Below are 144,179 nucleotides of genomic sequence, written 5' to 3'. Positions count from 1 at the left end.
TTTAAGGTCTAGCTTGGTGAAATACATAGCCCCTCCTAAATAGTCCATTAGATCCTCTATTCTAGGAATAGGAAACCTATACCTTATGGTAATCCTATTGATTTCTCTTGAGTCAGTGCAAAGTCTCCACTTACCTCCTTTTTTTGATGCTAGCACTACCGAGACTACACATGGGTTGATGCTCTTCTTAATCAGTCCTTGTTCCAATAACTCCTGCACTTGCCTTTCTACCTCCTTATTCTGATCAGGTGTAAGCTTATATGCAGCCTTGTTAGGTAAGGATGCACTGAGAACAAAGTATATTTGATGACTTATAGACCTTCATGGTGGGAGTGTTGCAGGTGCTCCATCACTCACTATGTCTTTATACTCTAGTAACATTTGCTTCACCTCCTTGGGTATCCCTACCTGCAACTTGTCTTCTTCCTCCTTTGGCTTCACAAAGATGGCACACTTCACTATCTCCTCCTCATGTAGCAAGTTTAAAAGTTCTTTACTAGTAGCCAATAAAACACTAGGTGTTTTTGAAGTTCCCTCTTCATTCTCTGTCAAAGACTGAATCTTGAAGGTCTTGCTGTCCTTCTTAAAGGAAATAGATTTCTCCTCTCCATCATAGATCACCTTCCTATCAAATTGCCAGGGTCTTCCTAGCAATAAGTGACATGCATCCATAGGTAACACATCACAAAGGATCTTATCCTTGTATCCTCCAATAGAAAAGTCTACCCAAGTCTGCTCATTGACTAGCACACTCTGCTCATGATTCAACCATGTCACCTTGTATGGGTTAGTGTGGGGTATTTTTGTGAGTTTCAACTTCTTGACTGCCTCTTCTGATATGATATTGTCAGTTGAGCCCGAATCAACTATCACCTTGCAAACTTTACCAAGAATCTTGCACCTCACCCTAAACAATGCTCTCCTATTCTTAGGTTCACTCTTGACTGGTTGTCTTATCAAGACCCTATTGAACATCAGATTTTCTCCACTCTCTGACTCAATATAGTCCACCTCAGGTGTCTTGTTGCTTGAAGAGTCTTCATGTGCATATGCAACCCTCTTTCCACTATTTGATGATGTAGGCTTGTCAGGGCATATATATGCCGAGTGTCCCAATTGACCACAATTGTAACACTTCATTGTTGCAAAATAGGAGTTACCTCTGCCGGTACCTCTACCCCTACTTGGACCACCTTGTGCACCTCTTCCTCTAGGATATCCTCCTCTGAGACTAGTTTCACTGCCATGCTCAGTCAACTTGGCTTCTCCTTGGTTTCTCTGCTCATTTGCCTTGCTTTGGTAACCACCTCGGTGATTCACTTGATCTCTACCTCTGCCTCTACCCTTGCTATTGGAGTCTCCTTTCCATTTGTTCCTCTCTTCTACCTTGGTAGCAAGCTGATGACATTTTTGGATAGTAGTAGGAGTCCATAGGCTTATCTCCTCTTGAATGTTCCACTTTAGGCCGCTTAGATACCTAGCCACCTTAATAGATTCATCTTCTTGGACTTTGGATCTAAGACATAGCTTTTGAAACTCCTCTGTGTAGGAGGTCACATCAAGATCCTTCTACTTCAATCCTTGTCTCTTCTTATGAAGTTGGACTTCATAATCCTCTGGTAAGTAGTTTTCCTTAATCTTACTCACCATAGCTTTCCAATTTGCAATAGGTAGCTTTCCCATACTAACTCTTTCTTCTTGCAGGTACTTCCACCATGTCAAAGCTGCTCCCCTTAATCTTGATTTGGTAACTTTAACCTTTTGAGCCTCTATCACTCCCTCACACTCAAAGTGGTTTTCCATGCCCTCAATCCATTAGATAACAGTATCAATGTCCATTCTTCCATTGAAATGTGGCAAACCTTCAAAGGCTTTGGTGTTCAAGGCCTTAATAGCCTTCACAAAAGGTTCTTCATTGAACAAGGGATCTAGTTCAGGGATAATTTCATCTATGTCTATAGTCTTCTTTCCTTTACCCTTGGTGTCTTCATCCCAAGGTCCTTGTGTCCTCTGATCCACCACTTCCTGCAGTTTATCCCTTATCTCACTCATAGCTTCTTCAAGGAGTCTATTCTTCTCCTTTTGTTCTTCCACCTCTCTAACCAGCTCTGCATTAGTGACCATTTTGATCTCCCCTACTGATTCACCAGTATATAGAGACATACACAGTCCAACAAGTCTTTTACTTGCTCTGATACCAATCTGATGGGTTGGTGCTTGCGATAGACTAGCCTAGTCTATGCTCTTGGATCCTTTCCTTGGATCACCTGGTGTTCTCCTCACACCCTAGGGTCTCTAGGAATTCCTTTTCTTGAGGAATCCCCTGACCTTTCCCAATCCACCCACCAATGAGTTGCTATGCTGCTCCTAAGGTCTCATCTACTCATGAGACTCAAAATCCCTTACTATGGCTAATAAGGGCTAAGGCTTTTTCCACACCTTCCAAGGTCTTAGAAAGGTTAAATCAGGTCTTAAACCATGTTTTACATCCCTCCATGTGCCCCCAAGAAGTTTCTACCTTCATCCTTTCTACCGATTTCACTATTTTGTGTTTTTGCTTACAAAACAGGGCTACAAGGATTAGGACCAATTAGGCCTCCTACCCGGTCCTTTAGGGATTTCTCTCACAAATGATGCATACACAACCCAAACTGCCAAAATAGACTACCATTAAATTGGTAAGGGCTCAAGGATTTTCTAGGTTTTGGGCCTCCAAGTGGCCATACAGTGCCTTGGGCGAATTTTGGGGTTTTTAAGGGTTTTGTGGTCTGCCTGGGTCACAATGAGTGTTTTGTGTTTTAGCTACTTTGTCTAGATTGGTTGAGGCTCCTCCTTCACACCAATTATGCTTAAAACACTCCTCTACACCTCCTCCAAAGGGTGTACTTTCCTCTATCCAACCTTTCTCTCCAAGACCTCTGCAACTTAACCTCTCCTAGTCGGGCACTGTTCAGTCTCGCCTAGGATTGGGTCTCTTGATGGCCTCCTTGAATTTTCAAGGGCCCTGCTTGTTTTTTAGTATGGTACAAGGTCTACACTCTCATTCCCCATGGTTTCATGGTGGTTCCACAACGAGGAATGGAGTTATGCAGCCATTTACACAATCCTATCCAAAACTGGACAGTAAGAAGACAATTTACAAACTATTTACAAACACACTCAATATGCAAATAAACACCTAAACTAATTGCTTGAAATGAAATTATTTACACCATGAAAGACATTCCACACAGTTTTGGACGTATCTCAATCGATTAACTTGCTTGTTTGCTTCATTCAAACTGACTGGTAACAGTTTTGCAGTCTCATTTAGGTCTTTTTGCTAGGGCCGTACAATGTTTGACATCCAACCCATTAATTTAGGGTTTTCAAATACTTATACTACCCATAACTTGGTTGGTGTGCCAAAATTAGGGCTCTCCCTGCACAACAAGGGTCTATGACCATTTTGGGTAGAAAAGTTGCTTGACAACTTTTAAAAGTTGTCATGCAACTTTTGCATCTTTTGAGCAACTTTTCCATTGTTGCTTTTCACGACTCCTAAGCCTATTTTGGGCTATCCTAAGGACATAAACATTCCAATAAGTCCTAACACACATTCTAGGCACACTCAACCTCTCCTGCACAAGAAATCACAACAAAAACACTAAGGACCTAAAACTAGGACCTAGTCTAGTACACATGATCTCATGGCTCTTATTCATGTACAATGGCTTCATAAGAAGCATAACACCAACAAAGAAAGAAGGAGGGAGAGCTTGAAAGGGTTCTCCTGCACCATAGATCAACAATAGTCAATGAGGCAACTTGTGTAGCAGGCCTAGAAATCAAAAGTGGCTGAGTTGAATCGGCCATTGTGGTTATGGGAAACATGGATATTTGGGGCCAATCTTTCATAGCAGGACAACACTTGTAGGCACTAAAGAAAATAAGAGCAAAGAGGAAGAGCCTAGAGACTGATATGAAGAGAGAAGATGAGGAAAAAGACTAACCTACATCATAGAAATCATGGGAGCCATCGAAATAGTGGCTATATGCTCTAGGTCTTTAGAGTTCCTCTTTTGTTTTCCCCTGTTGTTTTTAAAACTTGCCTCTATTAAGGAATGTCTAGATTCCAAAACCCCACTTTGGAATTTTATGGGATCATTGATAATAATCTTAGGACATCCTCTTTGTACTATCATAGGCATTATAGCCATTTGTTCTTGTTGAGGTCTTATGATCTGTCTTTTCCTGGGTACTTCCTCCATTCTTTCTTGTTTCTTAGGGGCCGCTTCTTTAGCATTTTTTATTTGGATGAGTTTGGGTTCTCCTCATCCCATTTTCTCTCAAATTTTTCATCTTGATCATTATTATCTATCTGGGAAGTTGTATCTCCAACCTCTTGTCAGAAATCCAGAATTCAACTATTTTATCTTCGCTCCAACATCTCTTTCATAATTTATTTTTTAGGCCTTGAGGAATATTACGGGAAGGTTTGGCACTATCCACCACTATATAAAAATTATGCTAAGGAGTTCTCAAATAACCTAATATGTCTAATAACTCTACATAAATTCAATCATTCAGGTTAGTAGGGTTGCATCTTTCCTCCTAATATTGTTAGGGGTGATGATTTGGATTGAATTTTCTTTCACTCTAACAGTTATCTGGATCATAATTCCGAAGGTCACAAATGATATCAAACCCTAGAAAAACCAACTTGATTTTCAATATAGACTCAACTTTTCTTTTCAGCAAAATAATCTCATTGTATTCATGTTGAGGCTTGTATATCATGGTTTTTCCTCTCTCTGCTCCCATTTAAGAATTAATTATTGAAAGCTTCCTTAATAGTTCAAGGGTGAGGGTTTTGTTCATCACATAGGTAGAAAATCCAAAATGTTGCTCCATGAACCCATGCATGTAGATCATGGTGAAATTAACTCCACATAACCAATCATAGCATGGAAATATATCTATCAACCATTGTATTTTCTTAGTTATGAGCCTATTTGGGAGTTGTTGAAATTCTTTGAGAATATGGGATAATAAATTGGTTTGAAAAAGCATAATAGTCATGTGTGGAAGGCATAAATAGGTCCACACAATTACTAGATTATTTTTTCCCTTTTCATAAGTGATGTTTAGGTGAATGTGGCCATATCTTTGAAACAATAGAGTATTTTGATACAGAATCATATGTACTAGGAAAGAGGAATACCTGAATACAGACTGTCTATTAAACCCTTGTAGTTGCTCTATCATATTTTCTACAATGATATATACAAAATCTAGCCGAAACAAACCTCTATATGTTCAAATCTTAAAACCCAAGGAGACTTGAATTTCATCTACATTGTCATCTGACTCCTTACCAAAAATAAAATCAATCATGGAAAACACATCTTGCAAATTAGCTAGGAAAGACCTTATGGCTATGGAGAATGCCAACATTTCTATCTCATTTCCTTCTCTTCTAAGTTCAACATTAAAGAAGTTAAGCCTTTCTCCCCTATGCTCAAAATAATATTTCATCTTGTTTGGGTTGAATTTTTCAATTATATTCAAGTTAGTGAGAATACATAACGTTTCTCAGATAGCATCCACACTGATAACCACACATATCTCCCCTTAATGAATGATTTTTGTTTGTGCATTAAAATTTGATGCACAAACCTATATCAACTTTAGACATGGTAGAACATAAGGAACCATAGACTGTGGGAGACCTGAGTACCAAAGTCGTATTCCGATGGATTAATATCTTTTTTCACCCTCTCTTTTTCTCCTCCTCTATAGAACTCCCTCCCTAAAGACCCTTAGGGATCTATCATAGCTTTGGATCATATACTTTATTTACAAAATCTCCTACTAGGATTGGGTTGATACTACTTTTTTGGCTTACTTGGTCCAATGTCTTGGTACTTCTAGCAACATCTTTGTAGGCAAAGTTTGCGGAGCTTGAACTTAGACCTTCTGAAACCATATGATAAAGTTTGGAGAAATATTAACCAATGGATAATTTCCTTGAAGAATTCTAATCATTCTCAAGAATTCACAATCTTCTATAACTCTGCAAAAAAAAATATTATCTTTCTTTCTCAAATGATGCATGCAAAATGAATAGAAACAACACATACTTTCCTTTTGAGTGCTTTCTATTCAAAGTAACCACCACCTTTTTGGAAAAAAATGCCTTCACTAAATGACAACGTTCAAGTAGCTCATTAAGCTACCACTTTAGAGAGAGAGTGGCTTGAAAGGAATTGTTGAGGACTTGAGTGAGATGCAATGAACTAAAGCCTAGAATTAAGGTGACAAGTACCAATCATTTTGTTTGAACATTCTTAAAGAAGGGCTCATGATGGAAAACTCTAGGACAAACACCCAACAGATTGTACCCCACGATACTTATTGAAAAGGAAAAACACACAACCTAAAAAACCTAATTAATATTTAACCCAAGAGGGACATAAAGCCTTTAATAAAAATTCTTTATATGAATCTCATTAACAATAATTCCAAGGAAATTACTTCCTTATCTTCTGACTCATAAGAGTTACTTTCTTTGCATTTTATAATGCAAAAAGGGCCTCCCCATAAAGCATTGAATTTGAGTGCTAACTAGGCTTGGTGGCACACTCATCATATTTCAGATTTAGGTCACCCTCCTTGAAAGATAGGTATGATGACTTCTTATCAAACCATTATTTGACAACTAGCAGATGATTCACCAAGGCATCAAAAGCCTTCTCTTGGGTTTCTTCAACATTTAATAATTTTGTGAGCCTTACTTCCATGGCATCATTTTCCTCTATCTCCAAGGGTTTGAGCAATCACAATGTAGTAATTTCCATGGAAATGGGCATCACAACTTCTTTACCATATACTAACTCATAAGGAGTCTCTTTTAACACTTACTTTGGAGTGATCTGATCAACCCACAAGGCCACCCTTACATATTATTGCTAATCTCTCTAATATTCAAAACCTAGTCTTTTAATTAATCTAATCAAATTTTTAGTTGTAAACCATTTCCTTGTGGACAGTAGTTTGAAGAAGTCTTGAGGAATTTTTCCTACAACTATATTGTCTATATATGCAATTCCCTAAGTGTCTCATATGCAAATTGCTATGAAATACATTATCCTAAGTCAACTTAAGTAAAGTGTAATTACATGAGACATAAATTCCACCAACACCCCCCCTTAAGTGCAACTTAGGGGAATGTAGACTCAAGCTAACAATGCAAGCTGGGTCCCGACTAATAGCCATGTGAGGTACCCATGTACAAATGATAAGTGAGAGATACAAACACACAATTCTCTCAATGATAAATGAGAAGAACAAAACCTCGTGTGAGGAAAAAGTACCCCACCATAAGAGAGAAGAAGAGAGACCATGAAGCCCCCCCCTCAATGTAAAATCTCTAGAAAGGATGGTCCAATAATGTTGACCAAAATTCATCCCCATTAGGAAGAAATAGAACCAATGTTGCACCAAGAATGTCAAAGTGTGACAAAACTAGGTACTAATGTCAATTAAGAACTAATGATGAATCTCTCACTATAATATGATGAAGATCAGGCATGGAAACATCTACTTGAGCATCAATTGGATGCTCGTCAATGGTAGATTCATACAAATTGGTACAATCTAAGTCTGAATTGGAGCCATGAACCAAGTCTCACAAGATATTTCCTAATCTACTAAGTACAGGAAGATAACATCCAATATGTCATCAATGACAAGGTACAAAGAATAATGGCACTTTATATTAGTGTGTGTACAACATAGCTCATGCAAGAGACTACAACATAACATAGTGCAAATCTAGAAACATGAAGATGATGCCACCAAAAAGATGCCCTTAGAAGATTGCAGATGAAGATGCCTTTGATAGGTATATTGGCAAAAAAAATATAGGAGCAATTGGCCCCCCCTAGCTGTCGGTTGGAGAATGTTGCAATACAGATATGATAGGTGGATAAGAAAAATGTGTTCCCAACTTTTCTTATTTCATGACATTTTGTTTTTAAAAGACTTGAAAAATATTATTAAAAACATTTATTTAAAAAGCTCATGATAAAAAAAAATATTAAACATGATAAAGCAAAACTTATTTTTTTTATTTAAAAAAAAAACTCCATTAATTAAGAAGAAAAACACAATCATTTTTTATTAATTTTTCATTAAAAAACTTTATTAAAATAATAATAAAGAATTTTTTTTAACATTAAAAAATAAAATTTAATTAAAAATGAAGTTTTTATTTAAAACAAACTTTTAAAAAATATTAAAAACTTTAAATAAATAAATAAATTAAAGTGATCCCTGTAGGGGCTGCAGGCACCACTTGCGACACCCATAGGTGTACCTTGCGGTACCCATAGGACTTGTGGGCCACAAACCTTTGCAGTGGGTAGGCTTCCCGCTGTGGTTTTTCCCTTTCCGGGTTTTCCATGTACAAATCATGGTGTTATGTGGTATGGTTGTTTTGCATCGATTATCTGGTTAGTTGTTAAGTTGTATTTTTTACCGGTATCTGTCCTCCCCCACCCCCCTCCCTCTCCCTTCCCCCCCAAAAAAATTAAACAAAAAAAATATAAAAAACGCCCCCCTGATGAGCTGAAATAATGGCTTTGTTTTGATAGTTTTTTGTCATAGAATTCCTGTTTAGGTCTTGTGTCTGGATGATATTTGGGTCAGAAGACTTTCTTGGTTAATGTCTTTTTAAGTATTTTCTGGAACTGGTTTATCATATACCTAAGGATGTTATCTAATGTTTTTAATGGTCCATCTATGCAAATTGTCTAAATCAATCTTAGAATATGGTTTAATTTATGTTAGGCTAGGTGGTTAGAAGTTAGGGGAATTTGAATTTAAAAATTCAAATAATAGGAAAAGGCTAATTAATCTCAACAACTCATAAATTGATTTGTTTTAATTAATTATGGGATTTAGAAGAAATGAATTTGATGGGGGGAATTAATTAATTTGAATTAATTAATTAAAGGGAATTATGAAATGAACCTATTAAATAATTCCTTAGATTTATTAATAAGTAGATGAAAAAGAGGGGATTTAATCAAATCATTGATGAATTCAATTAAATTAGGAAGGAGGATTAATTAAATAATTGCTTATTTAATTAATTATCTTCAGACCATTTTTAGGTGTATAGATTTTGCCCCTCTTTGAAGCAAGGTGTGATGACACGTTGATTCAAAGAATAATCTCATTTTGATGATGATCTTGGTTTGATAGGATGTCCCAGCTCTTGATTGATAAATTGTGATACGATGATGGCCCCTTGGGAGATCAATTGAGATAATTGATCTTTGGAGTGTTTGGATCTTTGTGAAATAGATATCCCGATTAGAAATGATTTGATTTCAACAACTATGTTTGATGAAAATGCGTGTTCTTCGATTAGCTTGATTTACTAGATTGATAAGATCAAGATTCAGTCTGGTTTCAGGAATGACACCTTCTATATAAGACAAAGATGATCAAAGTGTCTGGTTTCAAGAAGGATACATCCTGTATAAGACATGATCAGAATGTCTAGTTTCAGGAAGGATACATCTTGTATAAGACATGATATATTGATTAGGTTTGATTGATTGATAGAATTGAGAAGGTTGATTAGATAAAGAACTGACATTTTGTTGATATCAAGTTGTAGAAAGATTTGGATATGCTAATGTTGATTCGGTTGAGAGAGATAGCATAAGATTTTCGCTGGGTCGACAATATCTGAAGATATATGAGTCATTCATCTAATTGTGTATACACTTATGATGATACTTTGATGTTCCTTATGATAGATTTAACCTTGGATAAAAGGAGCATGCGGGATCCCAAGAATCAAATGCAAATGGAATGCAAAGCTACAAGAAGACCAACCATTGGATTATTGTGTTTTTGTCATCATTGAGATTTTTAAATGTGGGAAGTGAGTGTAAACATCAATGGTATAATTAAACCATGATGACCTGAGCACTACTTTCCTGGATTTTGATATGGCAAGTTAGCACAAGCATCGAGGTATAATTGAACTGAGATGACCTGAGTGTTGCTTGCGTAAAACAAGCAGTATTAATCATTTCAATACGTAAATCAGAAATGTCTTCGATGATACTCCGATGATCATGTCCTGAGACAAATTTGCACATATTAATGATTAATTTACAGATAGCAGACAAGAAAAATATCATGTTCCTTCCTTGTTCCTCTAGTCAAAGACATCTTGGAGTCACTCAGAAATCATGATAGCGAAAATCAATATAGAAAAGTTAAACAATCATGTTAAAATCATTATCCAAAAAGATATTATCCATTGAAAATTGTGTGATGTGTTTGGATTGACTTTGTGATAGCTTAATAGTTGATAGTTGGATCTCATGTTCAACGTTGGATGTGGTTTAGTTTTTGCTTGATAAGAGTTGTCTAACTATTGTTCTACTTGTGTGGTTAAGCTCAAAATTGATCCAAAGTTTTGCCCCCAGCTAAGTGCAGGATTTTGCCCCAAGCCTAGAAATAAATTTGTTATGATATACCCAATGATCCAAACCATGGTGAGAGAGCAGCTACGATGCTTATGTATGTACACAACTTCATGATGGATATGAATAGCGCTAATGAAAATGAATGCATGTGGAAAGATGCATGAACTAATAGATGGAAGAGCTAGCTGATAGATAGGGCCTGTTTGCTAGGTTTTCACCATTTGTTTTTATTGCACTTTTTCTCATATTTGATTTTTTTGGATTTTCTGCTTTTTCACTGTTTTTGGATTTTTTCTGATTTTTCATTGTTTTTGGATTTTTTTTGCTTTTTCACTATTTTTGGATTTTTGTGATTTTTCAAACATAGAAATTCTTCAGATGCATGCTATTGATGGGTTCCTCGAGCTAATTTTTGTCTTGTGTTGATAGCTGATATGCTCTTGATCCAAATACTGCTGTGATCACAAATGGACCTAACTAGTTTGGTTCAAACTTTCCTTTCTTTTCTCGATCTGCCTGGTTGCATGGATTTTCTTTTAGTACTAGTTCTCCAACTTGAAAAAATTTGTGGTTTGACCCTGTGATTATAGCTCTGACACATTCTTTGTTGATATACCTTTAGATGATCAAAAGCTTTTGTCTTCATTCATGGATTAGTTCTAGCTCTTGTAATCTAGATACTTGTTCTTCATCTAGGATGAGACCTTTTAGTGATACACATAGAGAAGGTATCTCTACTTCTATTGGCAATATTGCTTCTGATCCATATATAAGAGAAAGGTGTGGCACCTATTGGTGTGCAAATACTGTTATGGTAGGCCCATAAAGAAGGGTTTATTTGAATATGCCGATCTTTTCCAACATCATTCACCATCTTTTTGAGGATTTTCAGAATATTTTTGTTTGATGCTTCTGCTTGCCCATTCCCCTGTGGATTAGAGGGTGTGGAGAATCTATGCTGGATCTTAAACTTTTCACATAGCTCTTGTACATCCTAATTTTTGAATGGTCACCCATTATCAGTGAAATGGTCATTGGTATTCCATAGCGACAGATGATATAATTCAAGATAAATGTAGCAATTTATTTTCTTGTGATATTTATGAGAGGTACTTCCTCAATCCATTTTGTGAAATATTTTGTAGCTACAAGGATGAATTTGTGACCATTAGATGAAGAAGGATTTATTTTTCCGACTAGATCAAGACCCCATTGGCAAAAAGGCCAAGATGTTGCTAAAGCATGAAGTTCTTGTGTTGGTACATGAATCAAATTCCCATGGATTTGACATTGTTTGCATGTTCTAGCTATCTGAAAAGAATCTCGTTCCATAGTCGGCCAATAATAGCCCAAGCATATGAGTTTTTTCAAAAGGGTAAGACCACTTGAATGAGTGCCACAAATGTCGTTATGGACTTCATGTAAGGCCTTCTCAGATTCTTCTTGTTCAAGACATCTTAAAAGAGTACAATCTAGACCTCGTTTAAATAGGGTATCCATGATGAGAGTAAAATGGGAGGATTGGCGAATAAAGTTTCTCTTTTGGTTCTTTGATAAATCAGGAGGTAAGGTGTTATCTTTTAGGTATGTGTAAGTTTGGCCATAGTGGGAGGAATCATGTCCAATAAGTTGATAGATGGTTTGGGAATCAGGACAATTATAGGCGGGGTAAATCAACTCTTCCACCAGGAATTCATAACGCTGTTGATTTTCCTAAGTCTGAAGGAGAGAAGCAAGTGTTGCCATGGCGTCTACTGCTTTGTTGTCATTTCTTGGAATCTGCTGGAAAGTTATTTCTACAAAGTATTTCTTGATATCATCAACCATCTTTTTATAAGGCATTAATTTTTCATCCTTTGTTTGATAGTCATCATTGATTTGATTGATGACAAGCTGAGAGTCTCCAAAGACTTGAAGTTGTGTTATGTTCCATTCTATAGCCATTTTGATACCTATAACCAAAGCTTCATACTTTGTTGTGTTATTGGTGCATGGAAAGCTTAATTTGTATGCTTTTGTGATTGTATGATCGTGTGGTGTGATGAATAGAATACCTTCTCCTGATCCATGTTGTGTTCTATTATTGATGTCTTCTCCCGGACTGATATTCGGGTGATGTATGGTAAGATATGGATCAAACCCTGGAATGTCTATATATGAACATGTAAAATTGATTTTCCTCCTTTTGAAGAGTTCCCAATATTTTTGTCTTGCTACTTTTGATAAAGAGATTGTTGGATGTAGATCAGTTGTGCCAATGATAGTTGTATGTGCCGATTCTATTAGGATAGATAACTTCTCTTGATAAACTTCATGTAAGATGTAAAATCTCCCATCTTTCAGTGCCTCGAGGAGGTTTTCACCATTAGATGCATCCTTTATTTTTACTTTTTCATGATCTAATGTTTTGATTAAGTAAAAGCAGGTATTTGAAAGGTACCCGAACCTTGTACAAGCCAAGAGAGCAGAACAACTAGAAAAAAGTGTCTGATCACCTCAAAAAGACAAAATGATCCCACCGAAAGGGATCAACTAACATAATATATCATTAAAAACCCAGAATAGACAACGAAAGGAAAGCACAAAGACAACAAAAAGACAAAACCTAGGACACCAATAGAGACCTAAATACTATTCATAATTTCCTCAGCATGAACAACCATTTGTTTCATGTTGTTCGCTAAGGTCTTCAGTTCCTACAGCTCATGACCTTTGATGTCGCCCTTGATCTTTGTGTTAGCTCTGGTCCTCCTTTCATGACCCTTCTTTTCTAGCTGCTCTTTATCACCATCCTTCTCAGCATTGTTCTCAAACCTGTTGATAAGGATGTTCATGTTGTCCACCGATGATTTGAGGATTTGGAAATTTTGGTCTGCAATCTTCTTGACGTTGAGTTCCAACTTGTCAATTCTGCTACCGAAGTCATTCATTTTATTTTCCATTTCCTTTCTATCTCCCATCTCATTGACCTTTTTTTTTTTTTTTTTCTGTAGCTATGATTTTTCCAACCATACATTCAATAGCTTCTGCATTATGTAGAACAACAACCAATTATTTAACATGTTCAGCCAGGGGCTTATCACCAACCGTAACTCTTGTGATAGCCCGTGTATCTATTTTCAAACTGTTGATATCCTTCACCATGGTAGCGATGGTCTCACAAAAGTCTTTAATAGTATCATTGTCACCACTGCCACTTTTATCCCCTTTATCCTTCTTTTGTAGACTTGTGGTTTTCATGAACTCAATATTGCCCATCACTGGGTTACCCTCCCCTTCTTTATCCTGACCCTCAATCTTCTTGTTTTCTTCAGCCTCCTCCGCAAAATCAACCAGAATGTGGTTGATATCTGAATTGTTACCCTTTTCAGTATTCTTCCTCTGAGTATGCTTTCCAGTAGCTTTCCCTTTCTTTTTTTTAACAATTTTTTTCTCAAAGGATTTGGTTTCAGAATCCGACATTTTTGATTCCACAATAATCCTTCTCTTCTTGGCCCTATTCCTCCCTTTTTTTCTAGTTTCTTCCAATTCTCCCTCGGTCTCCGATTCAAAGTTATATCTACTAGCTTCACTCTCCATTGTCTCACCTCTTGCATTTTTTACTTTAATAGGCTTTTCAATGCACTTCCCCTTAAGCATTTTATAAACCAGGACCATAAGCCCCTGGTGGAGGGCATGGTCGCCTTTAGGGTCCTTCTGAACCTCCTTTATAGTATGATCCATTGAGCATGCTAGGTAATAGGGTAGGCTCACCTTTTCCCCATGATGAAAATGGTTGAGCAAAACAAAGTGATGCCCATAGGCTCTGGTAAACCTACCATCTAAGGTAATGTATGCAATAGAAGTGAATAAAACAAACCTCCATGGCTTGCAAATTCACTTCGGAGCATGGTAGGAGTTGTCAATTTTAATCATCTTTCTCCTCTCTTCATCCGTGATAGTAAAATTATCTTCTACTTTATTTGATATGCCTCGATCCCTGTAAAATTTCATTCCGTCAGTAGTCATCCCCGTGGCCTCAATAATGACCTCTTCATCAACATTCATCATCTGGGATCCGATAAGGATTTTGCCATTTTTCCAGTTCTTGATGAAATAGCTAGTGATTGTGGGGTATTTCCCACTTAGCTACTCCATGAAAACATTCAGACCCCTCTGCTGAAGGATATCCTAGACTTCTTTGTTCTTTCTCCAGTGAGAGTAGGAAGTAGGTTCGAATCTTTTCTTGTTACCTCCCATTTTTCCAGCACTTTCCTTGCAATTCCTTCTCTTAGCTTGATAACCTCTCCTCTAGTTTTTGTGGGTACTCTGTAAGAACACCCAGAATCCATGCTAGAAAATAATGATAAGACACCTATATAAATGCTCACTATCTTTGATAAAACCATGCATCGAAAAAGGCGGAAGGGGCATTAGAAATAATGATTAAAAGTACCACATTTCCATGTCTGGCTTCAATCCTGATTAAGAAGGGATTTCATATCACTTGCAATCTCCATTTCATCATAACTAGTAATGATATCTCCCGATTGGCAAGCCAGGTTTGCTACCCAATCAACGCAGGAGTTGGCCTCCCTATACACATGTAAAAACACACATTTCAAATTCTTTGCTAATTTTCCTAGTTACTTTAATAGCATTACTAATTGACCAAGAAGGCGTGAATTTCATATTTAAACAATTGATTATGTTTAAAGAGTCTCCTTCACACCAAACTTTAGTGCATTTAGCTTCCTTGGCAAGGATCATCCCATGGTAAGCTGCCATGGCTTCAGCAACATGATTAGTCTGATTTCCTATGAGAATACATTTTATGATTTTGCATATTCCCCATTCATTCCTTAGGACCACTCCACATCCTGCAACACCTGGGTTACCCTTTGCGGCCCCATCAAAACTGATTTTTATCCATCCCTTGGGTGGAATGATCCATATCACACCCTCTCTAGGGTTGATTTGAAAGCACTCTTGACCCTTTAGTCTCCACTTTTTGTAGATAAATTGATCATCCTTATCTTGAGGATTATCAATACCGCCTATGATATTCATATTTTCCACTATACTTCTTATTTTTTCAAACACAATTTTAGCCTTAGTAGTCTTTTCTATGAAAACTCTATCATTTCTCTCTTTCCATATGCCCCAAAACATGTGAGGTAAAGCAATTTTCCATAATAAGGTTGTGGATTTATTTCTTAAAGGATGATGCCAAGAATTGAAAATCTCCTGAATCAACTTGGGGAAACCCCAATTGACTTTGAAGTGATCTAGATAACTTCCCCAGACATCAGTAGAGAAAGGGAAATGAAAGAGCATATGATTTATAGTCTCCTCATTCTGCTTACAAAGACTACAAAAACTAGGCATACTAATACCTCTTTTTCTGATATTCTTAGTTGTAAGAATTTTATCTTGAAGGGTTGTCCAAAAGAAAATGTTTATCTTAGGGGTGAGGCCTTTCACCCATACTTTAGCCCAGCATGGGCTTTCCATGTTGTAGAACTATTGATGATACAAAGAAGCCACTGCAAAAGTACCACTAGCTGTGAATTTCCAAATTAAATGGTCTTCTTCTTCAACCCTCACCATAGAGTTCATGACTTTATTCAAACTACCCAAAGACTGGTCCACTTGAGATAAGTCCTTCCACTGTCCATCATTCTAGTAATCCTCCACCTTGGTTCCAAATCTTTCCTTGCATTGGTTTTGAAATCTGTTCCTCTAAGGGTTTTCAGTCAAAGGGATCTCCAGAAGCCAAGGGTCATCCCAGAACTGGATAAGATTCCCTTTCCCCAATTTCCATTTTGTACCTTTGATAATTAAGTCTCTTGTTGTAGAGACATTTTTCCAAATATTGGATCCAATTGGGATAATCTCCACTTTGAGGAAGCTTTGAAGTGTCGGACATTGACTTTTATATTTGTTATCCCATATCATTTTCCACTCTCCTTGATTTCTAATCCTCTCCAAATCTGCTTGGCCATAAGGAACTCATTTATGTCTCTTATTCTTCTAAGGCCTAGACCTCCTTTATTTATAGGCTTGCAGATCTTCTCCCATGCAATCAAGTTCATTCTCTTCTTCTCCTCAACCCCTGTCCATAAAAAAGATCTTTGAATATTTTCAATGGCCTCCACATACTTAGTAGGAATCGTAAACAGATTGATGGCGTAGAGAGGAATACTTTGAAGTGTGGATTTCAGCAATTGAACCTTACATACTTGACTAAGAAGAGCACCCTTCCAGCTAGATAGATTCTTGTGGAATTTATCCACCAAGGCTTCCCAAAAAGTATCTGGCGAATCATGGCATAAGGGGAGCCCCAAGTAAGAAGCAGGCAGACTACCAATTTGACAACCCAAAATATTACTGATTTTAATCCTCCTTCTCTCCGGGGTATTGATAAAATAAACAAAGCTTTTAGACTAGTTTATAAGTTGACCAGTGGCATCTCCATAGTTATCCAAAGCCTTTTTTAATCTTCTATAATCCTTCACTATAGCTTTCCCCATTATAATAGAGTCATCAACAAACTATTGATGGGAACATATTTGATCCGTCGAAGAAGGATTCAAACCACAAAACTCCCTTTTCTCAACCAGCTTTCCAATACATCTCCCTAGACATTCCACCATAATGATAAAGATAACTGGGGATAGAGGGTCCCCCTGCCCGAGACCTCTAGAAGCTTTAAAGAAAGGAGAAGGAGATCCATTCATTAAAACAAAGAAAGAAGCCAAAGAGACAAGTTGCCTGATAAGGCTAACACTTCTGGAGCTGAAGCCAAAAGTAGAGAAAATATCCATCATAAAATCCCAATCCACTCTATCATAGGCTTTAGAGAGGTCAAGCTTTAGAAAAAAACCTTCTTTTTTAGAGAAAAACAAAGAGTGGATATTTTCATGGACAGAGATGATTGAATCCAAAATTTGTCTACCCGGGACAAAACCGCTTTGCTGAGACGAAATGATGTAGGGGAGCAACTTAATAATTCTAGAGGTAAGAACCTTGGAGATAATCTTATAAAGAGAGTTGCATAGACTAATAAGTCTAAAGAGATCCATTGAGTCAGCCCCCATCTTTTTGGGGATAAGAGCAATAAAAGTACCATTAACTTCTTTCAAAAATTTTCTAGCACCAAAAAACTCTTTTACAGCTCTGGTAACATCATCTCCAATAATATGCTAGTACATTTGAAAGAAGAACATGGGAAAGCCATTCGAACCTAGGGCCTTTTTGCCCTCAAAGGAGTTGACAACTATCAGAATTTCATCATGGGAAGGGATGGCAGTCAGGTGAGCATTTTGATCATCCCCTAAAATGGTAGGTATATTGTCCAAGAGGTCCCTTTTGGCCTGAGTATCCAAATTCTGATCCTTAGCAAGTAAATTGGAGAAAAAGTCCATAGCAGCCCTGCTCATGGAATCATCTTCTACAACACATCTGCCATTCACTTTAATCTAAAAAGTTTTGTTAATGGCCTTATGTCTTAAGGTGGACATATGGAAGTATTTAGTATTCCTATCCCCTTACTTCAACTAGACATTTCTTGATATTTGTTTCCAATAGGTTTCCTCTTTAGCTATAATATCATGATATCTCATAAGAATGACATCTTTAGTATCTCTAGATGTATTAGTGTAACCATTATTCTGTATCTCATCCTGGATTTCCTTGAGCTCTAAGAGGGTTGTAGCTTTTGAGGTAAAGATATTTCCAAAGCATTCCTTATTCCACTTCTTAACATTATCTTTAACAATGTTCAGCTTTTTGACCACTTTGTACATGGCATTTCCTTCAATACTGACCTGCCACCAGTCCTTAATCTTACTTTCCAGATCCGGGTGTCTAGTCCACATCTTTTCAAATCTATAAGGGAAATGTCTCCTTCTATTCTTTTCTTTAGCCGTAAAGGTTATTGGGTAATGATCTGATCCTGCCCTTATGTGAGAAGATAAAGAGCAGTCATGAAGGTTAAACCAATCTAAGGAAAGGAGAGCTCTATCAAGTCTAACCTGAATCAAATTCTCACCACTTCTTCTATTAGTCCAAGTGTATTTGACTCCTTGCAGCTCCAGGTCATGAATGACATTATTTTTTATAAAATCCATCAAGTCCAATCTATTGTCTAGATTAGCTTGACTCCCTCCCTTTTTCTTATTTTCCTTCAAGGAGGTGTTGAAATCTCCCATAATTATCTAGTTGTCCTCAGCAAACCTGCTTCTTAACCCAGTAAGATTTCTCCACATCCCACTTCTACCAGTCTTAGTGTTAGGAGCATATAATTTAGTTAGGACCCAAGTGGTGCAATTTTTAAGGTGCTTAAATCTAATGCAAGCCAAGTTGTTGTCCCGAATCGGCACCTCACCTTCTACATTATTTTTGTTCCAGAATGTAACAATTCCTCCTGATGCACCTTCTGAACTCCCTCTGCTGACTCCTCCATTTTTGAACATATTCAGCCTTTCAACTTTATCTTTTGCCATCTTAGTTTCTTGAATCAAAAAAATATTAGGATTTTTATCTCTAATCATACTTTTAACTAAATCATGTTTGTGAGGGCTGTTCAGTCCTCAAATATTCCAAGAGATGATTTTCATGGATTTTTAGAAATACCTGCCTCAAAGATGGTTCTTTGGGTACCATCTGCTATATTCCTGCTTGTTTCCATTGATCTCTTTTTGGCATTTGAATTTCTTCCTAGAGAAGTGTGTTGTGCTCCCACATCCCCAAGCCTGCTTCTGGTGTTTCTAGTTAGCGCACTATTGATGTGGTTATTGTTATTCTATTTTTTTGCTTGTTCTTTCTTTTGTCCTCTACTGCTTCTTCTTCCTCCTCCTTTGTTTCATTCTTCCCTAGTGCCTTTTTGATGTCTTCCTCATCTCCCCATTTTGGATCTTGTTCCTCCGAAAAGGCCACCTATACTTTTGGTGGGGAAGCTAATGAGATTTCCGATAGCCCTTGGCTCAGGATGTTATCAGGTTGGGCCTCCTAGAACTAGTCTAATTCTTTATCTAGATCTTCAGAGTTTGAAACGAGGTTAAAATTATCTCCTTCCTCTTTGTTATCTATGGGGTTTTTATCTCCTTTACTCTTACATTTATCTGAGACTAACTTTTTCTTATCCTCTTCCAATTCCTCTTTCTGATTGTTGTCTTTTTTTCTATGCTCTAAATCCTTATCACTTGACTCCAACTCCTGATGATCTATTTTGACGCTATCTACTTTCTTTAGTTCATTTCCCACTTCACTAGTGAGTTCTTCCTCTGTCTGTCCAATCTGAGTCTATTTCTCCTGATCTGGGTTATTAGACTCCAAGGATTTTAGAGGCCTATCCACTTTTTTCCAATCCTTAGTTTGGAGGTAGGGTTTACCCTCTATACTTGGGCATTTTTTAGCCCAATTTCCAACTTTTTTACAATGAAAGCAAGCAAAAGGGATTGTTTCATAAACAATATTCTGCCCCCACTTCCCCAGTTTAGATTCTATCTCTATTTCCTCTGGCATGTTTGTGTTAGATCCAACTACAACACAAATCCTAGCATAAATCAGCCTTCTTCTGGATACCATGACTTGGTCAATAGTGATAAGCTCCCCAAAGGTATTGGCTATTCCTGGAAAAACATCTTCCTCAGAGAATTCCATTGGAAGCCTAGTAAGTTTAACCCACACCAGGACTTGGACCAAAAAATTCTTCCCTTTTGCCACGTTAGGGTACCACTTCTGGATGTACATGATGTGTTTGCCTATTGCCCATGGCCCACTATAGAGAATGTTTCTTCTATCCTCATCACAAGAAAAAGCAAAGGATAGACAACCTTTGTTCATTGCAACCACATCAACCTAACCTTTCAAATTCCACTTTCTTTTGACAAATTCATGAACGATCTCTATATTAGGTCTAGACCCAAAAAAATTACCGATCAATGTATTTTCAATTCTAGCAATGTTTTGGTCTATGATTTGGTCTGGAACAACGATATAAAACTTGCCCTGAGACACATTCGAGGTGTTTTTAATAGGAGGCGATGAGGACTTACCTTTGGGTTTAACCTCGAACAGAGAGGACCACTTACGTATATGTCCATTCAAACTGGGTCCCCCCTTAATATCCTCGAGGGTCGACAAAAGAACCTTTTCTGGATGATCTTTTCCTTCCACCGTGTTCTTTGAACCACTAGTCACTTGTTGTCCTTGAGCTCTTTTTGAGTTGCTATTTCTATTTTTGAAGTTTGAACCTGCCCTTTCCCACTCTCATCTGCTAGCCCCTCTTCACGTGGTCTTGGTCCTCCCCCTGGGTCCCCCAAATCCAAGGGAGCATCGAGATCCTTACTATCTGAGCTCCCTCCATCTGCAGGAATCTCTGAGTCATTTGCCTCATGCTATCCCAACGCCTAACAGAACTGCCGCTCAAATTTGAATTCTGGATCCGACCGCGCTCCATTGTCACAAATATATGGTGTTATTCGTGATCTAATGTTGCCAAGAAATGGTTTTCAACATTAGACCTTATATTATTTTCTTGATTTTCACTTTTGCGACTAGGAGATTTAACACCCACTTGATTGGAAGATATGTTAGCGGAATCCCTGGTGAAAGTTGTTGTAGGTTTGATTTTATTTTTGATATAAGGTTATGGCCTGGTCATTAAGAAAGGTATCAATGGCAGTATGTCCTTCATTTTTCCAGTCCATAGGTTTAGGAGGGATTAAGGATAAAGGATCCTCATGTTGAATTATATCAATGATATTAGGGGTCATGATAGAGATATCAGAGCTTTCGATATGTATTTCCATGTCTAGAACGGTACTCTCGTCAGAATGACCTTGCAAAAAAAACTCTTGATCATCCTCGGTTAAGTCCATGTCAACCGAATGTGATTCTGATTCAAGTAAGCTAGTTCCTTATGTTTGTCTTGCATATGCGTGAACTACATTGACATCTATATATGTTTCTTCCATTTCAATTTGAAGTTTCTCTTGTTTGTTTTTCAACGATAGCAAATATTCTTTGTTCCCTTGATCTTTTAATTGCATTTGTTTTTCCATGTTTGATAAAATTGATGCAAATGATCGTTCCTTGGATTGTGTGCTTGAATATGCTGCCTCTTTGTTATGTGAAACAATGACCTCTTGAGATTATTTCAGATTATTACAACATTGCACTGGATTTGAGTCTGCTGATATTGTGATTTCTTGTCCATTGTATGGAAATTTTAAGCACTGATGACATGTTGATGTAATATCTTGTATGCCATGTATCCATGGTTCTCCCAAGAGTATGTTGTATGGTAATTCCAAGTCTAGAACTTGGCATGCTGTGTCTTTTTGCAAAGGTCCCACGCTGAGGAGTAATACCACAATTCCTTTAGAGCAATGTTCTTCTTCACCATATGCTTTGATTTTCATCCTTTTCCTAGGATCAATTGCATCTTCTGAATATCCTAGAGCACGAACAAGATTCAAAGAGAAAATTTTCAAGCCAGCTCCCCCATCTATTAGGAATCATTTAACAAGTGTTCTATGAATGATGACTTCAATTTGCAAGAGAGTGTTATGGGGATGCTGTAATGAATTAATGCTTGGATATGAAGGAGGTGAACTTTGAATAGGATCCTCTGAAATAGGCTTGATGGGTATATTGTTTGGTGAGGATGCTATGGAAGATTCTTGAAAGCTTTCAGAAGGTGTAGGAATAGATGCCTATGGAGAGTCAATTTGCTTATGCGGGAATGAGCCTTTGCTAGACATAGGTGCATGATTTTGATCTTTCTCAACCAAATCCTTTAGGGATATCTTTACGAGTTGCATAAAAGAGCCACCTTTTTTTGGAGATGTATTTGAATCCTTGTAAGGTTTTAACATAGTTGGATTTTGATTTTGAACTTGTTTGATTGCTCTGATATGTTGGCTTGTTATGTCTTCTTCTTGTGTTTTGCTTTGGTATGTCATGTTGATATGATTTTAAGCTATTTCAAATGTTTCTATTTCCATTTTAGGGGTTTGATTGTCCAAAAGTTGTTTTGGTAAGTGATCAATTGTCAAGGTAAATGTGAGTGCGATATGACTCGAAAAGATGATTCAAGTGTTTAAAGTTTTGCAAGTTTTTTGATCTTCGGTTTTGGAGTACAATGATGATGATGATGATTTGATAAGAACCAAGTCCAGTAGGAATGATATATCCTACGATGTGGGACAAGATTTTCCTGACCAAACATTTTAGTTTCATGATAAAGGATGATTGATCCTAATGAGAAACTATGTTTGAGTGATCAATTTACCAATGAGGGTGATAATGCACTTGAGATGTTTAGATCTTGAACTTGTTAAGGGTGAGAACTTTGAAAATCTTAAGGTATTTATCTTCAAGTGTCTAATTTTGACGGATGATAACTTGACCAAGCAAGCCAAGAAGACAATTTAAGCACCGAATGACAAATAACAAATGTTTATGAATACTACAAATTGATCAAGCAGAATGACAAACTTGAAAAAGTCATGCAAAGTAACAACTCGAGACTAATAAAAATACAGACTCGTACAACAATATTTCATGAACCATATGACAAAAGATACAAGACCATACGACAGATCAAAAATTTCCTTTGAAAGAGAAGAGACTCGTACAACAAAAAATATCTCGTATGATAGATCACTTGACTCGTATGACAGAGAATAGGACAATGAAAAATATGTTTGTTTTTGCCGAATTTGATTAGTGAATTTTGGTGTTTTGCTTATGTTTTCTAGTTTTAGATGTCTAATTTTTCAATTTAGGGATGAATACACAGAAAACACATGATGTGATAAGTGACTCCAAGCATGCTAAACCCTAAGGAAATTGGCTGAGGAGAGAAAACCTTTGCTTGCAAACTTAGGTACACACCCAATAGCTAATCAGAATATGGCCATTGAGTCTCACACAATGGATTCTCAACATTGTATTAGCCGACTCCAAACACTAATGGGGGCACAATATGGCAAGTGTCTTGGAAGAGTTACTATCTCTCTTGCAAAAATATTATCACCCTTTCGGAGGTGAATTGGGTAGCTTCTATTTTAACCGGAACTATTAAGGGATCCATTCGGCGCGTCAGGGTATAAACTCAATTAAGAGGTCTCCTAGCCTTGAAAACCAAGGTTTGATATACTCGAAGGTACAGAGGAGATCTATTCCTGAGCACTGTTGTTGACTTGATTTTCATCAAATCATGTTTATTTTATAGTGGGTTGGATTACTTGGCGTTAGTCATTCCCACTTAGATCGTTCCCCTCACACCGGCCGTAATGGCTTTAAGAGTTTATAGCTCCTCGGGAGGGCAGGCCTGCTAAAGATATGCACTTAATAAAAGTAGAAGATGAGTCTAGATTTCTAATCATCTAAGAATGGTGAGAGCATACTCACCTATCATCACAATCACATAAGACATGATGGTTCATTTCCTTTAGCAAAATGAAGCGTGCCTAGAAAACTTGAATGAATACACAAAGTTTAGTCGAATTCATAGGCAACCTGCAAAATAAATCCCTTAGTAGTCATTGATTGGTTTTTTGAATTTAGTCTTTGACAAGTGTATCTTTGACAACGTCCTACAAAACTTGTTAGTATGCCAAAAATCTCATAAACAGGTCAGGATTAGCATTAATAAAGCTTGGATTAAAACCTGAAACCCTAAAAATGCAGTCTATTAAAAGTCATAGATATAGAGACTTTTACAACATGATTTAACCTCTGAAATGACAAAGATTTAGATTTCAGATAGAAGCCAAAATAGACTCATACGACATAGGATTGAGCTAATACGAGTCAGGAATTTACCAGCCAGAAATTCGTATGACATGCATTTAGATCTCATGCGACAGAATAAAGATACTCGTACGACATAGTATTAGGTTTCATCCCAGCCTAAAAGGTAGTTCGTACGAGTTGGAAAATCAACTCGTACGACATTCTGAATCAGATCCGGCAAGAAAGAAGTTTTTTTGAAGATTGAGAGGCCAAAAATGATAATTCCGACCCCACGGTGGGCACCAAAATGTCATCCCTGTGAAGTGTGTACCTATTATACCTGCAACTGCAAAAAAAAACACTCAATAAATCATTACAAGCAATTGTTAGAAAATTAATGAACGGAAGATAAAACCATAGCTAATCGATCTATTGCCTCCTAGTAAATGCAAGTATGAATTTTGCTCTCAGATCCGGTTATGCAAATTCCAGTGACTTGACTACACTTAAATGGAGGATTTAAATGATGAAGATGCATAATCTAGAAATGATAGCATGATTAAGCTACATCATTTCATGATTATTCTAGAAAATAAGCTAGAAATAAGCTAGATTTAAGCTAAAATTGATCATGATAACAATGCTAAAATGATAAACTAAGCGCTATATGACTATAGTAACAATTCTTGAATGCAAATGAGATGGGATTTTGGGATGGATCCTTTGTGCTCCAAAATGGGGTCTATTTATAGGATTTTCCAAGGTTAGGGGTGATGTGGCAGGAATCAATGGTCAAGATTAAGTTTGAAGATATCAATGGTTAAATTGGAGGAGGTTGGAAAAGAGGTTGGATTAAAGGGAACAATTGGAGGTTGGTTGGAGAAGGGGTTGGATGAAAGGGAACAATGTCATCTCCATGGTGACAAGTGTCAAGAAGTTTCTAGAAGAGGTTGGATGAAAGGGAACATTTAGTGACAAGTGTCACAAAGCTTTTCTCATGAGAGGGAAAAGTGTTCAAGGAAAGGGGACATGGTGGTTAGGATGTGCAAGCTAGGATGGTTAATTAAACCTAGGATTAGATGGAATGAGATAGGTTTAGAAGGGGTTAGGTTAGGTGGTTATAAGTTAGGAGAATTTGAATTAAAAAATTCAAATAATAGGAAAAGGCTAATTAATCTCAACAACTCATAAATTGATTTGTTTTAATTAATTATGAGACTTAGAAGAAATGAATTTGATGGAGGGAATTAATTAATTAAAGGGGAATATGAAATGAACCTATTAAATAAATCCTTAGATTTATTAATAAGTGGATGAAAAAGAGGGGATTTAATCATATTGTTGATGAATTCAATTAAATTAGGAAGGAGGATTAATTAAATAATTGCTTATTTAATTAATTATCTTCAGACCATTTTTAGGTGTATACACTAAATAAAAATGCATACATATAGAATAAAGTATATAGAAGACATCTCATAATTGATCGACAAAAGTACCATGAAGTCCAATCAGATCTCGTATATATATAATCATAAGTCTGAGGGTACAAAATAATGTCAATTGACATATACAAACTCCCATCAGAGCAAGAATCGTAAGGGCTACAAAAAATGGGTGTGTCTACAAAAAATCTCTGAGCTACAAAAAGAAAATCTATCTCTTGGCCTCTCCCTCATCGCCTAGTGGAGGAGGTGGAGCCTGCTGACTAAGATCCTAACGAGGTGCTCGAGCTCCCTCAGACTGTGCCATGTACTGCAATTAGGGTACAACTTGCTGCGCTACACGAATAGCTACGCTTTAAGCTACAACGTAATAAGCCACCCGACTAGTCTGGTGCAAAACCTCCTGCTGAAGAGCGTCTCGCTCTGCCCTCATCACCACGACCTGACGATCGCACTTTTCTTTGAGCTCCACAAGCTGATGATCTAGCTCTGCTAGCTATCGGTCTCGCTCCACTAGCTGAGTTTGTGCCACTATCACTTGTGACTACAAACCCGCTAGGTGTGCTCTCATCGACCATGCTGTGTCGGCCCCCTGCTCTCTCACAGGTTCACCACCCCCATCTCCACCCTCATCTCCTCCACCAACTCCACCTTTGGCTCCACCCTTCTCCTCCCATCTCTATCTCACCTATCTCAGAGCTACTCACTCCTTCTCACCTCCACCCTCAAGCACCCTTGCTCCGCTCAGTCTCATGCCCACTACCCCAAGGGATCCAACCTCTCCCCTCTGCTACCTACCTCCAGCTGGAAACCTACTGCTGCTAGCATGAGGATCACCACCTACCTGCCTTGGAGCCTTGGTTCTCTGTCCCTATCTTTGTCCCTGTCCCTGACCCTGCGTGAGGGCATTATCCTCCATCTCCTCTATGTGAGGTACCTTCTCAGCTTGATCTGTAAATCTAGGGAATGGATGCTACTGGAACCAATCCTTGTACTAGGGCAATACCCCCGCATCTGCAATGTCATCCTTATAGTCCCACCTCAGCCGCTGTAATCTAGTCAGCTCCTGCATACTCAAGGCATAAGATAGTCTCGGTGCCCATCCCTACCTCTCCTCATCTGCATAATGCGCATATGCAATGTACTCCTATGAAATCCCCTAAGGTCTACCATACTGCCTCATCACTCGAGAAACAATGAATCGCTCAACTACAGTCTATGAACTACCGATGAGTGGGCGAGTCACGAACAAATCCCTACAAATAACCCTCCAATCATCCCATGGCTCTAGACCTTTGTACGGTCTCCATGTCACGACTATCAAATCATCTAGCTGTCATCTCCAAAAATTTGTCTTGCCCAGATGGGGCTGAGGAACATATCCTAAATATCCATATACAATGGGCTAACCAGGATCCCTGCCATCATTTACAATCGACCTGCAAACTGGGAGGTGCTCCTAGGCCCATACCTGTAATATTAAAACTTATGCAACCATACTCTTCCCCTCCTGGAAGACAATCTCATGCATCTTGTGATACATATGTGCTAATAAACAAGAGCCCTAGCCTACTCTCTGAGGGGTCTCAATAAGCCTCTCCAACATCCTGCCCCATCCACATAAAAAACCTTGTTGTGCCCTATCCGACATCAGAAAGCAACCAATAAAACCTGCCAAGATGCAAGCCAGTGGAAAGTCCTCACTGTACCTAGTCATCGTCACCTCCCAACTGATAGAACGTGTCAAAATATCAGGATATATGAAAACATGTCTAACAACGAGTAACCCAAGAAGCTACATTGCATTATAATCAACCTTCCCTCCAGCAAAAGGGATATGAAGAATCCTATAAACATCCTCAGGAGTGATGGTCATCTCCCCAACTGGCAAGTGGAATGTGTTATGCTTAGTGTAGACACCTAAAATTGTCATGTCTAATTAAATAAATATTTTTATTTATTTAATTATCTAAGCCTAATTCTTCTATTAATTAAATAAATCTTTATTTATTTAATTAATTCATTTATCCTCTTCTAGCCCTATTTCTCATTTAAATAAATATATTTATTTATTTAAATTATCCTTTTCCTAAATTAAATAAATATCTTATTTATTTAATTGATCCCACTCCTATTAATTAAATAAATCTTTATTTATTTAATTAATTCATTAACCTTTTCTACCTATGACACATGTCATTCATCTCTTAATTCATACACTACCTACCCCTTTCATTATTTTATTATTTCTTTTACCTATCCTCTAATCATAGCCGACCTCCTTTTACACCTCTCAATCTTATCCCTCCATTTCATATAGTGTCTTGTATATAAGGAGATGCTTCCTTCATTATCAAACCCTAATCAATCATTCTAACTACTTGATCAATTGACTACTTGGCATATGCGATCCTACTTGCAACCACATTCCATTCTTTGTTGAGCTCTTGTGCACATAAAATCTGAGAGCAAATACATCAAACAAGATCAATGGAGATAGGAAGAATGGAGATCCAAACCCTATTGGACATGTGATGGTATAATCTTTGTGATTTCGTTTGATTTGCATTGTCTTAGGTAATCTTCATATGTTATGGTGGATCTTTGTTGTTGTTAGGCTAGGGTTTTGTGGTTGAATTTATTTAGCCTTTCAATATTGTTATCATTGTTATCCATTTTCACCATATACACTTAGAATGGAATCTCTCTACAAGCGCAGTCAATATTCCGTGATTCACATGGATATTGGGTAAATCAAGAAGGTGGGTCAATCCACACAAATCAATAAATGCCCAGTCAACCTTTAACAACTGATGTACTAATGTCATCGTCAGTGGATATACACATCTAAAAAGAACATGAGGCAATCGAACCTGCAAAAAATCAAACAACCATCAGGAAAAATTTCAAATTAGCCTATAAGAGAAGCAAAACATCACGCAAATTCAACTACATCAATTGCAAAATCAAAATTTTGTGTTTACACCTTTAAAAATGCTGACTATTTTTCAAACGACAAAACACAGTAGAGGTAGCAACTCGTATGAGTCAGAAATAGATCTAGCATGACAAAAGACTCCCATATGACAAAAGACTAGCCCTAGGACGACAAAAGGGGCTCTTTTGAATGTTCTCGTACGATACAAGGGTAGGCCTAGAATGATGAAACTAGTGGTCTAAAATGAAAAAATGGACTTCATCAGTTTTTTCATATCGAGACAGGATCCTATCTCACACGACAAAATGAGAAAACCTGACTTCAATGTGCCAAAACTTGAAAAATTCAACAAAAAAATTCAAAATTGAAATGAATAACAGGCTTAAGATAGATCACTTACCGCTGGCTTGTAGTTTCAAGGTCGATTATGTCATCTTTGGCACTCAAATCGATGCATATGAGTGGAAACCACCATTTTTCTTCAGAGAAGGCTTTTTGAATTTTCAAACTTGGAGGGTTAAAATGAATTGAAAATGACACTTTTACCCCATATATAGCCAAAACCCTAATTTTTCAACTTGCTCTGATGGACATGAAAATTGTACCCTTATCTAATTTTCTAGTTCTGATTCCATTCTCGGGATTGAAATTGAAATACGAGATAATTTCCCTAGTCAATTTCACAATTTGGACCACTTAGTGCTTTTTCATCAAAAGCTCATTCTTTTTTTTCAAATTGCGCCCAACTTCTCATGAATCAATGCTGAATCTCAATTTCTCATCAATCAAAACTGAATTTTCAATATTCCTCTAAATCATTTATGCTCAAATTATTATCATCACTAAAAAATGCCTATAATCATGTACCCTCGCTATCTTTCGATTTCGCTCCCGAGGGGGCCTACTCATGACCTCATGACCTCACATATTCAAAGTCGAGAGAATTTTCAAATCTTTACCAAAAGTCAAGCAAAAATATTTTTCAACTAAAGAAAATCAAATTCTTATTACTAAGGGGAATCTTAGCTTCATCGCTTCACATCAAGTTGAGATCTCTTGATCATCTGAATCGAATCAATCGCTAGGAGCATATCAGTTTCATTGCTTCAAATCAAGCTGATATTTGTCTTTATCTAAATCAGTCTCTTAACGTTAATCAGTTTCATCGCTTTACATCAAGTTGATTATTCATTTAAACTCAATCAAGGGTTTAAAGAGTATCTTTGATCACATGCTCAATCTAAGCAGGTGTTCAGTTTCATCGCATCAAATCAAGTTGGACGGTTTATCTTCGCTCATCGTATCTTGATCCATCAAGTTCAAGATTGATTTTATCTTCGCTCATTGAGTCTAGTTCAATCAAGTTCTAGATTAGTAAGATCCGCTTCTTAATCAATCAAGTTCAAGTTCGGTATCTTTTCTCTCTATCGTTCCTAGTTCAATCAAGTTCAGGATCGGTATCACTTTAATCAACTCTGTTCAACTTCATTGCTTCAAATCAAGCTAAACACCTTGCTCTTCATCTAGTTCGTGATCAATCAAGTTCAGAACTAACATATCCTAGACATCAACTATTCTTTGAACCAACGCACTGCTCGCACATTATTTCAAAGAGGGGAAAATGTAATACCCTAAAATTGGTCATCTAAACCATGGGCCCCTAATCTCGACAACATCACCATGGTCCTAACCAAAGGCAATTAAATCAATCTTGAGCACTTTAATTAATTCTTTAATCATCAAATATTACATGGCAAATTAATTACTCAATATTGATTAAATATTCATTTAATTAATTAATCATTCCAAGAGTATCATTTTTGATCAATTATCCTATTTAATTTATTAAATATCCTAGCATATTTGACTAATTAATAAATTTGCCATTTAATCATGCAAAAGAGGAAATAAATTAAAAATAAAATAAAAGAATTGAATTGAGAGAAATCAAACTTGAGATATTATTTCTTTTTCTAAATTGAGAACTTGAAATCAAAAAAGAAATTAATTGAATTATTAATCATTCTCTAAAATTAGAACTCAAAGCTTTTGAGAAAAAAGAAGTTCAGTTGCATTAAAAAGACTCTTTTCTTGAATAAATAAAAGAATTATCTATTTTTATCACAAATGCATGGAATTGATTAATTCTTATTTCTAATTCAACTTGAACTTCTTGTTTAAATGCATTTTAATTAAGATATAATTGGAATCTATCTCGAGGTTAACTGAACCTGATTTCTCAATTATTTCAATTAATTCTAAATTGTGCTTTTTCTTGATCTCTCTTGTGAATTCTCTATAAATTCAGCCGTCAGCTCTCATTCAAATCACCCCAGAGATATTTAAGAAATACCTTGGAGATTGTTATCATGTTGATTTTGCTCTAGAGTCATTGAAGATCTTGTGCTTGCTTTTTGAGATTATTTGCATCTTAGTTTATCTTTTTGCATATTTAGTTTATTCTATTATTGCTTGAATCCATTATTGCTTGAATCCATATTGCTTGAATCCATCATTGCTTGAATTATTCATCCATCTACATCCATATAGTTTAATATCATATAGATTAAATCCTTCGTCTTGGTGTAGTCTAGTCATTGGTATTGCTTATAAAAATATGAGAGCAATCTTATACTCACATCTTTTAGAAGGCAATTAGTCGCTTTGTTATGGTTTATTATTTATTGATTATTGATTTACTAACCATACATGTAATGACTTATTTGAAGTGTTGTGCCTGTAGCTATCAGACTTATTTCACTTTTTCACACACACACATACAAGGATCAGATAATCCAACTCAAAGGTAACAAAATTCCTAAAGGATTAATAACATTATAAAATCTCTTTGATTGTGATGATGCAAGAAATGACAAGCGTAAGTTTGTCACTGATAAAGGAGATTATGTTGACCTAGAGGTTAGAAATGGAAGAAAACTTAAAGTAAAAAATGAAGTTCCTTAGAAAGACAAAGATCAATTAATGTCAAGGTATGAGAAATACAAAGGAGTTATAGCATGTACTTACAATGATCTTAAGGGGTATAATCGTAATGTCATCCAACACATTATAGAGTTGGTTGAGGGAGCTAAGCCAATCTAGTAGAAAATAGAGACTATTAACCCTAAAATTGAGCCTCTTATGGCTCAAGAATTGAAAAAGCTTATGAAATACTAGATCATCTACCCAATCAAGCACAACACATGGGTGTCCAGCCTAGTACTAGTCCAAAAGAAGAATGAAGATATCTTCCTATGTGTATATTTATGAGATTTGAACAAAGCTTCTCTAAAGGATCACTATCCACTACCCTCCATGGAGCAAATAATGCAAACAACGGAGAACTTTCACATATGCAAAGATGCCTTTTGGTCTCTTGAATGTTGGAGCTACCTTTCAGTGCATGATGGATATCACCTTTAAGGATCTAATAAACTTGATAATCCTCCTATATCTAGATGATCTCACTATGTTTTCAAGAAATAAGGAAGATCATTTTGATCATTTAGAGAAAGGAAGTGTGTTTCTAGAGTCCTACAAGGGAAATTATTGGGCCATGTTTTATCAAGGAAGGAATTTTAATTGACCCCAAAAGGGTGAAAGCCATCAAAGAACTTTCCTTCCCGTGAAATACAAATTAGTACAATCTTTCCTTAGAAAGTTAAATTCTGGAAGTAGGTTCATCTTTGATTTTGTTGGGTTAGTCCTACCAAACACCCTCATGTTGCAAAATGATCAAATGTTCAAATGGACCCTAGAAGGAAGGATTGCCTTTGATAAATTAAAGGAAGCCTTAGCCTTAACCACAATATTGATCAACCTTGAATTTTTGAAAGAATTCATTATGTATGTATGTGGTAGTGAGCACAATACTGTTGTCGTATTGACCCAAAAGGACAGAGACAAGAAGGGAGAACACCCAATTTCCTTTCACTCAAGGAATTTGAAAGGATATGAGTTGAAGTATAAATTTGTGGAAGAACAATCTTTTGTTATTATTAAGATTCTTAGAAGTTTCAACACTTGGTCACAGGAAACAAAGTGTTAGTATATGTGGCACATTCAAGTGCTTGAGAATACATCATGGAAGGGGAGATTGCAAAAAAAGGGTTAACTAGATTACAAAGATACTGGAATATGATATTGAAGTTTGGTCAACAAAATTCATCCATGGAAGAGGGCTACGTGAGTATCTGGCCACAAAAAATGAGCCAAAAATAGTAGAAGATGAAGCTCCAGAGTTATTGTTACTTAATCAGTTGGGTAATGAAAATGACTAGATAGCTAATTAGATAACTTTTATGTAGACATGGAGGTATCCTCTCACACTTCCCCCTTTTAAAATAAGCTTTCATAGATTGCAAGGATCCGATTACACCCTAATTGAGGGGGAAATTTTATAAAGATATTTTGATGGAGTTCTACTTTGTTGTGTAGATAAGGTCTAACTAGAAAAAAATACTTGTTGATATGGATAATGGTCCTATTGGAGGACATTATTCAATGAAAACTACTACTTTAAAGATCATACAAGAAAGCTATTTTTGGCCCACCATGTTTGTAGATTGTCATCATATGGTTAAGGTATGTTAGAAATACCAATTTTTTATTGGTAAGCAGAAGAATTCAGCTATGCCTTTTAATATAATTGTGGTAGATGAACCCTTCACTCGATGGGGGTTATACTTTAATGGAATGATTAACCTTGCATCCAATGCCAGAAACAAATTGATATTGACTGCTACTGATTATTTAACCCATTGGTTAGAGGCTATTGCTTTAAAGAATGCCACTAAGTATGAGATTGTGAACTTCCTTAAGGAACTTGTAACAAGATTTTGCCCCCCCCCCCAAAACTATTATTTTAGATAATGGACAACCATTTGTAGGTTATAAGGTATCAGAAATTTCATTGACACAATTTTTTAATTGGTGTAATTTATGTCTCATGTAATTACACTTTACTTAAGTTGACTTAGGATAATGCATTTCATAGTAATTTGCATATGAGATACTTAGGGAATTACATATATAGGGATATGGCTGTGTTGGGACTTCAAAAATTTTGTCTGATTTTGAAGACCCAAGCTCAATTTTGTAGATTGCATTCAAAATAGCCTTTCAGAGCAAGCCTGTGTAGCTCATTTGGTGAGCTCATGTCTTTGCACTGGTAAACTATCATGAGAAATACTCTTGGAGGATTGTTATACACCTTATGAAGATGAAATGTGTATGTTTGCAGCTTACTCATATCAGTTTTGATGCATTTGTGAAGTCTCCTTTGGAGGTCCTGAAGTTAAGGTTGTTGTTTGCACATGTTTGCATTTTTTCGAATAGCCCTGTCTTAGGAATTGTATCTATGTGCCTATTTATTTTCAAGCTAGACAGATAGTTTTTCATGTTTCCCTGATATTTTTTGAGCCTCCATGCAAAGCGTCTTAGTCCCATGAATCAATTTGTTAAGTTTTCAAAGCCAATTCCATATGCAAAAAGTTCAGTTCTGAAACTCAACATTGTCAAGCAACAATTTGAAGCCCACTTTGAAAATTAATATTTTGTGTCCATTTGACATGCATTTTAAGTTGTGGTACCCCATGATTCTCAATAAAATTAGCTACCATACCCCAAGTTTGTAGCTCCCCAGCTTGTTGTTTGATCAGTTTTTGAAGCCCATTCCAAACATACTTTTTCAAGGTTTCAGCATCAACAATGTCTAGATTTTCAGAGAAGCCAACTTTGAGGGTGAATAATTTTCACATGTGACCTAATCAGGTGAAACCCTCCTTCACATGTATTCAATGTAAATTCATCTACCAGTGTGCCATGTGGCGGCTCATGAAGTGATGATTTGATATTTTTTCAAATCATGGTTTGGAGGCTACCCGGGTTGATTCAGTAGGTTCAGATTCAGAAAAGCCTAAAAAGGCAACTTTGACAGTGAATATATTTTTTCCTCAGATGTCGCAATGATGATCCATTAGATGCCCTAGATTCTATGTTTTGCAATCTATCAGTGTGCCAGCTCTCAAGGTTTGATCAGTTGTTTTGCTTAGTTTTTAAAGCTCATTTCAGGAGCTACTCAGGTGTTTTGGAGAAATGTCAGTTGCAAAAATGATCAGGTTGAAGATCCTAAATTCAATTTCTCGCTCCTCGGGGACATTCAGTCAGTGAATCAACACATTCCCAGTAGTCTAGTTGTTTGAGAATGAAAAAAAAAATTAGTCGGGCCCACTTTGGGGCCTGACAAAGGCTGACATACAATGTGACTATTGAAGAGGGGAAAAAGATGGAAGAAGAACGAAGGGACAAAGGGGGTTATAATGCAAAGAAATCAAAGAAGAGACAATAGAAATGCAAGCAACCAACTTTATACCTTGTCTTTCACCTCTCCCTCAGATTGAGCTTGATGAAGTGGAAGATGCGCCCTTGTGATGCTGCACTTGATCTGCTCCTTGCTTGATGTGGATGTGGATTGCTCTCCTTTGCTCAAAAAGATTATTTTTGGATTGGATTTGGATGATGAGAATGCATGAGATGTGTGTGCATGTAAAATTCATCTTATAAAATATCAATTAGAATCAAAGAGAAATCACGTATCCCTATCTAATCAAAGAATTCTAACAACTAGACAATGAGATAACACAATAACATCAAAACAAGGTTTATAAATCAAATCAATTAAAAAATCCCTATTGCAAGGTTTTTTTTTGATTGATTGATTTTTGATTTTTAGTTCTTTTCGAAGAGCTTTTTTGATGTTTTTGGATTATATGGATTGATATTTGAATGTTTTTGGATGATTTTTTCAAGATCGTTATATGGATGTTTTTGATATTTTTTCAAGATCATATTTGAATATTTTTGGATGATTTTTTAAGGATTGTTTTGTAGATGTTTTTGGTATTTTCAAAGGACATTATGTGTTTTTTAGAGTTTTTGAGTTTTTTCACTGTTTTTGATATTTTGAGTTTTTCATTGTTTTTGGATTTTGGTGAAGGACATTATATGATTTTTTTTTTGGATTTTTTCATGACTTTATATGATTTTTTAGGATTTTTTTCAATAATGCCCCCAGTGTGCAGACCTGTATGACATGATGATCAACAGAATGCATGTGGAGATAAATGAATTTTTGACATGACCTATGTTAATGCAATATGCATGATGAAGATACCTTTCCTATTCGAACAAGGTTGACTATATTTGTTTATCCTTTTGTAATACACCAATTGAATTTGAGGTGCAAAATATTTCATAGATAAGTAGTCAATCGATCCCTAAGGCCCTTTGGAACATTCAACTTAACACACTTAGTGTCTAGGATTTACAAATGGAGATGCGGAAAACTTCTCCATTGATTCTTGAAACTTTGATCTTCTTTTGCCCATGTGTGTGCAGATGAGTTAATTCCTACTCTTCTGTTCACTAAAGATCCTTAGCATCCTATATGACTAGCTACCTGGATTATCCTAACTTCAAAAGCATCTCGAATAGAGCCTCATTGCCAGCAAGCCTTGAGAGCTCCGATGAGGTTATAGACTATAATTTCTCAAATATTGCTCCATTGCTAGTAGGCATCCATAGCCCTAATGGAGTTACCTGCATGTTCTCATAGTCAAGCTTCTTATCGCACTTGTATGCATGATATTTCAGTTATATATCATTGCTCTTTTGCCTTGAGATGAATATGGCATAGCTCTTTTTTCTTTTTATATTTTCTTGCCTTGACTTGTAAGTAATGAAACCTACTTGGGTGTGACAATTAGAGAGGCGCTGAAGTAGAATTTTATATTTTTAACTAGTCATATGATCAACTAGGTGTCTAGAATGAATTAGAGATCTTCTTAATATGTTCGAGATATAGCAATTGATGGATTTTGGGTTAACAAGTCTCAAATAGTGAAATCACTACCCAACAATAAGTAAAGAGTCATCACAGGGTAATGTTGAAAATGAATGACCTTAGAACACTAAAGACTTCATGTCTAAATATCTAAGAAAGGAGATGACCCTTGCTTCTCTTGAATGCAAATGAATGATAAACTTAAACATTTGCCTTGTTTTATTGGTGCTGCTATATGAAAATGCATAAACTTTTGAGAACGAGATGCATTTAAAAAATAAACTATATGTAATGCAATGCGGAAAGTAAAACCCAAGCTAATGCAACCCTTAGGTATAATATCATTTAAGGTGCATGTTGTTCATAGTATCAAGGATTTTTGTGTAGGTAGTTCATTGGCCTTTGTTTGAAGAGTCAGATAAAGATGTCTTTTACAATAGGATATAAGGACTCAACAAAGTGTATATGTTTGACATCTCCAATGTTGATTTTATTAGTTTTGGGATTTTGTGGATCATTGGAGGGAAATCTAGCTTTGGAACCCATGAACTCAGCTATAGCATTATCATTTTCAAAGAAATCCAACTGTGGTAGGTTCTCTTGCCCCCAGTCTTTCAAGTGTGAGTGTATGAGGCAAATTGATTTTAATTCTGAAGTTGTGACATGAGTGGGTGTTATTTTTGTTTTTATTGATGCACTTGAAGAGTATGATGAAGTCAGCCAGGTGTTGATCTCATTAGTTGGTGTTATTCTTGTGCATGAAGAAGATGGTGAAAAAATTTGGGTGTTGATTTCATTGATAAGGGGTTTATGAACAACTTGTGTAGAGGGATTGGGATCATGAGGGCAACTAGGAGAAATGATAATTTCATTTGAGGAGGAATATTGTGAAGAAAATGGAGGATTATGACATGGAGATGAAGGGATGGAGGGACCTTGATTAGGATTTGGAGAAATAATGGGATCTTGTTTAGGACATGAAGGTAAAGGTATGATTTGATCTTGGTTTGTAAAGGGATTATTAGGGAGGATGGAAGGGATGTCTTGATCTTGCTTGGGAGGTGCATGTTGGATGGGACTTGAAATGACACTTTGTTCTTGAGATGGAAGGGTTTGATTATGAATGGAATAGAAAAGAGTGAGGGGATCATCATAAGATTCATCCTCGGTGGGATCTTGATCAAAAATTGGGTTAGATGAAAGTGGTTGTTCTTGATCTTTATTTGTTTCAGGTTTCATTTCTTCTGATTTTGGATTATCCTCTTGACATGGGGAAGGAGTTTGGAAATGCATGGGAGATTGTTGGAATGTTTCAACATTTTGGCCCAATGAAGAAGAATTTTGAATGAGATCCTTTGAATCATGACTTGAATTAGATTGGATTTGTATGATGGATAGCCCTTGGGAGGTTGTGTTATTAGATAGAGATGGCATGGATTGGTCTTGTGTGACTTTAGGGGATGATGAAATGGTGGATGGATATGGTTGATTTGGGCTCTGGTTGAAAGGGATTTGAATTTGGTTAAAAGGAGTATGATTTTGGGTGAAAGATGTTTGATTTTGGTTGAATGAATTTTGGTTGAAAGAGGTTTGATTGTTGAGTTGATGTGAATTTTGATTTGGACTTTGGTTGAATGGGGTTTGATTTTGGTTGAAAGGGGTACTTTGAATGTTGGGTTGATATGAATTTTGATTTGGACTTTGGTTAAAAGGAGTGTGATTTTTGTTGAAAGAGGTACTTTGAATGTTGGGTTGGTGTGATTTGTATAATTGATATAGTGGGTTGAAAGAAAAAGAAGGTTTACATGACTCTAATGCTGGTTGAACTAAGGTAGGAAGGATTTTGTTGAAGAATGAAGGTTGGCATGTTTGAATGGTCTCACAAGAAAAAGAAGGTTGGTCTAATACTGATCCCCCCATGGTCATCACTTCTCTCATCATATTTTCTAACTAGCCCCTATGGTTGTTAGGACTAGTCATGTCTGTCACTTGTTGTTGCAAAGTTTTGATTTATTGAGCTAATATTTCTATGTATGGAGATGGAATAGGAATGGAAGGGATGAATCCTCCACCTTCCCTACGAAATGTATAATTCCAATCCATGATGTTTGCTTGTTTGGTTTGGACCTAGGATCACAACATGTAAGATATTTTCTCCATTTCTCTGAATGTGACAATGTTTGATTGAACTTGACCAACTTGTTTGAGTTGAGGTTGAGTTTGACTGATCCTTTGATTGTGTTTTGGACATTTGGGGTATGAATTTCTAGGATGATTATGCAAATGATGATGAACTAAGACAGACATATATGAGGTCTAGACAAGGACTAAAATAAAGATTATAACAACACTAAAATGAACTAGGAGGTCAATGGGACACAAATAAGGACTTATGAGAAGATTATGCCAACACATATGGGAACTCTATGAGGATGATAATGAGGACATAAATAGAGATTATGCAACTTCTAAGGATGATAATAAGGACATAAATGAGGACTATGCAAAGAATTAGGATGATAGTAAGGATGTAAATGAGGACTATGTGGTGCAAGAGCACCATTCAAAGGGCTCCCACCATTTGATTTTGTTGTGTTCTTGCTTCTTTAAGAAGCCATTGTAAATATAATAAGAGCCATGAGTTCATAGGTCCTATTTAGGTCCTAGTTTGGGTCCTAGGTTCATAAGTCTAGGTTAAGTTTTCTTGTGGAGTAGAGGGTATGTGTGCATTTTATGTGTTTAGGGTCCTTCTTAATATGGTGGTGTCCTTAGGATAGCCCAATGCGGGCCTAGGAGTCAAGAAAAGTAACACTGAGAAAGTTGCTCAAAAGTTGCATGACAACTTTTCAAAGTTGTCAAGCAAATTTTCCACCTAGTAGGTCAAAACCCTTAGCTTAGCATGGAAAACCCTAATGTGGGCACATAGACCAAGGAAAGGGTACTATATGTAGTTGCAAACCCTAAGATGATGGGTTGGATGTTAGTTTTGTACAGTCCAGGGAAAGTGACCTGACTGTGACTGTAATTTTGTTGCCAATCGACACTAATGGAGCATTGAAGGATTGATAATGGATTAATCTTCAAAAAAAACTATGTTGAGAGTCTTATATGGTTTATTTACCTTCATTTTGAGCATTTAGATTAGGTTTTTTTTTGCAGGTGTTGTGTGTTTGTAAATATTTTGTAAACTTTCTTCTTACTGTCTAGTTTTGGACTGGTTTGTGTCAATGGGTTGATAACTCCTTTCCCCATTGTGGAATCACCATGAAACCATCAGGAATAGGAGTAAAGACCCTATACATTACTTCAAAGCAAGCAGGGCCCTTGAAGATGTAGGGAAGCCAGCCAAAGACCCACTCTTAGGCAAGACTAGATAGTGCCTAGCTAGGAAGGGTTAAGGTTGCAGAGGTCCAGAAGAGCAAGGAAGGTTAGAGGAGGATGCACCCTTTAGAGGAGTTGTAGAGGGGTGTATGGAGCACCATTGGTGAGAAGGAGGAGCTTCCACCAATCCAGACAAGGTGGTAAAAACATCAAACCAACACTGTGACCTTAGCAGGCCTAAAAAGCCCTCTTTAAAACCCTTAAAAACCTCAAAATTCACCTAGGGCAGTGTACGGACACTTGGAGGCCAAAAACTAGAAAAATCCTTGAGCCCTTACCAAATGAATAGCAGTTCTTTTGGGAAGTTTCACAAGCATGTGCATCGTCTGCAAGAGGGAGCCCTAAAAGTCCAGATAGGAGGCCTAATTGGGCACATTCCTTGTAGCCCTATTTTGTAGGAAAAAGGTAAAATAGTGAAATCTGTAAGGGGTTGGAAGGTTAAAACCTCTTGGGGGAACATGAATGGATGGAAAACCATGTCTAAGACCTATCCTATCCTTGCTAGGACCTAAGAAGATGTGGGACAAGCCAAACCCTTATTAGCCTAAGTAAGGGTTCTTTGAATCTCATGAGTAGTGAGACCTTAGGAGATGCAATTCAAGTTGTTGGTGGGTGGATTGGGAAAGGTCAGGTGATTCCACAAGCAGGGGAAGTCCTAGAGACCCTAGGGTGTGGTTAGAACACCCGGTGATCCAAGGAAAAGATCTAAAAGCGTAGACTAGGCTAGTCTATCCCATACCTTATCCCATCAGATTGGTATCAGAGCAAGTTAAAGATTTGGTGGACCGTGCATGTCTCTATATTCTGGTGAATTAGTAGGGGAGAAAAAAATTGTCACTAATGCAGAGCTAGCTAGGGAGGTAGAAGAGAAAAAGGAGAAGAACAGACTCCTTGAAGAAGCTATGAGTGAGATAAGGGTCAAGCTGCCAGAAGTGGTGGATCAGAGGACACATTGGACCTTGGGGTGAGGACACCAAGGATAAAGGAAAGAAGACTATAGAAATAGATGACATTATACCTGAACCAGACCCCTTGATCAGTGAAGAACCCTTTGTAAAGGCCATTAAGGATTTGAATACCAAAGATTTTGAAGGATTGCCATATTTTAGTGGAAGGATGGACATTGACACCGTCATGGAATGGATTGAGGGTATGGAGAACCACTTTGAGTGTGAGGGAGTGATAGAAGCTCAAAAGGTTAAGATTGCCAAATCAAGACTAAGGGGAGCAGCCTTGACATGGTGGAAGTACCTGGAAGAAGAGAGAGTTAGCATGGGGAAGCTACCTATTGCAAATTGGAAGGCCATGGTGAGTAAGATCAAGGAGAACTACTTACCAGAGGATTATGAAGTCCAACTTCATAAGAAGAGACAGGGATTGAAGAAAAAATACCTTGATGTGACCTCCTACACTGAAGAGTTTCAAAAGCTTTGTCTTAGATCCAAAGTCCAAGAAGAGGAATCTATCAAGGTGGTTAGGTATCTAAGTGGCCTAAAGTGGAACATTCAAGAGGAAATAAGCCTATGGACTCCCACCGCTGTCCAAAAATGTCATCAGCTTGCTGCCAAGGTGGAAGAGAGGAACAAAAGGAAAGGAGACTCTAATAACATGGGTAGAGGCAGAGGTAGAGATCAAATGAATCATCGAGGTGGTTACCAAAGCAAGGAAAATGAGCAAAGGAACCAAAAAGAATCCAAGTTGACTGAACATAATAGTGAAACCAATCTCAAAGGAGGCCATTCTAGAGGAAGAGGTGCACAAGGGGGTCCAAGTAGGGGTAGAGGTACCGGCATGGGTAACTCCTACTTTGTAACCATGAAATGTTACAACTATGGACAATTGGAACACTCGACCTATAGATACACTGACAAGCCTACCTCATCAAACAGTGGAAAGAAAGTTGCTTATGCTCATGAAGACACATCAAGCAGCAAGACACTTAAGGTGGACCATATTGAATTAGAGATTGGAGAAAATCTAATGTTCAATAGGGTCTTGATAAGACAGCCGGTTAAGAATGAACCTAAGCATAGGAGAACATTGTTTAGGGTGAGATGCAAGATCCTTGGAAAGGTTTGCAATGTGATAGTTGATTCAGGGTCAACTAATAACATAATATAAGATGAGGCAGCCAAGAAGTTGAAACTCACAAGGATACCCCACACTAACCCTTACAAGGTGACATGGTTGAATCAAGAGCAGAGTGTGCTTGTCAATGAACAAACTTGGGTAGAGTTCTCTATTAGAGGATACACGGATAATATCCTTTGTGATGTGTTACCCATGGATGCCTATCACCTATTGCTAGGTAGACCCTAGCAATTTGATAGGAAGGTGATCTATGATGGAGAGGAGAACTCCATTTCCTTCAAGAAGGATAGCAAAACCTTTAAGATTTAGTCTTTGACAGAGAATGAAGAGGGAACCTCAAGAACACCTAGTGTCTTATTGGCTACTGGTAAAGAGTTCTTACACTTGCTACATGGGGAGGAGATAGTGAGGTGTGCCATCCTTGTGAAGCCAAAGGAGGAGGAAGACAAGTTGCAAGCAGAAGTACCCAAGGAGGTGAAGCCAATGTTGCAAGAATATAAGGACATAGTGAGTGATGGAGAACCTGCAACTCTCCCACAAAGAAGGTCTATAAGCCATCAAATAGACTTTGTTCCCGATGCATCCCTACCTAATAAAGCTACATATAAGCTCACACCTGACCAAAACAAGGAGGTGGCAAGGCAAGTGTAGGAGTTGTTGGAACAAGGACTAATCAAGAAGAGAATCAGCCCATGTGCAGTCCAGGTAGTGCTAGCATCAAAGAAGGGAGGCAAGTGGAGGCTTTGCACTGATTCAAGGGCAATCAATAGGATCACCATAAGGTACAAATTTCCTATTCCTAGAATAGAGGATCTGATGGACTATTTAGGAGGTGCTATGTATTTTACCAAGTTGGACATTAAAAGTGGTTATCATTAGATTAGAATTAAGGAGGGGGATGAGTGGAAGACCGCTTTTAAGACCACAAAAGGATTGTATGAGTGGCTTGTGATGCCATTTGGACTCACCAATGCCCCAAGCACCCTCATGAGGCTGATGAATGGGGTGTTAAAGGACTTCATAGGCAAGTTTGTGGTGGTGTACCTAGATGACATACTCATCTATAGCAGAACCAAAGAGGAGCACCTTGAACACTTAAGGTTAGTCTTAGAGAGGTTGCATGAAGAGAAGTTAGCAATCAACTTAGAGAAGTGTGACATTTTGAAGCAAGAGTTGGTCTACTTGGGATTTGTGGTGTCTAAGGGAACTTTGAAGATGGATCCAAGCAAAGTGGAGGCAATCTTGAATTGGCCTGCCCCTAGAACAGGGACTGAAGTTAGGAGTTCCCATGGTTTAGCTCAATTCTATAGGAAGTTTGTGAGGATCTTCAGTGGCATATGTGCACCAGTCCTTGACACCATAAAAGGAGGCCTTAAAACTAAGTTCAAATGGATTGAACAGGTTGATAAAGCATTCCAATTATTGAAGCAAGAAGTAGCCACAAAACCCATCCTACTCTTACCTACTTTTGACAAGCTATTCACATTGGAGTGTGATGCAAGTGGAATTGTAGTAGGGGGTGTATTGAGTCAAGAGGTAAGGCTAGTGGCATTTTTCAGTGAGAAGCTTAATGAGGCCAAAAAGAAGTACTCAGCCTATGACCTATAGTTGTATGCACTAGTTCAGTCTCTCAAAAAGTCGAGGCATTACCTACTCCCAAAGGAATTTGTGGTGTTCACAGATAACCAAGCTTTGAGTTACATTAAAACTCAAGAGAAGCTTACCAATAGACATTTGAAATGGATGGAATACCTCCAATCCTTCACCTTCACCATCAAGCATAAAAAGGGGCAACTCAACAAGGTGGTAGATGCTTTAAGCAAGAAGTTGTTGACTGTCCAAGAGTTACAATTGCAGAGCATATGAATAGAAGGTTTAAAGGACCTCTATGAAGGAGATGAAGACTTCTCATCAGCCTACAAGGTTTGCAAGGAGTTTCAGAATCATTTTCATGGTGAGTATGTAGATTACACTCTCCAAAATGGTCTCTTGTTCAAAGGTAATCAATTATGTGTGCCTAGAGGATACATGAGAGAAAACCTCATCCAAGAAAAACACAATGATAGTCTAAGTGGATACTTTGGAGTCAACAAAATTTTGGATCTAGTACAGAGGTACTACTATTGGCCCAAGTTGCCAAGAGATGTGAAAAGGTATGTGGAGTAATGTGGTGTGTGTCAAAGGGCAAAAGCGGGATCAAGTAATGCAGGCCTCTATCAACCACTACCGGTCCCAAATAGGCCTTGGGAATGTGTAAGCATGGACTTTATAGTAGGAATCCCCAAGACAAAGATAGGTGTGGATAGCATATATGTGGTAATAGATAGGTTTTCCAAGATGAGCTATTTCATTCCATGTAGAACTACACATGATGCTAGCTATATTGCACATCTCTTCTTTAAGGAGATTGTAAGGATTCATGGACTCCCATTAAGCATTATTTTAGATAGGAACAACAAGTTCATGGGCCATTTTTGGCAAACTTTGTGGAGGAGACTAGGAACTAATTTATCATTTAGCTCAGCTTACCATCCACAAATTGATGGTCAAACTGAAGTCATTAATAGGGTGTTAGGCAACTTGTTGAGGTGTCTAATGAAGGAGTATGGACAGACATGGGATCTAGTTATTCCACAAGTAGAGTATGCCTATAATGACAGTGTAAATAGGACCACTGGAAGGAGTCCTTTTGAGGTTGTCTATGGTAGACATCCAAGGGGAGTGTGTGAACTTAGGGAACTTGGTTCCATGGAGATGAAGGGTGGTCAAGTAGAGGACTTCACTCAAACCATCAAGGAGATCCAAAAGCAGGTCAAGAAATCCATCCTAGAATCTACTCAAAAAATGAAGGCCAAAGTGGATGAAAGAAGGAGAGAGGTTAAGTTTAAAGTGGGCGACTATGTGATGGTCCATCTGGGCAAAGCTAGAATGCAAAGTAGCAAGCCTACTAAATTGCAAATGAACAGGGTAGGACCTTGTAGAATTCTATCAAAATATGGTGAGAATGCCTATAAGTGATCTTCCTTTAGATTTAGCCATTTCACCAGTCTTCAATGTTGCTGATCTGATAATGTACAAGGTTGAAATATCAGGGCAGACTGAGAATCAAGCCAAGGTACTGCAAGACTTGGATGTGAATGCCTTACCTCAAGTGAAGCAGCCCATAGAAGAGGAGATCTTGGAGTCAAGGGTGAAGAAGACTACTAGACACCAGGTCTACATGGAGCACTTGGTGAAGTGGGTAGGTCAACCTGTGTCTGAAGCTACTTGGGTTGAAGAGAGCAGGTTCAAGAAGCTTGGCATTGATTCGGATCTTCTCACTCCCCTAGTTCCTTAGTTTGTTGTAGAGGGGGAGTATGGTGCAGGAGCACCCTTTAAAGGGCTCCCACCATTTGATTTTGTTGTGTTCTTTCTTCTTTAAGAAGCCATTGTAAATATAATAAGAGCCATGAGCTCATAGGTCCTATTTAGGTCCTAGTTTAGGTCCTAGTTTGGGTCCTAGGTTCATAAGTCTAGGTTGAGTTTTCTTGTGGAGTAGAGGGTATGTGTTCCTTTTATGTGTTTAGGGTCCTTCTTAGCATGGTGGTTTCCTTAGGATAGCCCAATGTGGGCCTAGGAGTCAAGAAAAGCAACATTGAGAAAGTTGCTCAAAAGTTGCACGACAACTTTTCAAAGTTGTCAAGCAACTTTTCCACCTAGTGGGTCAAAACCCTTAGCTTAGCATAGAAAACCCTAATATGGGCACATAGACCAAGGAAAGGGTACTATATGTAGTTGCAAACCCTAAGATGATGGGTTGGATGTTAGTTTTGTATGGCCCAAGGAAAGTGACCTGATTATGACTGTAATTTTGCTGCCAGTCAACACTAATGGAGTAATGAAGGATTGATAATGGATTAATCTTCAAACAAAACTGTGTTGAGAGTCTTATATGGTGTATTTACCTTCATTTTAAGCATTTAGATTAGGGTTTTTTTTGCAGGTGTTGTGTGTTTGTAAATATTTTGTAAACTTTCTTCTTACTATCCAGTTTTGGACTGGTTTGTGTCAATGGGTTGATAACTCCTTTTCCCATTGTGGAATCACCATGAAACCATGGGGAATAGGAGTACAGACCCTGTACATTACTTCAAAGAAAGTAGGGCCCTTGAAGATGCAGGGAAGCCAACTAAAGACCCACTCCTAGGCGAGACTAGATAGTGCCCGACTAGGAAGGGTTAAAGTTGCAGAGGTCCAGGAGAGCAAGGAAGGTCAGAGGAGGATACACCCTTTGGAGGAGTTGTAGAGGGGTGTATGGAGAACCATTGGTGAGAAGGAGGAGCTTCCACCAATCCAGACAAGGTGGTAAAAACATAAAACCAACACTATGACCTTGGTAGGCCTAAAAAACCCTCTTTAAAACCCTTAAAAACCTCAAAATTCACCTAGGGCAGTGTACGGACACTTGGAGGCCCAAAACTAGAAAAATCATTGAGCCCTTGTCAAATGAATAATAGTTCTTTTGGGAAGTTTCACAAGCATGTGCATCATCTGCAAGAGGGAGCCCTAAAAGTACGGATAGGAGGCCTAATTGGGCACATTCCTTGTAGCCCTATTTTGTAGGAAAAAGGTAAAACAGTGAAATTGGTAAGGGGTTGGAAGGTTAAAACCTCTTGGGGGAACATGAATGGATGAAAAACCATGTCTAAGACCTATCCTATCCTTGCTAGGACCTAAGAAGATGTGGGACAAGCCAAACCCTTATTAGCCTAAGTAAGGGTTCTTTGAATCTCATGAGTAGGTGAGACCTTTGGAGATGTAATTCAAGTTGTTGGTGGGTGGATTGGGCAAGGTTAGGGGATTCCATAAGAAGGGGAAGTCCTAGAGACCCTAGGGTGTGGTTAGAACACTTGGTGATCCAATGAAAGGATCTAAAAGCATAGACTAGGCTAGTCTATCCCATACCCTATCCCATCACTATGGAAGGACTTAGGATGATAGTAAGGATGTAAATGAGGACTATGCAAGGACTTAGGATGATAGTAAGGACGTAAATGAGGACTATGCAAGGAATTCCTATGGTCACAAGTGTATAAATCTTTGAGTTTTGACATTTCAAAAATGGACTTTGTTTTTAGTAATTCTATGTATAGGACAATTTTTGCGGTTTTCCAAGTCTGGGAACAATTGTTTGGAGGTAGATATAGCTGACTGAACTGGTTTTTCAAACAATCTTAGAGAATTCAGAGATACACAGGATAGGGCCTGGAATAGCCCAAAGGACTAACTCAATACTAGTCTGACACAACGATACATAAAAAAACACAGAATACAATCTTAGGCTAGAAAGTGGACACCATTCAATGAGCCCCCCACAGCAAAATACCAAAACAAGATGGACTGATAGAGTCTAGCAGCACTGGCTCCACTCCACAACACACACTTCTTGGGCATGCCAGTCTCTCTTACCTCGAAGATCCGAAGATCTTATCACCGAGGGATTTTTGTCTCATAATGTAAGGTACATGAGGGGTATCTATGGGGTATGATCAGTACTCCCGAAATCACTAAATGTAGGATTTTGGGCTACTAAATTGGTTCATAGTATAAGGTTTCAAGGGGACCCGATCCAACAATGGATTCTCAGAGCAAGCCACTTAAGACTTTAGTTGAGCTTATCGGTGCATGGGAGGCCCCCACATACATTTAATTCACTCAACACTCTAGCCGCCTGACCAGTATATTTATATAGCGGCTCAAAAAACCCACTCAAGAGTACGCTTGGAGAGATGATATCCCCAATGCATCCCAATTCGAAGTACCTCTGTGGGGTGATGAAATCCCCAGTCAAAGATACCCCTCACTATGTGGAATAAAATAAAATTGGATGTTGTTGTCACCTCCTTCCTTTCTCCCAAGATCCCGAAGGTGGGTGGAAAGTTAGTTAATGCAACAGTAGGTCCACCCCAAACACGATAAAAATTATTTACCTTAAGAAAACCAAATGTGATTTAATCTAATGCAGCCCGATTCATGTTCATTTTATACCCCAAATTGAGGTACGCATGTGCATGTCCATTTTAAACACCAAATTAAAATGTGAAGGCATGCATGTCAATTTTAACCAATGTTAATTTTAAGTACCAAAAGATGAAGTGTGAGATTGTGCATGCATGTCAATTTTAACCAATGTTAATTTTAAGCACCAAAAGATGAAGTGTGAGATTGTGCATGCATGCCCATTTTAACCATTGTTGATTTTAAGCACCAAAAGATGAAGTGTGAGATTAAGAGTGCAATTGTTCTAATACTAATCCGATCCTATCTATAATATGCCACAGGCTGCAAACAGATGATTAGCAGTAAAATTAAATCAATAGAAAATAGAGAATAAAAAATTGACAGAACTGAATGCGTGATTATACCTGCCCGACTGCATGACTTTGGATAAGCAAATGTGTAATTCTATCAGGCCAAATGCGTGATTTTGACAGGGTGATTGCATGATTTTGACAGAGCGATTGCATGATCTGTCATGATAAATGCATGACAGTGACAGGACAATTGTGTGATACTATAAGGACCAATCCATGACACCTACGATGAATGTGTGACACTTTTGGTGAATGCGTGACAATTTTGGCTAATGTGTGACACTTATGGCGAATGTGTGACACTTATGGTGAATGCGTGAAGATATTGGCAAACGCGTGACTCAAACCAAAAAATGAAAAACTATGAATGTCTATTGGTGTCTACATGAATGCGTAAATTTGTCTATGCAATTGTGTGATTTTGTAAACGCGATTGCATGATGATGAGATCCGTTTTGAAATCCATGCAAAACCTGCAAAAAATGAAAAAATCCGTACGACTTGCAAAAATCACACAGAAAACAAAGAAGGTTAATTAGTTGTTGTTCACGTCGGGTTCACCAAAATGTGTGCATGTAAAATTCATCTTATAAAATATCAATTAGAGTCAAAGGGAAATCACAAATCCCTATCCAATCAAAGAATTCTAACAACTAGACAATGAAATAACACAATAATATCAAAATAGGGTTTATAAATCAAATCAATGAAAATCTCCCTATTCCATGACTACGTATAACTTCCATTGCTCTTCTCTTCTCTGTGGTATGATGGCTCTCAGATATTGCGCTAGTAACCTGCAAGTGACACAATGATTCAAAGTTCATGATTTAGAGGAATTGTCCAAGATTGAGAAGGATTGAAAATGGAGATTGGATGCTCAATTTATAGATTTTTGGATGAGATTGATTGAAAGGTGGAACATATTGATCAAGATGTGGAACTCAGGTGAGATCACATGCTGATTGATAGTTGAACTGCTGACTTGGAGGTGAAACATAATAGATTGAATAGATTAATTGAGTCAACTGATTGAGAAAAAGCTAACTAAGGGAAGAAAAAGGATGATTGGAGGAAATAAAGAATATGACCAAGAGAACTAAAAGATGGAAATAGAGATTGGAGAGATAATGATTTAATTAATTAATTGATTGAATTAATTAATTTAGTATGTGCTTACATTTAGACTTAGATTTTCAATTTAATCTTTGCATGAGATTTTAATTCAAATAATTGAATTTATTTAATTCAATTTAGTATTTGAATATATTTAGAACTTGACTTTGATTTTCAATTTGATTTTTGAAATCATGCACATGTATTTGAATTTAGAAGAAATTAGAAGAATTAATAAAATTAAATGAAATTAGAATTTGGGGATTTGGAATTGAAGAATTAATTAGTTAATTAAATAATTTAAAAAAACCATTTAATTATGTAGAAATGGAAGAATTAATGAAATTAAAAAAAAATAAAATTAATTAAATAATTTAAAGAAACTATTTAATTATTTATAACGGAATTTAATTAAATAATAAAGACTATTTAATTTAAAGGATTAAATCATTATTAATTAAATAATAAATTAATAATTAATATTTAGAAGAGGGTTGAATGATTAGTTGGTCAGAGAGATAGAAATTAAAACTGAATTTATTTAAATAATAAAGATTATTTAAATTGGGGATTAAAAATCAGAATTAATTAGCTAATTAAATAATTTAAAGAAACTATTAAATTATTTAGAAATTGAATTTAATTAAATAATAAATATTTAATTAACTTTAGAAAATGGTTAAAATGATTAAATGATGAAAGAATAAAAATAGAATAATTAGTAAGATGATGAGGAAATATGAAGTTAGAAGTATAAGATTAATTAAATAATTAAATAATTATTTAATCAATTAGAGGAATAATTAATACATGATCAATGAGACATTTTTAGGTGTCTACAAGATGAATTGGATTAGAGGTATGAATTGGATGTGCTTCATTGAACCAAAATAGCTAGAGGTATGCTCATAGATGTTTGTAGAAATAATTGGGGAGATGAAATGGATAGGGGATGAAAAATAAGGATTTGCAAAGGATTGGACTAACGGAATGGGATTGTGAAAAATGGATGGTGGATAATGGATGGGGTTTTGAAAAATTTGTGGAAGATTAACATTGGCACACACCTTTAAGGGTGGTGGAGTAGTGGAGAAGATTGTTTTGAATTAGATGGAGGATAAAGTGTGGATTTTGGGACATGAAGACCCAAAATATAAGAAGGGGATGATGGAGTTGGGATGGTGAATTTTGGGACATAAAGACCCAAAATAAATTTTTAAGATGGAGAAGTGTTAGATAGAGGATTGGACGACTTATAAATGGATTGAGCTTTTGGATTAGAAAGTTTGGATGCCAATTTTGATTGTTCTACTTCTAGAAGTATCTTAGGAATTCACATAGTTTTTGATTTTTTCTTTTGGGGCATTTGCGGCCTTTTGGAATGTCCTTTCTTTCGGATCATATTTTTCTTTTGAGCATGTCATTTTGAGGGGACATGTTGATCCTTTGATTTTTGTGGATTTTTAGCTTTATGCTTTTTAGATTGGGCATCCAAATTGCTTCCAATGGCAATGGGATGGGTGCATGAGGATGAGTGACTTAAGGATTTTATGGATGTGGGATGATGGAAGGAGAGTGTTGGGAGACATTAAATGATGTGTGCCTTTTTTAATCTTGCTTAGGGATTATTTGAGGTGATAGAGTGGTGGATGGAGGGACTTAAGGACCCAAAATGGATGGAAGGAATGGACGATTTAGCTTTGGAATATAGGGTCCTAAAATGGATGTGGATGATGGGGGATGACGTGATTTTGATTTGCATGAAGGACTTTTGGATTTAGGAGGAATAGAGGATGTACCAACATCTTGAGAATTATCTTAAGGATCCTTATTATTTCATAAACAATATGCGAGTCCATTTTGAGGGGGATGCGATGTGGAAGGAAGATTAGGATCTTTAGATGGATTAGGATTATGACATGGAGATGAAGGGATACTTTGATCTTGATTAGGGAGGGTATCATGAGATGGAGTGGGAGGGGCGATTGGATCATGAGATGGAAGAGGATCATGCGATGGTGGGAGAGGATTGGATGTAGGAATCATATGATCATAAGAGGGAGAGGAGGGGATGGGATCGTTAGATGGAGTGGATGGAGATGCATCATGAAATGGAGAGGATTCTATGCTAGCATGCTTTGTGTTGGGGATTCAGATTTCCAAATAATTTCAAGCACCCTACTATTAAAAATGGTGTTCAATTCATGGAAATGGCACATAATGGATGATTAATGATTTTAACAACTAGAGTAAAGGAGGATATGAATAAATTAATTCCAATGGACCCCATGAAAGACTAGTGTTTTTGATCTGTAGAAAATATGATATGAACATAGAATTAAAATGAATGAAAAATGAAAATATAAGAAATACCCATTTCATTAAATCAAGTTTCCAAGCTCCATAGATTTGTACAATGTGTTTTTGGCTGTAGACCATACAGAAGACCGTAAGAATGCTGAAAAGCCTATTATTTTGATCTGCATGAAACAAGATGTCAACTTGGAATGAAAATGTATGCAAATATCAAATCTGATGAAGACCCATTTTAGACCACCAAATTTTTTTTTCAAATTCGTATCTGAAGTTCAAGGCTGCTGACCAAATAAAAACATGAAAGATAGCTTAAAGCAAGGTTATTGACTAACTAGTTTGCATATTAATTTCAAAGGGTTTTGTTAATTTTAATGTAAAATGGTGACTTTTCACGCCAAAAGGGGTATGGTTCCCATTCAACCACATATATAAGTGGTTAAAAAATTGTATAAGCAGGAGAGTGAGAGAAAAAAGAAATATAATATAAACTCTGGATAATATCATACTATTTTGAACCTTTACTACAATCAGTTGTTTTCCTTAGCATATGTGCTGTGAGTTATTTCATTTTCTATAGGAAGTTGTTTGTGATATTATCTAAAGGAGATAAGGTTATTCATATTCTTACAGTGAAGTCTATGTTCCTATGTTATAAATTTGGATTAAAAAGATCTACTTATGGATTGTAATTGTTCCTTGTAGCTCTTCCTTGAATGGTCCCTTAAGGTTAGGGTTAAATTCATTTAGGCGGTTTATAATATTAACATTTAATAGATCTCATAAGAAATAGTAACTGATAGATTTACCAAAGGGGGTAGGTTTAAAAAACTCTCACAAATCATACATTAAGTCCTAGAGAAATATAAGGCTTTGTAGCCCAAATAACAGGAAAGACATTGGTAGGTTATCAAAATCACTAGAGAGCTGATATCTACACCAAATTTTTCTATTCTTGTTAGTGAATCTCCTTCCAAATTTTATAAGTCTTCAAGGGGTCTCAGGCAGGGAGATCCTATCTCGCCCATTATTTTCACTATTTTGGCAGAATGTTTGAGTAGATTGATTCAAAAGTTGAAGGAGAAAAGTATCATCAAAGGATTGCAACCCTCTTTAGCTAATTTCTGCTGCACTCATCAACAGTTTGTTGATGATACTTTATTATTGGGATACTCTTCTGTGAGTGAAGCTTCTGCCTTCAAAAATGCTCTCAGCTTTTATTCCCTTGCTACTGGCCAACATGTTAACTGGGAGAAATCTTCTATTTACTTCGTCAACACTCCCTTGTTGAGGCAGTAGAGGATTGCTAACATAATTGGTTGTAAGGTTGAGCTGCTCCCCTCTACTTATTTGGGCCTCCCTCTTGTTTTGGATCCTCCAAACTCTCTCTGGAATTCTTTGATTGATAAGTTCAACAAAAAATTAACTAGATGGAAAGGCTCTATGTTGTCACAGGCTGGTAAGCTCCAGCTTCTTGAAGCTACCCTTCATAATCTACTTGTTTATGCTCTTAGTTTGTTTAGTATACTGGTCAAATTTGCAGAATCATTAGAAAGAATTCAGAAAAGATTTCTTTGGTCTGATGTGGAAGATAAGAAAATGATTGCTTTGGTTGCTTGGGATAAAGTCTGTGGTCCTAAAAGTAGTGGGGGGTTAGGTATGAAATCCCTTAAACCTTTCAATAAAGCTTTGTTAGCCAAATAGGTTTGGAGGGCCTATGGTATTAAGAGAGATTGGAGTAGGGTGTGATTTGACAGATACATCCATAATCAACCCATTCATTCCCTTCTCTATTTTGAAGATATCCCTGCTGGATCTTTTATTTGGAATAGTAAGATAAAATCTATTAAAGTTGTTAAAGTTGGAGCTGGCTGGGTCCTTGGTAAAGGTAACAAAATCAGATTTTGGGAGGATGTATGGATCAAAGATGAGCCTCTTTTTAACCAGGAGTGCAGCCATATCATTGAATATTGTAAAAGGAGGTTTGGTTCTATGGTTTGTAATTATTGAGAGGAGAATAAATGGGTTAGACTTGATGTTGTTTATGCTGGATTCTCTTCACTCCAGCATGATTTGTTGTCCTTTTCTATCACCAAAGACTCAGATGATGTCTTCTTATGGAAGAGTAGTCCTAGGGGTACTTTTACTGTTGCTTTTTCTTACAAAAAGATATCAACTCAGGCTTCTAACCCTATATGGACTAAAGTTTGAAATAGATTCCTCATTCCTAAAGTTAATATGTTTTTCTGTCTTGCCACTCATAAAAAGATTCTCATGATTGATGACCTGATCAGAAGAGGATTTATGATCCCTAATAGGTGTGAGTTATGTCAAAAAGAGGTTGAGTCTATAGATCATTTGTTCAGTCACTATTCTTTTACCTAGGAAATCTGGGGTAAAGTGTGGATGCAATGGAAAGTTGATTGGGTTATGCATAATAGTTTTAAGGAAGTCCTTTGGCATTGGATTTTCCCTACCAAGATTCCCATCATCAAGACCCTTTGGTCCTTTCTTCTTCCTATGACCTATTGGCATATTTGGAAGGAGAGAAACAATAGAATTTTTAGGGAGACTAAGTGTCATTCGCAGGTGGTCTTTGAAAATATTTGTAGGGCTATTAAAGAAAACATCAACACCATTCACAAAAGCAACAAGCAGTGTAGTTATATTGATATGAATGATAATGATAAAAAGATTCTTACATAATGGAAATTATTGAATAAGGTTTGGAAGTCTGATATGAAGAGTAGAAGAGATAATGTGGTTTGGAGGTTCCCTCCTCATGATTGGGTGAAGGTGAACTTTGATGGTGCAGCTAAAGGAAATATGGGTAATGTTGGTGGGGGAGGTGTTATCAGAAATTCTCATGGCTTTTGTGTTGTTGCAATTGCTTCTCCCTTTGGAATTCAAAACAACCATGTTGCAGAAGCTTTGGCAATGTTAAAATGTCTTAAGCTTTCTTAGGGTTTCAATTTGACAAAAAATTGGTTGGAGGGGGATTCCCTTAATATAATTTAGGTTATTAAAGGTATTTGTTCCCCTTCTTTGAATATCCAAAATATCATTGATAAGGCAAAAAAAATGTTAGATTCTTGTGATAGTGTGGTTATTACCCATACCTTTAGGGAAGGTAATAGGGTAGTTGATTTGTTAGTTAATGAGGGGGTTATTTTAGCGGAAGATGCTAATTATATTGGAGAGTCATGATGTAAGAACAAAGTTCGAGAGCAATTATTTTATGATAGGATCAATGGTACATATTAATCTCATCATTACCCTTTTTGGTTCAGACTTCAATGACAGAATTTGAAGTGAGGCGGATTGTTAGATGATGACCCATCTCAGGTGTCACATTAACGAGTATAGCTTCTATGTTCTTCAACATCTGGTTAGTTTGTGCTCCCCTCAGGGTTTCAATTTGAACTGCTTCTACATTATGGGTGGAAATCTCAACTGTAATGAGCCCACCAGCTGTGATAGTTGGAAGGGTGAAATGAAAATTTGGAGAAGGTTGCATAAAAATGGCTTCATTGATTATATGGAGAATTTGCATGAGAGCAAGAAGCCCATTTCCTGTGGTTTTGCCAAGGGTTGGAAAAATAACAGAGTTACTCTATTTGGTCAGACCTGGAGAGTGGATGAAGATTTGGTGGCCGAGGTGACTGGTTTGCAGAAGGACGACATCAAGTTTTATAGAGATCGTAAGTTCTCGATGGAAGCCATCAAAAATTTCCCCAAGAATGAAGAAGAAAGGGCTCGCCTTGCCAAAAAGGATAATATTTCCTATTATCTCCCTAACCAGGTAAACTACTTTTGACAAAAAATCTTTAAAGTGTTAATGGAGTATCTTACTGTTGATGGTAGGTTCTCAAAAGTCTATAATTATCACTTTGTTATCTTTAATCACTTTTGCCATGGTTCTAAGATATCTCTGTCCTTCTATCTAGCCTCCTCCCTTAATGACAGTCTGGCTGACCATGCTAAGAAACCCAATTCCTACCCCATTGCCCACCAAGGTCTTATTCTATTAATTTATGAGTATCTTAAGGATAAAGTTAAGGCCAATAACGATAATCCCCTTGTGGAGAGTGCCCATATCTCTGAGGATGATGATAGTTCTGAGTCTGATGAGGATTCTACCAAACCTCCCCCTAAAAAGAAATCAAGGGTTAGTAAAAAAGATGAAGAAGACATTGAAGAGATGGCTGATCCTGAGCAAGAGCAAGAGAAGGAGGTGGAGAAGGAGGCAAAGAATGAGAAGGAGAAGGAGGTGGAGGGTGAGAAAGGAGACAAGGATAATGAGTAGGGTAAAGAGGATTTTGATGAGTCAGAGGAGAAGAAGAGTCCCTATGATACAGACAATAGGCATGAGGTTTAGAATAATATGGAGGAGGGCAACCCTAGGCCTGAGGATTCTGCCCAGGACATGGAGGATGCAGATACTATTTTGAATGCTGTTAGAAACAACTCTCTGGAAATATTTAAGTTCTAGAAGTGGGTGGTTGACAATATTACCAACATTCAAGAAAAAAAGAGAGAGCTGGAGCTCAAAATTGATAATGTGGTTAAGGATATTAATCATAAAGGAAAAGACAAATTTTTTGAGGATAATAGTGAAGAAGAGGATGAAAAAGATATTCCTGACTGGTCTGAGGGTGAGATCATAAAGGGAGATGTGAAGCACTTGGAGGATGTAGTGAGGAATCTCAAAGAAAAGGGTGAGTCAAATTATGAACTGATTAAAAACAGGGTTCAAAAAATCGAGAGTGCTCTGAGGAAAACCATGGAGCATAGCTTGGCTGTGATGAAGGTGACTTCCCAAAATATGAATGTGTTGGTTGCCTACCTAGAGAAGGATAAGAAGAACAAAGATACTATGATTGTTGATGATGAGCTGGGTTCTAGCTCTGTCCAGCATTCTTCCAGACGCAGAACTAGGCAAAATGCTAAAGAGTTGGAGTTGAAGACTAAATGTAATCAACAAGTACATAAAAGAAAAGACCTTAAAGAGGTAGAAAATGCAATGATGATGCTTGTCAAGGATGTTGAGGAGACCATAAATTTTTTCATCTATATGTTCTACTTTTGTTTTAGGTGTGCCAATATCTCGCTGGTCTTTTGTTGTACTTTTCTCTGGCTACTCTTTTTTGTGCTGATCTTTTGTTGCCTTTCTTTCTTCATTTTGTCCTTTCTTGCTTCCCTAATGCTTTTCTTTATGATATGTAAGTGGATTTCGGGTCCCTTAAAACCTATTTTTCCTTAATCAAAAATAGGAAAGACACTGGTCATTCACAAATCACAACCTTTACCATATTAATTACCTTTGCATTAAAACTATAGGATAAGTAAGTAGGATTCATAGAACCAATTAGCAATAGTATACATACATATAAATTTCAAGTACAAAGATCAAATAGCTTCCACAAAAACAATATTGAACTCATCTAAAATCACCTATCCTAGGAACCTATGTTGTTCTGAAGTAGGGAAGACTTTAAATCAAGATACTCAATCTTCTATAAAAAGCATTAGTCATCGAAAGCCACTAGTGAATAGGTATACCCGCCCAGGTCTTGCAGATCCTAAAGTGAGGGAGTTAGTAACCAAATAGGTTCACTCTATAAGTTGGCCAAGTCAATTGGAGGGTTTGATCATAGGAGTTGGCATTTCCTTAGAACCTATCCAATCTGTTGATTTGAGATCCAACACTTTGGACCAAGCTTTTGGAATGTCTGGAGTTGTGGGGATTGTGTGATGGAGGAGGATATGGAAGCCTCGATGTGAGTAGATGGAGAAACAAGGGTATCATGAAGTGTAGGGTATTGAGATTTTTTTTGAGGTAGAGGTGATTGGGGTGGATGGAGGACTTGAGGAGACTTGGAAACTTTGTTTTTAAGTGGGGATTTTGTCTCCTTTGCTAGCATGTCTTGGATAAGATTATGGATGATGGATTTGGATGATATGGATAATACAGATTTTGGAGGATTAGGATTATATGGAGGATGGGGATTAGATGGGGGATGAGGATTGGATGGAGGATTATGATAATGGATTGGGGAATTAGGATTAATGATTGGAGGACTATGGAGTAAATGTTTTGGATGGGGAGTGGAGGTAATGAATGTGTTGCAAAAGAATGGGGATTGGGATGTAGATGGGAGGGGAGGTGAAGGTATATATGTCGATGAGGGATAATATGGAAATATGGATGGAGAATAAGATGGATTTCCCTTGTCAAAGGTAGAGAAAGGATAGGAGATATGATATGTATTGGGATTATGTGCAATGTGTTGAGGTGGGATAGATGAAGGTATGATAGGTGGATGAGAGATTATGGGATTGACTTGGTAGGCAGGTTGAGGTGGTTTGTGAACTTCCATGAGAATCTGCTCATACCAAGCTTTGAAATTCTAGGTAGCCATATTGAGAATGAGGGATTACATTGGAATTGGATGAATATAAGGATTAGGACCTGACTTCGAATGATGATGGGTCAAATTTGATTGGATTTTGATTGGATTTGATTGGATTGGTTATTGGATTAAGACTTGATTTGATTGGATTGGTCCTTGGATTAGGACTTGATTGGATTGGATTGGATTTGATGATTGATTGATGAGGGATTAGATAATCATATTAGAAAGATGGATTAATTTGATTAATTGGAATTTTGGAGATTTGATTGGATTAGAGGGAGAATGATAATGGAAGAATGGATAGATAATAGGAAGAATAAAGGGGGAGGCTACCCTAAGTCGGATGAATGATTTGGATAAAAATATTGGTTGAGGAAGGATGATTGTTTGAATGGATGCAAGTGGATTGGGGATTGGAGATTTACTTGGATAAATAGAAATGGATTAAAGATTTGATGATGACAAGATGAAATTTGGAAAGAGGGAGGATTGATTGGTTGGAGGAATGATGAACTTGGCAAGAGATATCAAGCAATGAATACACATTGGCCACTAACGCATATAGAGAATACAAACACAACGTTCTATCCTAGGAAGTTGGATGAGGAGGAAAACCTTTATTTGCTGACTCAAGTACACACCCAATAGCTAATCAGAATATGACTGTTGGGTCTCACACAATGGATTCCCAACACCGTATTAGCTAGCTCCAAACGTTAATGGGGGTATGATATGGCAAGTCTATTGGGGGAGTTACTCCCTTTCACAAAGATTATCCACCTTTCAGAGGTAAACCGGGTGGCCTCTATTCCTAGGGTTTTAGTATGGATTTCCATTCAAAGACTACTCCTTGTATTCACGCAAGTGTGATTGAGGCTATAGCCCTACAAAGTACTAAGAAAGATGTAGTCACGCAATCATGATTGAGACCTCAAGGGATCCTACAAAGTGCTCAATATGAGAGTGAAATCTCCAATAGCTCCATCCTCTGAAACTTTCATCTCAAGAGGTGTACTTATTATAGTGATTCAAAATACCTAGGTCCGACTGTACTCACTTGGGTCGTTCCCCTCTCACCAATGCCTAAGAAAATCAAGAGGGTAGGCTTGCTAAGGGTAAAAACATGCAAGCAAACAAGAAAAGGTTCGAGGGTCAGGATTTTTGATTGTCTATGTAGACAAGAGAATTCTCTCCTAGCTCTACACTTTCGTCAAACACAAAAAACAAGAGTTCTTTTACCCCTAATTAAATCTAGGTGCCTAGAATAAAAAGATTAAGGAAAACACAATGTTTAGTTGGATTTCCTTAGGCAACCTGCAGAAAATTAGATTAGTAATTTTGTTTTATGTCTTTGACCGCTCGAGTAGGGCTTGTAAAACTCAAAAATCTAATTAATAGACAAAATTTTGCCAAATCTCGGGATTTGATCAGGTGTTTTTCTCAGTTTTTAAAGCTCGTTTCATTAGCTACATAGGTGTTTTAGGAAAATGTCAATTGCAAAAATGATCAAGTTAAAGATCCTAAATTTAATTTCTCATTCCTTGAGCACATTCAGTCAGTAAATCAATGCAACCCCAACAATTCAGTTGTTTGAGAACAAAAAAAAATTAGGTGAGCCCACGTTGGGGCTTGAATAAGGCTGACACACAATGTGACTATGGAAGAGGGGAAAAAGATGGAAGAAGAATGAAGGGACAAAGGGGGTTAGAATGAAAAGAAATCGAAGAAGACATAATAGAAATGCAAACAACCAACATTATACCTTGTCTTTCATCTCTCCCTCTGATTGAGTTTGATGAAGTGGAAGATGCACCCTTGTGATGCTCCACTTGATGTGCTCCTTGCTTGATGTGGATGTGGATTTCTCTTCTTTGCTCAACAAGATTATGATTGGATTGGATTTGGATGATGAGGATGCATGAGATGAATTGGATAGATGAGAGGATATTTGGGCATTATGAGGGTATGATAGGAGGAAGATAGAAGAGAAATGGGTAGCATGAGAATGCTATGAGAAGTGGATGCTTTGTGAGGAGACGAGACTCCAATTTATAGATTAGAGGAGGCCAAAATAAAGGGCCAAGATTGATTTGGTTATGGATGGTTGAGATTGATTTGAAATGGTGGGCATGGAGCAAGGATGCCTTGGGAGAATAAAAAGGAATATAAAATTTCTTGGGGAAAGGGGAGAGAAATGAAAAATTCCAAAATAAAGGATGCATGGAAGGATTCAAAGAAATTTGAATTTATTTGAGAGGCTCAATGTTGATGTGAGATGATGGAGGGATTCAAAGAAATTTGAATTTCTTTGTGAGGCTCAAGGTTGATGTGACATGAGTGGGGAATATCAAATTGTGAAATAATGATAAGTGGGATTAAGAGAGATTATAGAAGAATTAATTAGGCTAAGTGGGGATTAGGAAAAGTGATTAGGTTAATTAATTAAAATTAATTAACTGAGTGGGTTTAGAGGAAATAATTATTGGAGGGAGTTTAGAACAATAGGGAAATAATTAATTTATTTGATAAATTAATTATTGGACTATAGTGACAAGATTAATTAAATTAGATTTAATTGATTATGCGAGGAATAAGGATGACACAATTAAATTAATTAATTATGTTGACATGCTTCAATTAATTAAATATTGATTTAACTAATTTTAGGTGTCTATAACTAGTAAGGCTTCAAATATTAAATATATATTATTTTTAATCAAATTGATTAAAATAATATTATATTTAAATACTATGGGGATAAAATGTTTTAGAATATTTATTTGAATTATCGAAGGAGGCCCTTCAATGATCAAGATATCCAGCAATGCTATGTGGAAGGATTAATTAAATTATTTAATTGAATTAATGCAAAATGGGGATGTCAGAAAAATTGATTGATTTAAATCTTTAATGTGCCCATAAATAATCTCTAGTGGGCCCGTAAATATGGGGAATTGTGGATTATTCAAAATTTACCCGAACAACCTTGGTGAGGGAAAATAAAATCAAAATTTAATCACTTTAATAAATGATTCATGTTTCCACCCAAAAGGCCATTGGTGGGCCCTGTCCAAACCATGGGAAGAATGAAGTTTCAAATTTTTTAAGGGTGGCTCATTTTATTTTTATCTCATGTGGTCATGATTGGGGATTGGGAACAATATGAGATAAGGTAAGTTGTAGGGTAGGGATCAATCCCTTACCCCACACAATAAAGGCAGGCCGTGTCAAGACCTGCGGGATAAGGCATCGTAGAAGGAGAGGGGTAAGATGTAATCCCGTGGGAAGAAGTCAAGGGCATAATCCACCCGCGAGATAAGTATTTCATGTAGGATACAAAGTAAGTTCTTGTCCTGCACAAATCATGATGCTGATGAAGACAATTACAGGGTAAAAAGATTGCACAAGGTAGGGGCAAAAAGCTTATCCCGTAGAGGCAAATGGGATAGAAAATGAAATGCGGGAAGGGAGAAAAACTTAGGGTAAAAGGGATTGCTCGACAACAAAGGAAACTCACATTAGGGTTTATGGCGCGAGACACTCTTTGTAGAAATTATTCATTGCAAAGGAGATGATTGCAGAGTGAAGGAGGATTTGTTTTTGGTCCCTGTGTAAGCGATAGGAGCAACATTAACTAAGGTGATTGTAAATGTGCATTCTAATATGTGCTCTTTGTTGCTCTGTGGATCTGAGATGTCACTATTACTTCAGATGGAAGGGCAAATTACTTCTTATGGGCTAGAGGTTGTATGCCTGTGCGTAAAACATCAGCGAGAGGATTTTCAAACCGAATTCTGCAACCTTTCCTAGTATCCTCTTGCATTATGCTGGGGTGAAAATTGGTCAAAATGACATGCATGCAAAATGTGAAACATAGACACGATGCGTGAACTTTTCCAATCAATGGGGGTAGAGTATGTTCCAGGTGTGAAGTGAGATGGAGCCATTTTTGTGATATACGATAGAGGGTCTTGTTGCATACGAAGAATCAGGATCTACGCCCTTCCAAGCCCCCCTCGCCTAAGCCTGTGAAGAGGCTTGGAGATAAGATTTTTCTTCTTAGCCAAAGCATAAAAGTTAGAGGAGTCTTGCCGAATATTGTGGTTACAACTATTTTTGAAAACACAGATGCAATGTGAGATCAAAGATGAATGCTTGAGCATATCCTTGTGATTGGTTTCCTTGATCAAAGTATTGCCTTTAATCTTATTTCGATCTCATATTACCAAAAGAATGAGACCTTTATTTGAGTGTCTGTGCAAAAACGACTGGGGTTGATGCTGGATAGCTTGCATTTGGGGAAAATAATATTAAATTTTGGCTCTAAAGACGCAAATCTTCCAAGTTCATTCATGTTAATGCAGAGAGAGAGTGTGTAAACATGGGTGAAAGATTTTAGCATCAGGGTGTTTGGTACAAAAAAGTAAAATATTTTTACTTTAATGTGCATAAAGGAACAAATTTGTTACCCAGATGAAGACTGTTACTAATGTGTCTTCAAAAGATAAGATCAAAAAGTGAAAATTTATTTTGTTGAGCAAGAATATTGTTCTAGGTGAAGAGGCAATTATAAGGGGGGGTCATTGTAAAGTAAATTTCTATTAAATGATGCTTATTCCAAAGGGTGAAATGTTAATCTCAAGTAATAGAGTAAATGTGAATGCTTATTCTATACTCATTGAAGTTTTGAAAGGTGAAGATTATTTAACAAAAGACTCTGGGTAGGGGTTGCAATATGGGATATGTAATATTTGAGAGTGGCCATTGTGTTATTTTTTTTTACTGAAAATGTGAGTAAAAGGGCTAATATGTAGAAAATGATGGAGATATAATAGAGCAATTGTCCAAAGACGACACTTCCCAATTTTGATAAAAAGAAAATAATTGCACAAGGAGTCAATTTAATTTTACCATGGCATTGGTCAAAAGGGACAGTTCAGATTATGACATGTTATTTCAAGAAGGGGAGAAATTTGTCATTTTCAGTGAAAGTGAAGATGTAAGCTAAAGGTCACATGTATTTTCCACCTAAAGGGGGAATTTTTTCATTTCAGAAGACACAAAGGGTAAAAACTGATAAGTCATTTTCTACAGAGGGGGATTTTTGTCATTTTTGGGTAGATTGAAAAGTGTAGCTAAAAGTCATTTTCTGACTTTCACCAAAATGGACAATGTTTTAGTTTTCAAATCAAATGAAAAAGTGGACTCCTACAATAAGTGCCTAGTGACAAAATATAGTAATCTTGCGCAAGGGTATAGATTTGAATTGACACGTGCTTAAAAAAGGGCAAATTTTTCAGATTTTTCAATAATTTCTAGCAAGGTGTGCAGGTGCATATTTTTAGAAAATTTTGAAGGATGAAGAGCAGGCTTCAAAGATGGAGATTTCAATGTAGAGGACAAGTTTTTTTCAGAGATTCTTTTAGAGTTTTGATTAGGTCTTCCTCTCTTTGAATGATATTCTTCTCTTCTCATTTTGGATGATTTCTGGGTGCAACCTTTGTAAGCGTTGGAAGCAAGACTTCCATGTACAGGTCTAAGTTAGTGTAGTTTTGAGTTTTTCTCTTTCAACATATAATCATTTTCTTTCAGATAGTTATAGACAACATGCAAATAAATTTTGAGTTTTCTCAAGCTGTCTCCTTCTTGTATTGATGTCATTTTATGAAATAAAAGATCAAGTATCTTTCTTGTTTTGTCCCAACAAGTTTGGTGTGATTTTGTCTTTCAGCTTCTCTTCAAGGAAGAGATTAAAAGGCCTAAGATAGAATGAGAAATGGTATTAATATATGTAGGATTTTCAAGCATGGTTGTAGGGAAGCTTCAAGAGAGAATGTTGATGGCATGCATTAGTGCTCAAAACTTGCCGGTTATGTTCATCCTATTTGGATTCATTTGTTACCTGTTGTAAGTTGACTCTGCTGCCTTGATAAGGTACTATTCATGGGGCTTGCACCCACTTTTCAGAATCATTCCTTAAATAAAAAAATCTTTTACTTTATGCATTTCTTTCTACATTAGGAGTAGGATTAGTGAAGAAACCCCCCTCCTCAATGAAGTGCATAGATGCTTAGAAACTAAGCTTAAAGCCAAAACTAGGAGTTCGTCCATCTTCCTTAGTACATTTTCATTGAAATGGTCTGTTGTAAGTTGTAGTGTCCTAAGTGTCATGAAACTGAAATTTATTAGACACTGCATAGGTTCACCCACCTTGGTCTCACAGAGCTAAAAGTGTAGGAGATCCCAGTCCTTGTGACTGAATCTCGTTAGTTGGCCAAATCCTTCCCTGAGTTTGTCAATGAGTAAGTGGCAATTCCTCTAGAACACATGGACTGTTGGTTTGGGAACCAACAGGTTGTAGGAGAAATTCCACCTTTAGTGGAATTATCTATTATTTTCTACTACCTACCTCTACCTACCCTTGCATCTCATTAGGCCACATGTCATGATTGTGTGCTCGCATTTCCATATGGCCTTGCCTATATATGCAGACACATGTACATTGTACTCAGTTGGGCATTTTGCATCTTGATGAGATTATAGTTTGTTATTGTCTATTTTTTTATCTTGATTTTGTGCTATTCATTGGCCTCTAGATCTTGGGTTGCTATAGGAAAATTCTTACATGGTATCAGAGCCTATATGGCACCATGGATAGTCATTTGAGAGAATTTTGATATAATTTAGGGTTTTGTATTTTGGATATTTCTCTTGCACATTAATATTGGAGCTTGTTGGGTCAAATATAAGGCTACCATTGGGTTGAGGAGGTATGAATAAGTCAGAATTTCCCTTTGTTTCATCCAAATCTGACACTGGAGGCCAAATCAAGAACCATTTGAAGGTGGAGGGTGGTTACTTGTCCTAGGAGCGATCTACAATTTTGGAGCACTTTGGCCAAAATCTGACATTACCATTGTGCTTAAAAGGCTCAAAACCCTTAGATCGCTAGTTCATTCATCAAAATTGGATCTAGGAACCCAAAGTCCAAATTTTATTTTTTTCAATAATTAAAAAATAATATTAAAATCCAAATTCAATTTGGAGTGGGGGGTGTTGGTCCTCACAACTGGAATAGAAACTAGGTTATAAAAACTCAATTCAGAGATTGGACATCCTTTCTGAACAACTAACTCTCCTGTAGCAAAGGCTCATTTATTTTATCGACTAGGGACGTAAACTTGAAACGGGCCAACACTGTATGTGCACTAAGTTCAAATTGCAACTATTCTATACTACTGCTGAAAAAGGAAATTCTCTCAAATAAATGTGCAAAAACATAATGAACTAATACTTAATCAAAACTCACAACTAAAAGTAACTTAAGCAACTACTACTAAATAACAATGTTCTAGCCAGCAGATAGGAACTACTCTGCCCACAATGGCTGCAGGAATAGACACAAGAATTGTTTCCAGTGGCTGCAGGAATAGTCAAATGCCAAAACAACAACTACAACAAAATGGAAATTAGTTGAAACACATAAAGGGACTACTCACCAAGTGGGCCCCCTTAGGTGAGTATATCTAGAACTCTAGATAGCAACTAATAAGCTCAAAATAACATTGTCTTCTTTATTTCAAATCAACTGCAAAATACATAAGTCTGAAAGTTGGATACTACAAATTCTATTATCTTTTCATCCCCTGAGAGGAGATAGAGACCTTTATTTATAAGGAAACTTTATAGTAGATTCCTAACTGATCAACCCACATCCCAAGGGAATAGGCAAACAGGGTTTATTACATTAAAGAAGAAGTCAAAGTGGAAAACAGAACAACAACAATTGTCCTGTAGTTGAGAGAATTTAGCGCAACCTCCTTCCTAGATTTAAGCTCCACTCAGAACAATTATGAATGTTCCACAAACCACTCCGGTGAGGAAGCAATCAAGTGGTTATAATCTTCTTCAATGCTGCTTCATTTTGACTGGGTCAACATCCGAGTGGCACGCTAATGTTCCTCCTATCCACTAGCTTAGTCTTTCTTTCATCTTGGCTAACCCTGCATCATGACATTAATGTGCATAAAAATAGGTGTATCTTTTGATGTTGACATAACATAAATTAAACCATATTCTAAGATTGATTTAGATAATTTGCATAGATGGACCATTAAAAACATTAGATAACATCCTTAGGTATATGATAAACTAGTTTTAGAAATAGTTAAAAAGACATTAACCAAGAAAGTCTTCTGACCCAAATATCATCCAGTCACAAGACCTAAACAAGAATTCTATGATAAAAATATATCAAAATAGAGCCATTATTTCGGCTCATCATTTCCCCCAACCTAGATTCTTGTTGATCCTCCAGCAACAGAAAATTTTCAAATTCTAGCATTGATACTGAAATTGCTGGGGGTAACCTGCCCATAACCTCCTGTAGACAAACTCCAATAGGACCCTTTCATCTTTTCCAATCATGTCAACCTGGAGCATTCTGTTGCTTCATTATACGGTGGGTCATTATTCCCGCATCCCATTAGTGGCCATAGGAGAACTAGTGGCTGGAAGCTAAGGGGCAACCAATGTCTTCCTTTCGTTCTTCCCAAATGTATATATTTGGGTGCCCTCCTCAGCACTGCATGATAATTTGATGAGTGTGGCTCGAATTGTTTCAACTCAACCGATAGGCTATTCTAGCACTAGACTAAATGTCCTATTGCTACCTATCCTTCTCTTTTAGGCATCTTCTCATATTCCTGATAAATTGCTTCTCTTAGGGGTAGAATGTCTTTCCCAAAATCTGGCCGATACACAATTTTCAGCCAGTCATAATAAGGCCTTCTTGGATTTCTTGACTCAGCTCTCAATGGAAGGGAGAGATAAAGTTCTTCCTTCCCATGTATCTTAAATTTTTCTCTCCTTGTAATTTCATTTTGAACCCATGACATAAGAGCTCTCAGCTGGATATCTCCAATGTAAAGCAGAGGGTTCCAATCATCGCCATCAAGAACAATGTAATTATGAAAATAAAATTCACAAAGCAAATTTTTGATGGCTGTAGGAGATGTTTGGTAGACATGATAGAAATCCTCAGGTGTTTTTAAAGAGGGGCTTATATCCCTAACAACTCTCATCTTTTGAAAACAAATATGTTGTTCCTTCAAATACAAGGAGTAAACTCGAGGCAGTGCTCTGTATTGCATTAGCTATGGTACCATGGTGGTTACCGTTTCCACCTTAATTTTAAGCTGAGCAATCTCCTCATCTTTCTGTTTAATAACCTTCTTTTGATGGTCAATGAGCCTCTGCATTTCTGCTTTTTCTAACTGCCATTCTTGGTAAAAGGCAAGTGCAACTGCATGACTAGTAAGAGAATATAGTGGTCTATGAATAGGGGCTTTAGGCTGACTTTTCAGCCCCACTTCCTATTTCAACAATCTGCTCTGTGGTGGATTCCAAACTGTTAAGCCCATCAAAACCTACACCTTCTTGTAGCTACTCATCAGGGCTCTACAACTCTTCTTCCTTACTAAGCTCCTTAGGTGAGGATGAAGGAACATAATCCTGCTAAGGACTGTATGGCTCGTGCTCTAGAGAATCAACCAGAATGCTGACATTCGGTTCCTCTAATTGTTTATGATCTTTAGGTTTTTTCTAAATCCTATTGCTTCTTCTCTAAGATCTTTCTTTGGTGGTTACAGGATGGTTTCCTATACTTAATTCCTTAGTTGCTTCCTCAACTACTGCAGTGGTTGCAGGAGAAACCTCTTTTGCAACTTTTCTTTTCTTTGCAATAGGAGAGGCTAAATCCCCACTTTTTCCTTTTTCTTCCTTGTTTTTTGTGCCAATCTGCTTCTCTTTGCCTTTCTCCTTTCATGCAACAACCCTAGTTCTTATTAGGATTTGCGAAGGAAACCCTATCGAGGCTTCTTCTGTGCCAGACAGGGCTTCACCATGTAAGGGTTTCTCTACTACAGGAACATTTTGATTTGGTGATATACCAAAGGATGAGGGTTCAATAGGAGGACAAGGTCTTTCTAAATTTTCCCACTCTTGAGATGGGAGCGGTTCTGTTGGACCCACATTATCTACCCTAAATCTTTTATTTTTTATAAATTCATCCCAGGACATATGAGAAACATCTCTTAAAGACCTTTTAATCAACAACTTAATCAAGCAATTATGAGTAACTGAATGAGGCCTACCTTTTTGTGTTTCCATTGCACTAATGGAAAGAAGATTGTACAATATATTCAAAACATTCATTCTTCTTCCATGGTGTAGATGACTCAAAAGCTTGAAATGATGGGAATGTAGACATGCAAATCTCCCTTCACAAGTTAAATATTTTATAACATATAATGCTACTACTCTCCAGTCAGGCAGAAGGGATTCTCGTCTTCCCCCCTACTTATCTATTACCAAAGGTGGGTCTCCTTGTCATGTAAATTATGCTCTCACACTTCATGCATCCTTTGATTAAGGGTATTTTCCCCCATTTGTTGGCAACCCAATTACTTCCACAATCCGTTCTTCTCTTGCTACAACTCTTAATCCTTTCACCTAAGCTTCTCCATCTGAAAATGTACAGGTAAATTCTCTTGCAACCTCCTCATTAAACTCAGTCAACTTTAGAAAATAATCTAACCGCCCACTATTGTGGAATGTAGGCTCATAATCCTATTCTTGTAGAAGGATTTCATGGACTGTGGGTTCATGTCAAACCAGCATACCACCCATCGTAACACTTAAACTTTCAACTCACCAATGGCAGAAATATGCCCAACTCTGCAAACTTTGAAAATAAATATGCTCTATTTGCCAAGAATCTAGCTTCAACTTCAAAATAGCTCAAGGTAGACAAAATTATAAATAACTCAAGACAGACAAAAGGAACAGAGTTCATAATATCACATCAAACCAAAATTAAACTCAATTTGAGATGACATAAGAATTATCTGTGAGAATAATTTGCATCGTACTCCCCCTCCCCAACCTAATGTCTAATAGGTGTCCACACATGTAGAGGAGGGCTTAAAAGTACACTATGCAAATATCATTATGATAAGAAGTATGGTTTAATTAAATGCATGCAACAAAAAAAAAACATGAGCGTACTTGATTTCATACCATCATGGCGACTGTTGGAGAAATTCATTATATATGAAGCTGATCTATAATGCACGGCAAGTGAGGTGGAGAAATGAGTGATGGGAGTGGAAGGGAATGGGTGAATACAAAAATGGAATATTTATTGCGATGAAAAATAATTCCATGGGATATGTAAGTATTTATTATGAGTGTAGACAGCTAAAATTAATTAAATCAATATTTGTCCACCCAGACAATTCTTCTATCTCCTCCTCATTCTTCCTCTTCTGCATTTCTCACTTCTATTTATTTTCTATTTCTGCTTCAGCGTGACCACTCTGTGATTAGCGTGAGCATTTTTGTAAAAAATTTAAATTTTAAATTTTGGGTGCGAACTCTAATTGTATTAGCGTGAGCGCCCACGTATCAGCGCGATCACCTGTGCATCAGCGTGAGTGCCTGCAAATCAGCACATCTGCATTTGTTTTTTGTTGTCTGTTTAATTTTAATAATCTGTTTGTTAGCACGACCGCTCGTGCTTTAGCGTGTCTATCTGCAAATTGGCACGACCATAGGAATTTTTTGCAATTCCTTCTCTATCTTCACTCTATTTTCCTCCAAAATCCACTAGATCCCCCGCAATTCCATTTTGCACATTTCCTTCCTTGGGGACCTTATCCCAAAATCCACTTTTTGAAGCCCAAAATCCCACATTCCTCTATTTTTAGGGTTTTCCATAACTCCTTCCACTTTTATCCAATCACCTCCAAATTTTCCCATATTGTCTATCTCTAACTTTTTCTTCTTTGTCCCTCTTGGACAAAATTTTTCCATTCCTTCATCTCTCCTCCAAAATCCCCATTTTATGCTTGCATATCCCTCGGAAAGTGGCAAAAACCTAGTCAAATCCCATTTACCCATCAAAGTTTCCTCCAAATCCACATTTTTCATTAGTAGAAAAGTTTGTATTCTTGTTTTTCTACTCATTCCCAAAAAATAAAAATAAAAACATATTTTTGTCATTCTTGTCTTTTGCAGGACGCTTGTTGAAGACTTCATTTTCAAACTACTAATCCACTTTTTTGCAGGTTGCCTAAAGAAATCCGACCAAACATTGTGTTTTTCTTAATCATTTATTCTAGGCACCTAGATCTTAATTAGGGGAAAAGAACTCTTGCTTTTTGTGTTTGAGGAAAGTATAGAGGTAGGAGAGTATGCTCTTGTCTACATAGACAATCAAAAATCCCAACCCTCGAACCTTTTCTTGCTTGATTGCATGCTTACCCTTAGCGGGCCTGACCTCCCAACTTTCTCTTTCAGAAGGTAAGAGGGGAATGACCCAAGTGAGTACACCCGGACCTGGGGTTCCCAACTCACTATAATAAATAGGCCATTGACTACAAAAGGGTTAATGGTTGGAGCTATATGAGAGTTCACTTTCACATTGGGTGCTTGGTCGGATCCTAGAGATCTCAATCACGCTTGCATGACTACTAAGTTCTTGGTGCTTCATTGGGCTATAGGCCTCAATTGCACTTGTGCAACTACGAAGGGTAGCTGCTCCTAATGTGAAGCCATACTAAACACCTTGTGTATAGTGGCCAAAAACCTTGTAGTCATTGGTGCAGGAGGTCGGATCTCCGAAGCCGCCCATATTTTTACAGCCCTTAGTAGAGACACAAAGTTTTCCATGAGGAGTTTTCATGAGAATTGATGCTTGTCTGCCCCAGAGAAGTGAGTGTTGTGGAGGGGAGCCAGTGGGGTCAAGCATCTAAGTGTCCTCCCTGGGTAAGCGTAGCTGGGAAACCAATTGGGATCCATTGATTATTGTCTTTTCTCGCTATAGGTTAGGTTGTGAATGAGCATGAGTGTCTTTTGAGTCTAACTTCTTTTGACCATTGTGTTTTCTTTACTTGACATCTCTTGCCAAGTCCATCCCCCACAACCAATCAATCATCCCTCTTTCCAAATTCCATCTTTCCATCAAATCTATCCAAGAAATTCTCCAATCCCTAATCCACTTTCATCCATTCAAACAATCATCCTTCCTCAACTAATATTCATTCTTCCTCTAATCCAATCAAATCTCCAAAATTTCAATCAATTAAATCCATCCATCTTCCTAATCCGGTTATCCAATCCAACCAATCAACCAATCTAATCTAATCCAAATCCAATCAAGTCCTAATCCAATTCCAATCCAAATCAAATCTAATCCAACTAAACCAAGTCCTAATCCAAGGACTAATCCAATCCAATCCAATCAAATCAAATCAAATCAAATTCAATCCAATCCAATTCTATCCAATCCAATCCAATTTAATCCAATCCATCCAATCCAATCCAATTCAATCTAATCCAATCTAATTCCAATCCAAGTCAAATCCAATCCAACCAATCTAATCTAATCCAAATCCAATCAAGTCCTAATCCAATTCCAATCCAAATCAAATCTAATCCAACTAAACCAAGTCCTAATCCAAGGACTAATCCAATCCAATCCAATCCAATCAAATCAAATCAAATTCAATCCAATTCAATCCAATCCAATCCAATCCAATACAATCCAATCCATCCAATCCAATCCATCCAATCCAATCCATCCAATCCAATCCAATTCAATCTAATCCAATCTAATTCCAATCCAAGTCAAATCCAATCCAACCAATCTAATCTAATCCAAATCCAATCAAGTCCTAATCCAAGGACTCATCCAATTCCAATCCAAATCAAATCCAATCCAACTAATTTAATCCAATCAAATCCAAATCCAATCAAGTCCTAATCCAAGGACCAATCCAATCCATTCAATCAATCATCCAATCCAATTAAATCAAGTCCTAATCCAAGGACCAATCCAATCAAATCAATCCCAATCCAAATAAAACCCCAATAAAAATCTAATCAAATCTAACCCCTCATCATTCCAAGCCAAGTCCTAATCCTTCCCCTCCAAAACATATCCATCCAATTTCAATCTATTCCTTCACTCTCAACATGACTACCCATAACTTCAAATCTTGGTATGAGAAGATGCTCACAAAAATTCATGAACCTACCTACCAAGTTAATCCCATAATCTCCCACTCACCTATCATACCTTTATCCATCCCATCTCAACACATTACACCTAATCTCAATCTATACCATATCTCTTATCCTTCCTCTACCTTCAACAAGGGAAATCCATCTTATCCCCCATCCATATCCCCATCTTATTCCCCATCCATATCTCCATCTTATTCCCCATCTATATCTCCATATTATCCCTCATCCACATACTCCTCTAATCCAATATGTATACCTCCATCTCCCCCCCATCTACATCCCAATCCCCATCCTTCTACAATGCATTCATTACCTCTACTCCCCATCCAAATCCTTTACTCCATAGTCCTCCAATCATTAAGCCTAATTCCCCAATCCATTATCCTAATCCTCCATCCAATCCCAATCCTCCATCTAATCCTAATCCTCCACCCAATCCCAATTCTCCATCTAATTCTAATCCTCCAAAATCCATATTATCCACGTCCTCCAAATCCATCATCCATAATCTTATCCAAGACATGCTAGAAAAGGAGACAAAATCCTCACCTCAAAGCAAAGTAGCCAAGTCTCCTCAAGTCCTCCATCCACCCCAATCACATCTACCTCAAAACAAATCCCAATCCCTGACACTTCATGATACCCCCATTTCCCCATCTACTCACATCAAAGCTTCCATACCTTCCTCCATCACACAATCCCCACAACTCCAAACATGCCAAAAGCTTTTTCCAAAGCATGCTAGCATAGAAACCTCTCCATCTCATGATGCATCTCCCTCCACTCCATCTAATGATCCCATCCCCTCCACTTCCTCTCATGATCATATTATTCCTCTATCATCACATGATCCTCTTCCATCTCATGATCCAATCACCCCTCCCACTCCATCTCATGATACCCTCCCTAGTCAAGATCAAAGTATCCCTTCATCTCCATGTCATGATCCCAATCCATATAAAGATCCTAATCTTCCTTCCACATCTCATCCCCCTCAAAATGGACTCGTATCTTGTTTCTGAAATAATAAGGGTCCTCAAGATAATGCTCAAGATGTTGGTATATCCTCTATTCCTCCTAAATCCAAATTTCCCTCATACAAATCTAAATCCCGTTATCCCTCATCTTTCACATCCATTTTGGGACCCTATGTTCCAAAGTTAAACCCTTCATTCCTTCCATCCATTTTGGGCCCCTATGTTCCAATTCTCAATCCTCCATCCCTTCCATCCATATTGGGTCCTTACATCCCTCCATCCACCACTCCATCACCTCAAATAATCCCTAAGCAAGATCAACAAAGGCACACATCCTTGGATGCCTCCCAACACTCTCTTTCCACCATCCCATCCATAAAATCCATCAATCCTTCATCCTCATGCACCCATCCCATTGCTATTAGAAGCAATTTGGATGCCCAATCTAAAAAGAATAAAGCTCAAAATCCACAAAAATCAAAGGATCAACATGTCCCCTCAAAATGACATGCTCAAAAGAATAATATGATCTGAAATAAAGAACCAAAAAGGCCAAAAAGACCCCAAAAGAAAAAATCAAAAACTATGTGGATTCCCAAAGAAGCAATGCATCCAAAAGTAAAATCAAAATCGGCATCCAAACTTGTTAATCCAAAAGCTCCATCCATTCATAAGTCCTCAAATCCTCCATCTAACACTCCTCCATCTTCAAAATCCATTTTGGGTCCCTATGTCCAAAAATCCACCATCCCAACTCCATCATTCCCTTCCTCTATTTTGGGTTCTCATTTCCCAAAATCCACATATAATCCAAAATCCTCTCCTCCACTACTCCACCACCCTTCAATGTGTGTGCCAATGTTGATCTTCCACAAATTCTTCAAACCCCATCCATTATCCACCATCCACTATTCACAAGCCCATTCCGTTAGTCCAATCCTTTCCAGATCCTTATCTTCCATCCTCTATCCATTTCATCTCCTCAATTATTATTACCAACATCTATGAGCATACCTCTAGTTCAAAGAAATACTAAGGGATACCATCTATGGAACTAGAAGATTGAGTCCTCCCTTCCTCCTTCATGCATCCACTATCTTCAATATCCACTCATCCTCATCCTTATCCATCCAAACTACTCCAAAAATTCAAAAAAATAAGAAAATCAAGAAAAATAAAAATAAAAAATCAGAAAAAAGTAAAGAAAAATCATTTCATCCAATGGTGAAAACCACTTCTTATGGTGCCTTGGGTAAGTACCATGATGAAAACTTGGCAAACAAGTGTCATGTGTAATCCCCTCATCCCCTTGCACTCTACACTTGGGGGCAAGCTTAATCCGCACAATCCTCCCATCCACCTACATCATATCTAAGTCCATTCTCCTTTCATATATTTGATCTTGACTATCCTGCCCATATCCTCCATCTCATACCCCTCATCCTATCAAAATAAATCCTCCATTCCTATCTTTCATCTTGATCATATAAGAGGCAAAATAATGAATCATGCATGCATGCTTTGGAGCATTCAATCCTTAATCACCTTAATCCTCTACCATCCATATCCATTACACATTATCCTACCATCTTATCCATCTTTATCCACCATCCTTACATCATTAATTCCACTACCTCTAGTGTGGGGCATTGCACTCCTACCTCTAGTGAGGAAGGATGACGAGGAAGCAGTGGTATGCCCCCTCGAGAGGACAAGTGAGTTTGAAGAACACGAGTGTCCTCTCAAAAGGAATTAGAAGAATAAGTGATGAAAGGATGAAGATAATGAAAGAGCGAAGTAGGATGAGTTGGAGTGTTGTGAATGAAATGAGACAAAGAACTGATAAATGGATTGGATTTCTTGTTGAGCAAGTATAGAGAGAAAACCTAGATTTGATATTGCCATGGATAGTCTGCACCACTGATTATAAGAACCAGGATGATATGAAGATCTGAGGCGTGGACTGACACTCAGTCAAATAGGAATGCCTTGCACACAATCATGCAAGTGCTAATAAACACTAATACAGGGTTGTCGGTTTGTACAAAGAAGACCTTCAAACACACCATGCCATGAAAACTATGCCCCATTATACACCAACCAAGACATACCAAGATATAGGATTATCAAGGTAGTCTTGGGACATGATGAACACAAAGCGAAAATCTCAAGCATGCAAACAATATACGCATGACCAACTGATATCTCTTACCAAGAGTAGGATATGGATTTGGATAAACTATCAGACTAGGGAAGGATCCGACAGTTTATCCAAATCCAATGGATCCTTCCCTAGTCTGACAGTTTATCTAAATCCATATCCTACTCTTGGTAAGAGATATCAGTTGGTCATGTGCATATTGTTTGCATGCTTGAGCTTTTCACTTTATGTTCATCGTGTCCCAGGACTATACTTGTTCAGGACTGCCTTGATCATTTTATATCTTGGTATGTCTTGGTTGGTGTATAATGGGGCATAGTTTTCATGGCATGGTGTGTTTGAACGTCTTCTTTGTACAAACTGACAACCCTGCATTAGTGTTTATTAGAACTTGCATGATTGTGTGTAAGGCATTCCTATTTGACTGAGTGTCAGTCCATGCCTCAAATCTTCATATCATCCTAGTTCTTATAATCAGTGGTGCAGACTATCCATGGCAATATCAAATCTAGGTTTTCTCTCTATACTTGCTCAACAAGAAATCCAATCCATTTATCATTTCTTTGTCTCATTTCATTCACAACACTCCAACTCATCCTACTTCCCTCTTTCATTATCTTCATCCTTTCATCACTTATTCTTCTAATTCCTTTTGAGAGCACACTCGTGTTCTTCAAACTCACATGTCCTCTCGAGAGGGCATACCAATGCTTCCTCGTCATCCTTCTTCCTTATCATTCTTCCTCATCCCATGACTAGGGCATCATGCTACTAGTCCTTATCCTTTTCTTCTACTATGTTTTATTCTTCTTTGAAAATGTAGACACCTAAAATTAATTAAATCAATATTTAATTAATTTAAGCCTATCAACATAATTAATTAACTTAATTGTGTTATCCTTATTCCTCTCAGAATCAATTAAATCTAATTTAATTAATCCTGTCACTATAGTCCAATAATTAATTTATCAAATAAATAAATTATTCGCCTATTCTTCTAAAGTCCTCTCAACAAGTATTTCCTCTAAACCCACTCAATTAATTAATTCTAATTAATTAACCTAGTCATGTGATTCCTACAAATCACTTTTCCTAATCCTACTAAACCTAATTAATCCTTCTAAAATCTCTCATAATCATGACTATCATTATCCCTCAATTTTTAATTCCCACTCATGTCACATCAACATTGAGTCTCTCAAAGAAATTCAAATTTCTTTGAATCCCTCAATGCATCCTTATTTTTGAATTTCTAATTCCTCACATTTGAAATTCAAATTTCTCCCCCCTTTTTCCAAAGGAATTTAATATTCCTATTTATTTTCCCAAGGCACCCTTGATCCATGCCTTCTATCTAAAATCAATCTCAACCCTTCATAATCAAATCAATCTTAGCCCTCCATTGGCCTTCTCCAATCTATAAATTGGAGCCAATCCTCCTCACAAATGATCCACTTCTCATGCATTGTCATGCTGCCATTTCTTCTCTCATTCTCTTCTAATTCAAATCCTCCTATCCATCACTCAAATCCAATCCAATAACCCATCTATCTTGTTGAGTGCAAAGGAGAGCATTCCACATCACAAGCATTCAAAATCAAGCAAGGAGCAAATCAAGTGGAGCATCGTCAAGGGGCTCCTTCACTTCATCAAGCCCAATCCAAAGGAGAAGGTAAAATAGCAAGGTGAAATGGTCTCTTTATGTTTTTAGAATTTTCATGTTTATTTCATTATGTTTTGATTATTTTCCCTTCTAATTTGTTTTCCCCTATTCAATGAGCATGGAACAAAGATTTAGGAAGAAGGCGATACAACAAGCCCGCTACCTATTGCTGTAGAAATCTCATCATTCCCTGGTGTAGTGAACTGTTGTAGGAATTTCTCTTTGGAAAGAGGCTTACAATAGAGGCGTAGGCGATGACCATTCACCAATAATTTGAATTTTATAGGATCAATTGTGGACAAGCATACTACGCCATTGGAAAATGTTTCAATCACCTCATAAGGTCCTAACCAATGCGTTTGTAGTTTTCCTAAATTATCCTTATAACTGGAATCATAAAGAAGGGCCCAATTGCCTAGCTTGAATGCTTTGTCTTTTATATATCTATCATGCCATTTTATGCATTAATTCTAAATTATTTATGTGTACTACAGGGCCGACTTCTTGATTTCATCCTAGGCATTAAGTTGCAGGAGGCTATCCTATTGTGCTGCAGAGAAAGTCATATCCAAAGCTATGGCTGTTCTAAGTGTCTTATGCTCAAATTCCAAATGCATCATAGCCTTTGTCCCATACACCATCTCAAATGGTGTAAACCCTGTAGTGGTTTTCCATGTGGTTCAATAGGCCCATACCACTTCAAATAACCTACTAGACCAATCCTTATGATGAAGGTCTACTGTCTTGGTTAATATGGATTCAAGCTCCCTATTTATGATTTCAGCTTGCCCATTTGCTTGAGGATGGTAGGGAGTTTATTTTCTATGCCTTATATTATATTCATTGACTAGGGTAGTGATCAAAGTGGAAGTAAATTTTGCCCCTTGATCAATCACAATCTCCTTGGGAACTCCACATCGTGTAAAGATCTCCTCATACAAAAATTTTGCTACCTTGTTATTCTTGGCATGTTTGAATGCTTTGACCTCAACCCATTTTGTAACATAGTCTGTACACACAAGAATATATGACCTACCATTTGAGGATGGATCAATTGGGCCAAAAAAATATCACCCCCATTTGAGTTGGTCTGCCCATACATTGATATCTATCATACCTCTTGGTATACTTGACTGCATCCTTATGTAAAGTCAGCCAATAATATCTTGTAGTCACTATCGTTAGAGTTGTTCTCTTGGCAGCAAAGTGACCTCCACAAGGCTCATCATGGAAGGCATGAAGGATATCATAAGTTTCATCTTCTCTAATACATCATCTCATAACTTGATCTAGTCCTATATAGAACAAGCAATATGTTATCCATGAAAAATTGAAACTCTATTCTACAAGTAACCTTCTTTGTTTGGGTGAGAAATAAGAAGGGATTTTGTTAGAAACTAAGTACTTAGCTATGTTAGCATACCATGGAATGTTCACATTATTTAAAAATAAATTCTCATTTGGAAAATAATCATCAATGGCTTCAGGACCATCCTGTTTTTGAAGTCTGGACAAAAAGTCTGCCACTACATTTGCCTTTCCTGGCTTGTCGATAATAGTGATGTCTGATTGCTATATTAGCAATAACCATCGTACCAACCTAACTGAAATGGAACTTTTATTCATAAGGTACTTGATAGCTGCATGATCAGTATGCACAAAGATTTGATATCCAGTGATATAGTGTCTGAACTTGTTGAGGGCATAGATAACAACTAACATTTCCTTTTCTATAACAGTATAGTTTAGCTTAGGTCCCTGCAAAATTTTGCTGATATAATAAATTGCATTATCCAAAACTCCTTGTTTCTACCCCAAGACTACTCCAATTACAAAATCTAATGCATCTGTGTGAATGTGAAAAGGAAGAGACCAATCAAGTGCTTTGAGTACAAGAGCATGGGTTAAGGCTCCCTTAAGTTTAGAAAATGCCTCTTCACATGTTGGTGTCCATTCAAATTACTTGGCATTCTGTGTCAAGAGAAAATATAGAGGTCCTGCCATCTTACTGAAGTCCTTTATAAATCTCCTATAATAACCTACATGGCCTAAAAATCTTCTTACATCCTTTTGTTTTGCAGGAGCAGGAAGGTTAAGTATTACCTCAATTTTGGTTGGATCAACTTGAATGCCTAGCTGAGAAATACAATGTCCCAACACTATCGCTTCTTGCATCATCATGAAACATTTTTTATAGTTTAGGGAAAAATTATGATCCTCACACCATTGCAACACTTTGGCAAGATTTTGCAATGCTTCCTCAAAGGTAAACCCATAAGAAGTGAAATTATCCATGTTGATTTCCATACAATCATGGAAAATATCTGAAAAACATACTGAGGACAACCCTTTGAAAGGTTGCAGGAGCATTACATAGACTAAACGGGAGAACTGAATAGGTATACATTCCCCAAGGGAAAGTGAAGGTTATCTTCTCCTGGTCTTCTGGAGCTATTCTGATTTGATTGTAACCACTAAACCCATCCAAAAATGAAAAGTATTGTTTTTCTACTAAAGAATCTAATACTTGATCGATGAATGGAAGTGGGAAATGATATTTCTTAGTAGCAGTGTTGAGCTCCCTATAGTCCACACAAAATCTCCATTTACCTCCTTTCTTAGGGACTATAACTAGAGGAGATACCCATTGACTGTTTGAAATAGGGTAAATGAACCCTGCATTAAGTAACTTTTGTAATTCCTCTTTGACTATTTCCCTTAATGCAGGATTAATCTTATGCTGAGGCTGTCTAACTAGTTTACACTCTTCTCTGATATCAATCCTGTGAGTATACAATGTAGGATCTAATCCCTTCATGTCATGATAATCCCATGCAAAGGCTTGTTTATGGGTTTTGAGTAGTTCTATTAAGGACAATCTTTGGTCTATTGTAAGTTGATTATTAATGTTCAGGTTCCTTCATGCAACAACCTCTACTTGAGTGATTGACTCAATAGTAGATATTTTAGATAAACAAGAGGTTTGGATTTCTTGTGGTAGAAAGGTATGAAATATATTTGTAGCTATAAGAGGATCCAAAGAACTTACAGATGGAAGGAGTGTATGCAAAAGACATGTTGGCATACTAGGCAACTATTGAGCTACTCCATAATGATTTCCTATGATGTTAAAAAGTACCTTATCATCTTCTTGGAGTTCTATAAATAGTTCCCAAGTCAACATCATAAGATGCTGAACAAAATTAAATTCCTCTGCTTCTTCTCCTATATCTAGCCATACTATTTGCTCTTGATCAAGTTGTGGTTTTGCAAGAGAAAATAGTGCAAGAGTTTTAGTGGTGATACCATTTGAAATGATCACATCCCCTAATCTACAACCTATGTATGCATCAATTGTAGCAAGCCAAGGTCTTCCCAAAATGATTGGATATCCCCCCAATGTTGCTATAGTAGAAAGTATTACAAAATCAGATGGATATTCACAAGAATCTAGTGTGACAATAGCATCCTCAACCATCCCATCAGGTCGGATAGTGGAACTATCTGCAAGTTGAAGTACTATTTGGGTAGGCCTAAGACTAGTAATACTGAGTTGTTGCATGACATCCTTGGTCATCACATTTATGGCTGCTCCCAAATCTATCATGGCATTTTTAATTTGAGTTTCATTGATAAATACCTTCACAATAAGACTACCTGGGTCTAAATATTTAGTGACAATAATTTTTCCTAACATAATATTAGCTTGTTTCCCTACTACATGGATTGTTTGTGGGTCTTTTTTCTTCCATCCAGGTTTTTTTAAACATGCCTCCTTAATAGATTTTCCATATATGGGAATATCCTTAATAGCTTTGAATAGTGGAATCTTACACATATATGTTTTAATTGATCAATAAGATCAAAAGCTATGTCATCCTGCTGCCTAGTTACTTCTACTTGCAATCTTTGAAGAAATGGAGGTGTTCTAATAGGCATGCCTGAACTCTCATATTGAGGTACTTGCTTAGGGCTTGCAGGTGGGTCAGGTGTAGTATCTTGAGTAATCTCCTTAGATGGTAATTTTGTTATGAATGGAGGAGACGGGGCAGGAAAAGTTGTTCCTGACCATAAGTGAATATCACTTATAATAAGAGAATATGCATGATATTGATTAGGATCAGCTGAATAAACTTGTTGTTGTTGCTAAGGTTTGTTATTGGGATTTGGCATAGGTTGTGTTGGTAGTTGAATTGGCTTGGGTGGAGTAGCATTAGGAGTTGGTGGCATTAAAGCTGGTTGGTGGGATTGTTGCGGTGGCTGCAGGAAACCTGATGATTGGTTTGACCATTGTGGTGATTGTTGCCAGTTACCTTGAGGTGGTGACCAATTCCCTTGTGGCTGCTACCACTAAGAGGAAGGGATATGATAATTGGGCCAAGGGTTTTGAGAGTTATTCCAAGATTGAGGATTATAATTCCCAAAATTTTGGGAATATGGAGGTTGCCACTGGTTATTTTGTACATTAAATTTCATATAAGGACCAAAAGAAGACAATGGATCTTGTGGCATACCTTGTCTCAGAGGCCAAGGCCTTCACTGTTAAACATAAAAGAGTTGTTTATCATCTCCATATACTGGCTTAAAATCTGGAGTAGCCTGTTGGCTGTCAATTTTAGTAAGGAGCTTACACTTGTAATCCTTTTTCTTTTGCCTATAATGGGAACAAAACTCTATGAGCATCTCCTCCACTTCTTCATACTTCTTCCTTGCTTGAAGCGTATCCAACTAGGTAGCCATATTGTTAATAATGTCCTCTTTAAAGTCTTTTAGCAGATGAGTTATCTCCATCCTTGAAACTGTAGTAGATGCGTTTGCTGCTGAAGGTCCAGGCCTATAGTGTCTTCCTTTCTTGGCAAATGCTTGGAATATTTCTGATAGGTCTTCTCGATGTTTTCCCATTGAACTTAAGTAATGTCTCCTCCTCCCATGAGGTCCAATGAGTCTATATAGTCCTCATTGATTCCCCTTAGAAAATTCAATTTCAAAGATTCGTCAGTCAAGGTGTTATGCTTGAATTTCTTGACACTAAACATAAACCTCTCAAGATAATCTTCTAGACTCCCATCTTATTTTTGTGTTATCTAGAAGATATCATCACCATGTCGATCCATTCCTTTGTAATAATCTTTATACTTCTCCAATAAGTTTTCCTTCATTTCATCTCAGGTAGTGATTACATCTCTACCTAAACTCATAAACCACCTAAGAGCAACTTCTTTCAGCATAGTAGGAAGCAACTTGATTTTATGGGCATCAGTGGTATAGTCATAACTTTGATAGAGAATGTCAAATTCAAACAGAAAGGTATCTAGATCTTCTATAACCAAGCCATAAAACTTTGGAAGAGTGGAGGATGGTATATTCTTCAAGTTTGCATTATCATGCTGGTCAGGAATAGGAAACTCAAATGTTGGGTTCATAGGCGGAGGTGGAGGATTTGCTTCCATTGGTCCTTGATAAAGAACTAAAGGTAAAATATTTTTCTCAGGGGGTTTGTTTAAGAAGTTGAGGTCTCCTTCCAATAAATCAAACACACCTAGGTTTCTAGCTTTCACAAAAGTTTCGGCAAAAGGATTTATTTATGGGACTTGATCTACTCTTGTTTCAAGAGTGGAATGTGAGGGAATAAGTCTTCCTAATGCATCTCTTCTTCTATGCATACATATTTTATGAAGGAATTCTTAGAGTTAATTCTTAAAGCAAACTAAAAACTTAAAACTAATGGTTACAACAGGTTCTTAGTTCGGCACCATCCCTAGCAAAATCACCAAAAATGTTGGTCCTCACAATTGGAATAGAAACTAAGTTATACAAAATCAATTCAGAGATTCAACATCCTTACTGAATAACTAACTCTCCTGTAGAAAAGGCTCATTTATTTTATCAACCATGGACATAAACTTGAAACGGGCCAGCACTGTATGTGCACTAAGTTCAAATTGTAACCATTCTATACTACTGCTGAAAAAGGAAATTCTCTCAAATAAATGTGCAGAAACATAATAAACTAATACTTAATCAGAACTCATAATTTAAAGTAACTTAAGCAACTTCTACCGAATAACAATTTTCAGGCCAGCGGATAGGAACTACTCTGCCCATAGTGGCTGGAGGAACAAACATAGGAACTATTTCCAGTGGCTATAGGAATAGTCGAATGCCAAAACAACAACTACAGCAAAATGGAAATTAACTAAAAAACACAGGGACTACTCACCAAGTGGGCCCCCTTGGTGAGTATATCCAGAACTATAGATAACAATTGACAAGCTCAAAATAACATTGTCTTCTTCAAATCGACTGCAAAATACATAAGTATGAAAGTTGGATATTACAAATTTTACGATCTTTTGATCCCCTGAGAGGAGATAGAGATATTTTATTTATAAGGAAACTTTATAATAGATTCCTAACTGATCAACCCACATCCCAAGGGAATAGGCGAACAGGGTTTATTACATTAAAGAAGAAGTCAACACGGAAAACAGAACAACAACAATTGTCCTGCAGTTGAGAGAATATAGCACAACCTCCTTCCTGGATTTAAGCTCCACTCGGATCAATTATGAATGTTCCACAAACTGCTCTGCTGAAGAAGTGATCAAGTGGTTATAATCTTCTTCAATGCTGGCTCATTTTGACTAGGTCAACATCATATTCCTCCTATCTGCCAACTTAGTCTTTCTTCCATCTTGGCTAACCCTGCATCATGACATTAATGTGCATAAAAACATGTGTATCTATTGATGTTGACATAACCCCTTCTAAACCTAACTCATTTCATCTAACCTCAGGTTTAATTAACCATCCTAGCTTGCACATCCTAACCACCATGTCCCATTTCCTTGAACACTTTTCCCTCTCATGAGAAAAGCTTTGTGACACTTTTCACTAAATGTTCCCTTTCATCCAACCTCTTCTAGAAGCTTCTTGACACTTGTCACCATGGAGATGACATTGTTCCCTTTCATCTAACCCCTTCTCCTACCAACCTCCAATTGTTCCCTTTAATCTAACCTCTTTGCCAACCTCCTCCAATTTAACCATTGATATCTTCAGACTTAATCTTGATCATTGATTCCTGCCACCTCACCCCTAGATTTGGAAAATCCTATAAATAGACCCCATTTTGGAGTACAAAGGATCCATCTTGAAATCCTATCTCATTTGCATTCAATAATTGTTACTATAGTCATATAGCTCTTAGTTTATCATTTTAGCATTGTTATCATGATCAATTTTAGCTTAAATCTAGCTTATTTCTAGCTTAATTGCATCTTCATTCTAGCTTATTTTCTAGAATAATCATGAAATCATGTAGCTTAATCATGCTATCTTTGCTATATTATGCATCTTCATCATTTTAATCCTCCATTTAAGTGTAGTCAAGACACTGGATTTTGCATAACTAGATCTGAGAGCAAAATTCATACTCGCATTTACTAGGAGGCAATAGATCGATTAGCTATGGTTTTATCTTTCATTGATTTATTTTCTAACCATTGCTTGTAATGATTTATTGAGTCTTTTGTGTTGCAGCTGCACGTATAATAGGTACACACTTCATAAGCATGACATTTAGCATGGATGTATGTAATGTAGATGAATATGAATGTTTGTTTTTGTTTCTTTTCATATGAAAATAAGTGATGAAAATGAGTAATGAGTAATGCAAATATATTAAATTTCTTTCTTTTTATGCAATAAGATGAATGCAAATGAGTGATAATGAAATGTATGAATCTATATAAGCTGCTTATGTATGCAACTAACATCTCAATACACAAGTACTCGATCGGAGAAATGATGAAAAGAGACCACTTAGCTAAGAAATGATGACGCATCCAATCTCTCATTCAGAAGATAAAGAGATTATTACCATACCAAACTCACTCTAAATTCACAAAATACAGAATGAAATGCAAAATGAGATGCAAAATAAAATGCAACCTAAACCTAGTCACTAGATTTAAAATTCTTAAGTTTCATCATTGAGCATAACAAACATAACAGGCAGATTAGAGTTCCTTTCTTTTCATGTGCAATATTCATTATCTTGTCCGCAATGACCCTTTTTTTGTTCATATCCTTGGACAAATTTTGTAAGGACCCGGATTGCATGATAAAGAAATTCACTCAAAACAGACAAAGAAATGATGGGAACCTCCTTGTAGCATACAAATAAGTGGAGTTGAGGTATGTGTGGTGATTTCACCTTGATATGAAGGCTCTTATCATAAACACCCAGCTTATTAGATGTTTCCAAATCATCGGAATCACTCCTACAAGCAGAAAACAAAGAAAATATTATGCCCCCCAATCCTTGCTCCTCTTAGTCAAGATAGACTTCCTTGAGTTACTCAGAGGGATAATAATCAAAAATTAATATAAAAGACAACATACAAAGTAAATTTTCATTCATAGCTCAAACTGTTTAGTGATTATTTTCAAATTTCTTCTGATTAATAAGAAAAATAGATTTTAAGGACCTGAAACCTTTAACAAATGAGCATATAATAGTTCATCAAAAAATCATCCAGATCTGCTAGGAACAACTTACAAAATGACTGGCGAAAAAGCCAATCAACTGAAAGGACAACAAAAGAAAGGAACAACAAAGTAGAAAAACCAGAGAAAACACAATACAACTAAAAAGAATTAAGGAGCTCCTCTGCCTTATTCACTAGCTGGTCATAGTTTGCTACAATAGATTTGAATTCTTCCATGTCCTTGTTTGGATTTTTCTCCTTCTTTTTACCTCTGGTCCTTGTTCTAGGTCCTTGCACTTCTCCAGTGCCTTCAATGTCAGGTTCAATCTCCAAGGAGTCCTTCTCCTCCTCCAATTTACTGATGAGGATTTTTGTATTGCCAGCTGAGGCCTTCGGAATATTTAAGCTTTGTTCTATAATACTTTTAAGGCTTTCTTCAATTTTATTGACTTTTTTATCAGTTTCCTCCATTCTTTGATCCATAGCAATATCATTATTTTTCCTCTCAGTCAGGTCTTTCTCAATTTGCTCAAACTTGGGGTTAAAGGAATCTCTGATCTCTTCGGATCTGGCAACAGTTTTAGCCAAATCCTCAACCTGTTCTACCATAGATTTGCCTCTGCCAAAATTGATAGTCTCTAGGATTTGGACTCTGTGGTTGACCTTCTTATTATCCTTCACAACTTTCTTGTAACTGGTAATTATCCAATCAATGGTGTCCACAAAGCCTTTCAAACCCTCAGGAGGAGGATTTGAGGAGGGTGATTTCTTACCAAAGTTGTCCTTTTCCTTGTTGGAGATGTGTCCAACAGTGATTTTACCAACTTTTCCATCGATTCTTTGTTCAAAACCTTTCCCAGTGGTTTCCTCCTCCAAATTCTGGTCGAAATCCAGATTATTTCTCTGCACTTGTTCCTTGAGCTCCATAACATTGACATCCTATTTCTTCTATTTGTTCCTTGTTTGAATTGAAATTTTGGTTTTCTTATTCCGAGGAGACTGGGGTTCCTCCTTCTCAGAATCCTACGAGACCTCTTCCTCCAAGGAGGAGCTAATTTGGAGAACTTTATCTTTAGATTTTTTCTTACCCTTCGAGGAGGAAGGCTTGGTTCTCACAAGTTTTCTTTTCTTACCAGTTACAGCTTCAGATTCATCTAAACTCTCTTCAGACTCACTCATTGAATCACTATCTAACTCCTCACCCATAGAAAAAACAAAATCCGACCCTTCCTCCTCAGACTCAGATATAGAAGGCTGAGGGCGGGCAATTTGGTTGGCTTTTAGGTGGTCATAAATTAATACCATGAGACCTTGATGCATGGCTATATCACCCTTAGGGTTCTCTTTATGGGCCTTAATGGTAGCATTCATAGAGAACAACAGAAAATATGAAATATTAACTTTTTCATCATACCTAAAATGGTTCAGCAAAACAAAATGGTAGCCATACACTTTTGTGAATCTACCATCCAAAGTTACATAGCACATTATAGTGAATAAGACCTCCCTCTATGGTTTAACAAATGCCCGAGGTGGATAGTAAGTTTTACTTAGCTTAACCAGGTGCTTTTTCTCCTTTGTCATTTTAGGATATCTTTCGATGGCCTCCTTGCTCAATTTTTTGTCTCTATAGTAATTGCTTCCTTCCCTTCAGAGACCTGTGACTTGAGCAATGAGGTCTTCATCTATGGAGATTGATTGATCTCCCATTTTTTAGAGTGCCCTTTCTCCAGTTTTTATAGAAGAAATTAGTAACTGTGGCATCGTGCACATGGAGCCTCTCCATAAATGTTGAAAACCCACCCTTTTGCAAAATGTTCCAAACAACCTCCTTTTGCTTCCACTCCTTGCAGTTGCTGGGTTCATAGCGGCGTCGATTTCCTCCCATTTTTTCACTTTTCGGAGCAAAATGTCGAGAGTTGCAGAGAGCTTTAGGCAAGAAATTTCTTGGAACTACCAAATATACCCAGAAAGCGTGGGAAGAGATAGCATAAGTCTTGAAATAAATGGTACTGACATTATTATAATTACTCATAGCACTCCTATTAATCCATTTCATCATTACTTTGTCCATTTATGATCTTTGGGGTACTATTGTATCGATCCTTAAAAATGATTGATCTGACATCATCGAGGAGGTGCTCTTCACCCTTCCATGTGATCATTTTATCTTGAATGACCATCACGTTGGCTTCCCATTTAGCTGAACCATTAGCTTCACGATAGATATGAGATATGAAGCATTTCTCAAAAGTGTTGATGAGATCTCTAGCTGCCTTTCTTATGTTATTGATAGTCCATGAAGGCTTAGAGGTTCCCTTTAGGCATTTGATGATGTTATTAGAATCTCATTCAATCCATAGATAAGGACAGTTCCATCTTTTGGCCAGGAGAATACCTTGGAGTGTAGCCATTGCTTCTACCTTGTGGTTAGTTTGGCTCCCTATAGGAACATCAATCATTTCCTCACAGTAACCGTTTTCATCTCTGAGGATTGCACCACATCCCGTAGGGCCAGGATTTCCTTTTGCAGCACCGTCAAAGTTGACTTTGAGCCAACCATGTGGGGGAGTATGCCATCTAGCTTCTAGTCTTTTGTTTAGAATGAGATCAGAACTACCAACATTCTTCAGATTAGATTCCAGGAACTTAAAATGTGAGTTTCCATGGGGTTGGCAGAAATGCAAGGATTCCTAATGATTCCAATATTCTCCACAATAGCCCCATTGAATTTTTTGAAAAACAACATCTTGGGTGAGAGAAGTGTCCCTGAAAATATAGTTGTTCATTTCTTTCCATATCCCCCATAGAATGTGAGGGAGAGATAGCTGCCACAAAGATCTCAAAAAGGGGTAAGCCCAGTGATAATTCCGAGAATGGAATAAATCACTGATAGTGTTAGGAAAAACCCAATCAATGCAAAAATTCTTAAAAAGTCTTTCCCAAATTGAAGCAGTAAAGGAACAGTGGATAGCCAAATGGTCCACAGACTCTTCCTCTTTAAGACAAAGAGCACATCTATTAGGGAAAGAAAAGCGTCTACCCTTAAGATTATCTAAGGTCAAGATTTTATTTTGAAGGATAGTCCAATAGAAAAAAATGATTTTAGGGATTAGACCGTTTATCCAAGCTTTAGACCAAAAAGGATTCTCTGAGGGGGTAGGGGAAAGAACACCATACATTGAAGAGACAATGATGTTGCCTTTAGGTTTATATTTCCAAATAAGGGAGTCTTCCTCTTTATTCAGCCAAACAGAAGAAAGATGGTTTGTAAGATTAATAAGGCCCGAGTGAATACTTTCAATGTTCTTCCATTTATCACCTATCCAATACCCCTCGACCAAAGGGCCAAAGATTCTAATACAGGAGGGAGAAAAAGGGGCCCATTCAGGGATATCAACTAGAGGTTTATCAAAAAGCCAAGGATCTTCCTAGAATCTAACTTTCCTACCATTTCCAACATTCCATTTAACCCCTTTGGCAATGTTGTCTTTACACTTAGAGGCATGATTCTAGATATGGGACCCATTCATAATGAAATCAGAGTCAATATAAGAGGGAAGAGAAGAAGACAAAAGAGAGTACTTCTCCAAATTTTACACCATTCATTGTTAGAGTGGAACAGTCTCCAAACCTATTTAGACAAGAGAGCTTCATTGAGAGTCCAGATTCTTCTCAGGCCTAGGCCTCCATTACTTTTCGATCTGCACACCTTATCCCAAGCCACAAGAGAAATTCTTTTCTTTTCCTCAACCTCAGACCAAAGAATTTTTTTTTGAATTTTCTCAATTGTATCAGCATACTTAACAAGAATTCTAAAGAGGCTAAGGGCATAAATAGGAATTCTTTGAAGAGAAGATTTTAGAAGTTGGAGCTTTCCAGCCTGACTTAAAAGGGCACCTTTCCATCTAGCAAGCTTTTTAAAAAAAATTTCCACCAGAGAACTCCAAAAGGAATTAGGTGGTGCAATGCCCAAAGGGAGACCAAGATAAGTGGCAGGAAGATCAGCAATCTGGCATTCCATAATTCTGTTGATTCTATGTTGTCTTCTCTTAGGAGTGTTGATGAAAAACACTTCGCTTTTAACCCAATTGATAAGTTGGCTAGAAGCAGAAGCAAACTTACATAGGGTGTCCTTAAGAGTTCTGGCTTCTGAGACACTTGAGTCCCCAATGACAATAGTATCATCCACAAACTGTTGGTAGTAACATGTATGATCAATTGAATAAGGTTGGAGTCCCTTGAAAATTCCTCTCATCACCATACTTTCCATAGATATACCAAAACATTCAGCCATAATTATGAAGAGGATAGGAGAAATGGGATCCCCTTGCCTTAGTCCTCTAGATGCTTGAAAGAAGGTGGAGGGAGATCCATTGATAAGAAAAACAAAGGAGGTAGTGGTAATAAGTTGTTTGAAGAGATCCACACATTTGACTGAGAATCTATAAGCCAAAAGAACCTTCACGAGGAAAGACCAATCAACCCGGTCATAGTCCTTAGAGAGATCAAGCTTGAGGATGAAACCCTGTTTCTTAGCCATAACAAGTGAATGATTATTCTAATGAACAGTTATGATGGAATCAAGGATTTGTCTTCCTGCCACAAAACCATTTTGCTGATGATTAATCAGAGAAGGAAGGACAGTCAGGAGTTTGGAAGTAAGGACCTTAGAAATAATCTTATAGAAAGAATTGCATAAGCTAATTGGCCTGAACTTATCCATGGAGTAAGCACCTTGAATTTTGGGGATTAATGCAATGAAGGTACCATTGATCTCTTTCAAAAGTCTTCTAGCCTCAAAAAATTCTTTGACTCCATCGGATACATCTTTCCCAACAATCTTCTAGAATTCTTGGAAGAAGAACATGGGGAAGCCATCAAGTTGGGGGGCTTTGTTACTATCAAAAGAAAAGACAACATTTCTGATCTCCTAGTTTGAAGGTATAGAAGAAAGGGAGGCATTCATTTGCTTATCAATGAGGTAAGGAATATTATTAAGGAAAGAGCTTTGAGCATCAACATCTAGTCTATGATCCCTACAAAGTAGATCAACAAAGAATCTTTTGGCCTCATTTCTTATCTCATCCTCCTTAACCAGCTCCCCATTGTCCACAACTAGTTTTGTGATCCTGTTTGCTGCTTTATGTTTAATAGTCGACATATGAAAGAATCTTGTGTTCTTATCTCCTTCCTTCAGCCAAATACATCTTGATCTCTACTTCCAACAAGTTTCTTCTTTAGCAATGATTTCATTGGTATTTTTTGAGGATCTCATTTTCTTCAGCAATTGACATAGTAGAGAATCCATCCTTCTGAATTTGGACCTGTATTTTATTGAGGTCTTCCTGAATTTTCCCTTTGGCCTAGAAAATGTTCCCAAAGCTGGTTTTGTTCCATAACCTTATATTGTCTTTGATACTTTTGAGTTTCTTCACAAATCTATACATAGTAGTGCCCTCAACTTTAATGTTCCACCATTCCTGAATTTTAAGAATGAGATCAGGATGAAGAGTCCACATTTTTTCAAATCTAAAAGGAAAGTGCCTTCTTCTATTTATTGGGTGAGCATAAAAAGTTATGGGATAATGGTCAAACCCAACCCAGATGTGGGCAGACAGGGAATAGTAATAATGTTTGTACCAGTCATGAGACATAAGAGCCCTATCAAGGCAAACTTGAATAAGGTCAATTCCAGTCCTCTTGTTAGTCCAAGTGTAATTGCATCCCTATATATCCACATCATTGAGAGCTTGAGAGTTTATAAAATCCATGAGGGCCAGTCTACTTTTTAGCTGAGAGGGGCTTCCACCAAATTTTTCCTCCTCTCTCAAGGGAGTGTTGAAGTCTCCCATGACTAGTCAGCTTAGATTCTTGAAGCTGTCCCTTATTTCTATTAGTTTTTTCCAAAAAATGCTTCTGGCTTTCAAGGTATTAGGAGCATAAATGTTAGTGAGGACCCAAGATGTTCCATCTTTTAAATGCTCAAATTTTATGCAAGAGAAATTGTTTTCTAGAATAAGAACATGACCTTTAACACTATTGAGATTCCAAATGGTTGCAATGCCTCCAGAGGCACCTTCCGAGCTACCACCACTAATGCTCCCAAATTTAAAGAACTTCAGAGATTCAACCTTTTCTCTACTCATTTTAGTTCCTTGAATAAGAAAAATATTAGGTTTCCTATCCCTTATCATATTCCTAATAATATCTAGCTTGTGGGGATTATTTAGTCCCCTAATATTCCAAGAGATGATCTTCATAGTTACTTACCAATTCCTAACTCCTTCAGAGTCTTCTGAGTCCCATCTTCTATGTTCTTGCTGGCCTCCTTGTCTCTGACTTTGTGGTTTGAAGGTCGTCCTAGAGAAGAGGAAACATACCCGACATCAAATTGAGCAATTCTGCTAGACTTCCATAATTGGGAAGCCGAGGGAGTGGATCCTTTCTTATTCTATTATTTTGGTATTTTTCAGTCAGCTTCTTTCTTAAGAACCGCTTCAGGGTTACTGAGAATTCTGGAAATTTCTTCTTCATTACCCCAATTAGGAAATTTGGAATCCTATGAAGTACTATTGACTATTTTAGGAATTTGGTCTGAATCAGAAAGGTTCATACCCAATATAGCACATTTCGAGGCTTCTTGCATTTCAAAGTTGACCAAAAGTGTGGAAGAGACAGTCTTTTCTTCTTGAGAGCCAGTGATCTCCCCTTCCTTAGGTTTCTCCTCTCTGTTGGGCGCTTCCTTACTAGCCAAAGTAACAAAATTTACCATCTCAGCTATTTCTTTTGAGGATTCGGGTTGTTCTTTAAATTCCTCTATTCGGATCTACCCTTCTAGTGGGTTGTTTACTTTCATTAACTCCTTCCTCAGGACTTCCTGAGTGGGGAGATTAGAGACAGGGGTTGGGGATACCACTTCCTTATTTTCCCCCAAGGGTCCAAAGCATTTATTATCAACAAAGTCAGCTTCCTTATTTTCTGAGTTTTTGACTTTTCATACCTTTTTTCTAGAGCCTTTTTTACTTTCAGCCAAAGTTTTGGCTTGCTTGAGCTCCCCTCTAGGCTTGATAGGACAAGATTTAGCCCAGTGACCTATTTTCTTGCAATGAAAACAAGCAAAGGGGATAGATTCATATTCTATCTGTTGTTTCCATGTTCCCAACTTTGACACAATGTCTATCTGTTTCAGCATATCTGCATCATGAGGTATCCCTACACAAAATCTGGCATGAGTAAGCCTCCTTTTTGAGACTATGATTGGGTCTATTGAGAGGAGCTCACCAAAGGAGCTTGCTATTCCTGAGAAAATGCTTTTCACCCAATACTCAAGAGGTGGACCTAGTAAATTTACCCAAATTGGGACCTATGCCAGAAGTGAATCATTCATGTTTAGATTCAGATGCCATTTACAAAGGACCAAAGCTATGTTTCCAACCATCCAAGGACTACCACAAAGAATACTTGTTTTATCTTCTTCACATGAGAAAGATAAGGTAAGGAGGCCTTTGGGAAAGGCCGAAATTTCAATATTACCTTTCAAATCCCATTTCCTTTTAACATAAGCCCTTACAACTTTGATGTTTGGGCGTGGACCCATAAACTTGCCTACCAGGGAGTTTGACATATTGCTAATATTATGATCCAGATCTGAATCAAGGTTAGAGATAGCCAACTTGCCACCGGTAGGGTCAGATATATTCTGGATAGGAGGTAAAGAGGATTTTCTAGATGGTCTTGTTCCAAAAAGGGATGACCATTTTCTAGATTCGATTCCAATCTCCAAGGCCTCTTCACTTGGGCTGGACCCCCCACTGGACCCCCCCCCTCTCTCCCCCGTGATTCCATAAACCACTTTCTTCTCTGGCAAAGTCCCAACAACCTACGGAATATCATCTGCCTTCAGAATATCCAGAGGCTTGTCCTTCTCCCCAATAGGACCAACTCCATCGTTCTGACCACTCTCACCATTGGAACCAGAGTTCCTACCTTGCGAGGAATTTAAAATTTGAATTCTGCCATTGTCGCTAATTCCACCTCTACGCATGTTCTCTATTACCATTTGGGATATTTGAAAGTTGCAATTTTTGTTGTTGTTTTGCTTGTGTACTCGGTGATAAAAACTCTTTGGTAGTTAGGAGATAGGTAACTGACTTAGAGTGGATGACCTTGTTGATACTTCTTAGGACATGTAAATTGCTCTGTCAATTAACCTAAGACTAGGACATTAATCAGTTTCAAGCCATGAGAGTGCCAATTAACCAGAATGTCACAAAAGTGATTGAAATATATGTACAAGCGATAATAAAGATACATGAAAGCGGGAAATGCCAATGTTGCATTGATAGATGGAGTGTTGAGTACAAGAGGCACCTGTTTTCTAGGTTTTCACCTACTTGGCAGAGATTCTTTTTTTTTTTTTTACCAAGATGCCTGTTTACCAGGTTTTCACCAGGGCATTTTTTTTCTTTTTTTGAGGACTTTTTACGATTTTTTTTAAAATTTTTTTTCAGGACTTTTTCAGTTGTACAGGTTGTTGAAGCAGAGAATGCTAAGTGAATAATTTCTTGAAATGGATGGTGTTAATTGGTTCATGGAGTTGTTCTCCTTCCGATGTTGAGAGCTGATAGGCACTAGAGCCAAATATTGCAGTAACGATGTAGGGACCCAACCAGTTGGGTTCAAACTTCCCTTTGTTGTCTCAAAACTGTTGATTTTTAGGATTTTCTCTCAGAATTAGGTCACCAACCTGAAATTCTCTTTTTCAAACCTTCTTGTTATATCCTTTGGACATTCTCTTTTGATACACTCTGAGATTATCAAACACCACTTGCCGACGTTCATCCAGCAATTCGAGTTCTTGCAATCTAGATATCCTGTAGTCTTCATCAATAACAAGACCTTGTAAAGAAACTCTTAGAGATGGTATTTCTACTTCAATAGGTAATACTGCTTTAGACCCATACATGAAAGAAAAAGGTGTAGCCCCAATAGGTGTTCTAATACTTGTTTTGTAAGCCCATAATGCAAGATTGAGCTACAAATGCCAATCCTTCCCAGATTTGTTTACTGTTATGTGTAAGATAGTCAAAAGGTTTTTGTTAGATGCCTTAGCTTGTCCATTACCTTGAGGGTAATATACAGATGACCAGTGTTGTCTAATTTTGAATTTCTCACAGAGCTCATCTAAATATTTATTGTTGAATTGTCCTCCATTATCAGTCACGATGGACGAAGGTATCCCATACCTACAAATGATATGGTTTAGAATGAACAGAGCTACTTGTTTATCGGTTTCTTTGATGAGCAAAACCACTTCTACCCACTTAGTGAATTAATCAGTGGCAATTATGATAAACTTATGTCTGTTGGATGATGCAGGATAGATCTGACCAATGAGATCAAAGGCCCATTGCTGGAAAGGTGAATGTGTGATGAAGGGTATGAGATACCTTGTTGGAGCATGTATGAGATTTCCATGTAGCTAACATTTCTCACAAGTTTTAGAAAACTTTATAGCATCCTTCTCCATGTCTGGCTAGTAGTAGACAACCCTTAGTAGTTTCCAAGCTAAAGTAAGACCATTTGAATGAGATCCACAAATACCTTCATGGACTTTCGATAATGCACGTTTAGCCTCTTCAGTTTCTAGACACCTAAGAAAAATACCATCCAACCTTCATCTAAATAAATCACTAGCAATGATGACATACCATGAAGCGTTTCACGTTAAGTTCCTTTTCTCATTATGTGTAAGATTTTTTGGAATAATTTGGTCACGTAGATAAGAGTAAATGTGGTTATATCAAGATGAGTCATGTCCAATAATAGAACAAACTATCTAGGACTCACGAGAATCATAGGCAGGGTAATGTAACTCTTCCACCAGGAATTCAAAGCAAAAATTAGATTCCTGTAACTTAGGTATAGATGCCAAGGTGGCCATAGCATCTGCTGCTCTGTTTGCTGATCTGAGAATCTGCTCGAATGATACAAAAGTAAAATACTTCTTGAGATCATCAACCATCTTCTTATAAGGCATCGGTTTCTCATCTCGAGTCTGATATGTATCATTGATTTGATTGATAATTAGTTGAGAATCTCCATAGATATATAACTCCAGAACCTTCCATTCAATAGCTAGCTTGATCTCGTTTACCAAAACTTCATATTCTAGAATATTGTTTGTGCAAGGGAAAAGAATCTTGTAAGCCTTCGAGATTGAATATTTCTGAGGAGTGATAAATAGTATTCTAGCACCGGAACCATTTTGGGTGAAAGATCCATCAAAGAACATCTTCTAGGATTGTTGAGTAAGGTGCATTATTGATTCATCTGGAAATTCTATATGCAGCGGTTGAGTGTCTTCAAGTGGAGCTTTAGCGAGTTGATCTGCAATTACCTGTAATTTGATGGATTTATGTTCCACATATTCAATATCAAACTCTATAAGTACCATGACCCATTTTTCCAATCTTCCGGTGAGTGTTGCTTTGTTGAGAAGATACTTGAACGGATCAATCTTAGCTAGTAGCTTGATGGAATGTGCCAACATGTAGCATCTCAATTTTTGTGATGCAAAGACTAATACAAAGCATGCTTTTTCTATTATAGTGTAGTTCATTTCATAAGACACCAATGTTCTTCTGATGTAATATATAGCTCTCTCTTTTTTGTTTTCATCATGTTGTGCCAGAAGTGCCCCCAATGATAAATCAGTGGCTAATATGTATAAGATCAATGGTTTTCCCTGAATTGGTGGCATCAGTATTGGTGGATTGGACAGGTACTCTTTGATCTGCTGAAGGTGTTGTTCACATTCTTGATCCCAGTTGTATATTACTCCTTTCCTCAATACTTTTGTGTAAGGTTGAGCTTTGTCTTCCAACTGAGAAATGAAGCGTCTGATTGATTGGAGATGTCCCTGTAAACTTCTCATTTGACTGATGTTCTTCAGAGGTGGCATTTCCATTATAGCTTGGACCTTCTTAGGATCAACCTCAATTCCCTTCTTTGAAATGATATAGCCAAGTAGTTTACTAGATGTCACTCCAAATGCACACTTTTTGGGATTTAGTCAGAGTTTGAATTTTTCCATTCTATCTAGTATAGGGCCTAGCTCTTGAATATGCGTGTATCTCTTCATAGTCTTTACTAAAATTTCATCAACATAGTCTTCCATATTCTTATGCATCATATCATGAAATATAGTTGTTACTACTATTTGATAAGTTGCTCCTGTGTTCTTCAGCCCTAATGACATGACATTCTAGCAAAAGGTTCCCCATGCACAGGTGAAAGTTGTCTTTTCTTGATCTCCAAGGGCTATTTTGATTTGATTATAATCGGAGACTCCATCTTTTAGTGAGTACATCTCATATCTAGCAGTCATATCGACTATCATATCAATGTTTGGCAATGGAAAGTCATTTGTCAGACAAGCTTTGTTGAGATCTCTGAAGTCTATACAAACCCTAATAGATTTTTCTATCTTTGACATAGGTACTATGTTTGAAATCAATTCTACATAGTCTATAGCTCTGATAAATCCAGCTCTTAGCAGTTTTGCTAGCTCAGCTTTGACTAGTAGTGCCACATGAGGGTGCATCTTACGGAGTTTTTGCTTGACTGGTTTAACTCTTGGTGTGATAGAAAGATGATGCATGATAAGATCAGGATCCAGGCGTAGCATATCAGAGTATGTCCATGCAAAATTGATCTTCTTTTCTGAAAAGAGATGAGTGAAATATTTCAATTCTTCCGTTGATAATGATTGAGCTACATGAATGATGTGTGATGTCTCTTGACTCCCAACATTCACTGGCTGAGTTGGCTCAATCAATATAGAAGATCTCTCCTGGAAGTGACTTCGCAGTATATCAAGTATCTCACCTTTAGGTGCCTTAGAGAGGTTTTCACCCTTAGGTACATCCTTTATTTTCTCTTTTTTAGATTCTGACACCGCCAAAATGTGGTTTTCACCATTAGATCTTTTATTTTTATTTTTCTGATTTTTGTGACTAAGATACTTGATATCTATTTCAGTCATGTTTTCACTTTGTTCACTGGTGAAAGAGTACATGGGTTCAACTGCATTTAGGTAATAGGCTAATGTGTAGTCATTGGAAAAAGTAGGTACATTCATGGGTTGGTCTTGTAGACTACAGTCAATTAATTCAGGATGTATCAAGGATAGAGCGTGGACAAGTTCGAGGGAGTTCACAGTATTGTTATCACCACTGCTGATCAAAAAGTTGAGTTCCAGAAGGATACCTTGTGTAAACGTCTCGAGACCAGGAAAAGTCAGAACATGATTATTAAAGTGCATGTTAATATTTAGTTGACCTAATCCAATAGACCTACTTGTAGCATCATTCTCTATGCCAGGCTGAACTTCATATCGAGGTTTGACAGTAACAAGATTAGTAGACAGATTCTTGCCATTTATATCAAAGGATTCAGAGTTTGATGCTAAGTAGATGTTGTCATAAACAGGACTATTGTCAGAGTCCTCAGAGTCATTGGATGAAGTTTCTGAGTTTTCTTCAAGTGGTTGAGTGAATGTATGTATGGTATCAATCCCAACATCTTTAATTCTGCAAGTTCCTTCAAGATTTAGCTCATTTAACATTTGTATCTGACACACCTGTTGACATGATCTTGATGGTTCTGTGACTTCTTGTCGCCTATTCCATTCAGCTTCCTTTGGATTGATGACCAGTTCTGCTTCTTTAGCTTCCAATTCTTCTTGTGTAAACCCATACCTAATTTGTTCTATTTTATTAGAGGGGTATATAACGGATGAAAAACTTTCTAGTATTCTTCCTTCCTTCAACCCTTGTTCATAGTTTGCTTGTCTTTTTCATCTGATTTCCTGTATCTCCTTTTCTAGCTTTAAGCACATCAGCTCTTGAGTATCATCTGTGATACCACTAGACTCTTCTAGAGTTTCTATACTAGATGTATCTGAGAGGTGTTCTAGACCCCATTCATACTCATTTGAGTCAGTCTCTGAATCATCTACTTGCTGCCTACCAGTGTATGTGACTAGAAATTTCAGTGGTGCCAACAATTCTCTGATTCATTCTACTTTGTCTCTTATATCCTCTAGGACCTCAACTCCTTGTATTGTTGTAGCTGACAGCATCAGAGCTTGAGTGATGACTGTTTCTTCTTTCTTGATTGTTGATTCCTCTTTCTCTTTTACACACTCTACTTGAGTTTGTTGAGTGTTTATATCCTATAATATTGAAGGCGATATCCTTTTCTACCACTTAGATTTAGAAGCATCTTTTTAGTCTGATGTCTTTTTTGGATTGTACCCCATTCCAACCTTATCATTTGTTGATTTTGTTTATAGTTGAATCGGTTCAATAATAACCTCTTGATGTTTACCCAGGGGACTAGTACCTGAATATCCCATGCATTGAATCATTTTGTAGCCTGGACCATATTGTGTTGAGGAAATCTCACAATGTCGTACTTCCTTTTTTTCTCTATCTTCCTTTAAAAGCCATTTTAGAACAACATCTTCTTCTATTTCATCTGCCAGGGAAGTAGAATATTGTACAAAAAGACAATCATATATGATATTTGGAGTTGAAGTCTGTGTTTTCATAGCCTCTGATGGTTTGCCCAACTGTTTCGGTGATGGAGGAAGAGAAACTAATAAAATCACTGGTTCTATCTTGTATCCATCCATGCTAGTATTGTAATTTTCAATTTCTTTTCCAAGTCTTTCATCAGGGCTTCTAAACTTTCATTTGTAGAGGCTTCTCTATTATGAAGCACAAAGGTATCAACACCTTTTTTCAATGCATTACAAGGGACATTTGTATCAGCAGGAATACTGACCTCAACTCCGTTATAAGGAAATTTTAAGCATTGATGGTATGTAGATGGAACAACCTTCATCTCATGAATCCATGACCTGCCCAGTAAGATATTGTATGATAGAGCAAGATCAAGTACCTGGAAAATGACATCTCTTTCTACAGGTCCCACCTTGATTGGTAATGATACCAAACCTTTAGAAGTCCTTTCCTCTTCATCATAGGCTTTAGTTGTTATTTTCTTGATCGGATCAATGACATTTTAAAAAAATCCTAGTTGTGTAAACAGACTGTAAGTACATAATTCAACCCCGTGCCTCCATCTATCAAAACACGTTTGACTATGTGTTTATGGATCATGGCTTCAATGTGCAATGGCTTGTTATGTGGATGATTTAGCGAGTTGTCATCTTCTTTAGAGTAGGTCAAATAGTGAGGTGAAGTCAGATGAACCACCATGGATTGAAACCAATCAATTTCTAAATCTTTTGGAACATTAGTGGTGAGCAAGGCATTGTCCAAGATCTATTTGTGAGCAGAAGAGATTTTTAGTAATTCAAAGATGGAAATTTGAGCATTTGTCTTTTTCAGCTATTCAACAATGCTATATCCAAAGGATGATGATGAAGTTAGCCTTTTAAATTTATCAAATGTTGATTCTTTTTTATTGTTTGACGAGGCTGGTAGGTTTGATGTGGCTTGAGCTGGAGTTGAAGAACTAGCTCCTTGTAGGGTGACTTTCTTTTGGGAATGGGTGATAGCCTTTGCATATCGTGATTCATTTTGTTTATCTTGGATTATAATCACATTACAATATTTATATTGGGAAGGCTCAATCATGTTGATGACTTTGCCATTGCTCGTATAAGTATAATTTACTTTGGCACCTTCTTTGATCTTTGAAGAATCACATTGTTCATAAACAGGTAAGGGTTCCTTAAAAGCTTTATGCTCAAAATTTGTTAGGTGATTCCTGACAATAATTTTACTAGCGTCTATCTTGAATCTCATGTTTGAGCTTCATGCAGTTGTTTGTGTTATGACCTTTATTCCAATGGAAGTCGGAGTATTCATTTTCTCTCCACCATTTTGATTTGATTTCTAGATCATATGGCCTACAATAATCTGGTAATGTTATCAGGTTATTTGCCAATAGAGTTTTGAAAGCAAATTTGTATGATTCTTCCAGAGGAGTGAATTCACGTCTAGGTTTTGAAAGCCAAGGTTTCTCTTTGAACCACTCTTTTGCTTTCTTCGGAGGATTTTCTGTTGTGGTTTCATCTGCTTTGAGTGTGTAGACACTTAAAAATAATTATTTTAATCATTTTTTAATTCCTCACATAATTAATTAACTATGTTAATTAAAATTCTTCTCAATATTAATTAAATATAATTAATATTGTCACTATAGCATATGATTGATTTATTTAATAAATCAATCCCTTTCTTTATTCTTCTAAAAAATCAAATCCTCACAAATCTTCCTCTTAGCTAATTAATTTCAATTAATTAGTTAACCTACATGATTCCTACAAATCATCTTCTTAATTCATCATTAACCTAATAAATTCTTCTAGAAACTCCCTAAACTCACTTAACATTATTCTTTTAGTCAAATTCTCCTACAAATATAAATCCCACCTAACATTTCCTCTAATTCCCCTCCTAATGAGTCGTTAATGGCTAATCATCATGATTAGCCACAAAGTCAACTCTTTGTCCTTTCATCTAGCCACTAGCTTTAAATGCTCTTTTTCTAGATGAATGTAAGATTTTCGAAATCTCACATTCCTCTAGGCATTTCCCTCTCCCAAGGAATTTTTAATTCCTTTTTATTCTTCTAATCCCCATAGTATCCATTTTTGGAGAATTTTTAATTCCTCCAATGTATTTTGTAGAGTGTGGAGATATGAAATGCCTTTAAGGCATATTTCTTGGTCTCCACACCCTCTCTTGGACCTTGTGTGACCTCACAAGTAAATCTTAGCCCTTCATCTCGAATTCATCCTAGCCATCCATTTTCCTCTCCTCTTCCTATAAAATAGGGTTCCATCCCTTCATTCAAAACATCTTGAAATTCAGTAAGCTTATGCTGCCCTTTTGAGCCCAAGAAATCATCTTGGCAACTTGATCATCTCATCCTTATCATTTGTGCACAATATTGGAGAGCCATCCACATCCAGCAATCAAAGGAGCACATCAAGTGGAGCATTGTCAAGGGGCGCCTTCACTTCATCAAGCTCAATCCGAAGGAGAAGGTAAAATAGCAAGGTGAAATGATCTTTTTATGATATTTTAGCATTCTGCATGTTTATTTCGTTATGTTTTGATCAGTTTACCTTTCAAATCTATTTTTCCCTCTTCATTTTGGCACGCTCGGTGGGACTCACGTCCCTGAGAACTAATGTTATTGTTTTTTTTAAGGTTTTTGTGAGTTGTGAGATGCAGGTTCCAGAATAGCGTGACTGCAAATATATATATATATATATATATATATATATATATATATATATATATATCTTTTTCGCAGGTTCCAGAATCGTGGCTCTGCATTTCTGCGTGATAGCTCCTCCTTATTCTGTTCTGTTTCTTTCTTTTTTCTTTTTTTTTGTTTCTGTTGCAGCACGACAGCTTTGTTATTTGATTTGTTGTCTGTTTTGTTTTAGTATAATATGTGCGAAAGTAGGAGAGTATGCTCTTGTCTATATAGACAATCAGAAATTCAGACTTTTCACTTTTCTATTCTGTTTAGCACGACTGTATGCTCTGACCGCAGGAAAGTGTGAAAATAGGAGAGTATGCTCTTGTCTATCTAGACAATCAGAAATCCGGACCTTTGACACTTTTCTATCTATGTAGTGCTACTGTTTGCTTTGTTAATCTGTCTGAAAATTTTAGGCGCTAACTGTAGTCTGCATTTAATTTATTTATTTCCTGTTATCTGCTCTGTTTAAATATAATCTATCCACCCGCAGGAAAGTGTGAAAGTAGGAGAGTATGCTCTTGTCTATCTAGACAATCAGAAATCCAGACCGTTGACATTTTTTATTTTATTCAGTTTAGTGTGACAATTTGCTCTATTAAATCTAGGGTTTCTGTCTGCTTTGTTAAATCTAGGGTTTCTGTTTTGTTAAATTTACGGTTTCTGTTCTGTTAAATTTAGGGTTTTTGTTCCGTTAAATCTAGGGTTTCAAAAAAAGTAAATTTTTTTCTGTTTTTTCGCCATATTTTCTTTATCTTGACTCCATTTCCCTTCAAACTTCACCATATTCTCTACATTGCCATTTTCCACATTTTCTTCCTTGGAGGCCTTATCTCTAAAAAACACTTTTTGAAGCCCAAAATCCCATATTTCTCTATTTTTAGGGTTTGCCATAACTTCTTCCCTTTTCATCCAATCACCTCCAAATTTTTCCCATATTATCCATCTTCAACTTTTGCTTCTTTGTCCCTCTTGGACAAATTTTCTCATTCCTTCATCTCTCCTCTAAAATCCCCATTTTTTCGCTTGCATATCCCTTAGAAAGTGGTAAAAACCTAGTCAAACCCCATTTACCCATCAAAGCTTTCTTCAAATCTACATTTGTCATTAGTAAAAAAGTTTTGATTCATGTTTTTCTATTTATTCCCAAAAAATAAAAAATAAATTAATATTTTTGTCATTTTGTTGATTTTTTGCAGGACGCTTGTTGAAGACTATTTTTCCAAACTATTAATCAAGTTGTTTTGTAGGACGCTTTTTGAAGACTCCATTTTTCAAACTACTAATCAAGTGGTTTTGTAGGTTGCCTAGCTGATTCAACCAAATATTGTGCATTTATTTAAATTAGGCACCTAGATATTAATTAAAATGGAATGAACCATTGTCTTATGTGTCTTTAAGAAAAGCGTAAAGGTAGGAAAGTATGCTCTCGTCTTACTAGACGATCAGAAATCCAGACCCTCCAACCTTTTCTTATTTGATTGTGTGTTTATCTCTAGCGGGCATGCCCTCCCAACTTGCTCTTTGAGAAGGTAAGAGGGGAACGACCCAAGTGAGTACACTCGGACCTAGGGTTCCCAACTCACTATAATAAATAGGCCATTGACTACGAAAGGGTTAATGGTTGGGGCTATATGAGAGTTCACTCTCACATTGGGTGCTTAGTAGGATCCTAGAGATCTCAATCATGTTTGCGTGACTACTAAGTTCTTGGTGCTTCGTTGGGCTATAGGCCTCAATTGCGCTTGCACAACTTCAAAGGGTAGCTCCTAACGGGAAGACTTACTAAACACCTTGTTCATAGTGGCCAAAAACCCTCTAGTCATTGGTGCAGGAGGTCGGACCTCTGAAGTGGCCCATATTCTTACGACCCTTAGTAGAGACACAAAGTTCGCCATGAGAAGTTTTCATGGGAATTGATGCTTGGCTGCCCCAAGAAGTGAGTGTCGTGGAGGGGAGCCAGTGGGGTCAAGCATCTAAGTGTCCGCTCTGGGTAAGCATAGATGGGAAACCAATTGGGATTCAATGACTATTGTCCTTGCCAGCCTTAAGAATGTTGTATATGAGCATGAGTGTCTTTGAGATAATATGCATTTAATCATTGTGTTTGCTTTGTTTGATACATACTTGCCAAGAGTAGACTAAAAACACATCACTATCCCCAAAAAAAAACTTTGCAAAAATATTTGTCAAGACACAAACAAATATTCCAAGTTATTACCCACACCAAGTTCAAAATTGCGTCAAAACTCCGTCCGTCCCATTTTTCAAAATTCTAAGAGAGAAGCTAAGAGTTTATCCTCTACGTCAACATTCAAGTTTGTCCTTTGAAACACCTACTATCATCCAAATCAGGGTGGTCATATCCCTTCATACAACTTGCCATTTAAATAGATCCTTCATGTTCATGCCAAAGACAACCTAGTCATCAAGTTTTCTTCTAAACCATCACTACCATACCTTCTTCATCAATCATCCTCAAATTTCTTAAATTCATTTATCCTCAAATTTCTTAAGTCCTTTCATCACAAATTTCTTAAGTCCTTTCATCCTCAAATTTCTTAAGTCCTTTCATCACAAATTTCTTAAGTCCTTTCATCACAATTTTCTTAATTCTTTTCATCCTCAAATTCCTTAAGTCCTTTCATCCTCAAATTTCTTAAGTCCTTTCATCCTCAAATTTCTTAAGTCCTTTCATCACAAATTTCTTAAGTCCTCTCATCACAAATTTCTTAATTCTTTTCATCCTCAAATTTCTTAAGTCCTTTCATCACAAATTTCTTAATTCTTTTCATCCTCAAATTTCTTAAGTCCTTTCATCACAAATTTCTTAATTCTTTTCATCCTCAAATTTCTTAAGTCTTTTCATCACAAATTTCTTAAGTCCTTTCATCCTCAAATTTCTTAAGTCCTTTCATTCTCAAATTTCTTAAGTCCTTTCATAACAAGTTTCTAAAATCCTTCCATCACAAATTTTCTAAGTCATTTCATCACATTTTTCCTAAGTCTTTTCATCACAAATATCGTGTATGGTCGCAACTCGATCCCAAAAGAAAAAGATGGCTAATCAACAATATGGCATGCCAGACATTGGTGTCCTATATGAAGATCCCACGCAAGATCATACACAAAGTGGGCAACCAAGCGATCAAGATCAAAGCCAAAATCTTGACATGGTTAACCAAGATGAACTTTGTCCGGAAGTGCAAACTTTCCTAGCGGATTCTTATAACCAAGAGATGATAGAAAAGTTTATTAAACACAATCCTACTGCACTTCTAAAAACTCTTCTTGAACATGGAGCTCAACTTCCACCTGAATTTAATAGATCCACTCTCGTCCAACAACCACAAGGAGACCTCGCTCCCACACAAAGTGCTGCACCTACTAATCAAACTCAATCAATTGCAGCCCCATCAATCATCCAAGCCCAATCAATGCCACCCGCGACACCTCCCACCACGATCTCCATCCCACCTTCTTCCTCCTCACCATCCATACCACTATCAAATCCAACCTCATCCATTCTCCAACAAACTTCTATACCACCTCCTTCTATTCAACCACATATTTCTATTCCAAAAACTTCCCTTTCTCCCAACAATGTCGCAAATTTTATCCAGACTGCATTCAATCTCGTCACAATAGTTGGCAGATCGCAACCAACTATCACATGAACCCTAGCAACATCGGTCATCACATCCCACATTCCCACTTCCTCATCATATCAATATATTGGTGGTGGTGCACCTTCTTTAGTTCATCCAATTCTTGGGGCAGATACAATTCATCAATATCAAAGTCCACAACAAGACCTCATCAAGGAAATTCAAGACATGAAGAATATCATCAAAAACATGAAAGAAAAGACTAATAAAAGGAAAGCTTACTCATTCGAAGAGTTTTGCCCTTGTCCTTATGACCCATCTATATCAGTTGCACCGTATCCCCCGGGATTTGAGATCCCTAAATTCACCAAGTATGAAGGCAAAGGAGACCCTCACGACCATGTCTGCGAATTCCACATCTTATGCCAAGAAGTCTCCTATAGTGACCTTTATCTTCTCAGACTCTTTCCCAAGAGTCTCACGGGAGACGCCCTAGCATGGTTCTCATCTTTACCATGAGGTTCCATTGTCTCTTTTCCAGACTTGGCACAAAAATTTGTGGCCCACTATGCATACAACATGGGTAATGATGTTTCTCTGATGGACCTATGTAATACAAAACAAAGGCCTGGAGAAACCTTCACCAATTTCCTACAAAGATGGCGACATCTTATCAAAAAATTCCAGTGGGACATGCTAGAACAACATCAAATTGAACTATTTCATAAGAACTTGGTGCCTGAACTTTCAAGACCTTTAATATCTCAATGTATCAAATCCTTCCAAAAATTGACCGATAAGGGCCTCGCCCTCGAACGTGTCTTGTGGGAGGAAGGAACCTTGAAACATTACCAGAAGTCATCACAAAGTTCTTCCTCTTATCATAACGACAAGCCAAAATTATGGGCTAAAAAAAAAAACATGGTCAATGATGGTGTAACTGATGTGAAGCGGGTCCAAACCGTGGCCACTTCCCCAAAATCCACCACCAATATTCATCAATTCAACAATCAAAATAATTCAAATCAATCTCAAAAACCTCACAACAATGTCTCAATCCAAGGACGACCACCCCGATCGAATAAAAGGACTCCAAGAGATTTCACTCCTCTTGCTGAGCCTATTGAAGTGGTGTTTCAAAAACTTGTCCAAGCAGGTATAGTGGTTTTTCCAATCACTCGCCCATTTGATCCCAATCAACCTAAACCAAGATGGTATAATGAAAATGAGTATTGTGAATACCATCGTATCAAGGGACATGATACACGAAAGTGTATGAAACTGAATATCTACATACAAGATCTCATTGATAGAGGTGAGATTGAGGTAGCAAATGCAAAACCTGGTAATAACAATGACAAACTCAAAATGTACCAAGAACCCTTCCTAAAGCATGATAAAGGAAAAGGCTCATCATCTAACGTAATGGATTATGACTATGCTAATCATGTAACCGGTTTTGATTTTTTAGTAAGTCGCATTGAACCTGCAGACAATCATGTCAATGTCATAACCATCCAAGGAGTTAATCCTCCTTCTTCCCAAAGCAGACCAAACCCGGCTAGAATAGTCATTCAAGGTGCCACGCCTTCCACCTCCCATTTCCAGAATGACTGCAATGCAACTACACGCTGAGGAAGAGTCACCATCCAAGGAATTCCTCCCCCACCAAACCCTCCACCCATGTCTTCCACCCGCCGATATGACCTCCTTGATGAACTTGGGAAGACACCCCCGTAGATTCCATTTTGGAACTTCTCAAGACTTCTCTAGTCCATAAAGAAATTTTGGAACAAGCCATTCTCCAATCACGCGTTCTTGATAACATCAATGCCACCCAATTTCAAACCCTCATTGGAAACCTTGTTGCCCAGCAACACATTGTATTTAACTCCAAAGATGCTCCCGCAGATGAGGACCATAACAAACCTTTGCACATCAAAGCTCTCATCCACAAGCACAAGGTCAAACGTATCCTGATAAATGGTGGATCCGGGCTTAATCTGTGTACATACAAATTGATAAAACAATGGGGACTTTCTGAGGATCTGATAGACACATCAGGAAGGATCACAATAAAGGCATATGATGATGCAGAAAGAATTTCAAAGGGCGTGATCACCTTACCTCTTCAAGTGGGCCCCATTACAATTGAAACCCCTTGCCAAGTAGTAGATCTTGATCTCCCCTACAACATTCTCCTCGGGAGGCCATGGATTCGTTCATTGCAGGCCGTACCCTCCACCTATCACCAATGCATCAAATTCCCCTATAATGGAAGAGTGATCACTATCAAAGGTGATCCCCAACCTTTTCAATATTGCAAACTATTAGAGGGGAAGCATCCGTATCATTGCCCACTAAATAGACCTTCGCCAATGCTTCCATCTAACACATCAAATGTTGCCTCCACATCATCCCAACCAAATAATCAAATCAAGATCTTGGATAATGGCTGTGGAGAATACAAATTGGAGGACGTCTTATTAATAGGAAACCTCCCTCTCTATCCTAAGTCATTTGGCAAACCAAAAGAGCTAAAAAAGGACCCAAAACCAGTCATGCAATGCCAAAGCACCACCTTCTAGCAATGGGGCCCACTTGATAACGAGAACCTCGAAGCAGATATCTCTTCATGGCTGTACCGGGAAGAGGACGATGATCCAACAAGAATATCCAAAGAAATGTATCCAAAAGCATTTGCCATAGTTGAAAAAATGGGTTACAAAGGACATGGTCTAGGACCAGAGGAGAAAGGAAGAAAAGCACCCATAAATCCTATCTCCTACAGATACAACAGAGGCTTGCGGTACACCCCGGTGCCTAAGATTACTATCGCTGGTGCCCCTTCTAGTCCTTCTTTGGATATCAAAAGCACTAACGAAGAGGTATTCCATGAAATGCCTTATGAATATGAGAAAGATACCTTCTTCAATGCTTACATCAATACCATCACCCCTGTAACCCCTCCCACTTCACATGAGCTACATCTTGTCCATTCTGAACTCATTGACTGGGGCCAATGAGACAAACCCAATTTAGATATCTGCGTCGATGATAATGCTCTCATTGCTCTCCTAACAATGCAAAATATGGAAGACGGTAATAGAATTGAGGGTATTCAACTACATGAAAAGGGATATTTTGGGTAGTCAAGTCAATGCCCTTATCCACAAAAAAGATAATAAAAGAAAAAGATATGATTTCCTAGGTGAAAACCTTCCTGAGGCACCTTTGGATGAACAAGAAATAAAAACAAAGGGCATATCTGAAAGTGAAAACCTAGAAAAGGCACTTGATGATGAGGGATTTGACCTCCCTACCATTGGTTACCTTCCACAGGACAAATCAAATTTGTTGATAGAAGAAACAGACAGCATCAACATGGGCATTGAAGTCATTCCAAAAAATGTGCTCATTGCCAAATCCCTCACCGAAATTGAGAAACAAGACTTCATCAACTTCCTTACAGAGGTTAAAATCAATTTTGCATGGTCCTATTCCGATATGCTAGGGTTGGATCCTGCCTTGGTGGTTCACAATCTCGCTGTCCGCCCAGATGCAAAACCTATAAAACTAAAACTCCGCAAAATGCACCCACACATTGCTCTCTTTGTCAAGACAGAACTTCAAAAGTTGTTAGAAGCAGAATTTATCAAACCCATAGACTACGCTGAATGGGTCTCCAACATTGTGCTTGTCACCAAACCTGCTGGGGGCATCCGCATTTTCACATATTTCCGAGATCTAAATATAGCTTGTCCTAAAGACAATTTCCCGCTCCCAAACATAGATATGATTGTGGATCTTACAGCAGGACATGAAATGCTATCACTAATGGATGGGTTTTCTGGATACAACCAAATCAGGATAGCAGATGAGGATCAGTATAAAACCGTTGGAGCTACATGTCAACGGGCAATAACAACAATTTTTCATGACCTCTTGCACAAAATTATGGAGGACTATGTGGATGATCTGCTAGGCGAATCCAAGACAAGACAAGAGCACATCCCTATTCTAAAACAGATCTTCGAAAGATTGGAAAAATACAAGCTGCGCCTAAATCCTAAAAAGTGTGTGTTTAGCGTCACATCGGGAAAACTACTAGGATTCATTGTTTCCTATAGAGGCATTGAGGTTGATCCCACAAAAGTAAAAGCTATTATGGAAATGCCTCCACCAAAAACTCTCAGACAACTACGTAGTCTCCAGGGAAAACTCCAGTCTGTCAGGCGTTTCATTTCACAGCTAGCCGACAAGTGCCATCCATTTGCACATTTGTTACGTAAAGACACAAAATTCAAATGGGATTGCCTCTGTCAAAAGGCCTTTAAAAAATTAAAAGAATATCTAGCATCACCTCCAGTTTTGATGCCACCTACCCTTGGAAAACCCCTCATTTTGTACATATGTGATACTACAGTGGCATTGGGGGCATTGCTGGCGCAAATAGATGATCAAGGGAAGGAACACGCCATTTACAACATCAGTCGGACGCTAGTAGGATATGAACTCAACTACACCCCCATTGAAAGAGCATGTTTGGCATTAATATTCAGTACACAGAAACTACGACACTATATGCTAAACAACAAGACAAAATTAATTGCTAAAATTGATCCACTTAAATATCTCCTGTCAAAAGCTGCTCTCATTGGCAGAATGGCTAAATGGGTCATGCTCTTAAGCGAGTTTGACATTGAATATGTGGATAGAAAGGCAATCAAGGGACAAGACATTGCAGATCAACTGGCTGAAGCTCCACTTCCAGGCGACCATCTTCTTCTCACAAAATTACCAGATGAGTTCATTATGACTGTTACCACATCCTCCACATGGAAATTGTATTTTGATGGCTCCTACACTCAAAATGGATCGAGGGCAGGAATATTATTGGTCACACCTCAAGGAGATGGCATCCCCAAATCATACAAGATAGCCTTTGCCTGTACTAATAACATAGCAGAATACGAGGCCCTCATCACAGGTTTATGCTTGGCTATCCATTGGAAAATAAAGGAATTACAAGTCTATGGCGATTCCTAGCTCGTCATACAACAAGTCAATGATGAATACCAGACAAAAGATGATAAACTCCTTCCCTACCGTACCATGGTTGAAGAACTTAAGCAACATTTCACGGCAATCAAGTTTGATCAAATCCCATGAACAAACAATAGGGTTGCAGATGCAATGGCCACCATTGGCTCCCTCCTTCAAATGCCAGCACATAGTCAGAAGTGCGAGTTCTTGGTCGAGTAATTGTTCATACTAGCATACGACCTACCGAAATCTGAAATGGTGTGTGTTCTCGTTGGTCTAGAGTCCCCTTGGTACCAAGAAACCTTCGCTTTCCTCAAAGACAACACCATTCCCCCACATCTCACCAAAACCCAACAATAAACTTTCATCCGCCGATGTGCCCGTTACACCATCCTTGCAGACACCTTGTTCAGAAGGCATTTTGATGGTTCCCTCCTAAGGTGTTTAGATAAACAAGAAGCCGAATGGGCATTACGCGAAGTACATGTGGGCATCTGTGGGGCACACTCAAGTGGACTCACATTGACTAAAAAAATTTTGAGAACAGGATACTATTGGCCTAAAATGGAAGAAGATGCATACAACTATGTGAAGAAATGCATCCCTTGACAGCAACATGGTGACAAGATTCATGCACCATCACAAGAATTGCAGCCATTCATTACACCATGGCCCTTCTCATAGTGGGGGCTCGATCTCATTGGGAAAATCCACCCTTCATCTTCCAACGGACATAAATTCATTATCACCGCCACCGAATACTTCACCAAGTGGGTAGAGGCTATCCCTCTTACTTTCACCACCGGCAAGCAAATATCCAAATTCATCTTGAACTACCTAATCTGCCGATATGGCATCCCAAAATTTATCATCACAGATAATGGTAAACAATTTAAAAACCAGGATGTCAAAGAACTCTGCCAAAAATTCAACATCCAACACCGCTTCTCCACTCCATATTATCCCCAAGGCAATGGCCAAGCTGAGGCTTCTAATAAAACCCTAATAAAAATCTTCAAAAAGACAGTCAATGAAGCGGGCCGTGATTGGCACCTCCAAATCCATCTTGCATTGTGGGCCTACCGCACCTCCATCCGCACCCCCACAGGTGCCACTCCTTATTCCCTAGTATTTGGTTCTGAAGCTATCCTTCCCCTTGAGATCAAGATCCCCTCTCTAAGGGTATCGCTGCAAAACATCCTACCAGAGGAAGAATACAGAATTGCCCGCTTACAAGAGCTAGAATTGTTAGATGAAAGGTGCCTCAAGGCCTTGAATCATCTCCGGGTATATCAAAACCGTCTGCGCATGAGTTATCATAAAAAAGTCAGAACCTGAGAATTCCAAGTTGGTGATCTTGTCCTCATGGAGAATCAGAAAAATCTACAAGAATGAGAAAAGAAAGGCAAGTTCGAGCCTAACTGGCTTGGACCATATGTATTCATAGCAAAATATGGATCAAGAGCTTATTAGTTGGCTACTCCTGAAGGCGATCCTTTGGATGATCCGATGAATATCATGCACCTCAAAAGGTTTTATGCTTAGTCCTCAAAAAGTCTTAAATTGTCAAAAAAAAAAAAATGAAAAAAAAAAAAGATCCTGAAAAAATTGTCACTTTGGTGCAAACCTGGCAAATAGGCACCTTATGATACAAAAAAATTTTTAAAAAAAAGAAGAAAAAAATAAAAAAAAAGAAACAAAAACAATTCATGGCGCTATGGGCAAGTATCTTGGTGAAAACCTCTGTGCGGGTGCCAAGGTAAATAACCAGATCCACTATCTATCAGGTCGATACTACAAAGCATCTGCCATCCAGCCCACCCATGCACAACGTTCCTTCTTTTCCGCCTCCCAATAAAACATGCGTATGATGATGAGTCTTCACCTAAGTCATGAACAAGAAATGTCCCAGTGAAACTGAGCTTTCATGCCTCTGTATATGCTTCAAGAAGTCTTGAGAAACAATCCCAAGTCCATCCTAGTTTTACTCTTGGCAAGAGGTATCATTTGGTCACAAGGAAGAGACTTGTTAGATTTTGTTAGATTTTTTTCATATAGGCTTGCATCTTTTGCCCTAGAAATGCCACTATTTATGACTATCTGGGTTCTTCCATATCTAGGTATGTTATGATAGGTGCATACTGGGGCATATTTCATAGTATGGCATGTTTTGGATCCTTCTTGTATAAACCGGCAACCTAGTACTAGTGTTTATCAACACTTACCTTCTCGTATACAAGAGGTATCGATGTGTTTGAGGGTTTCCTTGCACAAACCCACAACTTTGTATTAGTGTTTCTTAACACTTGCATTGTTGTGTGCAAGAAATTCCCATTTGTCTACTGAGTCAGTCCACGCTCTAGGTTTCTCATGGCGTCCTAATTTCTATAAGCAGTGGTGCAAGTCACTCAGGGCAACATCAAACTAGGTTGGCTCTCCACATTTGTTGTACACAAAATCTCACCATCATTCCATCAAATCCTAAACTCAATAATCCCAGGGAGTTCTCAATTGCCCCCATTTTCCTCCGCAGTCTTGCATCTCTTATTCTTCTTTCCAAATACCTCACGACTACTTCATATATCTTCCTCATTTATCCCTTCCACCCTAATTTTTCTTCCTCTATTTTTCTTTTTTTTTCCTCACATAATCAATTATGATTCTAATCATGTCTTATACAGGATGAATCCTTCCTGAAACCAGACATTGTGATCTGATCATGTCTTATACAGGATGAATCCTTCCTGAAACCAGACGTTGTGATCGATCATGTCTTATACAGGATGTATCCTTCCTGAAACCAGATGTGATCTGATCATGTCTTATACAGGATGAATCCTTCCTAAAACTAGACGTTGTGATCTGATCATGTCTTATACAGGATGAATCCTTCCTGAAACCAGACGAGCTGATCATGTCTTATATAGGATGAATCCTTCCTAAAACCAGATGCTCTGATCATGTCTTATATAGGATGAATCCTTCCTGAAACTAGACATTCGTTGTGATTGATCATGTCTTATATAGGATGAATCCTTCCCGAAACCAGATGTTGTGATCAATCATGTCTTATATAGGATGAATCCTTCCTGAAACCAGACGCTCTTATCATGTCTTATACAGGATGAATCCTTTCTGAAACTAGACATTGTGATCAATCATGTCTTATACAGGATGAATCCTTCCTGAAACCAGACACTTTGATCATCTTTGTCTTATACAGGATGAATTCTTCTTGAAACCAGACTGAATCTAGATCTTATCAATCGAATCAAATCGAATCTATCGGGATATCAATTTCGCAAAACTCCAAAGATCAAAAACCTCAATTGATCTCCCGAGGGGGCATCACCATACCGTAATCTATAAATCAAGAGCCGGGGCATCCTATCAAACCAATATCAACATCAAAACAAGATTATTCTTTGAATCAATGCGTCATCACACCTCACTTCAAAGAGGGGCAAAATGTAGACAACTAAAAATAATTATTTTAATCATTTTTTAATTCCTCACATAATTAATTAATTAATTAATTAATTATGTTAATTAAAATTCTTCTCAATATTAATTAAATATAATTAATATTGTCACTATAGCATATGATTGATTTATTTAATAAATCAATCCCTTTCTTTATTCTTCTAAAAAATCAAATCCTCACAAATCTTCCTCTTAGCTAATTAATTTCAATTAATTAGTTAACCTACATGATTCCTACAAATCATCTTCTTAATTCATCATTAACCTAATAAATTCTTCTAGAAACTCCCTAAACTCACTTAACATTATTCTTTTAGTCAAATTCTCCTACAAATATAAATCCCACCTAACATTTCCTCTAATTCCCCTCCTAATGAGTCGTTAATGGCTAATCATCATGATTAGCCACAAAGTCAACTCTTTGTCCTTTCATCCACCCACTAGCTTTAAATGCTCTTTTTCTAGATGAATGTAAGATTTTTGAAATCTCACATTCCTCTAGGCATTTCCCTCTCCTAGGGAATTTTTAATTCCTTTTTATTCTTCTAATCCCCATAATATCCGTTTTTGGAGAATTTTTAATTCCTCCAATGCATCTTGTAGAGTGTGGAGATACGAAATGCCTTTAAGGCATATTTCTTGGTCTCCACACCCTCTCTTGGACCTTGTGTGACCTCACAAGTAAATCTTAGCCCTTCATCTCGAATTCATCCTAGCCATCCATTTTCCTCTCCTCTTCCTATAAAATAGGGTTCCATCCCTTCATTCAAAACATCTTGAAATTCAGTAAGCTTATGCTGCCCTTTTGAGCCCAGGAAATCATCTTGGCAACTTGATCATCTCATCCTTATCATTTGTGCACAATATTGGAGAGCCATCCACATCCAGCAATCAAAGGAGCACATCAAGTGGAGCATTGTCAAGGGGCGCCTTCACTTCATCAAGCTCAATCCGAAGGAGAAGGTAAAATAGCAAGGTGAAATGATCTTTTATGATATTTTAGCATTCTGCATGTTTATTTCGTTATGTTTTGATCAGTTTACCTTTCAAATCTATTTTTCCCTCTTCAGAGTGCTTGTGTGCCACTAGCCAAGTTGAATATCATGGGTTTTGATTTGGCTTTAAAAATATCTACTATTCCATTATTAACAATGTTCTTATTGTTGTCTTTGCCATACTTACAATACTTGTTCTTCTCTTTAGAGATAGATCCTGGTTGTGTTTCTTTCCAAGACGTGATATCTCCTTTCTTTATAAGCACATCTTCCATTTAGATAGCATTATCCACCATTTTGTTAAATGATGGGTGTACTTGCATTTGGATACTATATTTAAATTCAGGGACCAAATTATTGACGAATATATCCATTTTCTCAGCATCTGGGATAGGTCGTGAATACTCAGAGAACATCTTTCTCCAATGTTGGAGGAAATTGAGAAAAGGCTCCCCTGTTTTCTGTTTGGTATTACAAAGTTCGATCATAGTGATAGGATGTCTAATGTTGTAGGAGTATTGTTGTAAAAGAATTTGGATTAGTTCTTCAAAAGTTTTTATCCCTTTAGATTGACTTGAGAACCATTCTATAGCTTGTCCTCCCAAACTCCTCGGAAGAAGGTGCATGAGATATGTTTGATTGTGCATGAAATCTATGCAAGCAACACAAAATTCTCTAACATGATCTTGAGGATCTGAGGTACCATCATATTTGTCAAATTTTGGAATCTCAACTCGTGAAGGGAATGGAGGCATGTATAGGTTTTTGTCAAATGGAAATGGGCATATTGTCTCCAGAGAATATTATTTTGGGGAATTATCCTTATTTTTCAGTTCTATGATATCATTCTATAAGGCTAGTAATTGTCTGTGGACCATTATTATGGGTGATTCTTCCTTTTTAGTGATGAGAGTCTGAACATAATATCCAGTAGGAAGTTTGGCACCTTGTTTTGCTATCTCTAGAAAATAGTCTTCTTTTTCTCTAGCCATGATAGCCTTCATCATTTTTTGGAAATCCTTATCCTTTTGACATTTATGAATATCTTTTTCTGGAGGTTCAGAATGTTCAGCTTCACTTGAAGAGGAATCATTATTGGTTTCATGAATACTGAGGTTGTCTTTGTCATTATGTTCTATTCTAGGTATAGTGGGAGATACAGGCTCATCATAAATTGGTATCTCTGATGATGAAGGTTTGTCAGTCAGGGGATCCTCTTCAAAAAATGGATTATCTTAATATGAAAAGGGTTGCCCTTTTCCTTTGGCATCTTTCTTATGAGAACTCCTGGTTTGAGTAGGCATTTTTATTGATTGGTGTGACCTAAAGTTTTTTGTGATGCAAAAGTCAAGATCAAATTCAGAGCTAGTTTTTCAGTTAATGTATTATTTGAGAGGAGCAACTAAGATTTAGTCTGGTTTCAGGAATTATCTATCATATATAAGATGTTTATCTAAGTTGGTCCGAGAGAAGTGACTAAGACTTAGTCTAGTTTCAAGAAAGACCTATCCTATATAAGATGTTTATATAAGTGACTGAGGTTTGATATGTAGTTGATTGAACTAGCTGAAAGATGATCAACAAAATTGTGCAATAGAAGTGGCAGAGGTACACTGTTTTGATTTGTTTATGATCAAGATGATGATAACCAGTTTTATGCTCACTGTAGACTATTTTAGGCAAGTTTGACTATTCTGGACTAACAAAATTAGATATTTGTACGACAGGTTTCTCAGGACTAGACGACAATTCAATAGCTTCAGTATCACAACAACAGTGTTTTGTACGAGTTGCTACCTTGTACCGTATGATAGATGGGTATGTCTAGAGCGACAGACTAATCAATGCAATGTTTTATCATATGAGACAGGATCCAGGATGAAATGACAATTCTCAAAACTGGACGACAGACAATCAGGACTCATACAACACAAGATGCAGGCTCAAATGACAAACTGTTAGGACTGATGAAATTTTGTATGACATTGAACATGAAACCAAACGATAAATCAAAGGAATTGTACAACTGTTTGCTGGACAGAGGCAAAAATTATGAGTTCTAAATGACTGATTATAACCAGATTTGAGATGGACTGGGTTTTGATTCCTGACTGACGATGAGCTGTTTAGAGGTGGACTAAGTTTTTGATTGCTGAGGGTGTAACCCATGAAATGTATTTATAGGGTAGTTTCCTCATGATCTCAGATTGGATTTTTCAGTCAGAAAGATTGGATGTTCAGCAGGCCAAGTTGTGTGAATCAGTTAATGCTGAAAGATAGGGTGGTTGCCGTTGTTAGAGAATGAAATCTGATTTTGTCCTCCCTTTCCTTCTTATTTGAGAGTCTTCTCATTTTGTAAAGGTTTTAGATTTTTGTGAGCCAGGCTCCATAATATCGGTTTCCAATTCTTAGCTTTTGGCCAAATTTGTAATACAATGTCCCTTTTCAAGGAATAGAGTATCTTCTTGTTGTTAGTGTTTTCTGTTGCAGGTCACATATATGTAAAGCATATATATAGTTTATTGGATCATCTCTAGGCCTCTTCTTGTTTTCAATAAATCCATTCTTCAAGGGAGTTTGAGTTTATCTTCTCAAAGTGGGAGTGTAACAACTGTTCTTAGGTACTCTTAAAGGGAGGGTTTAAATTCTATGAGCAATCATTTTGGATTGAGGATAATGTCTAGATATATATGATCCTCCATTTGATTTTAGAATGTATTAATGTTAGGCATTGATACAAGGATATCTTTCTTAATAAATTGAATTTGCAATAGAGGTTTTCATTTTTAGTTTGATGCATGACTCTATGCCATTGATAAGGCACTAGTCTTGCAGATTCTGGGGATTCTCAGAGATTTTAAAATATCAAGTATCCATTTTCTTTCATGTCTGTAGTTTTAGTTTGTTCCATCTATCTCATGGTCCAATCTTGTTGAGATGTCAATGCAGATCTAGCCCATCCGCAGTAACCTCCTTATTGTTGAGCCCTGTGAGATTTATCTACTTTTGTTGATGCCATATGTTTATAACCGATTGTATTTTATGCATCAAAGGGTGTCCCCCCCTAGGTCTTGTAGAACCTGAAGTGTAGGAGGATATTTAGGATCCTATGTTAATGTTGTCCAAGCCCTGAATATTTTCATTGATTGAGATTGGCTATCTCGTAGATAGATTGCAGGTGAACTTGGTTTGCTCATTTTGAGAACAACATGTTCAACGAGGAAAGGCCCTCTTACCAAGACTCCATACACCACTTCATTATTTCTACAATAAAATTGAAAGTGAAAAGTTCTTAAAGTTTTTTCTCTAGTTGGGGAAGTTAGACAAACACTAGCTCATGAGCTAGTTCTACATCTTGCACCATCAAAATGCATGATCCATAATTCAAAATCTTGATCACAATTACTTTCCACAACCTCTCTTTTCTCCTTTTTAACTAGGAGAATATGTTCATCCTCATCAAATATCACATAAGTTCCCATACTAGTAGTTTGAAAGTTTCCAAAAGGGTCACTGTCTATGGATTGATATAGTAGATCCTCTTCTTTTTTGTTCATATCTCTAGCTATTTTTTCTTCCTCCAACATCTCCACATAGTACATTTAATATTTGGAAAATGAGGTATGGGTAGGTTCAAAATTCATTATAGCATTGTTCTCTATGTGTTTGGAATGTAGGGGTTTTGATAGTACCTTTAATTTAAACTTGTATATGGTAGTGAGACTAGTCAAGAGACATATAACCACTAATATTTGTGGTGAAATCTCATGATAGGTGGAGACCAAATATAGGAGGAATGTTGATGATAACAACCTCTTGAGGAACTATAATGCTAGTGATGCAAAGGTATCCGGTCCTAAATACTTTCTGGGATAAGAATCTTAATAGGCTTACTTAAAACTTTCAATCCCGTTAAGTCTTTCACTCCTTATAAGCACACCAACCCACTCAAACTTGGATTTTGGTTCTCACAACTAACTCAACCCTTCTAAGGGCCTTAAAAAAATTGGTATGTCTCAACTCAAAACCCCAAACTTTCCTTTTGTGGAGTTTTGACTCCTAACACCAGATTGTCCTTTCTAGGCTTCAATCCTACTAGCCCTACTAATCAAGTAATTGACACTTAACTCACAAACTTTCCAAAGAACTTAACCAAAAGATTACATTTCCTGATACCCTTTTGAGACTAAAATAATATATTTCAAACTTAGGTATGACTCATTTGGACCAACTATACGGACCAGTACCCTGCTACTACACATTTAGGCCTAATTAGGCCACTTTTACAAAGCAACCCTATCAAAAAACTCACTCCACAATTCCCAACCCCAAAAAAGTCTTAATAAATGTCTCCAAACATCATATTTTCCATGTTTCATGAGGTGCCATGCCAATCTACCCAGCCAAACACTAAACCCTTGTTTTTAGGAACCCACACCTAGGGTTTTCACAAACTCACACTTCCAAAAACTTTGAGACCCAACCAAAGGATTGAAAACCTTATATTAAACCTAAATACACATAATCCACCATAAAATATTGCCCTTTTAAATGAAATCCTTTAGACCTTCACATGGCACTGGTTACTCACTAGATCAACTTGTGACTCTCCACCCATAAAGCACTCTCCTTACATATTCATGATCTCCCCTGCATTCTCAACATAAAAAACACTTACAGTACACATTTTAGAATCACCCCACAAGTTACAAAATTTACATAAATTAGGATGAGTCAATTACACATTTTGACTCTAAAAAACCCTTCAAAATTGTCACCTACAATAGTATTTAGGATAGCCAGTATAAATGGATCAAATTTGAATGTAAAACCTTCAATAACAACACTAATCAAATCTTAAACCCTACTTTACACTTCCCAATCCATGATCAATAAAAAATGAAGCAAATAGATAAGAGTTTCAGTCCAAATAAGGGCAAATTTTAACCAAAATGTGTAGGGAACCGTGAGTTTTCATTAATAGTCAAAGACTATTACATTTGCATCTGCATACCTACTCATTTTTGGTGTAGAAACCAATTTTCAAATACATATTATTCCCTGAGAACTGACTCTAACCACCTAACTACCTATTACCTTAACAATCACTTAAATCTCTTGTTTTGCTAACTAACCATTGGGGTTTGAATTCAAATTATAAATTTTCCCTCCAAAACTAATTTTAACTATTTCCACTTATGGAAAAGGCTTAAAAATTCCTTGATTAGGAAATTTATGATTGAAAACAACTATTCTATGACTCCTAAGCCCGAAATGCCCACATTACAACTATTGGGTTACTTGACCCTTATTACATCATTTAGGACATTATAGGTCCTTTGACTCTAACATCAAAACTCATTACATTTTATGCCTCAAAGGCTTGATTACATCATATTTAGGTCCACATGACCCTTGATAACATCTCTTATGCCAAAATGGCTTGTTGGACCTCCATGGGTCATATGGTGCTCTTGCACCAGCTAGGGTAGGAATACAAAGTCAAAGAGAGATCTTAATTATTCCTTTGGACTAAACCCTTTTTCCATCTAATTTGCTGGAGTCAATAAACACTGAGAGGGGTGGAGGTGAATCAGTGTTTTACAATTTTCAAACTTGTTAGGCTGATTCTTAAACCACCGGATGCATAAGAATGAAAGTAAAGTGCATAAACATAAAGCAATCAACCACACAACCATAACCACAAGATTCTCACATGGAAAATCGGAAGGGAAAAACCATGGTGGGATTTGATCCCACAATATTATTATATTATGGCCAGAAGTATGATAATATTACATAAGGGGAATGCACTTGCATTCAAGTACACTACCTAAAGCTCACTACTCAAATACAAAAGGAATACAACCCAGAGGAAGGCTCACTACCTTATAGGATATTAAAATTGATTACAATAATGAATGGACTAAAGTATAGCATCTACATATACCAAAAGCAGTTCTAGTTAGGCTCAAATTGACTTCTGCAACTGTTCTACCTTTTAGCTCTGTTTTCCTACATTGTCTTACACCAGAGGATCTAAACATTCAATAACCTTCACCAACATTTGTAAATTCGCTCATACAGATTTCTCACACTCTTCGCATACATCAAAATTCTCAAATGAATCGGTCTTATATATCTGTATCAACAAAATGAATCATTTATCATGTCGGCTTCCAAAAACCAGATAACACGCAACATTAAATGTGTAACCTTAAGTTGGCTCAATCCATCCACAAATCCATATACAGACCTAAATAGAATGATAAAAAGATTCATACAATTTGGCTCAAACTCCTCGAACACAAAACCAATCACCGAATTTAACCCAACAATTTTGCATCACATGTTACACCAAAATAGCTCTGTTCTAATTGAATTACTAGATACCGGACCTTTAATCTTGCTCATTAATCAACACGTGATATCAAGATCAAAAGATAAGTTGCCTTAAACCTCGAATCATCTTCCTTAATCACTGCAACCAAAATTACATAATCAAGATCAAGATGTGCACAATGATCTCATGCTCTACCTGCTACTGTGTTCCACCTTCTAGACTTATGCCTTGTGAACAATATGACTTACGGTAAATCAAATCTATGTACATTGGATGTAATTTCTGAACTAGGTTTCCATTAATGACAACTCCTAAGCATCTCTCTTGCATTGATCTTCACCGAAATAGTGTCTCTTGCCAACAATCCCCCCCTTTGGCATTGATGGAAACACTGTGAAAAATGAACTGTACACTCAAGACTGCAAAACTCCAAAAATTCAAAATTTCAAACCCTCCCAAAACTCTACAAGCTCCCCCTGAGAATTTGCACCATTTTTCACTCTTCTCTCTGCCACTTTGACAACAATGCCAAAGATAGGAATCTACTGAAACTCATATACAGGGATATGTACAGATGCTCACAAAAATTTAAAAATATCATCAAAATTTTTCCTTAAACTCAATAGGTGGTTATCCCATGACTTCTTCAAACTCTGCAAAATACTGATCATACCACTAAAGAGATAGGCATGCATCTTTGCTCCTCTTCATTCTACTGGAACACTCTTATTCAGAGCATCCTTAGCATCTTGCATACTGCTCATTAGAGAATCTATCCAGGGAGTGATAAGACTCCTTGCTTCTCCTACTCTAGCCAAAATTTTGTCCTTCTCCTAGTTTAGACTCTTAATCTTAACCAATATTCTCTAAACTGCTAGTCGGGACTGATTGGGGTTCATATGACTGAGATATGCTAGCAAGCTGGCCTTCATATTCTTTTATTTTCTTTCCAATGTCTATAGTAAACTTAGGCAAAATTAGACATGACTTGTATATATGACCACCTTCATCTAATGCATTTTGAATACCCTTCGTAGCAATTGTTAAACTGACCCTATCATTCTCAATCATCTTCAAAAATATTTTCAATCTCATAGCATTAAACTGATTCAAAACTCTAGCATTTGATGCCTTCTCTAAGGACTCAAAATGAGAATCTACAATATTCAACATACTCTTAAGCTTAACAGAGGGGTTATCAGTTGTGTCTGGTTTAAATGATGGCAATTTTTTCTCAAATACCTCTACTACCAATGATATTAACTCTATATCTGCAGTATGGGACTTGAGTAAGTCCTCATTGGATTTAGCTTGTGCGAGAGTTTATAACTTTAATGCTTGAATTGGAGATAAGGAACTCAAATGAATAGGCCCTTAACCAAAATCATTTGAATCGGCAACAACTTGTTTTCCTTTGTCAACAACAGTGTCACTTGCCAGTGTCATCGGAGCCTGATCTTCCTTCTCCTCTCCTTTCTCCTTTCCTGCTACCTCTGCACTTGCATCTTCTCCATCATCTTCACCCTTCTTCACATCATTTGTCTCCTTAGCTGCCTTCTCTTAAACAACTTCTATCACCGAAGGATCTTGTACAACTTCATTGGAGTTATCAACATTAGCATCATCAACTATTGTATGCACCACGGTCTGCTATGTCGGAATAGATTTCTCAGATGTTTGATCTTTTTGTACATTAGGAACAGTTGTATGCACTTCCTGAATAGATATATCCTATGATTTCTCTTCTGGTTGAGTGTCATCATGTGTCAGATTCACATCAATTTTGTGATCTATCAAAAATTATCTCCAAATTACTTCTATTTCTTTGGTCACCTCATCTATTTTTCCAAGCATAAGTTTATTGACCCTCTTCCTGCTTCAGAATCTTTCCTTTGCAAGATTTAACAATCTAACAACCTCAGTTTTAGAAATAATAGAGGATAATTTCACTAATACATACTCTTTTATTCTTTCATCCTCTAAACTTGTGGTATGCCTCCTTGAATCTAAAATGTCATATAGACTTTTGGGTATCATGGATGATAATTATATTAATGCTTTACTAGAAACATCCATGTACCAAACAATTGCTTCCTCTATATCTCTTTGATCTTGATCATAAAAATTTTCATGGTATAGAGGCACATTTTTCAAGTTATCATCCTTGAGTACTTCATCAATTATTTCTTTCAAAGTTATTGGGGGCACAACTTCATATGTACCTTCAACTTTGCCATATTTTAGAGCTTCATCTAATTATGAATTCTTCTTCTTGCTCACTCTAGCTCTACCGGATGGCTCAACTTCATCTCTTGGTTTCTTTGTCAGCTGGGCTCCACCGGATTGAGGCTTCTTCACTACTCTGGCATAAGTAGTTGTCTTCTTTACCTCTTTCACTACCTCATCAGATTATGTCTCAACATCCTCTGCAGTGGCTGAAACATACTCTCTTTGAGGCTTCTCCTTCTTCCTTTTCTCTACTCCACTGATTAACTTAGCTTGTGGCTTAGGTGGAGGGATAGGCTTCTTAGCATTAGAGGTAGGTGTAGACTAGAATTTCCTTGGCTTTGATTACTTGCAAGAAGTGGAGACTGGTTTTGATTTCTTAGGCTTTTCCATATCTTCCTCCTTCAACATATTTTTTTCCCTTTCCCTTTGCACTACTTCTTTACATATACCCATTTGTTTAACAAGCTCCTCAACTTCCTTTCTGACTTTTCTCTTTCTTGTCGGTTCAGTAAATTTCTTATGCAAGTCAAGATCCTTATCTTTGTATGTACCGAACCTTTCTTCTTTCTCATCTACTGGCTTACTCAACAATTTTTGAGCATATGCATCAAGTTTATTTCCATCTACCTCATACCCCATGGGCATGATACAAACAGTCCTAGGCTCAACTACCTCCATGTGGCTTTGATCCTTGTCAACCATAAAGCAAATTGTTTTCTCATCTTTTTCAACAATATCTTTAAGAATCCTTTCTCTGCTCTACATCATTGCTTTGAATAATTTGAAGTATCCCCACAAAGCAAATTTTTGAGCTACAGTATCACCTAATCCCTGCAAACCTTCCTTGATTTGGATTACCACTGATTTATCATAGGCCCACTGAACTTTTCCAATACCAGGGATCTCATTTAGAAAGTAAAGTGCTAAGCAAACAATCAGAGAACCAAATTTGAAAACATGTTTCTTATTTTGCTTTATCTTCTTCAGGTTGCTCATGAGCTCACTGAGAAGCACTCCATAGATATCATACCTTTTGTCTTCCTTAAGCATCTGATAAGCTACAAATATAGCCGTATCAAGATTCTGAATTCTACCTGCTCGATTGGTACACCTTGTATCTTGTCACCATTGAAGCAAATCTTACATCATGCTCTATGATATCACTGATTGTCATTGACCAACTGTCATGTTGGGATCTAGTAACTGCATTCATTATTGTGTTATGAACTTTCCTTAGACCAGGGATCTCACTGGTTGCATTCAAACAAGTTACCGCTTGAATGGCTTGCTTTGTGATCTTGTGAGGTCAGTCCATCCATACAAAATCATTATGGATTTGGCTCAAGATGTATTTGGCCCATTCGGGTTCATCAAACACCGAAAAGTGAACAAACTAAATAAAACCATTGTCTTGAAATGATTTGTATTCAGGCTTTAGATTTCCTATTCTATCCATTATGTGCTTGGTGTAAAGTGATAGCATGTCCACATTACCAAGCTCTTTGACGTTAATGTGAATATATGCCCTAATATCTTCATTATGCAACATGCCATACATGATAGAGGAAAATGCACCTTCCAGATCATCGTCAATGGATTTCAATGGATGTCTCTTGAATATTGGCCTAGCTCTCTCAGTAATCTCAACCACCAACGGAGTCACAATACTAGATATAGAAGCCATTTTGAAATTAGGGTCTGAAAAATAGTTCGAGCATAAATGAATACCTTCTCAAATTTAACCGGATGCTAGGAATCATTGGTTGATCACTTCAAGCTCTGTTATCTCTTTCACCTCGCTCTTCTACTCTTTCTCTTCATTAACAATGTGAAGAATGAATGATTTAAATGCCCTTTTATCTACCAAAAACCTAACTTTAAGTTGTAATAAATGCACAACCCTAAAGGCTTTCCAGATACCTTGCATCTTCAAGAATTCATCACCAGATACTCTAATGGGCATGAAATCTTCCAGATATCAACTGCACAACTAATCTCCATCTTCTGCAACCATCCTCTACCAATTACAAATCTCCTAAAAGGGGTTTTTAAGAATTTGCATGAAAAGCTTCCCCCTAAGGCATTTGGCCTTAGTTACTAGATGACGTTCCAACACTGGAATTAGGTGTGGAGCCATTCTGAACATTTTAATCTTCCTTCTTAACCCACATCTTCTTATTTTTCTCTCTAACTTCTTCAACCTTTGTTTTCCCCTTTTCATCTAATCTGTTCTTGTTTCTACAATATTTTGCAATGTGACCGGATTTGTTGCATGCATAGAAAATAACATTTCCTTGCATAGGTCTAAAGTTTATTTGATTTGGTCTTATCCTGCATTGGTTAGAAGTGTGTCCAAACATTCCACAAGCATATCATCTCCTATAATGGAAATTATTCATCACTGTCCTGTACATGTTTGACTTATGACCAAAGTTATTGCATATGAAACATTGATTGGTAAAGGTAGGACCATTATTAATCACATTATTCAACATCCCATTATTCATCTTATTTCTTCACTGAATTTTCATATGAATGAATTTTCCACAAACAAAATATTTACCATTGAATTTATAGGAATTAGGCTATCCTACCAGTGATTTATTGTTCTTCTAATGATTGTTTTTTCTAGAACTGGAGGATTCTTCTTTCTCATATCCAAGTCCTCGCATGTCTTTCCTATGTCTCTGACTTTCTAGCATCTCATCTAACTAGGCTGAGCTACCTTGGAAATTTTCTTTGTACTCATTAGCAGTAGAAATATCATCTCTCAGAATTATGATCTGCCTTTCAAGCTCTTGTCCATCATTGTTGCATTGCACCAATTCAAGTTTCAATTGATCATTTTCATAGTTCAACCTGCAACATTCATAAGATCTATCCTTCAATTATTGAGTCAATTTTTATTCATTCTTCTTCATGTCTTTAATCTCCTTAGTCAACTTCATCATAATGGATTGCATCTCATTCTTCGAGACTGAATTCTCTCTTGCAAGCTTCTCACATTCATCTGCCTTGTCTTGTAGGTCTTGATTGCCAATGCTTTGCTCTTATTTCTCCTTAAGTTTATCCATTGGTTCCTTTATCTTCTCTCTTTATGTGTTCACTTGTTCCTTCAGAGATTCAATGAAATTCTTAGCTGCTTCGAGACTTCTTCTTAAGATACTCTTCTCTTTCATAGATACATCAAGATCTTCAAGTTCCACAGTAAGTTGCTTCTGCAAACCGAAGTCCATTGATTCAATCTTCTGGATCTTCCTCAAGTTGTTAGGCTTCTCTAAAGTAAATAAGATCTGATACCAATTGTTGGAATAAATGAACACTGAGAGGGGGGTGAATCATTGTTTTACAATTTTCAAACTTGTTAAGTTGATTCTTAAACCATCAGATGCATAAGAATGAAAGTAAAGTGCAGAAACATAAAGCAATCAACCACACAACCATAACATAAAGATTTTCACGTGGAAGCCCGGAAAGAGAAAAACTGTAGTGGGATTTAAAACCACAATATTATTATACTATGGCCATAAGTATGATAATATTACATAAGGGGAATGCTCTTGCATTCAGGCACACTACCTAGAGCTCATTGCTCAAATACAAAATGGCTACAACCCAGAGGAAGGCTCACTGCCTTACAGGATATTACATTTGATTACAATAATGAATGAAATGAAGTATAGCATCTACATATGCCAAAAAGAAGTTCCGATTAGGCTCAAATTGACTTTTGCAATTGTTCTACCTCTCTGCTTTGTTTTCCTACATTGTTTTTCTCCCGAGCACCTAAAGCTTAAAAAACACATTACATAATTCCCCTTTCTAGGGGCTTGCACTTTATCGAAGGGCTTTTTCTATTTGTTTTGGCATGAGTGTAGTGCTAGCTCCATAATCGGTCATAGAATTGTGTAAAAGGTTATCACCAACCAAAAGGTTTAAGAAATAGGGCATGGCCTTTAACATAATTGTATCTCTTTCTTTTATTCATTTCTTGAATTTACAAATGTAAAGGATTTTTGTCCTTGCACATGAGAAACTAGTTCTTTTCCATTTTAATGCACCCACTCAATGATATCTTCAGCTCATGCTTGCTTCTCCTGACCTTCCAATGCTTCTTTTAACAATAGCTTTTGTTCCAGGATAACCAAAATATCCTAAATAGACATGTTCTAAGGAGCTTTCTTTAATTGTTCAACCACATTTATGGATGCAAGAGGTGGCGTATTAAACTCTTTTGGCTTATATAAGAAATTATCCTTTATCTTTTGAAAGGGTTGCACCACAATAGTAGTAACGAGAGGGTTTTTTGAAGTCGCCTTTGGCTATTGGATCTAGGAAATAGGCTCCCCAATAAATATTTTCTTTGAGTGTTATAACCAAATTGCACCTGTAGAAATTTCAATCTAGATGCCTTGTTTGCAAATATTGCCTCTTTTTCTTCCATCCAGGAGAAAATCACATGATTAAGGGCAATTTCTACTTCCTATTCCAAGGACAACCTTGCATTTGGGTAGTCAATACTGCACTGTCTATACCCAAGGATATATAAACATATACTCTAGCATCAGGCATAATGCCTTGAGTTTGTTGCTCTACCAACTTTTATTGTAAATTATCTCCCGGATAGTTTTGAGGCATATGAGCATCATTACATGGGAAGCACCATGCATTTTAATCATCTTCTAGGTTGTTCTGTCCAATAGCTAACTCTTTATTTGGATTCATAGGTATTGTTTGAAGAGGAGTGGGAACAAGAATAATTTGACCTAAAGGCTATGACTAATCATTTTCCCTTGTGACTCCTTGATTTTGATTCTGCTAATAAGGTGGTCTGCCACTCTAAAACCACTAATATGAAGACTTTTGAGGCATCGCCTATTGGCACTTGATGTTGATGATTTCATTTGGGAAAGTGCACAATAGATTATTCATGTCACTTGTTTCTGCAACCACCATGGGAGGGGCAATGAAATTTCTTGGATGTGCATTTGGGAAGACACACATTGAATGGGGTGAAGCAAAAATGCTAGGAGCACCTTCACTTTGAAGCTGACATGATACTTTTGGAAATACAAGCATAGGCAATCTTGGCATGAGCATTCTGAATTGAATTGACTGATTCTCTGCTCTTACCGCTATTTTATATGCTTGTGGTATGATTGTACCTCCCAAAGATTGAATTGTCATTGATATATCTAGGTTGAAGGCTCTAAGGAAGAATGAAAAGGTCATAGAAAGAGGAGGATGTGCTATTAGAGGAATTATTTTCCAAGTTTTATGGAAATGAGTGTTGAAATTTATCATAGCTTCTTGCAGAGCTCTTTTGATAGTTATCAGTTGTTTTATTAAGAACAAACAATGTCCTTTTTGTGAGAATCTATCAAAGAAGCAATTTTTAAGGGCATCCTAGTCTAAAATAGAATTCAGAGCCAAAGATCTATACCATTTATATGCTAAATGCCTTTGAAAGAGGCAACAAGCAATCTTAGAGTGACATTTTTCTCTTCGACATTATGTACTCTGCAACAATCAACTACATCCTACAAATGCTTTGCTGGTATCTTGAAATATTCTCTCGTTAATTTAGGTAGATATTTTATTGCTAAAGAGAGGATAGGTTCTCACTAGGATGGGGATGTAGGAGTGATTAATGGATTGTTTTTTGTCTAGGGAACAAAAATTTTGGGTGGTTAAATAGCCATTTTTGGAAGCAGCTAAACTTGTGCTTGTTCTTGAAACTGTGGTTTTCTTGACTACTCTGGCCTGAACTATGAGTATTAAAGAAGGTAACAATAAGCCTAGTTTCTATGAGGTTTTGGATTTGGTAACATTCCTATGGCTCATATACCCACTGAAGGTTTAGGGATTAGTCAGAGCAGTGTCCCACTAGGCATGCCAGAAAAGGAACTATTGATCTTATAGTTTTCACTCGAAATGAATATCCCTATGGGAAGTTTAGTGAGTGGGGGACTTGATGTACTTCACTAAATGACCTCTAAAGTTTTAGAGGTTGACTCTTAAAATATTTGAGGGGGAGAAAAGGGGAAGAAATAAACATAACATAAAACTATCCCTAAGGTGATGCATCAGAGATCTATGATATTGTAAACATCAAAAGAGGATTTAAAAATATGTATAAAAAATAAGCACATAACACCACTATCTCTCCATTATTAGAGGCGAAACAAAATGCATAAGCTCAAACAGACACAGAACATAATATTCAGACCTCCCTATGTGAAGCATCTATTAAGGCTTGACAAAATTCCATATTTCCCAACTGCTTGTAATTATTGTTGACTTCTAACACTTTTGAGCTGATTAGATCAACATGATACAATATCAAATCAAACATCATAGGTTACTAAAAGAGTGAAACTACACATGGTTCAAGAACCCACACAAATGAATTGAAACTATATGAGCCATAAATTAAGATAAAATATTGTACTCACTTGGGACATAAATCTTAAATCATGCATTAGAGAGATCAAACATGCAACAAAGGTGAAATTGGCACAATTTGGTATGTTCTCCTTCATTAATTCATGGACTAAAATATAACAAAGTCTCCTTTTGATAAAAACCTATGAACCCTTATTACAACATGTTTGTGGGCTTAAATAGGACCAAAAAATAGAAAGCGTAATTTCCTTGAACAGAAAGGAACCTTGCATATTTTCCACGTGGAATTTTCATCATGGGGGATATTGTAACAATCTCCACTAATAGTTTGACCATCATTATTAGCTTGTCATGCGTTCAAATAGAAAAGCCACTGTAATACCCATAACTTTATTTTTGCAATGACCTTGAGTTCAGAATCTTGATCTTGTGAGTGGACCAACCCTTTTAATAGATGCTATAATATGGTTCTTTCCTATAAAAGTTACTAACCAATGGTGCAAAACCTTTCAAAATATTCATTCAATTGTCATATATCGGTCATCTAACAAAATTCATATTCCTTTTAAGTGCTTAATTCAAAATATGTGGCAAGTTGGTGGACTTTCTTTAGTAACCTTTTCTTCCATCCTTTCAAAATCTTGAAGCATCAATACATGGCAGTTGCGTGAAGAAATTTTTAGTATTGGAACCTTTTCCAAAAACCGAAATCACCGTGATGACATGTGGCGACTACGTGCACTTTAAAGAAAAAAAGGAAAGTCAAGTATTCCTCAAAATTCTACAGGGTGCCAAGTGTTGCTATCATATGCAAGCTTACAACTCATAAAAAAATATCTCCAAGATGAGAATTTTTGAAAAAAAGGGTGAGCTAAGAACCAAGACAAATAAAAGAGAAAAAAAATGGACCCCAAGCATTATTGTAGATAAGTCTATAGTGGGGATACTACCCTTTTTCTCATCCTATAATTAAGGAAATCTAGAGACAGATTCCCCCATTTGTCTCTTGGGGGTTGTGGAAAGAGAAAAAATCTCATTTTTAGGGATCAAACTAGAAATGATAAGTAACTCTTCTTATCTATTAAGCAAAAAATTCAATAAAATATTAATGATGCTTCCTATGGGTACTCTAAAAGGATGTTGAGCTATAAAGATCTTAGGATCAAATACTAATGGGGTATGAATCATGACCTGTCTAAAATAAACTAGTCAAACATCCTAAAAAGAAAGATGAGAAAATGGTATCCCCCTCAAGATGGTTGGGTCAAATGCAATTTTGATGATTGTTCTAAGGGGAACCTTGGCATCTCTAGCATGGGTGGAGTTATAAGGGATAGTAAATGAAGATTACTTGATAGTTATGGTTGTAATTTTGGTGATATATTGAATAGATTCTTTGTTGGAACCACTCTTAGGACTATTGGTATCAAGAGCTGCTTGCACTACTATAGGATATTTGCATTTAGACTTAGTGGCCACAACACTAGGTGTTTCACACCCAATTCCTCGATATTACAATTGTTTGTAGGTTGTTCCTGTCAACTAAATGTCTTAGGAGATAGTGGGAGTTGATCAACATGAAAGATATACTCACCACATCCCATGTCTTTAACCTTGAATTTTTTTATGAGCTCTCCTTGATTTGATGTAGAAGGTTTCAATTATTCTGGATCAACATATGTTGAAAATGGAATAGCTTCTCGATTGAAAGGAACTATTGTTTTTATTCTTGATCGTAGGTTGTTGCAATATATGAATGGATTTGGATCACCTTTTATTGTCACTTCCACTCTAGTGTGAGGAAATTTGATACATTTATGGTATGTTGATGGTACTGCTCTCATTTCATGTATCCATGGATATCCCAATGGTATATTATATGTGAGATCTAGATCAAGGACTTGACAAACCATGTTCTTCATCACTGGCCTAATGCTTAAAGGTAAGGTGATTGTTCCTTTAGATGAGAATTCTTCATCATCATATGCTTTAATAGTGATCTTATTTCTTGAATCCATGGTTTGTTCAGAGTATCCCAATTATTTAATAGTATTTAATGTGCAAATGTTTAGATCTCCTCCTTTTGTGAATGTAAGGTAATGTGGAATGGAAAGGTATCCCAACATGACTTGAAATTGGTCCACATTCAGATCAGTGGGAATGGAGGTTTCTCTCAATGTTTTGTCAAGGATAGCCTTATATGAAGGAGAGATACACAAAAGATCAAGGATGGAAATGAGGGCAGGTGTCTTCCCTTACTTTTCTACGAGGTCATACTCATTTTTGGTAGATGATGAGGTCGTGGTCTTGGGTGGAACACCTTGCAAGGTGACTTTACCTCGATGGGTTGTGACATTACATTCTTAGGTTTCATCATTAGATGGTGAAGAGGATGGTCCAATGCTTTTTAGAAAAAATTTACTCCTTTGGGTGGAACATTCAAGATTTTTGTCCTTTATGATAATGGTAGAAACATAATTGTCTATTGAAATATGGTTAACGGTAGAATCATAATCATAGGAAATCTTAGCATAGTTGGCTTGATTATATATTTTGGCTTTTCCTTTAGCATGTTTAGGGAATGGATTCTTAAAAATCACATGTTCCTCATTGGATGTATGACCATCAACTTCTATGTCGCTCATGTCGATAAGAGCTTGTATAACATCCTTCAATTTGTGATAATTATCAAATGTATGTCCTTTTCTCTTATGATATTCACAATACTCATCATAATTCCACCATGGAGGTTTTACCTTTGGTTCATAAGGTGGATTATTTGGTAGTGTTATAAGCTTGTTTGCAACTAATTTCTTGAATGTTGTCTCAATTGGCTCTCCCAATGGAGTGTATTTCCTTCAAGGCATTGATGGCCTTTGAGTGTTCACTTGGTTGTTCATATTGGATGAACTTACACCGGGGAAAGTCATTTTTGGTTTTACAACATTTGCATCTACTACCTCATCATTGTTTGTGTTCTTATTCTTGTTCCAAAAGTAGGGCTTGTCTTTCCCATGTGATTCCTCTTTGTTTTCTTTGAATAGCTTAATCGTGCCTTGTTCAATAAGGACTTTCTCAATTGCCAATCCATTTTCTATGACTTCCTTAAAGGTCGACAAACACGATTTTCTTAGTTCATATCTAATACCCTTGTTGACATTTTGAGTGAACATTTCTACCATTTATTTTTATGGGATATCACAAGAGCATCGACTAGCAAGATCGCTCCATCACTGTAAAAATGAAGCAAAGGACTCCCCATTTTTTTGTTTGGTGTTGCACAAAGTAGTCACTGACACATCTGTTTCAATTTTGTATGAGAAGTGTTGTATGAAATCTTCTACTAGATCACTCCATGACTTGATTCTAGGTGGAAGTTGTGAGAACCATTCCATAGCTTATCCACCTAAACTTTGTGGGAACTATTGTCACAAAGGATTGCGCCTGGTATGCTAAGTACTGAACTCAACAATCCTATGAAAAATGGGAGTACTTTCAAGCCTATGGGTATGTGTATCATGAAAGTAGACCTTGAGATTATAGGTCAGCTTCCTTATGATGAATCTCCTATGAACTAATTCATGTTGAGCAAAAGGATAGAAGGAATACTGAAATTAAATATACCCTACTAGGTGATGCACATGTGTATGAGTAGATTGTCAAAAGATTAATGATCCCGAGCTCTATCATAATTGTTCTACATTCCTTTTCAGGTACTCTAGGATCACTAGGAGAACGAAGATGCAAGGATGCTACTTGATCAGATCAATGGTTCATCATTCAAAGGCAATGTCAGATCCTTCTTCTTCTCTCTTTTTATTTATACATATGTTTATCATTCTACATGTTGTATCTCAATAATATCCATGGCTTGTGTGGGTCCTTACACATTTTATGTAAATACAAAGCTTCTTTCATAAGTAGTTTTGAAATGTACATTGTTGAAATACATTTCATTTGAAAAAATTCTTCATTTGTATACACAAATTTGATAAATAATGAAATATGAAGAAAATTTTTGTGTACCTTTCTAAACTGCAATGTGTGAGGCCTGCAACAGGCCACCAAATTTAGCTATAGCAAAAATTTGGTAACATTTTTGGCGACCTCTCAAGGGTGTTTGATTTCTAAACAAAAGAAAACAGTAGCCTTAAAGCATATCCATTGGGCATGGAGTCAAATCTGTGTTCTACAAATCTTAAAAACTCTTTTGAATTTGTGTAACTTCTCTTGTAGCTCAGCAAAAAAACAACAAAACAAAATTGAAAACAAACTACTATGGCTCTGACTATAGCTGGGCCTGAAAACTGTACATCAACACTTCTTTGAAAACCAACTGAACTGAAAAAATGAACTAGAAAATTGGAACAAAACTGAAAAACTAGAACTAAAACTGAAATGTGCCAGAAGCACTTATTGAAAATGGCAAACTGAATCTAAAATCTACGGTACCCTACCCTACCCAAGTGTGAAACCTGGTTATACAAAACCATTCACTAGTTTTGAGAAGTAACGTCCTTTTCTTCCCATCTTAGGATGTTTCAAAAACTTATGAACAATTGAGAAGAAATGAATAATGAAGATATACTCTACAAATTGCTTCAATATATCTTCAAAAGTTAAAACAAAGCCTCCTACCTCAATGAGCTGATTGTGCATACAATTTTCTTGGAATAGGTAGGTGATTCGAGCTTGTTTCACTTGGGTTGTAACTTGATATTCCTAAGAATATTGCTCATGATTGGCTTCTATTCTCGCTAGATGCCTAATTGGACAGCCTCTTGAGATGTTAAACTTTTGAACCTGAGTGCTGGTTTCTTGTTTGTCGACCATCTCCTTAACCATAATATCTACTTCTTTTACCTGAGTATGCTGATCATTATCCTTTCTTTCCAAGGGTATCAAATCACTATTGAGGTTAGAGAAAAAATCTCCAATCAATTTCTTATCAAGGTTAGAGCTAAAATCTTCAATAATACTTGAGAATATAGCTATATCATGATCAATGTCATCATGCAATGTGTTTCCTAATACACATTCTTGATTGCCTTCAACATTTATACCTTGGAAATCTAATATTTGTTGATTGTTTTTCTCTACTTGAAACAAAATTATATCTATACCAACCTGTAACTCTTTTACAACTACCCTACTATCTTCATTTGCTTTCTCATGGATCTTCTCTTTATCCTGATGATTATCAACTGCTTGCTACTCATAACTAGATAATGATGTTAGTATATAGCCATGCATTCAATCTCATTAATGAATAAGGGAAGTTATTCAAATAATTCAGTTGAAATCTAAACTTCAACACCCTTTTCTATCTCTTCAACCTGTTGTTGTACTTGATCGTGCTCAAATACTTCTATTAACAAATCTGATTTGTTACTTTCTAGATCTTGTACAAACATAGCAGTAGGGGAAAAATCTACTTTTTCCTCTTCAAACATCTCTTCTTGTTGTTCTATAACTTGATATTCTTGGAAAATTACAATAGCAATGGGCTCCTCTATGGATAGATTGATCATACTGGGACAAGGAGGTTGTTCAAGAATGTATTGTTGAGGTTCTTGAGGTTTTCTAAATCTCGAAAATACAAACATGCAAGGTTCTTACTTTATAGACTGATTCTGGATGGCAAAAACTAGAAGGATTGGCTCTTCATGAATGATTTATTTATAAGGATGCACTTGTTCAAGAACAGGTTCTTGAAATGAGTGAGGACTCCTAAAACTGGGAATTTGAAATTTAGGATATTTAGGAGACTCACCTTGTGTGAAATTCAGTTGTTCAACCTTGGAAACCTCTTGCTTGGCAAATAATAACTTCATCTCCATCTCCTTTACAACAATTTGTTGCTCCAGATTATCTTCAAATAGTCTTTCTTTCATTTCATATTGTTGATCCTGGGCTTAGTAAGCCATCTCCTTCTTTACACCTTGCCTTTTTGGTTGACATACAACTTGATCATCTTCAATGAAACCAGGAAGGTAATTATTGAAAGTGTTGAAATGTGGTGACTAATCAGCAAAGTACTGTACACTCAACACATATCCTTGCCAACATTGTAATAAAACCCTAAAAAGGCTGACTTTGTTTGTTGCCCTAAAAACACATGTTATAAGCGGTTGGGATGCTTAAGGCATGGGAAGGTTGATGTACTATTTTTGTTGGATAATAATAAAGATTGGACAACTGTGTATGGTGGACATAACCCATTTTGGGTGAACCACATTAAATCTCTATGTTATCTGTGTCCTATTTTATTCCTTTATCTTTTGTATTTAAATCTGCATATAATTGCTAGTTCTTATTTGCTTTGGATCTGCTTGAAACCCTAATACAAAGCCCTGTCTTGAAGAGCCTTTTCTTGTTCCATCTTTCTTTGTTGTAACCGATACTTCTCCATAGCTAAATGTAATGTATTTTTATTTGCAAGTTTATCTAAGATGTGAGGGATTAATTCGGTCTCTAACTCTCGTACCTTGGCACACAACATTCCGATAGTCTTTTCTCTTGCATCAAGTTCTTCTTTGGCAGCGGTAGTAAAACTTTGTACCTTGTCAACAAATATATCAAACTCCCTCTTTACATCTTCTTCTAATATTTTCATTTACTCATCTTTAGCTGCAAGTTGTTCTTCTTTAGGAGCCACTAATATCCTATTTTGTTCATCTTTTGTAGCTAGCTGGTTTGCAAAAAGATTTGCAAATTGCTTACCCTACTCCTCCATTTTTTGCTCATAAAATTGGGCTTGAAGATCTAGCTCTTCTTGCTCATGAAGATAAGCTTGATAAGCCCTCTCATCTTGTTGTGGGGTGGGGGGGTGTGGTAAGTAGGATAAATTTGTTGGTTATTGGTTGTAATATGGCTATTTGGGTTAAAACCAACATTGTGGTTATTTGGGTATGGCTAATAAGAAGGTGTATCGGTCCTTACCCATTTTATGTAAATAAAAAGCTTCTTTCATAAGCAGTTTTGAAATGTACATTGTTGAAATACATTGCATTTGAAAGAATTCTTCATTTGTATATACTCAAAATTGATAAATAATGAGATATGACGAAAATTTTTGTGTACCTTTTTACACTGCAATGTGTAAGGCCTGCAGTAGGCCACCAAATTTAGCTATAGGAAAAATTTGGTAACAGGAATTGTAGACACCTAAAACTTGCCCAACTAATTAAATAAATTTTATTCATTTAACAATTATTAATTTTCTTATTAATTAAATCTACAGTTAATTAATATCCCATTTTCTTCTATTTTAGCCATTAATCAAATTAAAGATTTGATTAATATCCCCCTTCTTCTATATAAGTCATTTAATTAAATTCACATTTAATTAAAAATCTCCATTTATCCCCTTTCTCATTTTAATTAAATCTACATTTATTTAAAATCCCCTTTTGCATTTAAATATATCAATATTTATTTGTAAATCCCCCCACTTGAAAAATCCTACAAATGCAAGTTGCATCCCTTTTAGCTAAATTAGATCATTTTAATTTAACTAAAAAATCCTAATTTTTCTCACCCACTTGCCTCCATAATCATCCTTCTAAAAACCTCTTAATCCCATCCTAATCATGTCCTTTCCCTAAATTTGGGGGAGTCACTTCTCCAAATTTGGAAGAAAGTCTTCAAAATTCATTTAAGACTTCATCTATTTCAACAAGTTAACTTGTTGAGTCTTCCAAACATGTAAGGCTCTTACATAAACCACTATTAGTTTTCCTCTTTGGGAAAGTTAGCCTCCAAAGTCTTCAAAAGGAATTTAATTCCTCTTACAAGCCCACACCCCTTTGCCATAATGGTTGTCCCTTTAACCATTTTCCCATGTTGAACAAGAGTTTACCTCTTGGGTAATATCATGCCTCCCTGGTTAATGACATTATCCAATGATGACACTCCTTGAGGTTATCTCTAATTGCTCGCTTAGAATCTAACAGCTTGTTTAGCATCCTCTAAAGCCCTCTCAAGGTGACATTTTTCAACTTGGGATTGGATTGAATCTCTCCCATGGATTGATAACTTTCAATCCTAGGCCTTGTTGAGATTACTCAATCTCAACCATCCATTTCTCTATTTTTCCTATAAATAGAGCTCATTTATTCAATTCAAGGATCCCAACCTTGTGCATCCAAATTATAGTCATTTTGAAAGTTATCAAGGATATCATTTGTCATCTTCGAGCATCTAAGTCTTCTAGCATTAGCATCATAGAATTTAACTTAATTGAATTATGTTTTAGATCATTTAGCCTAAATTGCATATCAATTACATACTTTTTGATATTCATCTAGCTTAATTATCTCATCATAATCTTCAATTTGGAATTAACTTAGCTTCATATCATCTCTACCATCTTGATCATAAATAGATTCTCATCTTGCATCCTTATCTTTCATTCAAATCATCATCTTAGCATTCACTAGGATCATAGTTGCATTCATTTTGATCCTAGAAGCATCATTTAAATCTCGTTCTCTAGGTTGACATCCAAAGAGATCAAGTGCTCTTCCAAGTGAGGGCCACCTTGAATCTTAAGGATCTTTAGGGATAGAGGAGCATGGAACGATTTTGAGAGTTTTTGGTTCACTAGCATGTTTTTGTGATTACTAACTCTAATGCAATTTTTCATGTGTTTGTTTGAGGTGTTTTCTTCTATTTGCAGGATGATCCCACATTTTTAGTACACATCTTTGGTGCCCACCGTGGGGCTCAAAATCAATTACATATCAGTCTCATATCAAATTTTCATATCAAAAATTTTGGCGACATATCAAGCATTTTTCTTTGAATCAACATGTGGTCACACGTCGCTTCAAAGAGGGGCAAAATATAGACACCTAAATATTGCACAACTAATTAACTGAATTTTATTCATTTAATCATTATTAATTCGCCTATTAATTAAATCTAATTTTAATTAATATCCCCTTTTCTTCTATTTTGGCAATTAATCAAATTAAAGATTTGATTAATCTTCCCCTTCTTCTATTTAAGCCATTTAATTAAAAATCTCCATTTATCCCCTTTCCCATTTTAATTAAATCTACATTTGATTAAAATCCCCTTTTGCATTTAAATAAATCAAAATTTATTTGTAAATCCCCCCACTTGCAAAATCCTACAAATGCAAGTTCCATCCCTTTTGGCTAAATTAAATCATTTTAATTTAACTAAAAATCCTATTTTCCCTCACCCACTTGCATTCTCCTACATCTACCACTTGCCTCCATGATCATCCTTCTAGAAACCTCCTAATCACATCCTAATCATATCCTTTCCCTAAATTTGGGGGAGTCACTTCTGCAAATTTGGAAGAAAGTCTTCAAAATGCATTTAAGACTATCTATTTCAACAAGTTAACTTGTTGAGTCTTACAAATATGTAAGGCTCTTACATAAACCACTAGTGGTTTTCCTCTTAGGGCAAGTTATCCTCCAAAGTCTTCAAAAGGAATTTAATGTCTCTTACAAGCCCACACCCCTAAGCCATGATAGTTGTCCCTTTAACCATTTTCCCATGTTGAACAAGAGTTTACCTCTTGGCTAATAGCATGACTCCCTAGTTAATGATATTATCCAATGATGTCACTCCTTGAGGTTATCCCTAATTTATTTCTTAGCATCTAAATGCTTGTTTAGCATCCTCTCAAGCCCTCTCAAGGTGACATTTTTCAAATTGGGATTGGATTGAATCTCTCCCATGGATTGATAACTTTCAATCCTAGACCTTGTTGAGATTACTCAATCTCAACCGTCCATTTCTCTATTTTGCCTATAAATAGAGCTTATTTCTTCAATTCAAGGATCCCAATCTTGTGCATCCAAATTATAGTCATTTTGCAGGTTATCAAGGATCTTAGTTATCATCTTCGATCATCTACGTCTTCTAGCATTAGCATCATAGCATTTAGCTTAATTGCATTATTTTTTAGATCATTTAGCCTAAATTGCATATGAATTGTATACTTTTCATCTTCAACTAGCTTAATTATCTCATCATAATCTTCAATTTGGAATTAACTTAGCCTCACATCATCTCCACCATCTTGATCATAACTAGCTTTTCATCTTGCATCCTTAGCTTTCAATCATATCATCATCTTAGCATTCACTAAGATCTTAGTTGCATTCATTTTGATTCTAGAATCATCATTTAAATATTGTTCTCTAGGTTGACATCCAAGAGATCAAGTGCTCTTCCAAGTGAGGGCCACCTTGAATCTTAAGGATCTTTAGGGATAGAGAAGCATGGAACAATTTTCAGAGTTTTTGGTTCACTAACATGTTTTTCTGATTACTAAATCTAATGAAATGTTTCATGTGTGTGCTTGAGGTGTTTTCTTCCATTTGTAGGATGATCCCACATTTCTAGCACACATCTTTGGCACCCACTATGGGGCTCGAACCTTGATTTTATCAAAATTCTAACATTTTTGTGCAGGATCGGACAAGAGAAGTTTGAAGCTTCTTTTAACGCATACGTTGTACATTGTAGTACATTTGTTGTTTGTTATAGCATGTTAATCCACTGTTCTAACACATTTATCTAATCTTTTAGCATGTTTGTAGTACGGATGAGAGCATACACATTTTGTTTTAGAGCATTTGTCTATTTGTTAATTTTTAGGTTTCTATCAAAGTAGCACATTTACATAGTCTTTTAGCGCATTTGCAGTATGGTTTAGTGCATTCACAGTACAACGTAGCGCATTTGTCATAGAGGCAAGAAAAATTGTAACTCACTTGGAAATTTAGGCTTGTCTAGCCCACCTAGCAATTAACATTTTCACTAACTTGTTTGTTGCAAGTTGTAACAATTTCTTGCAAGTTGAAGGAGCTTAAAATGAGATTCTTTATTGTTTTCTCTCTAAGATTTTTTCAAAGTTGGATAAAAAGAACTCACAATTTCCTTTTGGGTAAAAATAACTTCACATTTGGTTTTGGTGTTTTTATAACAAAACAAACTTGTTTTTGGGCTTAAAAAGAATATCATTTGCAAAGGTTAAAAAGAATCACAAAATCAAACCTTCATTTTCTTGCAAGTCAAGGAAAAGCATCTCAATTTTGGGCTCTAAAACGAACAACAATCTTTCATTTTTCTTGCAAAGGTAAAATTAACAATCAATCTTTATTTGCCAGATTAAAAAGAACAATCAACTTGTCCCTTTTTGCAAAGTGATTTTATTTCAAGAAATGTGCTTTCATTTCATTGACTAGGATTTCCATTTCCTAGTTAGAAAACAAATTGCAACGTGGGATTAAAATAAACACCATGTTTGATTAGAGAAACATCTCCAATTAGGATCTATAAAATCATTAATTTGAAGGTTAAAAATAACTTTGTTTGCCTTGTCTTGAGTGGTAGGTATATGTTCTCCCCTTAATTGGGTGACCAAAAAGCCAAACCCAATCTTTTTCATGCTTTCATTAATTTTAAGCAAATTAAATCCTTTAGAGGGCTTTCCTTCCCGAAGCCTTGAGGGGGCTAGTGAGAAGGGTATGACCTAAGTGGGCAATGACTTTATCACCAAGTTTACCAACCCACTATAATCAAATGTGGAGGTTGATGAAAATCCCCTCCAACGAAAGTGTTTATTTGATAGACTTCCCCTAGTATCCTTGTGTTGTGAAAATCCTTTGTTCTAAACTTTGGGAAGCCTCTTAATTGAGTTTATCATTTGTCGCACCGAATATAATCTTTACTACAAACCATAGAAGTAGAAGCTTTGAGCTGAGTCAGTTGCCATACATTGGCAATATCATAGTGCAAGGTTAGGGAAGAATTCTCCCCCAAGATTACTCACCATATATCTCCCAAGATAACTACCTAATTGTGAAGAAAATCACTTTGGTTCAATTTTTGGAAAAAGGCAAAAAAATGGGTGCCCTCTAGGGGCTGACAAGGTTGTTAAAGTTGGTGGAGTATGGAGACTAGTGGGCTATGATATTGTCAATGACCCTTGAATAAAGAGTCTACTTGGTGTGTCTTATTTGTATCCAAACAAGTGAAAACATTAGAGATTTGAACACATCCTCAAAAGAACATACACTCAATGTTTAGCATTAGGATGACCATTCTCTTCATGTGTGCTATGTATTCTTGTCATAAATGCTAAAATATCTTGCAAAAATATCCAAAAATCAACTCAAAAATCAGTTCAAAAACAAGGAGAGATCATAAGTGAAGAAAATTTTCTAATCCAACCAAGAACATTTGGAGGTGGTTATCAACATTTCAACTATCTTCAGGCAAGATTTTCATCTAACCAAAATAAAGGAGTATCAAAACCAAGTGATCAATAGTTTATCATCCAGTTATCTCAACAACAATACCTAGCTAGGTATTCCAGCTAGTCAAATGAAGTTTCCATATCGGGAGGCTTTATCCATATCATTTGACACACTTTGTCATATGGGCCTATCAAACAAATCCTCTATTTGACTTAGTAAGCTTGAGTATTCGAAACAAAGTATCCATATCAACCATCAACATCAACACTCTTAGACCATTTGTATGACCACTTCCTGTAATTTAAGAAGAAGAAGTCTTCATCAAGAGACTAAGTTGAAGAAGAGACAACCTAGTCCTAGGGCACTTATCAAGAGAATAAAGTTTCTCTACATCAATCATCAACTCTTTGTATCACACTGCATTTTCATGCGTCATATGTGATTGTATCTCTAAGGAAAAACCAATGAGTTTGACAAAGAACCTTTGAGAAGTAGGGCTTACATTCAGAAAGAAACATTCAATCAATGCCTTAACCAAGGGGGAAAGATCAATCCTGCCTTATTTCCAATAATTTGCATCACTTACAATGAGGATTGTCTTGAGCCACCAACTCCACCAAGAACCCCATTAGAAGAGGAGGAATTCACTACTATAGAAATATATTGATGCCCATTGGCACTCGATCTCGAAAAGGAAAAGAATTGGATCCACAACCAAAATCTAGCATGAGTCATAGGGAATCTAACCCTTTTGACAAATACACAAATATGGAAGAAGAAAAGATCACCGAAGAACTTGTCCAATAATGCCAACAAAGTGTTGCCTTCCAAAATCTCATGGAAAGGCTTATAGAAGAAGACAAACAAAAGTACCTCCTCATGTTAAATAGCAAAGGAGTTAGGATGCCTGAGGATTTTGAGATAGAAAATTCAAGGAATGAAAGAATCCCAAGAACAAGGTCAAGGTCCTACACATTCAACACTCAAAACCAAGAACACTTAAGAGGAGATGACACCCAAGATAACACCTGCAACCAAGACAATACTCATGATCATGACGACATTAGTGAACAAGGGGATGCTCATCATTGAAGGTCCAGTGAAGAAAATGTTCCCTTAGCTTAACATTATGCAACAACTTCAAGAACTCCAATGACAAATTGAAGATATGCAACAAGGGTCTATGATGAGGTATTCTTTGGAGGACATTTGTCCTTACCCTTTTGATAGGAGGCTAAATATGATACCTTTCCCGTGAAATTCAGATACACCAAAGTATGATAAATATAATGGTAAGAGAGATCCTCATGATCATGTCAGGGAATTCTATACTATGAGCTTGGAGTTTTCTCATAATTATACATACATGATGAGGCTATTCCCAAGAAGTTTGGGAGGGAAAACAATAGAGTGGTTGTCAAAACTCACACCTCCCATTAGATCATTCGATGAGTTGGTGAATAAATTCATTACACAATACTCCTACAATATCCAACATGAGATCACCATGCTTGACATATGCAATATGAAGAAAAATAACAATGCAACATTCATGGTATTCTTACAATGATGGAGATGTATGGTCTCAACATACCCACAAGATGTACCTAAAAGGGAAAAAAGGAAAATCTTCATAGACAATTTATATGGTAAAATGAGTTATCAACTCAAAGTACAATGTCTACCTACTTTTACAAAGTTGATCGAGAATGGCATCCAAGTAGAGGAAACCTCAATCAAGAAAGGGACCTTGAAGTTCTCCAAGGAAGGTGTTAGTTCATCAAGAAATAACACCTATAGCAATCAATATAATAACAACAACTCAGATAAGTCCATTTTTGGACTCGAAACAAGAATGTTGTTAATGATGGTGTAGTTGATGTCAACAATGTAAAGTATAAACAACCAATGCTGGCTTTATCATGTAACACTCCATCCAACAATAATCAAAGAAGTGCCAATCAAGGCACCAATAATTATCAATGCATTACCAACTAGGGAAATAATAAC

Source organism: Cryptomeria japonica, chromosome 4 (genome assembly GCF_030272615.1).
Source record: "Cryptomeria japonica chromosome 4, Sugi_1.0, whole genome shotgun sequence".
Taxonomy (NCBI): Eukaryota; Viridiplantae; Streptophyta; class Pinopsida; order Cupressales; family Cupressaceae; genus Cryptomeria; species Cryptomeria japonica.
The sequence above is the reverse complement of the archived record's forward strand: the minus strand, read 5'-3'. Positions refer to the sequence as shown.